Here is a 122387-nt window from a genome sequence, read left to right as displayed (position 1 = left end):
TTTGTCTATGCCCAGGCAGAAGGAGATGCCCAGAGGAACAGCACATATACCTCCAGATGTGCAAAGAATCAGAGAAGGTGCTGATGTAAAATAGGAGCCCTCCTCCCACTGGATCAAAGAAAGTTGTAGTTAAATTATGATTATTTGACAGTAGAATAACACTGGCTGCTGTAAGGAACATAGTCCAAGGTGGTCCGGCTGTCTTGCTCCTGGCTTGTATGTCCTCTACATTTACTGAGCACCTACTGCATACAAAGCACTCCTGGGAGACCCAGAGACAACTAAGATTCAGTCTCCACAGTAACGGGGCCACTGTGCTGGGGCTGCTCCTGAGCAAGTTGTCCTTCCTCCCAGCAGGAAACCCAGGAGGGTATTCTGGAGGAGGTGGCCTGGGCTCTGGCCTGACCATGTGGACAGAGTCCATCATCACTCCCCTGGCTCCCCCATTACCAGCCTGAATCAGAGCTGCACCCATTCGACGGGGTAAAGGACAGGTCAGAGGACAAGGAAGGAGCACAGCCACATCCTCCTGAGAACATTGTGTGCAGAGTACAGGGGGGAGTGACGCACTGGCCATTGAGCCCCAGGGCAGCAGCTGGGACAGCCCAGACCGCTCCTGGCCCTGCACTCAAAGACAAGAGCTGGTGCAAAATTGTCACAAGCCAAATGGGCAGCTGTTGCCCCTGGACTTTGGACAAGGGGTGGTGGCTGGAGGGCCAGGCCTGGCTATGGTCACCTAGGTCACCAATTGGGCCCTGCTCGCGTCTGGGAGAGGTGCTGGAGGGCATAGCTCAGGAGGTGGCCAGGTTCTAGCTAGGGAGGCCAGGTTCTAGCTAGGGAGGTCCTGCTATACCATCTTGGGCAGGTTCCCCTCACCAAGCCTGTTTCCCCACCTGGCAAGTAGGGACTAGAAGCTCTGCAGGGTCCACTCCAAGAAGCTTTATAAATTTACCTGTTTGTTATCACCTGTCCTTTTAGTGCACTTGGAAGAAAACCACGTGCAAATCATAGTTGCAATGTACGCTGGGCCAGAAATCCTCCCCCTTCCCCCCTCCCCACTGCAAATCCAGGAGGGAATGTGGTGGACTCGCCCCTGCCTGCATGGCCAGCCCTGAGACTCCCCCTTCCTGCCGGGGCTGGCCCAGTCTGCAGGCCCCAGCCAGCCCTCTGCCCCGCCTGCTGGCCAGGCTTCCAGGACAAAGGGAGGTGTCTGCAGGCCACACTCTGACTGGGCCGAAGTCCAGGGTGGAGCAGGGGGAGGGGCTGGGGGACAAATCTGCCCTCGGCCCTGAGAAAGAGGAACACTAACAATATAAGAGTTGCTGACATCTGACCCAGAGGAAGGTGGTGCCCAGCCACACCTGGTACCTGGCCCCTGTTGCCTCTGAGTGGTGCCACCTGGAGCACCTGCTGGGGGGCAGGCAGTGTGCCGAGCACCCTGAGCGAGAGTTACCCATTGTAGAGATGGGGAAAACTGAGCCAAGACACAGCCAAGGGCAGCAGCCCCGGGCAATTCATGGCCCAGGGAAGTTTCCAGAATTGTGGAGGGCTGGATTTACACCACCAGTTTAATTTCTCCAATTCAAACCTTTAAAAAAATAATGACATCAACTACCCCGACGACTCCATGAAGACAGAATGTTTTATCATCCAGGGTAAGTGGTGGATCTTCCGGAGAGGAAGGAGGGCATCCCATTCCCTGGCACCCACACACTGAGGGTCAGAGGAAATGGCTCAGGCTCTGCCACCTGGGCACAGGCATTCCCAGGAATAGGGGGGTACTCCTGGCATACACGGAGGGTGTGGGTGGCTTTGTGCCAGGGCTCCCGGTGCACCCCATGATATGTCTCGAGCATTATTTGTTAGTGAAACAAATGTGGAGGTGAAATTGGTCTCTTCCTGTGGCTGAGACTGAGGGGGCTGGGCTGGTGCCCAGTGCTTCGTATCACCTGGGGGGACCCGGACCACACTTTTGGCACCACCATTGTCAGAGGGGAGACAGAGCTTCGAGGATCTTCCTGCCATGGAGGGCGGCTTGGGGTGCGGGTCCCCTCTCACCCCATGGAGGGCATTGAAAGAGAGCAGTGGAGAAGCAGCGGCTAGGGACAAAAGACCCCACAATCACCACGCCGCCCCGGCTCGGCCAGCCAAACCCTCCAGGCCCCACGCTGGCTGCCCGGGCTGTTTACATGTTTGTAGGAGGTACGCTGGGGATTGCCTATAAAAATCCCGACTTCCAAGCTTCTCCTGCAAAGCTGGGATCCACGGGCCCTGGGCCCACACCCTTGCCAAACACGCTTAGAGGGCCCATTTTGTCCAGCTGGCCACAGTCCCCACCCTGCCACTTTGCCTCTGACCCCCGACCGGGACCCCCAGGCCCTGAGTGGTGGTGGTGGCAGAAACAACCTCCTCTCTCCGGCTCCAGGGGCCCACCCAATGACCGCATTCGTCTTAACTTGTCCACACATCTGCAGAGACCTGACTTCCAAATAAGGTCACGCTCACAGGTACTGGGGGTTGCAGGTCAACACATCTTTCTGGGAAGGGCACAATTTACCTCCTCACACATATTTGCAGGGCAGCTTTTGTTTTTCCTTTCACCCACTGCCAAGGTACGAAAAAGAATTTTCCTTGCCATCCTGAGGTGATTCTGGGAGCTGGGCAGGGAGCAGGGGAGGGCTGTTTCTACACATCCTGACCCTTAGGGTGAGGCCCACCGGGGACCCATCTTTGAAGGGGCTTTTCTATTAGACTTGGCACTTAGGGGGCCCTGGGATTTGCCCCCTCTCCCCAGACCCGGCCAGGCTGACGGGTACTCAAGCTCACCCAGCTGGGCAAATGCCCACAGGCACTTCCCAGATTGTCTGCAAGGGAGCAAAGTAATCATGAGCCCTTCAGAGCAGAGACCCCTTCCCAGCGGTGACCAGAGGGAGACAGAGGTGTGACTATGGAAGGGTCAGAGAGGCACCTTTGCTGGCTTTGAGGCTGGAGGAAGGGGGCCGTGATCCAAGGGTTGCAGGAAGCTTCTAGGGGCTGGCAAAGGCAAGGAAATGGCTTCTCCCCTGGAACCCCGGAAAGGAACACGGCTGTGCAGGCAACTGCGTGGGGCTTCCACGACAGGGACACACCGGACAACAGGTGCGTGCTGTTCTAGGCCACCGCGTTTGCGGTGATTTCTTACGGCGGCAACAGAAACCCGATTCACCCCCACACCGCCGGAGACAGAAGAGCAGCCCCTTCGTCTCACAGCAGCCATGAGCCGGGAGGAAATTCCGTGACCCCCTGCCCCACGCTTCCTCGCCCGTCTCCACGCCACTTCGGTTCCGTTGCCCTTCCCGGTGTTTGCATTTGTGCCACGAAGTGCACTGGCCCCTCTTACTCAGGGGACGCAAACGGTTCTTGACTTCCACCTGGAGAAGACGAAACAGCACCCCTCCACTCCCCCCCTTCCGTCTCCGCCCCTCCGGGCTCTTCCCTGAGGCCACCTTTACCTTTGTTCGCCTTAAGGCTTGCCCCACAGAGGCAGAGGTGCAATATTCACCCCGATCCTGAGCTGTGGTTCCCCCTCACGTGGCTGAACCAAGTTGCGCCCCCGGTGATTTCTTTAAATCATGGGCCCTGGGCTCCTCTCTCCACGAGGACTTTGTGGGCACAGTCGCACGGCCCCACACTGAGTGCCGGGTGACGGCTGAGGTACACCAAGCTGTCCTCTCAAAGGCACCTGCTCTCGGTACCTGACACCCAGTGGGTTATTTCCTTTATCTTTTTTTATTTTATTTTAGAGGGAGGGAGGGGAGAGAGGGCGAGCGAGAGAAACATCCATCTGCTGCTCCACTTGCTGGTGCATTCACTGGTTGATTCTTTTACGTGCCCTGAGGATCAAACAGGCAACCTGTTTCAGGATGAAGCTCTAACCAACCGAGCAAGCAGCCCGGCCAGGGCTCATTTCCTTTATCTTTGGAGTCCAGGACTAACCATTCCATGTAAGTGTGTCCTGGGGCACCAGGTGCTTTTCAGTCTTGCATTTCTGGAAAGATAAAAAAGCACATTAAAGCCCTGGCCCGTGTGGCTCAGTTGGTTGGAGCACTGTCCCCTGCACCGCAAAGTCTCAGGTTTGGTCGACGGTCGGGGCGCAAGCAGGAGGCAACCAACTCATGCATCTTTCTCACATCAATGTTCCTCTATCTCCCTTCCTCCCTCTCTAAAAATCAATAAAAATAAATAAATAAAAGCACATGGAAATATTCATCCTGTTCCGTCATTTTTGCTTTATCCACATTAGAATTTCCTTCTCATGGGGGGTTCTTTGAGATGCCAGCTCCATGCAGGGCCCCAGTCCCAGCTCGTGGTCTCTGAGGACCTGTGGCTGATGCCAGGAGTGTCAGAACCCAGGTCTCAACCCCAGGGGGCAGAGACCCCCCGGGCTCCCTGGCCTGGGCTCCCGGTATCTGCTCTGGCTTGTGCCCTCCTTTCCGGGATGGGCCCTCCTTTCCAGCCGAGCCGTGGGTTCTGCACGGTTGACATGCATTCCTGTTTCTAGCGGAGGCGTCGGGATGGACGGGAGGGCTGTCCACAGCACCTCAGAAGATGGTTGTGTCTGTCCTTCATCCGGGGGGTGCCTCTAAAGCTCCTGACACAGTGGCCTCCCGGCGGCCTTGCCCTAGGGGAATCTGTGGCCGTTGTGGAATTATGAGAGGGAGAGGCCCAAGAACAGGACCCCCATCCAGTCCTCAAGGGCACCTCTGTGTCACCTCAAACATTTGAACCTGGCTCCCTCCTTTGTAACAAAGTCTGACATTTGCTAAGTGCCGGCCATGCACCAGGTTCGGAGGCCCAACTGACCCTCACAACCCTGCGAGCTGGGTCATGTCGCTGGTGGCCCACCCCAACGGCCATGCTTCTGTCGCCTCAGTAACAGGGCCCAACGGTCTCCAGGGTGGCGTGCACCCAGCTCAGGTCGCACATGTCCAGCCTCCTCTGCAGCCAGCAGTCCCAGACTCTGGGGAAGGAGGGGGAGGGGACACACTGTGCAGACCTCCGCTCTGCCCATGGCCTCGATGGCAGGAGCTCCAGCAGCCACCTTGGGCCCAGACTGTGAGGAGGTAAGTACATGTTGAGAATGGGAGGAGTCGGTGGGGGGTGGGGAGGCTCCAAACCACCCGTAGATCACGGCCTCTGACTGCTTCCCATGGGGGAGAAAGAAATCTCTATCTTACTACCCTTCCTCCATCCTAGGCCACAGACCCAATCTCAGCAGAGAGCACAAATTTCATCTACAACACATAAAGCAGAGGGCTCGGGAGGTGAAGGGCCCGCACAAGGGCAGGGCGGGGTCTGAATCCCTCCGGACAGGAAGACAGTCCCCCTCTGAGGGCAGCCAAGGGATTCCGCAGGACGCTGCCTGGGAACCTGGGGTGCTGTGCCCGCCGGAGGAGGAGCCTGGTTGGTGGCCCTGGCATCATCTCCTCAGACCCACAGCCTCTGCCTGAGGCTGGGCCTCCCCCAAGGCCTGTGTCTGACCCAGCATGTCCCCTGAGCTGACAGTGTCTGGGTGGGGCAGACCCTGCCGACGACAGAGGAATCCAATAGGCCCTCCTCCCGGAAGGAAAAGTCAGCCACTCTCGGAGAAAACAACTTAGGTTTATTTGCAGTAAAAACCATGGTATGAAAAAACCTATTGGCAAATGTACAGTTTGTGTTCCATCTGGGGTCGCCTCCTGCTGCAGGACCCCAGACCCCTGACCCACATGCATTGGGCCCCCGTGTTCACAGCGAATTTCGGGCCCCGGGTCCACAGCCCCCTCCAGAGGGTGCCCCGTCTCCTGCCGGAGCCCCCAGATCCCTGCCTGCGCCTGGCCCTCCTGCCCTCCGGCCCTGAGCAGTGCAAAAACCAACCAAGCCGCGCAGTCCGTGTTTCCAAACAAGCAAACAAAACAGTCGCAAGAACCGGGGCTGTAAACGATGTCTCCTCAGTGTCCTTCCGTATCACGATGGCCTGTTTCGGGATGGCCTCAAATACACACCATTTCCTGGCTGTCACAAAACCCCTTCCTTACTAGTCAGACATATAACGGGAGCTTTGGACGAAACAATTACAACCTTCTTTTTCCCTTAAAAAGCAAACAAGCCAAACAAAAAACAAACCAACAAAAACGAAAAAACAAAACCTTTCCGACAGCAGTAAACAAAAAGGGGCTGGCTGGTTTCCTCCCCTCCCGTCCGGGGCTCGCGGCCTGGCCAGCCGAGCCGAGGGTCGCGCAAAGTGCTGGGTGCGCCCTGGTGACAGGGACCTGGGTCTGCTCCCTCCAGGGCCGATTCCCCCCCTTGCTCACTGCCCCCTAACGGCGGTCCTGTTCACCCTCACTTCTCAAGCCTCCTCAGGCTGTCGTCTCTCTTCTCCCTGCTGCTCACAGCCTCGGACCCCTCCCCGCCTCTTCCCCGTGCCAGTGTGCCAGTGTGGGAGCCCAGCCTGGAGGCTACAAGGCTGAACCCCAGGGGGCAGCGTGGCAAATGAGGCCCAGCCTGGCCCCTGCTCCCAGCACAGGGCTGTGCAGCTGACCAAAGGGAGGAGGGGACACACGAAGCCCAGGTCCCCCCAGTAGCATTGGCACGGAGCTCAGGGAGAGTGTCGCTAGGTCTCATGCAACATCCAGGCAGAGGAAACAGGGTCTAGCCAAGCCAGCCAGAGAGAGGTCAAGGCCAGGAGAGGTCAGGAGGGGGTGCTACAGAGAGAGAGCCACCCCCAAGAGCACTTATTTCAGGCTGGCCTAGTTCTTGAACTATAGGAGCTCTTGGAAGGAAGACCTGCCAAGGGTGAGAGCCAACATTCTGTGCAAAGGCTGGGGGACCCTCAGGGACCATCTTGCAGGACACAGGAGACCCAGAGAGGCCCCCTGCGCGGGAGTGGTGGGGCCCCCTCTGGACAGGAATGTGAGCAGCAGGGACAGAGGGGAAACCCGTGTTCTTCCCGCCCATATCAGGGTTTACAAAAGATGTCTCCTGGCAGCAGGCAGGACAGACGACCTTGGACTCAGGGAAAAGACAGTACCATTGAGCAGGGAATAGGATCAGCAACTTCCTCATTCCCAGGGCTCCCTCCCGGGAGGGACCTGCCTGGGGGTCTCCGCATGCCCCCGGTGCAGAGGGACATAAGAAGGTCAAGGGAGACGGCGCAGGCCCCTTGCAGTGCCCACGCTGCCCACGCTGGGGCTGCAGGCGCCCTACTGCCTCTCAAAGCCTGAGGTCACCCCTGGGAGCAGCAGGAAGCAGGAGGGCTGGGAGCCCAGGGGCTACGCAGCAAGGGCGGGGGGAAGGTCCCCTCTGCCATCCCCAGCCCTCCCTGGGACAGCATCTGCTATTCACACCTAGGCTTCTGATGCCATCTTGACAAGACAGGGGCAAGATGAGCTCTGGCTTCAGCTGTCACCCAGCACCTGGCTTGAATGGCACTGTCACGCCCTCTCCTCAGCACTCTGGTGGGACAGTCACAGCAGGGCTGGCCCAGATTTCCTCTATGTACAAGTGGCGAACCCAGGACAGGCCACCGAGGGCAGACTGGTGATGGGACGGTTTGCGTTTAGGACTCTGAACACCCTCCCCATCCCTACAGGCTACTGAAGACTGGAAGGTCGGCAGGCATTTCCCCCTCTGGGTCACGGAGCTGGAGACGGACTTCAGAGCTGGTACAACCCTTCCAAGAAAATCCTCGGGTCCTGTCTGCATTCTTCCCGTCACTGGATGCCCTCCTCTTCTACATATGTTGAAGGAAACCAGCCGATCTGAAAAAGAAAAAGATGACAGGATCAAGTAAGTGTGTGTGTGTGTGTGTGTTGGGGGAAAGGGTGAGTACAGGCTTGTAGGGATGGGGAATCTTTCAAAAGGCTAAGCCAGCCCTGGAAAAGAGGCTGAGGCTGAGGGCCCAGTGGAGCCGTGGCCCAGGGGTAGGTGTGACCCCAAAATGCACCAGCCCTGAGCAGTTTACAATGAATCTGCTAACTGCCAGCCAGAAAAAAAAAAAATCCCCTCTGGAGGAAAATAGCATTATCCAGAGCCTCTACAGTGTTTTATATACAAGCTCAGCACTCAATCAGGATCACGTGACAGAAACTAAGAGAAAAACGCAACAGCAGGAACCAATCTCCAGCTCATCCAGATATTGGACTTGATCATCAGGAATGTACATAACTCTAACTTGTACATTTCAGAAAACTGATGAAAAAGCAGAAAATTTTAGCAGAGAATTGAACTCAGGCATCAAATAGAACTCCCAAAACTGAAAACTACGACTGCAATTAAGAATCCAGTAGAAGGGTTTAACAGCAGATCAGACAAAGCAGAAGAGAAGATTAATAAATTGGAAGATGGACCAATGGAAAGTAACTGGATGGAAAACACATAAAAACAGGGCGAGGTTACACAGGCCACGGAGCAAAGACATAACAACCATGCGCATGGAGCCCTAGAAGGAGACGATGGGGCAGACATACCACTGGAAGAAATTTCCCACACTGATGAAGACCAAACTGATTCGGCCAGAGATGAAACAACCTCTACAAATCTCAGGCAGAGTGAACACAGAGGAAACCACACCTAGGCACTTTATTGTGACACTGACGAAAAACACAGACTTTTTAAAAACATGTAGCCCAATGGGGAGGCGTGTAGCCATTTCCCACAAGGAGTAACATTAAGATCTGACTAACTTTTCTACAGAAATGTTAGAAGCCAGGTGACAATGGAATCATCAAAGTGCTGAAACAAGACACCTCATGGCCGAGAATTCCATCTCCTGTGAAAATACCCTTCAAAAGTGAACTCAACACAGTTGCTCCCAAAAAGCAAGCAGGTCTCTTTGGAGAGATGGGTGATTCCTGGGGAAGTATGACCGAGGGTAGACAAGAAAGGTTTTCCTTACAGAATGCCCACTAAGAACTGCAGAAGCAATGACAGAAAGTCGGTATTGTTCAACCATGAGAGAAATAGTCGACCAGACAAAATTCATCAATGAATGGCACAACTAGAAGGTGAAAGCCTGATGCGGGACAGGATACTTACCTGATTGCTAAGTATTAGTCTGCAAAGTACTTATTAATTTCAGTAACTTCACGGTGGAGAAACCTGGCAGATACCACCCTAACCAAGTGATCGAAGTTCATGTCACAAGCATGGGACACACCTACCTCTGGAGAGGACATTCAAACACTGAAAAAGAGGCAGCACCCCGCTGTGGTGTCCCCCCCAAAATGGAGAACCTCCATCTCATCATGAAGAAAAAAAAACAGACAAACTTTACTGGGGGACAGTCTATAAAAATAACTGACCCATACTCTTCAAAAATGTCAAAGTCATGCGAGACAGAGAAGGGCTGAGGAACTGTCCCAGATGAAAGTGAGATGAAAGTCATGGCAAGCTAATGCAGTTCGTGGTCCTGGATTGAACCCAGGGCCAGGGCAAAATAGCTAGAAAAGACCGGATTGGGACAACTGGTGAAGTGTGACTATGGACTGTGGATTAGGTCATCATTTAGATCAAAGGGGAATGTCCTTGATCTTCCAAAATACATACTAGAGTGTTTAGAGATAAAGAGGTATTTCTGCAATACCCAGGTTCTCAAATGGTTTAGAAAAAAATAAGTGCGGGTGTGTACACGCATGCACACACACACACACACACTCACACTCACAGAGAGAGAGGGACAGAGGAGGCAAATGGTAAAGCAATGGACAAGTCGCTCCTGACTGGCAAAACTGGGCACATGGGAGTTCTCTGTACTATTTTTTTTTTTTTAATGCATCTTTATTGATTTCAGAGAGAGGAAGGGAGGGAGAGAGAAAAACATCAATGATGAGAGAGTCATTGATCGGCTGCCTCCCGCATGCCCCCGACTGAGGGTCGAGCCCGCAACCCTGCGCGTGCCCTGACCGGGAATCGAACCGCGATCTCCTGGATCCTAGGTCAATGCTCAACCGCTGAGCCACGTCGGCCGGGCTACTGCAACTCTTAAGTTCGACGTTGTATCAAAAGAAGTTATAAACATTTTACAGGGAGAACATTAAAAAAGAGAGGGAACTAAAGTCCTGTTCTGATGCAAGGAATACTGAGGATTTACGGGCAGCAGGCTCACCCTGAAGAGTGTAAGAGGAAGAAGTGCAGGCGGCGGGCATGCGGTCTTGGGCGGAAATAGGACGATGCGGGAAGGAACCGGGAGCCCCGGGGAAGTGCATCTAAATGAGCATTAACTACCTAACAGTCCCAGCTTACAAGGTTCAAGATGTGTAGAATTAAGATACATGACAACACCTTCCCAAAAGCTGGGGAAAAGCGGACAGAGACCAAGGCCCTTCGCCGTGTGGGAAGCCGTACAGCAGTTTCAGCTGGCCCCCCAGAAGCGGGGCGCGATCGGGGCGAGCCCACTCACCCGGCCATTCGTCTCGCCCCTCCACCAGCCCTGGTCCCCGCCAATGCGGCTGTAGATCTTCACCACGTCGCCTTCCCGCAGCGAGAGCTCCCGCATGTCCCGGGCAGCAAAGTTGTACCTGGCCACAGCCGTGCCGATGACGCGGGGCGTGAACACTGTCGGGGAGATGGGCGGCGTCACACAGCCGCAGGGTGGGGCCCCGCCGGGGCTGTGGGACCCTGGGGCCGAGCTGGGTCTCTCTCCCCAGGTGTCTGGCCCTGTGTCCAAGGGGAAGGGCCTGAGAGCATAAACGCTCCGGACGGACAGCCAGGCCCCAATCCCAGGGCCCCTGGCTCCTCTGTGGGAGCCTAAACTGTGGCACATGGGATGTGACCTCTGTGAAGGGAATCGGAGCGGGTCACCACCCACACTGAGGGCTGTCGCAGGCAATGACGGTGCTCATGGGGAAGAGAGCAGATGCCAGCGTTCTGACCATCACAGCCCCTGCAGGGCATCCCTGAATGCCCGGTGCCTGGGACAGGCCAGTGGACAGCTGAGTGACAGCTGCCCAGCTCCCATCCTTCACTCTGACCGAGCACCTGGATGGGACCCCAGGGCATGGTGCTCGTCTCCCTCATGTCCCCACTTCCAGATCCCCAAACCAAACTGGAAACCCAGCTGGATCAGCTCGGTAGGACCCAGGAGTCCTGATGGACAGGTGACAATGACCATGACAGAGGGGGAAGCACACACAGGGCCAGGGAGGGCTCTGACTCTGGCAGCAGAGGCCGTGTGGTTGGGGCCACCAAGACCCTGTCTTCCTGCCCCCAAGTCCCAGAACTCCTCTTACAGCTCTGAGGGGGGCCCACCAGGGTCTGCTCCCACCTCCCCCAAGGGTGGCCGCCTGGCTGTTTGCCGCTACCAGAGGCAAAGCGCTCAGTGAGCAACGAGGGACAATGGTTGAGAAGCTGGGTGGCTGGCATCAGGGTGAGCGTGTCAGGGGCGACAGCAGTGAGGAGGGCAGTGCCAAGCCTGTCTGGGTCCTCGGGTGCAGCAACAGCCCCAGCCTGCCCCAAGCCACCTCCTTCCCGGCCCTGCCCCCCGCCCCCAACCCCCCGCACCACTGTGGACACCTGCAGGCAGGGGCCGCGGGCCAGCAGGCAGCCCCAGGCCAGGCCCGCCAGGCCGCCGGCCCCCCACGCCCCAAGGCGGCGGTACCTGACCAGAAGGGAGCGGAGGAGCCCTGAGAAGCAAAGCTGAGGCCCTGAGGACTGAGAAAAGAAAAGTTGTAGGAGGCGCAGGAAGCTGCAAAGAGGCGAGAGAGAATGTGAAAGGGGGGCGGAGCAGCGTCCACACAACCCACAGCACACAGTTGCAGGCGGCAGGGATGGGGCCCCGGCCATGCCTCGGGGACAGAGGGACAGGGGGATGGCCTCGACGCCCACCGGGCACGGGCGCAGCTCGGCCACCTTGGGCTGCCCTCACTCCACTCTCCGCACCTCCTCCCAGGGGGCATGCGTGCACGGGGACTGACGTGCCAGGAGCCTAGCCCCTTGCCCAGCACACAGCAGGTGCTCACTAAAGACCCGTCATGACTCTCCTGGCTGCTCTGCCCAGGCGGGGCCTATGGTTCTGCAGGCTGGAGGAAGTGGGGTGAGTCCTGGGCTGGATGCCCAATGTTCTGGGCCCACCCTGCCCCTGACTCCAGGTGGCTCCTGGCCTGGGCTGCAGGGCCCTAGCTGCTCACAGAGGTGCTGGGTCTGGCTCCCTCACAGTGGGGCTCTGGGGGGACTAGGGCACAAGGAAGGATCTGAGGACAGGTGGAACCCGGCCTGTTCCCTCCCCATGCTGACCTCTGGGCAAAGGCACTAAGACTCAGAGCAGCAATTCAGAGCTGGCACAGTGCTTGTGATGGGCTGGAGAGTGCCAAGGTCAATGCTCCTAGGGGTGGGAATCAGGAAAGGCTCCTGGCCTAGGTCAGTGACCCAAATAAAGCCTTCCTCAAGGGCAGGTGGGCAGTGGGGGCCTGGGCTGTGGGAACTGGGACAGAACGGACACTTCCAGGTGAGCACTGGTGTGCCAGGTGGGCATGGGCATTACCTGGGGACCGGCTGGAGCTCCTGGAAGCTGCGCGTTCCCGAGACTTGTAGGGGTACTTGAGCGTGGTGTCCAGCTGCTTGAAGCTCTCCTTGAGAGAGTGGCATTGGTAGTACTCCACCAACTCCTGCAGGACACGCATGCTCACTGACTGTGGCCACCTCCAGGCAGGCCTCCTGGGTACCCTGGCCTCCCTCTCCCCCGCCTCAGGTTCACAAAGGGGACTCTTCTCCTCGACCTTCGAGAGCTCCCTTCCTCTTCCCCCAGCACTAGGCCCAGGACGGGTGGTCAGTCACCCAAAGACTTCTGACCCAGCAATTTCTCTCCCAAACGTTTCTGAAGAAGTCAGTGAAAAGCTGAGGCTGAGGGACAGGGACACTCCCTGCATACTCTTTATAACAGAGAAAAGCGGGAAACCCCACGTGGCCAATGCCAGGGAAGTGCTTCTAGAAATCACAGCTTATCCAGGGGACCGAATGCGAGGCGGGAACCAGGCACGAAAGAGGAAGGCTGGCCGAATGGCAAATTTCTCCACACTGAGGAGCAGGCCGAGCCCGACCCTGCCGGCTCGCAGTGTCGCCTGGGAATGTGCACACAAACCACAGCAAAGCTTTCCTCGGAGGGAGGACTCGCCTGTGACCGTAACGCTGGCCTTTTATGGGGAAGGGGGCAGCTGTGGGGACTTCCTGTTTTACTTTGTGCTTCTCTGTGGCCACTGTGGGTCTAAGAGCTCAGAGTCTCTGCTCGGTGGGTCTCAGTACATGGGCCGCTTGTAAGGAAAATTAATGGGTCTAATCTTAAAATCACCGTACGAAGGACTTTGCCGTGACCTGCATCCAGCCAGGCTGTGACTGGGGGGTGGGGAGGCAGGGAGGGGTGCTGTTGGGAGCAGCTTGGCTACACGCCAGGCCCTGGGCTGAGCCTCACTGGGCCACTGTTTCCGGCTCCGCTAGGAGGTTGGGCAGGAACCGGCTGCTGTGAGGCTGGGGGCCAGGGCGGGCTGGGCCCTCCCATCACTGTCCACCACGGTCAACCCACCTGGTCCTCTGGGGGGTTTGGGGGACAGTCCTGACTCGGGGGGCTGCAAGGAGGCCCTAACTGTGCCAAGGCGAGGGGCACAGGAGGCTGCTCCTCCTCGGTGCGGCCGAGGTGGGACCCCAGGGCCCTCCTCCCACCCTGGAGCCAGGCGGCAGGGCCACAGGACCACATACCAAGAGGCTTTCAAATTTCTTCGCTTCTGTGATGTGGATCCAGCTGTCTTTCTCTACCACCTTGATGTGCTTCACCTCGTCGTTGAACCTGGGCGAGGTACACAGGCTGCTGTGGTCACTGCACGGCCAACATACCCCCGGCCCCTGGGGGTCCAGGCTCAGGAGCTAAGACCCTGCCCCGGGCCCACGGCTCACACCTCCTGCTCCACGGCCGCTTCCTTTCGGGCCTCTCCCCACCCCACCGGGCTCTGGGCCCGTCTCCTACTGCTTGTCCGTCCGTATGTCCATCCCCCTTGCCTGTTTCAGCTCCAAACCCCCAGGTCAGCCGGCGAGGCCTCAGGCCCGGAAGCCCCACGCCTCCCTCCGGCCACGTCCTGCCTCGGGATTGGCTCGCTCTCCTCCGCACCGGGAGGGTCCTCCTCCTGCTCCCGGGCGCCCGTGAGGCCTTCACAGCCTGGCGTGTAGGTCGAAGGTCCGCCCCTGGCCCCGGAGGCCTGAGGGGAGCAGCCCTGCCCCAGCGTTGACACCATCTCCTAATATCCTCCTACTCCACACCCTCCCCTCCAGCCGGCCCGGCCTCCGGCTCTTCCACAGACACGCCAAGCCCACGCCCACCAGGCCCTGGCACTGCAGTCCCCTCTGTCCAGACGCTCACCCTCCCGCCATCCTCGAGATGCCCTCTGTGTCCCTGGACCCCAATGTATCCTTACAGGCGAGCTTCCTCTTACCTCCTCCCCAGGGACCACCCTCACCCCTTCCAGCTGACTCCAAATCCAGACAAGGACACCACAGGCAAGAAAATGTACACAGATATCTCTTACGACTGCAGATGCTAAAATCTCCAACAGACTGAATCTCTCTCCACACTTCCATCTACACAAACCAAACGCATACAGAGGACTTCACACCACAGCTAAGTGGGACATCCCAGGAACGCAAGGTTGGTGGGACTCAGGCAACCCTGCGTGGGGCTCTCGACCTCATGCAGGTGACAGCAGACCAGAACCCTCTATTCACTGGCCTGTGGCCCATCGGCCTGGCAAGGACTCCTATCCAGTGGGCAGCCTATGCCAATGGTGACCAACCACCAATCAGATTCTGCGTCTTGGAGAAATGACAGCAGGCCCACAAGGGACGGCTTCTGGGCAGGAGGGCACCCAGACTGAAGACCACTGGCTGAAGCTGCCAGATGGCAGCTGTGTGACCTTCCCATGCTCCCCGAGGCCCACCTGGGGGACCGCTGGGAAATCCTTGACCCCTCACAGTATCGCTGCCCTGCTCTGGTGACTGAGCTCGTTCCCGTAACCTGAAAACGTCCGACCAAGCTCACAGGGCAGTTGAGGACTGACAGGAGCCAGGCTGGTTCACGCAGGTCCTGGGCCAGCTGGGTGTGTAGACCCACGGACACCCTTTCATCTCAAAAGCGTCCAAGTTTGGACAATACATTCCATGGCCGCCCCAACCCAACAAGCTCCAGACCTGGAGGGGACATGGGCTCTGAGGTTCAGAAAGGCACCGGGGGACGAGTCCCCTTGGCCCCGGGGGGCCATCACGTACTTGATGCTTATGGCGAAGCGCTCGGCCTCGGCCGGCCGCTCCCTGATCAGGTAGGTCCCGCTGGCGTGGGATTTGAGCAGGTTGTCTGTCTGCTGCCTCTCCATGTTGCCTGCAAACCTAGAGACAGGGAGGAAGTGCGAGTTGTCACACTGACAGCCTATGACAGCATCCACCCCGGACAGCAACTCTATTCTGCACAATGAGCCCATTAGGAAGTGAGGCCATGCCCTGTGGGAGGGGCCGATGGTAGGAGACTGGAAGGGAATCTTCCTGCGAACACAGTGGGCACAGGAAAGACAGGGGGGTCATAAGGACCCCAGATCTCAGCCAGTCCACTGGAGGTTTCTGCTCTACAGAACCCGGGACCTGCAAGAAACGTTCAGCGTAACAGACATCAGGTTACGTTTTCATCGTTTAAACGGCAGTAACAATAAAAACGGCTCCCGTGTTGCGTTTTCGCTGAAACACACTGCGGGGACCACCACCGCCTCTGTGAGTTGCGGACAGGCCCTGACAGCTTCCCCCGCCATCCCTGCCGAAACTAAGCCCCGAGACAGCCAGGGGAGCCCCGGCCTGTTTCCTAAACACAACCTGCCACCCTTGCGCCTCCCAGTCGGGCTGAATCGGGACTTGTGTAAATAACGTACAAACAAGAGACCTGACGCTACGAATTTCAAGTCCTGTTTGCTGATCGGTCAGCGCAAATCACAGCGCCTTCCTTCCCGTGTACCTTAGGCCTCGGGGGTGAGGGACGTCGGCAAACAGACCAGGCCTCTCAGACACACCGGGGCCACTGAGCCCGGGTGCGGGGAACGCCGAGGTGCAGGCACGTGGCACCGCCAGGCACAGGGTTAGAGAGGAGCCCCAAACCCAAATCATGAGGGCAGGCACTCCGGGGTAGCGGGTCACCACACTTAAGCTGTCCGTTACTGTGGCCACTGCAGGGCGGTCATTCTTTGAGGCAGCCTGGTGACCCAACAGGCAAGCTGGACCCTGCGGCCAACCTGCTCCTGTGACGTCCACCTTCACGCTGTTATTAATTCAAACACCTTCACTGTTCTCACCCAGCCCCTGTGAGTAAAAGCATGATTGCAAATCTGACCTTAAATACCACTTTTACATATTTTACAGGATGAATCTCAATGCAGAGTGTGTAAAAAAGGACTTGATTCTCCCAAATGTTCGACCCTGATGATCTCCAGCAAAGGAAACCCACTGCCAAGAGATGTGGAGATCCCCCACACTCCAGGCCATTCAGGGTTGAGGAAGGAAAAGGGCTGGGACAGTTGGGCTCAGCCGACCTGGAGACGGCTGTGAACCCAGACTCGGCCTGCTCACAGGCTTGTGGGGTCGCCCCCATAGCCCAGGGGCCACACCACACAGCCCGGGGGCCCATGGCCAGGCTGGTCCACTCACCAGGGGTAAGCACCATAGTCGATCTCCCGGGATGGCAGCCGGCCAATGGGTGGCTGGCAAGAGAGAACATTTGGGTTAATGCCCCTGCAGGGGCTGTTCCCAGAGTAGGGGTCAGAGGGGGCTTGTCAGCAATAACCAGACCCTTGGGCCCCGGAGCCACTGGACTGCGAGGTCCCTGAGGGCAGCGACCAGGACTCGTCACCTGAGTGAATGAATGCTCAGTAGGTTTGTATGGATAGATGGATGGATGGATGGATGGATGGATGGATGGATGGATGGATGAATGAGTAGCAACCAACCAACAGTGCACCTAATACCCAGGAGGGGTGTGACCAAAGGCTGCAGAGCTGCTCAGCGGGGACTGGGGCACACCCCACAGCTCTCTGCCACAGATAGGCCATCGCCCCAGGGCAGGCATCTGGCCGGCAGCAGGTGGTCTCCAGGTGGCAGCTGCAGCAGGCAGGCATCTGCTCTCCAGGCCCCTGGCTGTGGCCTCCCCGGCCAGAGTCCCACCATGGCCCCCCTCTCTGGGCCACATGCTGGGCAAAGCCTCACAGGCAAACTATCCCCTCCCTACCACTTCTGAGGATGCAGATGGGGAAACTGAGGTCCAGAATGGGGACAAACCTGCCCCAGGCCACCCAGTGTAAGTGACACTTTTCCTCCTCTGCCGTCTGGCCCCCTTGACCTGTCAGCAAAGCCTGTCTCAAGCCTTGAGTGTTCTAACGCTTCCTCCGTTCCCTGGGCAATGAACCACACAGAAGCTGGGTTCTGGGGAGGTGGGGCCAGAGGCCAGGCGGGCTGCTGGGGCAGGGCTCGTGGTATTGGGCCTATGTCAGTGTTTTTAACACCACGATGGAAGGTGACCCCCCCAACCGGCCAAGTCCTTCAAACAGGAGAGCACCCCTGCCCCTTGGCCCCCACCCATCGTCTCTGGGTGCAGACTGTGCTCCGGGACCAGCTCACAACGTCCATCAGCCAGGATTTCCTGAGTGAGGACACAGCTCTGGGCAGCCCCGCACCCCAGCCACTATGCTCCAGAAACTTCTGTGGACATGCTCACCCTTCCATCCACGGGGCAGGGCTTCACAGACGTGCTGGGGAAGTAGCCCGACTTCCTGGTCTGCACCAGCCGCCCCTGGGGAAAGACGGAGACGGTCAAGGCCGGCGGGGCCTCGCCTGGCTGGGGGGGGGGGGGGGGCATTTTAGTGTTCACTGTTTCCTAAGGACAAAGACCAGATAAGGACAGTCCCTGAGACGTGTGTGACAGCATTACCTCCCTGCTGGTACCTCCGCTGACCTCATAACCACTTAGGGCAGGAAGGGGAGGAGCATCCCCACTTCACAGATGAGAACACTGAGGCCCACAGACGCTAAGCGCTTGCTCATAGCTGGGATTAGGGCGCCACCTCCCGGCTGCTGCTTCCTCTTATCTACGCAGCCTGTCTGGAGGGCCTGGGGCAGGGCAGGGCCTTGCTCTCCCAGTTCCTTCTGCCTGGAAGGGCCTCCCCAGGGCCTCCCCAGGGCCTCCAGGCAGTTGCTCCTTTCCCCTCCACTTTCACATCAGCAAAGTATCTGTGCGAGGCCGCCCAACACCTGATGACCCTGGTCGCGCTTGGGGAAGGTGTACAGGACGTCACTGAGGCAGGAACGGTGATGCCAGGAGGAGGGCCTCCTCTCAGGGGACCCTGCACTCCCTCCCAGGTAAAAGCAAACGCCCCGAGGAACCGAGGCCTTGCTCCCGGCCCTCTTCCCTCCACCCCCAGCCCTGCCTGGGGACGCAGCCTGTGTCTCGGCCTGGGGCAGGGTCGGGGAGCTGGGGCCTCCACCTTTCAGGCCCAGGACCCACCTCCCACCACTGAGACTCGGGGTCCCCTCTTAGCAGCTCAATCACATCGCCTGTCTGGAAGGTCAGCACTGGCTTCCCGGGGGGAGCAGGGTTGCCATGGTAATTCTGCACAGCCACCATCTTGGGACCTGTGGAGGACAGGACAGGACAGGAGGGTGTGGCTGACAGCCGGCCATGTGCAGCAGGAGATGAGCTACCTGTGTCAGTGATGGGTCGGGTCAGCTGGGCCCAGGGACTTGCCAAGGTCACAGCTGCTCTGGGGCAGCTCTGGGGCTGATATGGGGGTCCTGGCTGAGCCCCCAAGACTGTGCAGACCGCCCCTAGACCGGGTCCTGCTCTGGCCTGGCCGCCCCGCGTGGGCCAGTCTCCAGGTCCCAGTCCCGGTGCCGCTTCCCAGAAGCAGCAGCATGGCCTCTGGCTGTGTTTTTGTGTGACTAGGTTTGTCAGTGCATGTGATGCTCTCAACTCTCAACATTTAAAAGCCACACTCCTGTGACGCAATGCAGAGCATGTGCGTGCATGTGTGTGTGCATATGTATCTGTGTGTGTGTGTGTGTGTGTGTGTGTGTGTGTGTGTGTGGTGGGACCAGGAGACAGAAAATAGTAAAGCAGCAGCATTTCCCTGTCCGCTCAGCTCGGGGCCTCCAGGCTGCAGATCAGGGCTGTCCCTGGGCTGACAGGACACTGACCCCCTGCTGGCTGCACCCTGTCCCCAAGCCCAGCACTTCCTTAGCAGATACTAGGATGGCTCCCTGGAAGGTGGCCGTGAGGCGGGAGGGACATGGGGCCAGTAGACAGCACACAGGGGAAGAGACGAGCCCAGAGCGCTGGGGAGAGTTGAATAGTCACTGTGGCCAGGCCCAAGCTCAGAGCCCAGGGTAACCGCTGACAAGTACAACTGAGAGAGCCCAAGCCCACAGACTTACCTGGTCCCGCTCCAGAGGCATCCTGTGAGGGCAAGGACAAACGACAGTGCTGAAGGCAGGCCGCCCAGTATCTGACACTCCCCACCATGTCCCCAGACAGAAGGGTCAAGGCAGGAAGAGGGGATGGGAGCAGGGACCCATCCTAGACTCCTGTTTCCCTAGAGGACAACCCCCCACTATTCTTACTATATCTTCCACCTTTGTGCCCCTCTACAGCCCTGGGACAGCCTCCCCCTTCTTTCTCCCATGCCTTACCTTTAACACCCACCTCCTCCAGGAAGCCTGCCCTGACCACCCTAGCCCTGGAGCCTCCCTGCTCTATGCCTGGGGTTAGTCTGTCTGGGACATGTCCTGCTGCATATGACTGGATGCTGTGTGTCTCCCCTCCTCCATGAGGGCATATTTGCACCCCAAGCAAGGCCTAGTGAGCACCCCTAAGTGCTGGTTAACTTGACTGGACCCCGCAGCTGGGGCAGGTCACGATGTCTGCACCCCATAAGTGATTTCAGGGACTTCATCCTCAGGTCAGCTGAATAAGAGCCTCTAAGCCAAGTCGGGGGGGGGGGGCAGGTGGGCAGATGCACGTCACAAAGCTGGGCACCCACAGCCGAGAGCCAGCCACTGGGCAAGCGGAATGGGTGGCAGCCGGGCAGGGCAGCAGCCAGCGGGGCCGCTCACGATTGCAGTGGCTGTGCTCGCCGGTGTGGCCTGGCCCCGGGAGTGCCAGGAGCTGGAACCATGGGGCCTTTCTGGGAACACGGGGTGTGAGGGGTACAGGGCGGCAGGAAGAGAACAGCGTGGCGGACTCACCAGGTCAGCAGGCGAACCTGAAAGGGAAGCACGCCAGGCCTGAGAGGGCAAGCCGCCAGCACCAGGGACGGGCGGCTCTCGCCCACAGCGTAAAAAGGTGCCCTCAAGGCCCTTCACGTCAGACACGGGCTACAGACACACAGAGCTGGTCACCATGAAAGTCTCTCGGTTACTCCTGATGGCAAATTCTGCGCCCTGCTCTAAGGGCCCATGGGAGAGGGCAGGCTGGGTATCGGGCCCGAGGGCAGGCAGGATTTCCTGCTCAGCCAACTCTGCGCCGGAGGCAGCAGCTGCCTGGTCACGGGGGAAGCCTGGGCTCGAGGGGGAGATTCACAGCCAGTTAGTGGTGCCTGCCGTGGACAAGTGACAAGGAGGCATCGGTGCTCCTGCTCCCTACTTGACATCCCGTCGCAGACACACAGGCGCCAGGATGCTCAAGGGCGCGGGCGCCTCAGCTTGTCAGCTGGAAGGCAAATGTTCCGAAGATCCTCTCCACCTGCCCGGATGCCCTAAAGGGAGAACGCAGCGCCAGGCTGGGCCAGCACCTGCCAAGCTGGTGTGCCACCCCACGTGGGACAACGCAAGGGCCACAGTGGCTGCCGTGCATGGCTGCCGTGACCTCACCACCACCTACGCTGACAGGGCAGATGCTTTGGGCAGACCCTGCAGAACACAGGTGACAGGCTCGCTGGGCGTCGGGCAGGGAGTGCCAGACAGCGCAGCCAGTGCCCACAGGGAAGGCTCCCCATAGGAGAGGCTCTCGGGGACGTCTTGACTGACAAAGGCCAGAGGAGCCGCCTGGAGCCCAAGCCCAGAAGGAAGGACGATGCGCTGGCCAGAGGCAGCCTGGAACTCCCCAGAGGAAAACGCCAGGAGACTGGGGCAGGACAGCGTCCCCGGGAGAACGTCGAGAAAGGGAACCACGCACACGCCCTTGGGGGCACCACAGGCTCCTTCAAAGAAAACCGGGGCGCACCATGGGCCGTAATGCCACGGAGGATGCTCACAATAACTCTGGCTTTCAAAAGCCAGGAAATTGCCTATCTGGTAAGATCCCAATCACAGATGTAACGAAAAACACGAAACCAGGCAGAGCCAGGGGTGGGCGTGCGCGTACGACAGGAAAGGAGCTGCCTGGTGGCCGACGGCATGCTTTCATCTCCTTGTTCTTTATGCATTTTCCAACTTTTCTACAGGAAACGGTATTTAACAGTCAGAGGGGGAGACCCAGAAAGATCACGCCTCTGGAACGTCTTGGTTTGGGGGGGGGGGTGCCCAACCCGGAGCAGCTGGACGGGCAGCCGGAAAGCCTGAGGTGGTTCTGGAAGGTTTTAGAGGCTCCACGGGCAGTGGCCGGTGAGCACTGGGGTCCCTGGGGAGCAGGCACCGAGGCTTCATCCTGAAGCAGGAGCCACGGGGCAGGGACACCTGCTGAGGGCCAGCCTGCCCCACGTGCTGCATGCGGGCGGCCCAGGCCCCCTTGTCCCCGTGGGACAGCAACGTCCAACTTCAGTCCACGCTCAGGGAAGCGGCACTGGGGGGGGGGGCACTCAAAACACACCAGGCTGGCTTGTCACCTGAGACACCCCGCCAAGAACCGATTTTGTCCGTTGCCCATTTACTGCTGAGTGCTGGCCCAGTGCCCTGGGGGGAGAGGGTCCGACACGGCAGCCCAGGCCCCAGACCAAAATATCGCCTTTGCTTATTTCTTGATCAGTTCACAGGTGATACTTATTTTCTTTATTTCTTTTTCTTTTTTTTCTCCAACTTTTTGACAAATATGTTACTTTTAGGTTCGAAACAACAACAAAAATGCCAAAAAAAATTTTGTTAAATGCCCAAGTCACCCAGCATGAGGGACACGTGGCCACAAGAGGGCAGTATTGGCGGGCAAAACTGAAAAGCCGAGTTGTTCCAGCGGGAGGAGGCTGGAGGGGCTGCTGAACCCTGACTGGGCTGCCGTGGGCTGCAGGGGCCTGCGGCAAGGACGAGGGGTCTGGGTTGACCCGTCGGACACCCCTCCCCTATCAGGGCACTCGGCCTGTAAATGGGAAACTGATAAAATCTTCTCTTCTTGGTGTGTGCGTGCAGACATGAACCACCTGCAGCACGGCTATAGCTACAGGGGGCCAGGTGCTCCGGGTGCAGGAGAACCAGGGCGAGGGGTTTCTCTCTGATCAGAAGCCTCCACGCAACTGCTGAGAAGGTTCTGTGTCCATTTGGGGAGAGGACTCTAGAAGTTTCCAACTGGAATGGAGCAGGGGACACAGAAGAGGTAGAGAAAAGTCCCTCAACATCGCAGTTAGGAGAAAGGGTTTAGCATGGAATCCCCTGGCCCCTTGACACTGTGTGACGCTGGGCAGGTGTCCTCCCCTCTCTGAGCCTTGGTTTCCTCATCTCTGTCCTGGGGGGGTCACCACAGCCGGAAAGGAGAAGGTGCTCACTCGGCCTGGGCCAGGAGGGTGGCGGAGGGCGGCTGTGAGCAATGGGACCCTCGGCTGGGGATGCCACGTGTGACCCCGAGGACCAATGCCTAAGGCTCGCGTCCACGGACAGGGCGGGGCAGTACTCACTGATCTTGCAGGGAGGCGTCACTTCTAGACACTCCTTGTGCGCCCCCACGCCACACTTGGTGCACAGGTACCCCTGGTAGAAGGTGCCCCTGTGCCAGGAGGAGGGGCAGAGGTGAAGCAGGTGCTGCCCAGTCTCCACACCCCGTAGCTGCAGGGAAGGGCCCCAAAGACCACCAGGCCCGCCCTGCGGCCCCCGTCCCCACCGAGCGCCTGTCCTTCACCGCCCTGGGCCTCTAGGATCCCCTCCCCACATGCAGCCTGGTACCTCTCTCCTCAAGAGCAGCCCCACCTTGCTCTGCCATCCCACACAGCAGGCCCTGGGCACCCACAGGGGCAGTCACCTCCCCTCCCGGCTGGATCTGAGCTGACGGGGCCCAGCCAGGGCTGGTGAAGGAAGGTGGCCAGCGGGGATGGGGACACAGGGCACACGCAGCACTAGGCTCCCTCGGGGGCTGGGGCGTGGCAGGCGGCCCCTCACCTGAGGAACATCCTGCAGGCTTTGCAGTTGGTGGTCTTGTCGAACGTGTACATCTGGAAGCTGTGGTGATTGGCGTTGGCTTTGTCGGGCTTGATGTTGGACCTGACAGGAGGGAAAGGGGGCGCCAGATCCCCTAAGCCCCAAACCAGCCTGGCTGGGCCAAGACTCAGAGCCCGGGTCTACCCGACACCCCGGCTAGAACGGGGATCTGCTGCACAGGCAGGAGAGACCTGCGTGAAGGTCATGGCTACATCTTGACAGGGTTTGGGTGCAGGCAGGCCAGGGCACCTGGCACGACGAGCAGATGAGCGCTTAGGACCTCAGTGTACACAGTGAGGAATGAAGACCTGGGAACAAGCAGTGAACTCGAACGCACAACAGGCGCCCTGAGCATTTGGGCGACGTGCGCCGCGTCTGATCCACCTGGAGACACATCACTGTCAGGCGGCACGAAGCCAGGGGCGGCTGTGACAAAGCAACAGGCGGGATCCGAGGGTGGTCGCCACAACACTCCTGCCACCGGGATGAACACTCAAAAGTGTTCCCCGGAGAGCATTGGGGAGAAAACTACCACCTCTGCGAGCCGAGGGGCAGACATGGAGATGGCCCTGGCCTGATGGCCTGTTCTGGCGTGTCCTGGACGTGGTCCCATTCGATCCGTCCACTAACCCCACAACCTGGGCCCTCTGTTCATCTCCGTTTCACCAGGAGTAAAAGGCCGGGAGGGAGGCGCACCTGCCTGTCTGACTGCAGAGTCTGAGGACACAAGGTCCCTGCCACTCTGGCCTCAGGTCCCACGTGTCTGGGGACCCCAATGACCCACTGATCACCTTTCTCTAGTTGGATATATTGGGGTTCCTCCTAGATTTCATGGAAAAACGGCCCTGTGGCTTCCACAAAGAGGTGACAATCCACAGCCTGGAAGGCCGTGAGGATCTGGCCGCCATGGGTCTGGCATCACAACCATTCCCGGTCACTCAATGCCCAGCCAGACAGGCAGGCAAAGCTCAGCCTCGGGGCAGCGGTCACCGGAGCCCACCTGGGACAGGCGGGGACAGAGGGAGGGTGCTCCTGCCCGGGTAGATTGTAAAATAGCTAGGATGCCACCAAAGCGGGGCTAGGGGTGACAAAGCCCATCTCAGTCTATGGGATTTGCCTGAGCCCGAACCTGAGAGCGTCCGGACACAGTTCACCACCCCCCGGCCACCCTGACTCACATGGCCATCTCGAACTGCTCCATCCATTTCCTCTTGGTGTCCTCCGTCTTGCAGAAGAACTGAAAGCCCTGTTTCCCTTGCAGGTGGATCAGGTAGAAGCCGTAGGACCACTGCGGGAGGAGAGGGGCGCAGTTGCCAACAGCAGGGCTTTGGGCACACTGACACAAGGACACGTGTGCCTGCATGTGCACGGGAACAGTGCACTCACATGCATGCCTGTGCCTGTGCCTGTGTGCACATGTGTGTGCATGTGCATGGGTACAGTGCACTCATATGCATGCCTGTGCCTGTGTGTGCACATGTATGTGCGTGTGCATGGGTACAGTGCACTCATATGCATGCCTGTGCCTGTGTGTGCACATGTATGTGTGTGTGCATGGGTACAGTGCACTCATGTGCATGTATCTCTGCCTATGTGCACACGTGTGTGTGCATACGCATGGGTACAGTGCACTCATGTCTGTTTCTGCACACACGTGTACAAAGGTGCGTGTGCACACCCTTCTAACATGACTTCCTACGACCCCTCTTCCCACCCCCTCCAAGGTGTGCCCTCAACTGAACTCTGCTGGTGCAGCTGGGGTCGTCCCTCATGACTGAGCTGGGTCCCCAGGGAGCCCATGTTCAGGAACTGGCCCCGGGCCCTTCCACGACACCGGCCCACCCACTTTCACTTCCTAAATGTGATGCTAAAGAAACTTCTCTGAAGCAAAACAGAAAGAAAAAGGCAGGAAAAGGCCATGGGCCTGGGGAGCCCACGACAAAGCCCCACACAGCTGCCCCACCCCCTCGGCCACCCACCCACCAGGCCTGCCTATCTCTGGGGCCTTCAAAGGGGCCCAGGAAGGAGAGTTTGGAAAAACCTGAGCCCGTGTGTTAGAAACAATGAAGGGATGGAGGGAGAGAGGGAAGAGAGAAAAGACAGAGGATGACAGAGGGACACTAGACAAAACACCCTGACCAGCTTGGGCTTTGACCTCTGGGGAGCGGAGCTGTGAGGACCAGGCAGGGAGGTGGGACTTCACTTGACACCGTCTATAAGGGGCAAATCCTTTACCCTGCACACATCATAGTCATAATTAAGGAACCAGGGAAGGAAAAAGAAAGCCAAGGGCCTGCCCCTCCTCGGGTCCACCTGGGTCCCCCGGGACGCCACTCCTGGTTTAGGAAGGAAATGCCGGCATCGGGCCCTGAGGTGAGGAAGGCGACAAGGAGGGCTCCAGGTGCTTACCATTTTCCCATGAGACTAGGAAGCATGAGAGGAAAGGAAAACGGGAGACGAGGTCATTACAAGACTTGGCCTGGCCCCACGGTGGGCACCACAGCCCACAATACTGACCGATGCCAAGTGCCCTGGGATGGGACAGCCAGGTCAAGGGCCTTCCTTCCAGAGGGGAAGGTGCCAGAGGCTAGGACCTGGGGGGCTGCGTCTTCAGCCCAGAGTCTGGGGAGCGGCCTTAGGTCACCACCTCTGGGGCCCCAGTAGCTTGTTGTGGACATCAGGGTTAGGTGGGTCATCCCAACAGCTCTTCCAGGTAGGACCCTCATTCTACACTGTAAGTTCCAAAGTCCAGGGTCTGGGGGTTTTAGCACATGGGCTCCTGGCCCCCACATCCAGTTCAGGACTGCACATGGTAAGTGCTCAAGTCCTGGGTGCAGAAGCCTCTGCAGACACAGGGCTGAAGAAGAGGGCATGGCAGCCCCATCCCAGCGGCCATGGCTCCACCCTCAGCAGCCAAGGTCCCACCTCCAGAAGTCATGGCCCCACCCCCAGCAGTATGGCTCCACCCCTGTCAGTCATGGCCCCACCCCCAGAATCCTGATCCCACCCCTAGCAGCCTTAGCCCACTGCCGGGGCAGCCGTCTGACAGCCACGGCTAGGCCCACGCAGAGCCCTCCTCCACAGGGGGTGGGCAGGGCAGGAAGGCCTGCTTGCTGCAGGGGCCAGTGTGGGCTGGAGTCAGGCAGCCAAGGTCTAAGGCCCGGCTCTCCCCAGAGTACTTGGGCTGGGTCCCTCTGCCCAGTCTCCTCACTGGGAGCTGTGACTCGGGTGCTGCTCACTCCCAGGAAAGAGTCAAGGGTAAAGGCCAGGGAAGTGCTGGGCCGGCACAGGGGGGCCTGCCTTCAGCAGACGTCACAGTGACGAGAGAGTGACTGACAAGGCAAGGCTGTCTCACTGCAGCCCACCCCGTCAGGGTCAGCACTGACTTCCACTGTCACACCCTTTCCCCAGGGCCACCCCACGACTTCCCCTCAGCGGGGGCATCACCGCCTGCCCCTTGCCTGTGAGGCCCAGATGCCCCGCCGTCACCACCAGGAGCCCAGGACCCACCTTCTTGACATCCTTGTTGTTCATGGGGTCATCGGTCACCTTGTGGAAGAGCAGCTCGATGATCTCCTTCAGCTCGTAGCTGTAGCCCCTCCTTTTGCAGACGATGACCACCTTGTCAAACAGGAACAGGTACCTGGCCCGACGGCACAGCCAGGGGGCCATCAGCATGGCCCCGCGCACCGTGCTCCCAGGCCACGGGATGGAGCCCGAGCCCTGCCCTCCGCCTGGCTCACTTACTAATGCTGATCCTCAGCTAGGTCTCGGCTGCTCAGATACAATTCCTCCAGGAAGCCCTCCTTGACCTTCCCCCATGACCCAAGGCATACATAGGCTCCTCCATCCCCAAGCTCCACCTCCCACTAACTAGACTAGGAGCCCCATGGGAGCCAACCCTGTATGTGCTGTGACCCCAGCCATGACCCCAGGCCTCCCACACAGTAGGAGTACATGGCCAGCTCAGCCAGAGCCGTCCCTGTCGCCCACCTGGGCACTCCCTTGGTCATTTGGCAAAGAGCTCATGTGGCCACTCTGTCTGTCTAGCGCCCAGGAGCCTGTGAGCTCGTCAGCCATGGCCGCTAGCTGCCCCCCAGCCCAGCCCAGTGTCAGCCATGGCAGGGCAGCCCCACTGGCGTGGTGGCGACTGGCAGGCGTGGCTCACCAACACTCTCGCCAGGAGGAAGGAAGCAATTAAAACGGAGCAACACAAAGCCCAGTGGGCAGGAATCTCTTTCCACCGGAAAAGCCGTTTCCAGGCCTGTGGGGAGCAGGCGCCTGGCTGTGCTGGGTGCCACCCGCCTGGGGCCATAGCTCCACTCACCTGTCTTGCTTGGTGTGGTTGACTATGGACCGGACCTTCAGCTCCCCGTCGATCTTTGGCCTCCCAAATTCCTCCAGCTTCACTTGCTGGGAAAGACAAGGGAAGGCCATGAGCCCAGTGCCAGGGCAGGCCCCTCCTGTCCCAGCACCTACTCGGAGGAAGGGCAGGTGGGCACAAGCCCAAGGGGGACGTTTCCCACGGAAAGCAGAGGTGGAAACCCAGTGAAATGAACCCGGTGCGTCCTGGCTGGTGCTCAGAACAAGGGAACAGCGGATGACGGGAGGAGCTGTCCACTGCCCCCCCCTCAAGCCCGTCGAGGGCTGCCTTCAGCTCGGCGGGAACAGGGTGGTTCACGGTGGGCGACTTCCACAGGCCGCTGTGGTGTGGTGCCCAGAGCAGGGACCTGGTAGGAAAAGCCAGACACCCAGTTAAAGGGAACAAGGAGCTCTTATCAGGGGAGGGCGGCGGGCAGGGCGGGGTCCTGCCAGCGGTCCTGTCCATGGCGCATCTTCCACGGGAAGAGGCCCCCGTGAAACCGCCCTCTGAGACTTGATATCTATTTCCCGTTCGGTTCACATCTCGGCCACTCTGCTTCGATTCGGAGACGGTTTCCTGAGCACTACTGCGTGTCTACGCGGACAGGAAGGCGGGAGGCACACTCCGGGATCCTGAGGCTGTGTCCACAAGGCGCTGTGATGGGCGGTTCTCAGCATCTTCTTCCGAGTTCTCAGAATCTTCCAGAAGCTTCTGGGGCAAGACTCGGAGCACAGCAGCTTTGGTGCCTCACAGGGAGGGATGAGCACCCTGCGCAACTCCCTCGGGCCTCCATGTCTCACCTCTAACGTGCAGGAAACAAAAGGGCCACCCCCACCAGGGTGACGGGGTTCGGGAGAAGGCGTGGGCCGAGCGGGCGCCAGGCCCAAGGGAACAGGCCACACCTGCTCACCACCGCAGTTGCTTAAGGAACAAGTATTACTCATATGTTAAAAAAAATTTTAAATAAACCAAAATTGTTTTTCTTCATGTTACAAAAGTGATGCCCATCCATCATACAGCATCGAGAAAACATGGCCTATGGGCAAGGGGAACCCTGACAGCCTCGGCACCGCCAGAGCCCTGGGCACGTCTGTCCCTAACCCATCCTGAGCCGGGGCGTCCCGATTTTGTTGTAAAAAGGAGAAATGGAGCTGCATCTTAATGCTGCTTGGGAACTTCTTTCCTTCACCCGACAACACATTCTGAGCACTCTCCAGGACCTGGATGCAGAGGCGGTCCTCTGGGCTCTCACCCTGGCCGGTGCAGGTGAGCAAACGGGCACCAGGAGCCGGCCTGGGCACCAGGAGCTTCCTTTTCAAAACAGCTTCTGTGTTGACGTGAGTTTGACAGACTCACCAGGACCCTGCCAAGTTCAGGGACCAGAGTGCAAATGCCTGGTGTAAGCCATCAGTTCCCAGCCAGGGGCAGTTCTGTGCCCAGGGGACCTCTGGAGATGTATTTGGTGGTCATCACTGGGCCCCCAAAGGGTGGGGGTGCTACAGGCATCCAGTGGGCATCCCACAATGCACAGGACAGACCCCGAAACAAAGAACAATCCAGAAGTGATCAACGGAGCAGAAGTGGAGAAACTCTGGGGCAAGTACTGGCAGGTCTGCAAGACGTCAGTTGGCACAAGCGGGGAAGTGTCTGCTTCCTGGGCGGCCCAGCTCCTCTCCCACCAGGACACAGTGGCTCACCCAACACCCAGGGATGAGCCTCTGAGAGGGTCCCATGAGGTGGCAACCTTGCCTGACTGACACCGAGGGGGAGGGAGAACCTGAGGGCAGCTCCCCGACAGCGTGGACACACCTGCTCCGTTGTCCCTCCGGGGACAGTGGAGATGATGTTGGGCCAGGGGTACACAGACCAGAAGGAGCCTCAGGCTTCCTGGGAGCCACGGCCTCTTGGACCAAGAGAGTCCTCAGTCCAGACCAGAGAGGGAGGCTGTGGTGGTCAGTACCGTCCTCCCCAGGCCTGCCCCTTGGCAGCAGGACACCTCTGAGCGCTGGGCACTGGGCTGGCTGGTGTGTGAAGGTCGGGGCTACACTAGCTCCCAAGATCCAGCCAGACAAGTGTGTGTTCACACTTCCGCTTATTCAATATGACGATCGTGAAAGTCATTTTAAAAATACACATGGTAAATGGACATAATTAACCTTCAATCTTTGGAGAGTCGGCCACACTTACCAAGTTTTCTATAGAACTCTGAAACTCGCTGATTTTCTTTAGGGTCTCTTTGTCCCGTTTAACTTCATTTATGTACATTGCCAAGTCCTTGAAAACAACAGGGCGGGGGTGGGGTTAGCTGGCCTGTGCTGGGCAGGGCAAGAGGGGCTCAGCCCCCACCCCCACCCCGTGTCCACCCGGGGCTGGGAATTTTCAAAGCACCTTCGACCATCCACCAGAGGTGGCTGGCTCTCCACACGGCAAGGTAGAGAGATGGGTCACCCCCATTTGACAAATGAAAGAACTAAGGCAGAAAAGGTAAAGCCAACCCAAAACCACACTCCAATTGGTAGACCAAGAACCCCAAACCCCTAGCTCCTGATCCCCTTCTACATTAGAGTAGATAAAAAGCAGCCAGAACTGGATCAGCCCAATTCTTAGCTCTGGGAAGTGGACACCCCGCAGGCCACCGCCTCCAGAGTCTCCACTGCTCGTGAGCGAAGCCCACCGGCCAGCCCGGGTGACCATGCAATGCAGCCTCCTGCTGGCCACCAGGGGGCAGTGCCCACTGCAATCCAGAGGACATGGTGACTGGGCTGGGGCACCCAGCGCTGGAGAGAGCCAGGGGACCCAGCCCCACCCCGGAGAACCAATGCAGGTGGCAATGACCCTGCCCAGCAGGAGGGCAGGCTGCCTTGGATGGAACCCTCGAGCCAGGCCCAGGTGGGGGCAGGTTCCAGCCTCCCCTCCAGAGCTCCTGAATGTTCATTCCTACAAGGAGCCCAGCGGCAGGGCAGAATGTGAGGTCCTGAGGCAGAAACATTACAAGATGGCCTGGAGAGCTGTCCGACCACTCGGCCTCGGGGACACAGGCTACGGGTCCACACATGACGGAGTGAGGTTCTCCACGAGCACGAGGCTGCTCAGAGGAGCTCTCAGCGGGGACCACGGAGCATCAGGGAACAGAACCCAGAGGGGGCAATCCTCCTGGGAAACGTCACCTTGCAAAGGCTGGGGATACGTAGGACGCAGCTTGGTGACAAAAAGGCCTAGCTTGAGCCACACAGAGGCGGGCAAGGATGGAGTGTGTTCAGGGGCCTGGACGTGGCCAAGCCTGCCTGGAACTTAGGGCACAGTAGCAAACACAGCTGCAGGGCCACCCAAGTACCTGAGGAGGCCTGCATGCCAGGTGAGAAGCTCGTGCCTGGCTCGGGGGACAGTGGGGAGCCACAGGAGGTGTCTGAGCAGGGAAGTGACTTGAGCTGAGCTCTCCTTTGGGAGGCGTACCTGCGCAGTGGGCTTCCAGGGACAGAGGAGGGTGGGGACTCGGTGTGGCTGGGTGGGGCAGGCATTTTAGCAGCAGGAGTCACAGGGCTGGGCAGTGGGCAGCATAGGGCCAGATGCCCAGAACTGAGCCCAGCGCGTGGGAACCAGTAACAGCCCCAGCAGACAGGTGGGAAAGCCTGCAGCCCCTTCTACCTGCCCCTCTGCCCTTGGGTGGGTCTCACCCACCACCCTGTCCCCTGCTCCTGCTGTTGTACAAAAATCTACATCCACTGTGACAGAGCAGGCTTGTTAGTGAGCCCGATTCCAATCCAAGAATGCAGGCTTGATACTCTAAGCCCCAGGCTGGCCCGGCCTCTCCCTGCCTCAGTTTACCCACCCACCTGCATGGCTTCCAGTGCTTCTTTCAGCTGCTGCCTCTCAGGCCGGTCGGTGGAATGGCTCAGAAGTTCCTGGCGGGGTGAGAGGAGAGCCATGGGTCACCACTCGGGGGCCCTGGCCTCTGTCTTCGCCCCCACCCAGCACAGGGTGTGTGCACAGAGTGAGGCCTTCTGGGGCAAAGATCCGCCCGCCAGCCCAGGCTCTGGTTCTGCTGCCCCTCCAGCAGACAGACAGTGGGCCCTCAGCGGGCGACACACTGCTTCATGGGAGGGATGTTGTCCCCAAATCTTGTGGATAACAGAAGAGATGTTAAGTAGCACAAAGCAAGGGGATGAGCTAACAGGTAACCGGTTGATTCACTAAAGAGCCTCACTTGGCACCTTGCAGAAGAAACCACTGTCTCTCCCCAGGTCTATACGTCCGAAAGGACTTCTTATTTCCATTTCTACCATGGCGACCAGGGAGCTCAGAGACAGCTAAGGAGAGAGCCACAGGAACGCTCTGATTCCTGGCCAGACAATGCTTTTCTGTCTCTTCCACTTTCTCTGCTCTCTTACCAATTTTAATCAACTTTCCTTTGTATACTCACTGTGATAAACGTTCCACATACACACTGAGCAGTTCCTAACACATTGCACAGTTTTTATGCGCTAAGCAGAAACTGTCTTAATTTGTCTGCTCGCTTATATCTCGCCCTGGACCTAGCCAGTTTGGTTCAGTGGTTAGAGCATCGGACTTCGGACTGAAGGGTCCCGGGTTCAGTTCTGTACTGGGTTGCAGCCTCCATTGGGGCTCGTGCGGAAGGAAACCAATCAATGTGTCTCTCTCACATCTCTCTCTCTCTCTCCCCCCTTTCTACTCTCTCTGAAAAGCAATGGAAAAAGTATCCTCAAGTGAGAATTAAAAGAATAAAAATTTTAAATTATATATCTATCTCGCTCTGGCCTGTCTGTGGGCTCTGTCCTAGTCTGGCCCCAACAGAGGCAGCGGACGGGAGGGGGTCTCACCTTCAGGAGGAGGTGATACTTGAGCACCCTCTGCATGGGCACCACCAGCAGGTCCTGCAGCTTGAACTTCCCGTCCTGGACCTTCAGCGTGCATTCCTGGGTGTCGGGAGCGGCATGTCGATGAGGCGCGTCCTCGCCTGGGGACGCTGGACCCCGATGTTCCCACACCCCGGCCGGGGGCGCTGACCTGAGGCCAGGACTGGGGCCAGGTGTCCAGTCCTTCTCTGGCCTGGCTCCCAGAACCCTCCAAACAGGTGTGGGGCCCGCTGCCTCTCACAGCCTCGGGTCCCCATGGCCACACGAGGACTCTGGGATTCTGGGGCTGGTGCCCACTGGGCTGCCTCAATAGCCTCGGGAAGCCAGCTCACCCTAAGGGGACCACCTGCAGAGCCAGGGGCTCCCCCTAGTTGCCTGGACACACTGCTAGAGCAAAGGGACCCTGCATCAGGCCGCACTCTGCAAACAGGATGCGACATGGGAACCCAGCCTCAGTAGGAGCCTAACTAACCCCAGAGAGGGGGAAGAGAACAGGGTCCTGGGGAGGGATTCACATGGGAAACCCGACAGGAGACTGGCCCTGAGCCCAGGGAGAGGATGGGAGAGCAGTGGGAGGCTCCACAGCTCCCAGCAAACACCCGTCACCTGGGGACCCCTGGGGTCCGCACAGGCCTGGGTCAGGGGTCATAGGCCCTCACTGAGCCAGATCTGGTCCTTGGGGCCTATCTCAGCTGCACCCAAGGGACTCAGACTGTGTTCTGGCCTGAGACAGTGACCTCCACCTGCCCACTCCCCACCCCAAAAAGGAGAAAAAAAAATCACCTGCTAAAATCACCTACAAAAAAGTCTTATCACTACCCCCGTCCCCACCTTCCCACAGAATGGGCGAGCAAGAGGCCATCAAGCTGCAGCTGCAAAGGGCTGAGCCAGGGACAGGCCAGGGGACGGGCTGGGGACGGGCTGGGGACAGGCTGGGAAGCCACCCTTACCTCGACTTTTACTCTGAAGTCCTCCCGGCTGGCGAGGAGCTGGTTCAGCGTGTTCTGGGCGTGTTCCATGTGGCTGCAGTACTCCCCGTAGATCAGGAGCCTGGATGGTGCACGTGCAGACATGCAGGCACACGCACACGCACGCACACACACGCACACGCACGCGCACACGCGCACACACGCGCACACACACGCATGAAGGCTCAGGAAGCCGCTGCGGCTGCCGCGAGCCACTCTAGCTTCACAGCGGCTGTCAGCGCACAGCGACTGGGTCTCCCCGTGACAACTCCTCGCGTGCCAACGCGGTTAGCGGCTCTATCCTTTCCGCACGGCTGCTTTCGCCCCACGCGTGAAATACCGCTAGGCTCGGAGGAGGGCCGCCGCAGTGCTGGGAAGGAGGGGCACCCCGCTCTCCCCGAACCTAAGGAGGCCCCCCTTCTGTGGTTCTAGTCCAGGGCAGGGTTAGTTTGGGGGTGCAGTACCCCCATCCTGCCCCTGAAAAGGTCCAAAGCCAGAAGAGAGAAGCCCTTTGCCTCCCAGGGTGAGGGGACCCCAGGAAGGCTGGGGCTGGTTTATGCCAGGACAGCTGAGCGCCCATGACTGTGGCTACTGCCCAGGGGGCCAGGCCCCTGCACCCACCAGGCCACAGCAGTCCGTTGCTGGGCGTGGACCAGCCATGTCAGAGGCATAGGCCTGGCCTCAGTTTACCCTAACAGCAGGGAAGTGGTCTCAGCTGTGGGGACTCTGGAGCCTGGGCTCTCAGTTATGTCCATGAGTCCCCAAAGCCCTTCACTCAGACCAGCCCAGGGTGGCCTCTCTTTCACCAGCAGCAGCTTCCACATGCCACCTGGGTGGGGACCCAGGCACAGTGGGCACACTCACCCAGGTGCCTGGGCACAGGGGACAGAATCTCCCAGGTGCCCAATTCCCTAGGGCATGGCGCCAGGTGTGCCGTCATGGCTGGAATGTCTTTCAGCCAGTAAGACCCCCAGCGACAGAGGCAGAGGGAGCTGCTGGAGCCCCTGGGAGGCCTCCTCCCATCCAGGAGGAGGGGCCCTCTAGGCTGTGATGGGGGAGGGTGGGCAGCTTTCTCAGTTTACGAGTGAGGACAGGTCCAGAGGGGCACGGCCTCCTGCCTCGGGCAACACACAGCCAGGGACTCCCACCTGGGTGAAGTCACCCCACCAGCTCTATACTGTCCAGGGCGGAACCAGAGAGGCGCCTGGACCCTTCTGAGATCCCACAGATGGGGAGGAGCCTGCCACTCACCTCTCCTTGAACTCGAGGAAGACCTTGGCCAGGCTGCTGCCCCCACCCATCATGGACACGTCGATGGCTCTCAGGAAGCTGTGATGCACCTTGATTAGGTCCTGGGAGGAAAAAGCGGTCAGTGTGTGAACAGGACACCAGGCTAGAAGGGCCCACAGGTCCTGAGTCACTCTCGAATGTGAGAAGCCAGGCGCTGGGCATGCATCCCAGGTAAGTGTGGGCGTGACCCAGCTAGGAGCTGCCACAGGGATGGGCGCACGAGGAGGCCTGGGCACTCTGACGTCCCCTACGCCGTCCGCGGCCACGGCCATACCCGCCTGTCCAGGCACATGTAGCCGACCCAGGGCCTGGGCTCTGAAGGATGAAGTTTCACCATTGTGGACTTGGGACCACTGGCCAGGGGAGGGGTGTTCCCCACATTTCAGGGCAAGCTGTCTTCCCCTCATCTGTCAGCCATAAAACACCCCTTAGCCAGGACCAACCGTGCCCCTCGCAGGGAGGCAGCGCTTCAGGACCTGGGGACAGAGTCTGCACGCAGGGCACAGCCCGTGACCTTACCTCCAGGTTGATGAAGACAGCTGCCATGTCCGCCGGGCTCAGCACCAGCCTCAGGGGGGCCATGTAGTTCTGGAAGAGAGAACCCAATGCCGCCATCTCAGCCTGGGAGGGGGGGGCAGCCACCTTTCAGGCCACAGCTGCCTGACAACCCTGAGGGGCTCTGACAACCCTGCCAAGGTCAGCGGCTCCCTGCAGGGTGGCACCTGGCCAATGCTCAGTGCTCACTGGAGCGCGTTCTGGGAGATCTGGGCTCCACTCTGTGCAGAACTGGGCAGGATTGGGCCTGAGCACCAACCAAGCACCCACACCTGCCACCTGGGCAGAGCCCCAAGGGGCCCACTCAGCGTGGCGCTGGAATTAAACCCCACAGCAACTGAGGTGAGCATAGCTATCGTTATTTGAGACATCTGAGAAAACTGAGGCCCAGGAAGTGAGGGGCATCACCCTGTAAACACCTTTGGATTGTGACAGGGCCACGGTTCCCACCCAACACTCAAATTCCTGAGCCTGTTCTCCTGGGTGCATCCCTAAACTGCCGCCAAGAGATGCTCTCTAACCCCAGAAGCACCGTGTGGCAGGCAGTGGTCTGTCCCGAGTCCTCGAGGCCCTGCCTTCAACAAGATCCTCACATATTCAACCTCCTGCCTGGAGGTCCCTACGGAGGACTTGCCGTCTCTCCTCTCCCTCCCCTCCTCCCCCGAGGGGCCCTGCGTGGAACAGGAGAGAAGTGTCCAAATGAGCAAGCCTGTGCCGAGGACAGGCTGGCCCTGGCCTGTTTGTGACTCGGTTTCCTCACCTGTGACACGGGGACAGCAACACCTACTTCGAATGGTTAGGGGAGGACCATAAGCACGCTGCTTGCCCTGGCTGAGACCCCCAACGTACGCAGCCCTCAACGCCACCTGGCCCACCGTGGACAGGAAGCGCCCGCCCTGGAAGGCGAGTTCTAGGGGAGGAGCTGACCTGGGGCTGGGACTCACGGAAGGGGGGTACTGTGGGCGACAGGGAGGTGGCACTCAAAGACCAGGGTGGGCAGCTGGGACAGTGCCCGGTGTATTTGCAGAAAGGCCGGCGGTCAGTGGGGCTGGAGGACAGCACACAAGGGGCAGGTGGGCCCGGAGGAGGGGAGCATTAGTTAGAGGCCTGAGCCAGACATGGGGCCAAGGGGCATCACAGGAGGCCACACAGTGCCCTATACAGTGGGGGACTCACGTGTCCCCCTCATGGCCACACTGGGCCCTACACTGCAACCAAAGAATAGCCATGAAGGTTCCCTCTGATAAACAATGTTGGTTTGTCACCCCACTCAGCACTGGCGGTTGGCAGGGGCTCCTGATGGCAAAACCGATGACCGCTGAGCTCCTCCATCTGTCACCGCTGCCCTGACGCCCCTCCTGGTAACGGCACTCCCCGCAGACCAGGGCCCTGCGGTGGACCTGGTGGCCACCAGGAACGGGCCGGCGCCCCGCCCACCTTCTCAATGTCCTCCAGCGTCCGGTAGTACTTGGCCTCGGTCTCCTGGATCTCCAGCAAGCAGCAGTTCCTCTTGTCGTCCTCGGTCATGCCCATTTTCTGGAAGATGGACACGCAGCGTGAGCCAGGACGCCTGCCAGGCCTGCCGCCTGCTCACCGCTGGGCTTGGTCATGGTGGGGCCACACGGGAGACCGAGGGGCCCAAGGCCTTCCCCTCCCTTTTGCAAATGAGGAAACTGAGGCACGAGGAGGGGATGTGTGAACCTGAGAACTGGTGACAGTGCCGAGGGAGGCTTCCAGGCCAGGGTGAGGCCCTTGCAAGCCACCCCCTCCAGCACATACAGCAGGTGTGACATGCTTAAAGCACCTACTGTGTGCATAGGGAGAGGGTCTGACCAGCTCCCTGAGGACCCATGTCCGCCAACGAAGAGACCATCCCAACATCAGCCAGCTAGTGCCTCAGAGAAAGACACCAATTCCTCAGAGAAAGACACCAATTCCGAGTGTCCACTAGCCTCCAACCAGGGTCCTGTGACGTAGCCACTGGCAGGGGTCACCGGGGGATACGCCTCTGTGGCAGGGCCTGCCCCCACCTCTGAGAGGAACATGGTTTGGGGTGGGACTGACCAAAGACTATGGCCATAGAGGCCAGGAAAGAGGCTGGGGGGGGGCGGGGGCAGGGACAGGGCTGTGACTATTCAGAGGCAGCCACGCTCCTCGGGTCCTTTCAGGCTGAGCAGTATCCGCCCGTAAGCAAGGCTCTGGGGAAATGCAGCTGGGACACACGACAAGACATGTGGACCCGCACACGCCCTAACACCATCCTCCCCCTCCAGGAATGCCCAGGGCTGCTGGAGTCTGCGGGCCCGCAGCTCCACAGGGCAGCACCGGGCACACGCCCCAGGGGCCAGGGTCAGCAGGAGCCCCCGGCTCCGTCCCAGGCGACAGACCCGCTCGGCCTGGAAGCTGCACTGTTCCTCTCAGAGCTTCATGGGGATGCTTCATGATGCCCCTAAAACTGTGTGGAAAAATGGTGCCCGACAGTGTCTCCCGGGGTAGGGGCCCGAGGCCTCGCAGAAGTAGACAAAGAGGACACAGGCAGTGCTTACCTGCATGTACCTAATCTGAGAGCATGGAAAACAAATGACAGGAAAACCCGATTAGCAGCGTCAGCTTGTTATCCAGGCTGCGCGTGGGGAGGTCAGGGAGGGTCGGTGCACTTAGCCGACAGCCTGGGGGATGCCCGCGCCGCCTGGCTGGGCGGGAGGCAGCACTGGGACTGGGCGCATCGCAGTTCTTCCCACGTCTGGACTCTGAGAGCGACACCTGCCATCCCCTGGTTTATCTTCCTTTGTAAAGTCACCATCCCCGTTACCTCCCACTCAGGCTGCTGAGAGAGCTCCAGACGTGACAGGTGATGAAATGAAACCAGCTGTTGTATGTCGAGGGCGTGGCAGGAGGCCCACCTGCCTGGATGGACGCGGCGGCTGGCGGGCACCAGTGCCGAGTGTTAGGACACTGAGCGGAGCAGGGCGTGGGGGAGGGGGGGCAGCTTGTCCCCAGGATACAGGTGGGCATCGCCTCCAGCCCCACAGGCCCCGCCAACAGCCTCAGGTCCACTGTGTGGGCTTCAGGACCAGGGACAGCAGAGCTCTGGGGAATGCCCACCCCAGGGTCTCTGCAGGCCGGGCCCTATGGGGGTCTCGGGAGCTTGTATGAGCTGGGGTCAAGGGACCGTCCAGATAACCACAGGCCACTGCGCACACACACTTACAGGAGGGCCAGGGCTTGGCCTTCCAGCCCCTAACAGACCTCCCAGAGCTGCCCCGCGGCACGGCTGCCCGGGGAGGACAGCATCACCCGAAGCAGACCTGGGGTCACAGCCCCACAGCCCACTCTACAGACTGGGACCCCTCGTTTCAGTGGGGAAGGAAGCCCACCCTCACACCCTTCAGGGCTCAACGAGAAACCCGTTCTTAGGAGCAGGGTTTGGGGGCTGCAAGCTCCACTGTCCAGCGTCTCCCCCGCGCGAGGCCGTTGGGGGCAGCGGGCACCACCCGGGTGGGAAAAGCCTCTTTGAAAGGCCTCACGGGGAGCTGCTCTGGGCTTCTTTGTTTTTCCACCACTAGCTGGTTGCTCCCATGTGAAGGACAACACTGAGATTCCCTTTTTGAGAAATTCCCCCATTTCTTCAGTGAAAGTAAATGGCATCAAAAGCCTCCGGAGTTGGCAAGTGGCACCTCGACTACCTCCTGGAGTTTGGAGGCCCAAGGGGGCTATGGCCCACCCCACCAGGTCCCCATCTTCCTGGCCGGGCCGGCAGGACCCCCACCTTCGGCACAGCAGCTGTGGGCAACACACCCGCACCGAAACCAAGTGGCGTCCGAGAAACTATTAGCCGGTGCCTGCTGGGAAATGAGTACCCTCCCCGCACAAAAGACGCACAGCTGGCGAAGTGCGACAATAGCGGGTCCTCGGTGCCGCACAGAGGGGAGGCCGCTGCGTGCGGTGTGAGACTGAGCTCCAGCCGCAGGCTGACAGCTCCCGGGCGGGAAGGACTCGGAGCCCTGCAGCCTCCGAGGAGAATTCCACGGCAATGCATCAAAGACGGTTGCAATGACAAGTGTCATTCCCGCTCTCCTTAGGAGACTTCGAAGGGCCGAAGGGCCCACAGCAGGCTGGGCCCGGGAAGGGGAGGAACCGGGAAGGGCGGGTGCAGCCTCTGGAGCTCCCTCCGTTCGGGACCAGCTCCCCCTGTGGCCCTGGAGCTGAGGGATCAGAGAGGGCGAGGGCGTGGTGGGGCTTACCATGGGCTGCTGCACCTCCACCTTGATGATGTCCTCGTAGATGTCGTCCCCTTCATCTTCACACGGGACGCAGTCATAGATGTCCTCCCCCAGGTCGTGCTCACTGCAAGGAGGGAAGCGGTCAGAGGGACGGAAAGCGCCAGCAGGAGAGGAGAGGTGTCGGGCCACCTGCCTCCCAGGTGCCTGTGAGTTTAAATCACGCAGCATGCACAGCGTCACCTCGGCCTTTACCTGCCACACTTCAGAAGGACCTACAGTAACCGAGCCCCAACTCCGGCCCTTCAGTAAATGCTGGGCACACACAGCGGAGGCCCAGAGGTGGGACCCTCAGGGGAATCTTCCTACGGTGAGTCATTGGAGCGCCCAGCTCTGGGGCCTGGGCTCCTGCCTCCAGGCCAAGTGTCCTCACCCCAGCCCACAGCTGCAGGGACTCCCCAGTGTGCAGGTCCAGGTGCAGAGCTCACACGGGAAAGCGGCAGAGCCGAGAGGGACCCGCGGCTGCGACGAGCCTCCCCAAACGAGCACCAAGGAAATCACCGCCTAACTTATAATTCAGCGGACCTCTGTTTCAGCTCATGGTCACGCTCTGACTACTCCAGGCTACCACCTCTGCCCTGTAAGACTCAAGTCGTGGGGCACCTCCTCCAAGAGGCTTTCTGGTCACCATGCTTTCACTTGCTGAGTACTTGCAGGCAGGGCTGAGCTCTGAAGCCAGCACTGGGGGGTTCAGAGGAACCCAAGAAGCTATCTACTGACTGTGGGGTGAGGCAGGCACCAGTCCTGCCAGAAGCCCGAAGAGGAGCTGCGGCATCTGAAGGCTGAGGGGTCGAGGAGCTTCCTGGACAGGTGGGACTTGAAGATACTTGGAGGCCCCCCAGTGGGCCACTGGGTCCTGGACAAGGTGTCCGAGGGGTCGAGTCCCTTCTCCACCACCCTCCCCTCTTCCTGGCGCCATTTGTAACTCAGAACCCTCCCTGTGCCCTGGGCAAATAGCATCTACAGGGCACCTGCTGCATTTTAAGTGTGAGCAGAACACCTGACAGTTTTTCACCATTTTTTATTTTTTGCTAAAGTTTCTATAGATTGACATGCAGCCTTAGCTGCACCATGACCAACGGACACCCCGGCATAACAACCATCGCATACAGAGCACTCGCATCTCCCCGCACGTCCCTCTCCTCCCTCAACGGTCCCCTTCCCTCTCCCCAGGAACCGCCCTCCTGGCTGCTCTTCGCCAAAGTTTAGTTCTGTCCATTCCAGAATATTCTATGGCCGGCATCGTGGGTCACTTTGTGCCCGGCTTCCTTCCCCCAGCATCCTGTCTCTGAGATCCATCCAAGCCGCCTGTGTTATCGCCCGGGGCTGATCTATCGCACGAACGCGCCACGACGCGTCACCAGTCTCCTCTCGGTGAACGTCGGGTTGCTTCCATGTTTGGGTTATTGGGAATAAAAGCTGCTACGAGCACCTGTCTGTGCACACGCGTGTGTGTATACGCGTATACTCTCACCGCCTTCGGAAATGAAATGCCCCGAGGAGCGGAGTTGCTGGGCCAAAGGGGGGGCGCGTTTAACTTCGGTAGCCGCCCGGCGTTTTTCCAACGTGGATGCAGGTTGGCGTCCCCAGCAGCCGCTGTCCCTGGTTCTCCCTCGCTCTGGCGAGTGCTGATCTTTTCGATTTTAGCCGCTGGACTGGCTGTCACTGTGGTCTCCCCGACGGCTGACAGTGCTGAGGGCTCTTCCGCGCACTCGTGGTCCTTTGTGTCTCTTCCTTTGCGAACGGCCTGCTCTGAGGCTTTTGCCCATTTCTAAAAATCCGTCGCCCATCTTACGTATTGAATTCTAGGAGCTCTTTACATATTTTGGAGGAAAAAGATCTTTGTCAAATACATTGTATGAACTTTTCTCCAACCTCTGGCGTTGGCTACTTATTCTCTTAATGGTATCTTGTGGTAAGAATCCATTTCTAATTTTAATGAAGCCCTGACTTCTCCAATGTTTCTCTGTGGTGCCCGGACTGTCCTGTGGCCTAAGAAATCCCGTGTCTTGGGTAAGAAATCTTCGCTTTCTTCCATTTTCCAAGGAATTTTCTCCTGTGTTTTCTTCTATGAAACTATATAGTTTCTGCGTCTGTGTTGGTCTCTGATCCATCTAAGATTAACTTTTGTGTGTGGTGTGAGCTGAACACCATGAGATTCACTTTTTCCCCACAGGGATATCCAGGTGCTTCAGAATAATTGGTTGAAAATTTCCTTCTTCCCGCCGGACTGCTCAGACCCCTTCAAATTCTCTCATCTATTCCACCAACCTATTCGTCTATCCTTATGCCGATACCATTCTGTCTTGACTGGCTTCATAGAAAGTCTGGAAACCCGGTAGCTTAAACCCTCTGGCTTTGTTCTGTATGGGGTTGTGTAGGCCATTCTAGGGCCCTTTTGTTTCCACGTCACCTTCACAGTCTTGTCAGCTGGGACCCTAACAGCAACTGTATTAAATCTGCAGTTTAACCTAGGGAAGGCTAACGCCTTAACAATATCTTCCAGTTCATGAGCACACTATATCCTTTCATTTATTCGGGTCTTCTTTAATTTCCCTCAGCAACAACTTGTAGTTTTATGATAGCGGTTTTGGAATTTAGCAAGTCAGGGGCCACTGTGTTTTCAATTTTTTTCTGTCTCTTTCTTCTCCTTCTGGGATGCCAATCGCAGCTGCGGCATTGCCCCCCACGTCTGGGGCTCTGTTCCTATTCTCCATCTTCTTTTCTGTCTGTGACTCAGTGTATAACTTCATGTGACGCCCCCCAAGCTCAACAGCTCCCCCGCCATCTGCAGCCTCCTCCCAGGCTGACCCGGGATTGCTTCAGCTCCGGCGCCCCTCACTTCTAGAAGCTCCACATGGCCCTTTTCTGAGTTTCTATTTCTCTGCCGAGCTCCCCATCTGTTCATTCGTTCGGCGCATTTTTCCCCTCTAAGTTCCTGACCGTATCTATAAAAGCTGCTCACATACCATCTGAGTCAGCAAGGTGGGCGCCCACTGGCTCGTTTTTATTCTATGACTCGCTTTTTCCCGTTTCTCTGCAAGTCTGATGATTTTTATTGGACACTGAACACAATGAAGTGTAGACTGGAGGCTGTGAGTTCTTCTGGAGAGTTACGCTTGCTCTAAGGGACAAGTTCACTTCGTTGGACTCACACAGTGGGCAGCAGCGGAAGTGGCTGCTGAGCTCCGTCTCCAGCTGCTGAATTTTGGGGGGCAAACCTGAGGCTCCTTCCCTGTGTACGAGGTTCAACGGTCAGCCAAAGGTTGAGGTGGATTAGAAGATGCGGAGGTTCAGGCTCTCTGCGGGTCCCCCCCTTCCAGCATTTCCCTAACTTGCTGGCTGCCCCACCGGCATCTGTTTCCTTCCTGCTGCCTCAAGCCAGGGCGCGTGCGGCTGTCCGCGTGGACTGGGGGCGCCCCACGGGAAGGCTGCAGACTCTCCGTCCCAGCCGCAGCGAGCACCTCGCGAGGGAACTGAGGGCTCCTCCAGGCAAGAGTGAGACGACAGTCCCTTCCGCTCTGTGTACTCGGAGAAGAGGCCAGACTGACACCCGGGAGTACCTTCAGGGGGGTCGCCCCACCCGTGTCCACTGCCAAGTTCTCAGCTTGTTTTCGTTCTCAAAAGAAGGACAAGGAACGTGCGTGCGCTCGGCTCCCCTTTTACCCGCCGCTCCACCCGCCGCTTCTAGCTCCCCAGGGCCCCAAGACACGCTGGCCAGGGAGCCGCATCCTGGCATCTTAACTTGGGACAGAACCGTCTCAAAAATGCAGGCACCACCCCCTTCTTCTCTCTCTTCTGCAGAAGGCCTCGTGTCCACGCCTGTTCCAGGCTCTGGGGAGGCAAACTGCCGGCCTCCCGCCGTGGTGGCCGAGCCGCTCCTCTCTGGGCCTCCACAAGGCACAGAGCCCGGGAGCCCCGCTTCCGACACGAAGAACCGTAGGTTCGCGCATATTACTCGAAGTCACAAAACAGGAGCCCAAACATTTCACTTTGCGTATGTTCCACGTTATGGGAGAAGGGGAAATAAAAGAATCGGCAAAGAAGTGATTATTTTAAGTTAAAAGTATGAAAGTAATTAGACTTTTGTGAAACTCAGCAATGAAGACGAAAACACTATCACATTTGATTGGTTAAATCAATACCTATCCCTAAGACCAATTCTGTGCCGGTAACTTATCGGGTCCGGGGACACAGAGATGGCGCAGGCCTGCCAGCTCTGAGCCCAGAACCTCACAGGGCAGGCGGGAGACTTGACGGGGCCGAGTCACGTCTGAGATGCAGGTGCTTCTAGAACGTAGCAGTGTCGTTCTTGGGGTGGTGACAAGCTCTGGTTCCCAAAAGTTCTGCTTCTTCGGCCCACATGACAATCCACGGCAACCTTGATTTTCTCCGAACGTGAGTGTCCTGGGTGGGGCAGGGGACAGATTACAAGCCCCGGGCATCTGTTAAAGCAGATTATTCATGTCACGGCCATCTGGGCCCAGTGCATCCGACAGCCGTGGCCGCTGGAGGGAGGAAGAGGAAATGGCAGGTGTGGGGTTGGGGGAGGGGTGCATAACAAGGTCCCCGGTATCTGAAGGGTCCTGGAGTGCAGCGCTGAGACCGGGAGGGAGGCGGACTCGATCGTGCAAGGCTCCGGCATGATGTGTCCAGCTGAGACTGGCATCCAGAACCGGGCATCCAGAACTGTAGCCAGGCCCACGTGCTCCCTGCACACACTCCCACGGGGGGGCAAGGCTGCTGTGCAGGTCCATCCGCGCCCAGTACACTTGACCCAATGCCCAGCCCAACCTCCCACGGCCCTTGCACAGGACCCCAAGGCCCTGCAAAATTCAAAGGTGCTTCTGTGACACCACAGCGCGGCCTGGTCTGACTGCACTGACTCCTCCTAACTGGCCTCTGGTGACCGCACAGATGGCTTTGGGAGGCTCCAAGTCATCGGAGACCATATTTCATGGAAAAAGTCAGCGTCCCTGTTGTCCTGGACGGGGCACATACAGGGGTGGGTCAGCGCTGCACCAGAGATGGTCCTGATCGCTCTCCAGGCCAGGCCCGGGCAAGGGGGTCTCTTGTCTGTAGGAACTGGAATCTCCCGCTAGTGACCCCTAAGGGTAAGCTAAGGAGTCAGGTGGGTCCAGGGTGGATCCCAGGTGAAGGTAGAGACGTGGCCGCCCAGAGCAGACGCGCCTCTTAGGCCAGACCCACACCACGCAAGGCCTCGGGCCAGCCCCTGCTCCGGAAGCCGAGTGGACGCCCGCTCAGCAGCCCCGTCAGCGACCCTGCCCTCCGCCTTCTCTCTGTCCCATCCTTTCTCTCCTGCTGTTTCCCCGCAGGCAGCTGCGCCGACAGATGCTAAATCCCGACAATTATTTTAGTCTTCACAACAGCCTGAGAGCCTCCAGGAGGGGCCTGAGCACAGCCTGCTGCCCTCCAGACACGGCAGAAACCCACCCCTCACCTCCCGCCCGGACCCCGAGGCCTTGGGCCCCACAGCCTCGCCTGGCGTCCTGATCTTGTTACAGAAAGTCAGCTGCTCACAGAGGACCACCACCCCCCCCACCGCCACCTACAGAAAATCAAAGAAAAGCGAGCCAGCTCTCAGCTTTCTGCCTCTGGCGCGCCTGTGCTCAGGGTGAGACGAAACCTCACTGTGACAGGCACGCTGTGAGTTCTGGTCCCGGGCCGTCAGGGGCTGCCGGATGGCTGGGAAACAGGACACCAAACCACCATTAACTTGTTACTAGGAAACCCATTTGGACATTTCCTGACCCCAGTCGACACCATTCGGTGGGGGCAGCAGAGAGGGGGCTCCTGAGGACCCGAAAAGACAGGCTGTGGGCCGGATGGTCTGCAAACAAGGAACCGCTTACATATTAGGGAGCCTGGCCTCACACGACCTCGGCACACCCTCTGAGGGTGGGGTCACTCTCCCCACAGGTAGGAAGCCAGGGCCCAGGGAGGACAAAGCCATTTAGGAGCACACCTAGGCAATACCACACCACCAGATTCCCAGAGGGATTCTCCCTCAGCCACAGAAGGGCCTCTCCAGCATCAGGCTGGGTCACAAGGCGAGGCCCAGGGGAACGTCCAGGGCCAGAGCTGCAGACGGTTCAGGGTTCCCACCCTCTTCTGTTGTGGAAAGCATGCTGTGTGATCTCACCAAGTCACTGACCCTGTCTGAGCTTTCATTTCCTCTACTGCAAAATGGGGGCAGGACCACCCACTCTGCGGTATTGTTGTGAAGACTGAGATGATAGGGAAAAACCCAGGCACAGGGCCGGGCACCCAAGGGGACCCACTGAGCTGCCCCTGAGACCGCTGCTCGGGTCCCTCCATAGAGGAATAGCAAATGACTCAGGACCTCACCCCATGGGCACTTCCTCTGCCACAGCTGGCAGGGCCCAGGCAAGTTCTCTGCCCTTTCTATGCTCTGTTCCCTCAAGGACAACCCTTATGGGAGCTTACCTGGGTGTGGGGGGGCACAAATACAGGAAGACAATAACACAGTGACAGAGATAGTCCTGGTGTACCTTTTAATCCTCTGGAGAAGGGGCACTTCATTCAGCCTGGTTAGGGCTGGGGATGACTTCTTAGAGGAGATAACTCTGGGCTAGGTTGTGTAGGATGAATAGGAGTTTGGCAATCAGTACAGCAGATATATAAAGACAGGATTTTTACAATGAAACCTAGTATCTTATGCTTATTCATTTTTAAGCAATACATCTTAAGTGCCAATGTATGTCAGGTCTATGCTGAACACCGGGAAACGACGTAACAAAAAGGCCTGGTGTTGCCCTGGTCAGAGTGCTCCGTGGTTAGTGTCGGCCCTCGGACTGAAGGGTCCCGTTTCAATTCCAGCCAAGGGCATGTACCTTGGTTGCAGGTTCGATCCCAGTCCCGGTCAGGGCTCATTCGGGAAGCAGCCAATCAACATGTCTCTCTCACATCGATATTTCTCTCTCTCTCTCTCTCCCCCACCACCCGGGCCACCCTCCCCTTCACTCTCTCTAAAAACCAATGAGGGAAAAATATCCTTGGGCAAGGGTTAACAACAACAAAAAAGGCCTGGTCTTTATCCTCATGGGCTCCCAGGGGACAGTATGGGGAGAGGGATTCGGAGAGCCCCGTAGAAGACAGAACGCGAACCTCTCCCTCTGGCCACAGCCCAGCTGGGTCCTGTTCCATCTGGAGAACCGCAAGATGCCTGCCTTTAGAATTCCCCTCCACTGGCCTCCCCACCGTCCCCACCTGCAGAGACTTTGTGAAACGGGACCACAGAACCACTGTGACCACCTTGGTCGGGAAAGGCCCGGGTTTAGCGACGTGGTAAAGATGAGAATTCATAGAAGTCCACGCAGCTCTGCTGGCCCGCATGCATCTGAGCTCCGCCAGGACGGAGTGGCAATGGGGCGTCTGCCCGCATTCATTCAGGGAGACAGCCCAGCCGACCGCAAACAAGGTGGCCCTGTCGGGGACGGACCGACCGTGGGAGAGCAGAGGCCTTTCTGTGTCTAGCTGTCACCTCCTTACCAGCCCAGGGCCAGGGCGCCCGGCTCAGGAAGGTGCCCGTGAGCAGCCAGGTGGCCGAGCAGGGGAGGGCGACCGCCAACACCTCCGCTCCGGGGAGGGGCAGCCTCACAGGGCTGGGGCTCGTTTGTTTTAAAGACTTTCTGTACCGTCTGTTTTCAAATGTGTGTCCTTTGGAAAAGCAATCCTCTGGGGAGAACATGAGACGTCCCCAAACCCTGCCCCGCCCCCGGCCTAATCCAGGCCTCACCGGTGGGCATCCTCCACCCGCCAGGGTCTCCTTGCGACACTGAACTTTCATGCCAGGTGGACCGAACATACCTGGACTGGAGGTAGTTTTTTAAACAAACCTTGTGGCCAGGAGAGGCGGGCAGGGGAGGACACCGGGGTGGAGATAAGCTGCCACTCGGGAGAGGGTCACAAGGCAGAGCGACTGCTCCTCGTGCCCCGCGGGGAAGGGGCCTGCACAACGGCCTCGGCCTCCAGGCCAGGCAGAGAAGGGTGGCCTGCAGCCCCCACCATCACCTGTGCCCCCTCCTCACTCCCCAGGGACAAGGGAATTGTCCAGCGCCCCACCAAAGGCAGCATCCACTCAGAAACTCCTACATTTTATGCACCTTAAAAAATTACCCCAACGATGCCAACGGGGCACGTTTCAAGCTGAGGTCGTTTCACGGCGCAGTAAAGCACGAGCTACCCATCCACGGAGAATCCTGCCCCGGCCATTTCATGTCACACTTGTTTAAGCCTGGAAACCACTCCAACTCCCAGGAAAGCAGAACTGGCATCTCAAAACCATGAATCCTTCTGCCTGGAAGGGACCCCCGTACCACCCAGCTGGAGCTTTCACTCCAGCGATGGGGAAACTGAGGCTCTGAGGATTTAATGCGCCCAGAGGAAGACAGAACACCGTGAAAGCCACGTGTGGCGGCCAAAGCTGAGGGGGACACAGCTTTGTCATCAAAGGCCTGCATGACAGTTCCCTCTCCAGCCAGCAAGACTGATGTCATAGCAGCCTCGGCACACCCAGGTGCTCTCCGCCACTGAAGACACCCCAGTTGGGAGGCGGCAGGGGTTCCCGCGTGGACCGTGCCTTTTTGGGGTGGAGGGAAGTCCTCCCGTGAGTCCCAGGGAGCTTCGATAATTCTGATTTCTTGCAAACCCCATGAGGTGTTGCAAACCATGCTGTACTTCCACAGGGTGATGCTGAGCCACACCTCTGAGATGGGAGCTCCAGGTCCTGGGCAGGTGGTCCCGCCTCACTCTCCTGCCTCACCCTACTCCCTACACCTCCTGCTCTCTGGAGCACTGGGCCCTGCCAGGCCTCTGCAAGACTGCTCCTTCTGCTGGGGTGCCAGCCCTGCTCTTCAGCAGTTCCTACTTGGGCTCCAAGGTCTAGTTGTCACCTCTTCTGAGAAGCCTTCCCTGATTGCTGAGCTGGCATTTACCCAGCCCCACTCTGGGCTCCCACTGTGTCATGTTTCTGTGTGCAAACTCCCTCCCAGCCCTGGGCAAGGAGCTGCCCCAGTTCAGGCACCTAACCCCAGGCCGGCCCAGGGCTAGGGCAGGTATGAGACAGGAGGAACAGCACCCCCAGGCTCCCAGGAGCACCTCAGAATGAAAAGAGGTTCTCAGGGAGGGATAAAACATATGCAAATGCAAGGCATTAATCACGAGAGCAATTTAGAAATAGGCCTCCCAGTTTGCTTGATAAAGCGTTTTTAAGTGGCATTATTTTGTGTTAATTTTTTCAACCAGCTGCTGTCTTACTCAATTATACATTATTCAGTGGCATCAAACGTGAGCTTAGAGCCCTTGAGAACATCATCTTAGCCCAGTGTCATCAGTTCAAACACTGGGACTTCTCCAGCCCCTGGAGTCACATTCTACATCCAAGACCCACGCTGCCCAGATGGGCCACTACCCCTCCCGCGGCTGTGAGCTCCCAAAGTGGCAAGTCCGACTGAGCTGCGCTTACAGTTATAGAGCATGTCGGCTACTCCCTAACGGTCCGTGTAGTGATTATGTGTCGAGCTAGATAACAGTCTGGATATATTGGGTTAAATAAAAATATATTCTTAACATTAACTTCACCTGCTTCTTTCGTGTGTGATTCTCTAGATGACACAACCACAGCCACAGTCATGGTAAACCGGGGCCAGGCCACTGTCCCTGCATGAGCACTCGTGGTGTGTTCTCTGGGGCTGTGCTACCGGCAATGTCCCTGGCGATCTTCCCAACTGTTCCCCAAAAAAGATACAGAACAGGGAAACCGAGGCACAGAAAGGTGGGAAACTTGCCAGAGGCCACACATATAGGACATGACAGAGCCAGGGCTCCTGGATTTGTCCAACAAGAGTCTTGGTGGCTTGGGAACAAGGTGTGGTGGGAGCAGGACAGACAGACTCCTGCTTTGGGTGGGTGGGAGGCGGCTTTCACTGAGGAGCTGTGTCTGGTGGGCGTCTCTCCTCTAGCACTCGCCCCTCTTACAGCCCCCACTCCCACCGCCCGGAGCTCAGGGTCCTGGCAGGCAGGGGGGTATCTCACTCCCCTTTATATTTCCAGCTCCTGGAAACACAGAAAGTGCTTAGCAACCAGCTGGCAACTGAAGAAATACACGACTGATTTAATGAATGAACGAATGGAAGCCGACATCAGGGCACTCGCCATGGCAGTCCCTCACCGGTGCCCCAGGAGCCACACAGGTACCCTGCGTGGCAGAGAGACCTGCATGTGGCTCCCGTGTCTGATGGTCCCCAAACAGCTGTGGAGCATCAGGTCTGGGTGACTTCTGACACCTGGCCAAGAGCCCAAAGGAAAGAACAAGCAGGTTCTGTTCAAAATGTCACTCTCTGGCTCCTGGCCGCTGGGATGAGATCGGGGCCACTGCCCCAGCCCCAGTCTCAATGGACACAGCCACATTCTCTCCCCAGCCACCACCAGGTGAGAAATAGCATTTCTGTTTGCCTTGTAAACTGCCGTAATGGATAATATCAACCCCAGGTCCACGGGGACAGGCTGCTAGGGAATCTTGCTACTCAGTGAAAAGAGAAGGGGGAGAAAAGCATGAAAAATTTATTAAACTGGAGCCGCTGGGACCAAATCGCAAGTTAAAGACTCAGATTCATCCCATCCCTACAATTCATGATTTATGTTTGCAATAACGGCAGCCGTAAGGAACTCATTGGATTAAACGGCCCGCTCTTAATGTCAGGGAATGATGTTCCCGAACTGTGCGAAGCCACGCATCCCCCAGCCTGGCTTTTCCGTCCAAGAGGACTTATATCCATTTTGGTTCGAGAGCTCAGTCACTCGGGAAGGGGCAGAGAAAGGGGACATGGGCGCCCGGCTTGCTGCTGCCTGACTCACCGCGTAGGGACCCCCAAAACTGACCGTGCACCACAAGCCAGCGGGGACAAGTACACAGGGTGGCAGCTGAGAGGAGGGTTCCTGGCTGGTTCTAAGGAGGTTATTTCCTGCCATGTCTCAGCTGCACGAGGTGCCCTCGGTCTACTGACCACCAAGGAAAGTTTCCGGAGAGCATCGACCCCCAACCTCAGGTTGGTGACTTGGAGAAATGGCAAATCATGATGGACCGCACCCTTAGCGCTGGACAGGGAGCTTGCCAGGCTCTGGGGGGGTTCCAACTTTGCATGGCAGAGAGGTTAGGGCACAAACTTGGGGTCAAATTGCCAGCTGAGTGACATGAACCAGGGCTTCCCCTCTCTAGGCCTCCATTTCTTTATCTGTACAATTGGGGCACTGCAGAACAGACTCACAAAGCACTGGGGCAAAGGGATACACAGGGATAAGGTCCCAGCGGTGCCCAGCCCTGTAAAGGCTCTGTCACTACCACCTGGGGCTTGCCGCTGCCACGTGCACACGCCCACACTGCTAGACCTGAATGGGGTGCTCATGATAAAGACGCAGGCCTGACCTCAGGCACCGCCAGTCTATGGGAGACAGGCATTTAACCACCTAATCACAGTGCACCCATGGAAGCCAAACAGGGGTGTGGATGCTCTGCAGGGTGGGGGTGCAGTAGGAGGGGTTTCCCAGGGGGGAGACACTGAGACCCAGATTTGGCAGATGAGAAGGGACTCCAAGGCGGAAAGCACCGGGAAGGGGGGGAGGGGGCTGCGGGTTCTCATCCTTGGGGGACCTCCTTCCAGCAGAGCCTCTCTGAGCCTCGGTTTCCTCCTCCTACAGGTGGGTGAGCTGCTCCTCATTCAGCCCCACCCTCAAAGGCCCTGCGTGTTGGCGTGAACCTGAGTCATTTTCTAAGTCCCCCTCTGATTCTCGGGACTGGTCAGGGAGGGCAGTGACATCCAGGCAGGCTGCTCCAGGCCCTAGCTGCACCCAGGCCCCATTTCCCCCCTCCAGGTTGCTCTCCAGCCCTCTAATCCACATGGGGTCGACCAGACGCCCCAAAGAGCTCCATGATTCCCAGTGGGGTCACTGCAGGGCCCTTGCCTGCCCAGGCTCAGGAACATGGGCTGGTAAGCAGCTATTCCCACCGGTATTTCATTCACATAATCACAGGAGATCAGGCTGCCAGAACAATGCTGATGTCTGATTTTTGAATGACTCTAATTGTTTTAAGTAGACAGCATCCTGCAAAAGATATCTGCCTGACTCCACACCCCAGAGGCAGCGGGCATGTGAGGGTGGGCATGACCATAGTAAACACTGGCTCTCTCCCCAGCCTGCACTATAGAGTGAAGAGAGAGATGTTAAGAATCTTAACAGAAGAAATAGCCATTTATCTGGGACCCAAAAAAATCTGCTGTCAAATAGGAACGAGGCTCCCCGTCAGCAGGAAGCCAGTGTAGGGTTCTCCGCCTGGCCTAAGGGCAAAAGCTAGCCAGGTCTGGAGCCACCAGGGGCCATCCCAGGGCTGAGCAAACCTATCACTTCTGCGGCTCAGGCTCCCCTGCTGTAGGACGGGGCACCCCGGCCTCCTCCATCCACTGCCCCTTCAGGGAAGCTGCCTGGCCCAGCCCTGAGCAGGAGGTCACACAATCCCACCCCTGGCCACAGATGATCCCACAGAGCCAGGCAACCTCTTCAGGGTTCTTGTCGGTCTCTGGGGCAGAGAGGGGCTCCAGGCCTGTAAGGTGAACTAGCCCAGGATGGATGGCCAGCCTGGGCTGTGTGTGGCTGCACAAGGACATTCTCAGAGAGAGGAAGCAGACACAGAGCACCTCAAAGACAGGGCCTCCCAGAGAAGGGACACACCCCTGTAGCTTCAGGTGACCTGGTCTCAGCCCCACGCCTGCCCTGTCAGGCCACGAGGCAACCCTGAGCCCACACACTGCCGCTGCTGTGGCCCGTGGTCCAAGGGCCCCAGTTCTGGAAACGCCCACATCCCCCAACACAGCACCCAGGGGCCCAGCCCGGCCCGGCCCAGCCAGCTCTCTCTGCAGCTCTGCAGGAAAGGGCCTCCCTCCCTCCGTCCGTCCGTCCAGTCCGCCTCCCCCGGTTCCTTACTCAGCCAGCTCCTCCAGGCTGCGGTAGACGTCATCATCGTTTTCTGCCGTCTCCTCGGAGGGAAAAGGCCTGTGGGAGGAGAGACAGGAGTGAGGTGAGCAGGTCTCCGTCAGCCATCGCGGGCCCCTGGAGTGAGAGCCCTGCTTGGCTCTGCCGTCATGAGACTCTCTAGGAGACAGAGAGTGGGCTGTGCATCCACACTTATCTGGGTTTGAAACTATTCCCATGAAAATCTTTTCCCATGAAAATCTCACAATTCTGTATCTGGGGGATGCCCAGGGTCCCTGTCCACTCTGTCATCCCAGGATGCATCTGGGAGGAGAGAAAGGGTCGGGGTCAGAAAGCTTTCCTGCTGTGAAGAGGGGGCTCACAGGCTGTGGTCTTCAGGAGACAGGTGTCCATCCACCTGGGTGGCTCAGAACCCGGAGGGATAACTCACAGGGAGGGTGGGAGGAAAGGGGGTTCATTGGCAGAATGTGAGGGGCTCAGCAAAATGAAACTGGGCCTGACTCCTGAACACAGGGGTGGGCCCAGCCCCCACTGCCCAGCTGTTGGGGGCCAGCAGGTGCAGGTGATGATTAGAGGCTCACCAGGTTCAAGGGCCAGGTTCAAATCCCAGCCCTGCCCTTCCTGAGTCTGCGCGTGCACGTCTGTGAGGTGGAGGGAATACAGAGCCCTGGGCATGGCCAGGGTCAAAGGAGAGCACTCGGGCACGGAACCCCCACTGCCTGCACCCAGCACATGCTCGCTGGGAGGGGGTGAGCCCCTCAGTCTGTCACCCCTCAGTGTCATTTGGGGACTGAAAAAAGGAGATCCCTGTTCCCAGGCTGGAGGAAGGGGGCAGGTCTGCAAAGGAAACAGCACATTCCAGGTAAAAAGGTGATGGGATGGAATTGGGGGGCAGCACGTGGTTTGCACCACGCCCACACCTGACTCTCCCTGCCCACCACCAGCACCCCTCCATGCCCACGCAGCAACCTCTCTATGAAACCCACACCTGACGCCCTCTCCAAGGCTCCCCAGGAGTCCCTTGTATGCCCGCCACTCCCGCAGGGACCTGCAGACAGGTGCAGAGCCCAGTTCAGGTTGAACCGCTTGGTGCGCACCAAGGCCAGCCTCCAGGACCGAGGGCTTTGGGAGAGCAGATGAAATGCGAGGGGGAGGGGGCTCCTTCAAATCAACCCACCTCTGGAGGGAGACAAAAATGCCCTTTAATTAAACCAAGCGCCTCTATGCAGCCCAGGGACACGTGTTCTGGTAGGAGGCCTGTTACTAAGGATCTCCAGGGGAAACCCCAGCTGCGGCTTCCTCGCCCCAGTCGGCTGATATTTGCTCAGCAGGGCGAATGGGGGAAGGGGAGCTAGAGGCGAGCTCCCAACACCAAAGCTCAGGGCCGGCTTTCCGTGGGGTAGGGACCTGGGGGCCTGGGGAGGGGCTCCACTGACCCAGGAGCTGGAGGCCTGGATCCTGCCCGGCTGTCACAGACCTGCTGTGACCCTGGGTCTGACCTGTCAGAACAATGGTGCCCACCTCCCCAAGGCTTGGGAGTGAGGCACACGAGGCCTGAACCCTACAACCACCTCTTCTCTGTGTGACCTGCACGTGCTGCTTCTCTGCAGTTCAGTTCTCTCCCCAGGAACATGGGGTAACAGGGCCCTTGTGAGGCTCAGATGGGAGAGCACCAGGCCTGAGACGCCTCCTAACTTCTGCACCCTTCGCTTGGCACATGCAGAGGAGCACGTGGGGACTCCGGCTCCCAGAGACGAGGTCCCAGCCAAGGAAGCATGTTTAAGGAAAGCATCACGGATACCTTGGTCTTCCCTGGCCCGCCTGGTACATCCGAGAGAAGGGGCAGAGGCAGACTCACCTCAGAGGCCACCCAGCACCTGTCCTGCAGGGGGTGACCACCCATCCTGTTTGCCTGGGACTAGGGAATCCCAGCCCAAAAGGCAGACGAGCTGGTCTCCCTCCTGCACATTGCAGACAACAGTGGTTCAATTTGCGCCACTGACATGACCTGAGGGGCCCTCAGCAGGTCATCTCCCCTGGAGGGGCCTCGGTTTCCCATTCTGAAACTGGCCTCAGAATTATAGGTGGTGGGGCTGTGGCAGGTCCTGGCACCAGGATGCAATCAGGTTCCGCTGCATCTCACGAGGTGTGACCGAGGCCAAGGGGAGGGAGCTAAGTGGAAGGAAGAGGCCAGCGTGGTGGGAGGGGCCCTGGAAGCCCAGCCAGCACCCCCTCTGGCACCAGCTTGCCAGGGAAACGGCAGCCAGGCAAACTTTAAAGGCACATCCAGAGCAAGCCTGGAGGACCCGACAGGCCCGTTTAATTATTGAGAGAGTCACCTGGGTGCCGCCTGCTAATTGGCGGGGAGGCCTTGGAGCGCCAGGGTTTCGCTGATTAAAAACGGCTCTCCTGCTACACAGCCCGGACTGTCAAAACAGGCCAACGGATCGCGTTTCTTTTCTCAGCCCGCCACCCCACCCGGGGCAGAAAGGCCATCACGTCAGGGGGCAGCGCCAGGCCAGACCACTCAGCCCATGCCCACACCCAGCTCAGGCTCTGCCCTGTGTTGGAGAGGAGGGGGACCCACACCCACCCTGAATGCCACCCAGGGCTGGGGGACAGGGCCACTACCACCAGGATCTTAAACCACAGTCAGCACAGAGGAGGAGGGTCTCTCTGCCTCGTGAGGCGGGGGTTTGGGAGGTGGGGACACTGAGGTAAAGCCACTGCCACAGCTCTGGCAGGGACCCTGATGTCTGCAGAGGCAGATGCAGCAGAGATGGGGGCAGGGTGGCAAGGCGTGGTCTCCTAAGCAAGAAATGCTAAGTGTCCCCCCCCAGAGGAGAAACCCAAGTGTCCCCCAAATCCCAGCCAGGCTATTTCTTTCCTCACTTTGGGGCCCTAGCAAGGTGGAGGAAGACACTCTGACCTCAGAGTCAGGAAAGAATGGTTTGTCCCTGCCATCCCCATGTGCCAGGGAGGGCGGGCCTGGCACGGCTGCCGAGGACAGAGAAAGGCACTTCCCAACTGGGAAGTTAATATATTTGTGATTTTCTGCACACTTCTCGGAACAGCAGCAGTTTGGAGAGGAAAAGCCAGTGTAGCCACCTGAGCGGGTCCCAGGCCCCGAAGTCACTCTGCAGCTTCCTTCCATGCCATCTCGGCCTCCTCCCAGGGGACACGTGCCCGGGCTAGGCAGGAAATCCCCTTGGCCTGCCAGGGCTCTGCCGGGACAGAGCTCGGAATACGAAATGACCCTCCAGAGCCCGGAGTAATGGCAGAGCAGAGTCCCAGCTGCTCCCTGACAACCGCCCTCCCTAATCACATGGCAACGGGGCTTGTATTTGTGTACATCTGGGCACGGGAGTAAGTCAGAAAGAAACCAAAACGTGAATCTGCTGTGCGAGTGTCAAATTCTCACAGCACACAGTACGGCACATGACTAGTAACAGTCCAGGACAAGGGGAGACGCTGCATTCTGAGTGCTCCCTGAGCCTGCGTGAGGGCGGGGACAGGTCTGCAGCCCTCCCACCATGCACCAGGGGAGGCCGGCTTGGCCACCTGGAAGCAGAGACCTGGACCCTAGCCCTCTGGGTGGCGCCAGCCCTGCATCTGAGGCAGCCCTGGGCAGGGTGGGCTGGGCACAAGCCAGCTGTCCAGGCCTGCGATTCCTCACCTTGGAGTCCAGGCCCAAGGGCCCAGCCAAGTACCTCTGGGCTGGGCTCCAGGCCTCAGCTTTAACCAGAACCACTGGTGCCTCGCTGCTGCCCTCCTGGGAGGAGCCATGGCTGGACACCGTTCCATCCAAACCTGGGCCCGGACTACCAGCCACATCCCCCCACTGGGGCAGCGTGTGGGGCCCGTGAGCACACAGGAATTCACCAAGTGGCAGAAAACTCGGCCACCAACCCCACCAGGGACCAAGCAGCTCTGCATCATGTTGGCTCAGCACCTCTAGTGCTGGAGGGAGGGGGGGAATATAAAGGCCTGCCTCAGTTTCCCTTCCAGCAACACCAAAGGAGAAGTGGACCTCAACTGCCTCCAAGGTCAGCAGGCAAAGCCTGGGCTGGTTTCCCCAGCCCCCAGAGGCCAGCCCCGCCAGGAGCTAAGGCTGGGAGGGCCGGGAGACACTCTGAGCAGTGGATACATGCCAGGGTCACTGTTGGGCCCAGCCCAGGGCCCCGACTCCCCGCTGTTCCAGAGGCTTTTTTTTTAATATATTTTTTATTGATTTCAGAGAGAGGAAGGGAGAGGGAGCAAAAGATAGAAACATCAATGAAAGAAAGTCATTGATCAGCTGCCTCCTGCACACCCCCTGCCAGGGATGGAGCCTGAACAGGGGCATGTGCCCCGACCGGGAATCAAACCTGGATCACCTGGATCAAAGGTTGATGCTCAACCGCTGAGCCATGCCGGCCAGGCCCAGAGGCATTTTTAATGACCTCACATCCCTTATGCATATGCATAAGTCCCATCGCAAACATGACGAGACTTTCTTTTCCATCTCCGAAAACGAGTCGATGTTTCACGGCCACCCCGATGGATGTTTAACGGTGGTATCAGCTGGAGAGGAAGTCTCGCATTGTTTTATTTTACCAAGTGAAGCCAGCTCACTCCCCAGAAGGAAGGACAGGGGCTGAGCGGGGTCCTGGACAGTCTTACTGCTCTCAGCACTGAATGCTACTGGGGACAGGGCACCACAAATGAGGAGGCCACTGTCCTTGGAGGCCCACTCTCCCATCCCTGCTAACTGGAGGGGGCCTCTGAACCCCAAAGCTCCCTGCCAGCTGCAGATCTCCTCCTCAGCATCCAGGTCTCGGGTGGCAGGGGCTGTGTGAGCACTGGGTGAGGGTCAGGAAGAGCAGCCTCGCACGCCACACACCAGGCATGCTAGAGGCTCAGGGACCCAGCCTGGTCCCCCGCTGTGTCTGTGTCCCGGGGCTGTCAGTAACCAAGTACCACAAACTGGGCGGCTTAGAACGACAGAAATTCATTCTCTCAGTGCTGGAAGCCGGGCACCGGGTCAGACTCAGATTAAGGCTCCCATTCAGCAGCCTCTGAGAAATATGATTGGGTTCTTATGGAAAACCAGCTCATTACGAAAAGTACGAGTGTTATGAAATGATCGTTTTTTAAAAGGGCACGTTGGGCTCCCATCCAGCGGTGAAAGAAACGAGGAAGATTCTTCCAGGCTGCGGGCTTGGGTTGTGGGTTTGGCTGAACGAAAGCCTTTTGCTTATTAGTAACACCGTGAAAAGCTCTTAATGGAAGAGCCCCGTTAGGGCTCCACAAAGTGCTGATGGCCCCAGGGTGTTCAATGGCCTGTGGAAACCTCGCAGCCAGCGTGGACAATGATCTGACCCCTCGAGCTGCACGAGGCAGCCTCAGAACAGCGCTGCCAGCTCCTGGCTCGCAGAGGTGAGCTGTGTGAGGTGACAGAGGTCCCGCCCCCAGAGGCTGCAGGCAGGAAGGACCCCAGAAAAGTTGCAAGTTGTCACAGATCATTCTGGAGAACTGTCACCCACACGACTCCACTGAGACCAGAGAACCGGAAGCTCGGGCCTGGCCTCTCCTGGACCCTGCCCCATGCCTGTGCCCTGTGCCATTTCACCCCTGCCCTCTCACTGAGATAAACCATGACCGGAGGATGACGGCCTCCCAAGCTCTGAGAGTCCCTCCAGCCAGTCACTGAACCCGAGGGTGGTCTTGGGGCCCCCAACACACTCTGTTACTGGTATGTTATTAAAACAAATGATAATATTTACTGAGCCCTTCTCTGGGCCAACACAGAAGATCCTGCTAAGCCCCCGTGCTATCCCACATCTCGAGGGCAACGCAGAGAGAAGCCTCCTGCTGCACGAGGCCCACAGGAAGCTGGACACCGGGTATGGACCCGGTCGCACCAATTCCACAGCCAGATCTCAATCCTCTCTGCTCGCCATCTCTTTACTGGGCGCATCCTTCAGGGCTGGGATCTTCATTCTCCTGCCTGGGGGCCCACGTGCTACCTGGTGGTTCCCAGAATAGAGAGGGAGGCGGGTGGGTTTCCAATCACATCTGCTGGCCCAGGGCCCAGGGGGCAGGGCTGACTCCTTCTGCCCACAGTTTGTGAAGCACCTGCTCCGGCTGGGAGCTCGGGGGCCAACAGGATGCCAGGGCCACAGGAGACAGGGAACAGGGGCAAGAAGACCAGGAGTGTGGGCACCACCCAATCCAAGGGGGCCTTTATACTAATTAGAAAGCAGGACACACACTGGGGCAGACACAGATCTGTTCTCAAATTCTTCACCACACTCTAAGCCACTACCAGGGTCTCATCACCAGCTGTAAACCCCCAGGAAAACTGAGGCCTTCAGAGCCTGCAGATGGGGCGGGAACAGCCTGGGCCTCGGGAGGGAAGAGCCTGGAACACCACCAAGGAAGCGCAGAGGCCACAGCAGGACCACATCCGTGCAAAGCCAGGCCGCTCGTCCGCCCCCAGGGACGTAACGTAACGGGGCCCCCCGGCCCCAGGGCCCCCGGTGCGGGGAGAATATGGAAAGAATTGAGAAGAGATCACATTCTAGCATCACGTGAAAGAGCAAGTAAAATGACTAACTGTTGCACAAACTTCATTCCTGCCTACGTATGTATGTGGATGTGCATTAGATAAGGAATTTGCTGGAAACAGGCTGGGCCATAAAACCACAACACAACCCTCGTCATGGGCCAGCGGGAAAAGGAACAGACGATCGTTTCTGGGAAAAACAAAACATAAAAACCGCGTGCTGTCTTTGTATCTAGGACTGACACTCTCTTTCTAACTAAACATTTTAAACTGCCCCGATCACAGGCCTCAGAACAATGAAAAACAGCCCATTTCAACCAGGGCCTCAAAGGTACCGGCGACGCTCTAGAACATGAGCTGGTGCCCTAAGACCTAAATGTTCTTTTGTATGTGTTTAACACGTCGTGTAGGAACATTTTTACACAGCCCATCCTACGTGTGACATTAAAAACAAAAGCCCTAGCCGGTTTGGCTCAGTGGTTGGAGCGTCAGCCCACGGACCGAAGGGTGTCGGGTTCGATTCTGGTCAAGGGAACGTGTCTCCATTTTAGGCTTGATCCCCGGGGTGAGTGGGAGGCAACCAATCAATGTGTCTCTCTCACATCGATGTTTCTCTCCCAGTCTCTCTCTCCCTCCCTCCCATTGTGGAGGGGGGGGGTCCCTAACATTTGCATGTCCCTGTGACTCTGAACCTGAACAAACAGCCCCATCAAGGGGCAGCTGTGCCGGCCCCAGGTCCACCCAGAACCATGGTCCTGGGACTCCCAGCCTACGGGTGGGCGCCACCCCACAGACAATACCAGGATGAAGCCCCTTTCCCCGAGTTCAACCACCCTCCCAAGACTCTCGTTCCCCCTGCTGGCCCATGTCCTCCTGGGATATTCAGAAAGGGCAGCTCCTGTGCCCGTCCCTACCTGATCTGGAATCTGGTCCCCATTCAGACGTTTCTCTGACCCTGATCTGTGGACCAGAATCTGCAATGACCAGTTGTCCTGTGGGGCTGCCCTTCCCCCTCTCCCCTGTGGGACGTGGGCCCCATCCATGTGTCAAGAGGTGAGAGGCCAGACCGCAGGGCCACAGTATTCTGAGCAGAACAGAAACCAAGTAGAGGTATTCCTGCCGAAAGACCTGAGGCCTCCAAGTGGGCAGGTCCCCTTGCTCTGCCCATCATTACAAACAAGCCCCAGCTACTCCATCCACATGAGGCATCCTGGTTCTGACTTGTGGAGAGAGCATTTACCTAGGCAACGATCTGTGAAAGGATTAATTTGCTGATCTTATTACCTAAATCGAAACAGATTTTGCAGCCATCAGTAACATGCCTGCAAGATTTTCCTGGTGTGAGCTGAAGCCTCTCCCCTCCTCCCCACCCTGCCACCGCCAACAGCAATTCCAAAACATGTTGAAAATTCACAATAAAGACACAGGCAGAGGATGACTGCTGAAAACTCCAATGTCTGGGACCAGGCCCGAGGGGGCAGGTGGAGATGGGAGGGCGTGGGCTCCGCGGGCTTACCTGATCCCTTTGTTCTGGGCCACATTGTGCAGGGACAGTCTGGACACCGCAGAGATGACCTGGGGGAAGAAGGAAAGGACGCTTCTGTGATTCACAAAAAAACAGAAAGTCATTATAAAACTGCAATGAAGGGTCTTGTAAAAGTAGAGAACTGTTCACTGAGCACATTTCCTTGGGAAAAAAAAACAAAACGGCAAAGCATTTTGGGGGCTAGATGCCTATTTTGTATTTATTGTACAGAATTTGTCATTTTGGTGCACCGATATCTGAGGGCTGCCGGGCTGCCGGAGCAGGTTCAGAGTGCGGGAGGGGGTCCTGGCAGTATGTCCCCGGACAGGCAGACGTGTCAACAAGGAAGGGAAATGCTCAGCGAGGAGCAATGGCCACTCCTCCCCCAGCAGAGGCCCCCACCCCACGGCCTCCTCCAGACACACAGCGCCCACCCCACCCCGGCTCCAAGGGCCCCAGCGCGGTTATTCCACAGATCTTCAAATGACGGGCAGCAAGCAGCCACCGGGCTCTGCAGATGATCATGAGGAAAGAGAGGCTGGGAGAGGGAGGTGGCCGACCCTGGGGCACAAAGTATAACACACACCAACCAGCACAGGAAGAAGCTGCTCACAATCTGTTACAGGAATTACGGGGCACCAGGGAGGTGGTTGCCGGCCTCAACGTGGAGACCTCATTGTGTGTGTGGGCATGAGTTTCACCTGTGTGATCACGTGTGTGCGCTTCTGTGAGCATGTGAGTTTGTATGTGCGTGCATGTGCTTAAGAGCTGAAGTGTGTGCACTGCATGCGTGCATGTATGTGAGTGTGCACGCTTGCATCCGGGGAAAGGGAATCCAAACATGACCCATGCTGGTCACTTGCTAAATTCACAGACACCCCCTACTGGGTGATGGCTGTCCCAGGAACTGTGCCCAATGGGCCTTCTAGGTCTAGCCTCACCCTGGGGAACCCTCACACCCCTCCAAAGCCTGTCCAGCCGTGCACATTTGGGAAACAGGTCATTTGCCCAAGGACCCGCAGCTGGGACACATTCCTCAGACTTCCTTTTAGGCTGGTCTCCTTCTAGCAGCAATTTTTTAAAGGCACAGGGAAGAAACCCAAACCGTAGAGAAGGGCCCTTTCTCAGCCTGGTCAGACGGCAGATTCGGCCAAAGGCCACGCGCTGTGTGCCGTCCTCTGGTAGGTGGTTATGCTGCAGGGACTGGGACTCGCGGAGGCTGTGAACCTGAGGGATGACAGAGCTCGTCTGTGCTTCTCAGACAAGACTCAATCGCCTTACCCTGCAGCTGGCCCAGCCGGGCTCTCTGGTCTGTGAGCTCTAAGGGGTCTTTCACAAGCAACATGGCTTGGCTGTTACTCTTGGCTTTTAAGGCCTCTAAATATTTACAGAGAAAAAACATCCAAGCAATATTGCTGTATGCTCTTCTAGTTATCGGATAGAAGCTAGAAATGTTAGAACTGCGAGAGCCTGGCCACTATCGGGTGTACAAGCCACCCCTCTCCTACGCCTGCCGTGGCAGACATCACTAATCAACTGCCACACTCCTCCCCAGCCAGCCAGACCCAGGCTGGAAGCCCTTCTGCAGAGTCAGCCCGAGGCACCAGCCATCGGTCAGCATCGACACAGGAGACAAAGCCCATTTGCGGACCTGGGGTTAGTGCAAAGGCGGAGCTTCATACAGGGAGGAGCTGTCACAGCGAGTGAACCACCAGGGGTCTGCACTGTGTCCATGTGGCCTCTCCAGCTGCTGTAACCACAGCAGCCTCAGCCCTGATCTCACAGTCAAAGTGCTCCAGGCTGGAGTCTGTCACTGGTGGTTTGTAAAGGGCTCGGCTCTGGATTCCCGTCCAGATAGGACAGCTCCTTAAACAGGATTAAATGCGCCCAGCTCTGCCAGAGGCGCCTGTCCCTCACTCCGCCTGAATTGTGTGCTTCCCGGAACCACGGGAAACCCCGCTCCAGGGGCCTGAGGACCAGAGCTGCTGGGGGCAGACATGGGACCCGATACAGCCATCGGGTGAGTTGAAGGGCGGCAGTGGCTCCTCCTGAAAGGACACAGAGCAGGGAACACCTCCCTGCATGGGGCTGGACTTCCCTGGAGGCATGGCTCGGGGGAGACGATCTAAAACAACCCCCCACGGCGCTGCCAACTCTTCTGAAAAGGTAAATGTCAAAGGATGACATTTTCCCACTTTTATCTCTCAGCTTCATCCCAGTTAATAAATAAAATGAAGACACACAAACACCTGCCCTCCATTCCTGTCCCCACCCACCACCCACCCCACATACAACCAGCTCTGCCTGGGCCCACGGAGCTTCATTCCCAGGCCAGCAAAAGGAACGCGCAGGGGTGGGGGACTTGACCAGGATGACCCTGTGTGGCCACTAGCAAATCCTTCTGAACAGGGCACAGGGAACCACGCGATTCTACCAGGCGGCCGGCCCTTACTGCCCTGGTGCGCCCGCCCACCGCCAGGCGCCCCTTCTCACGCCTCTCAGGAGCCCTCGCAGCTCACAAACTCTGGTGGGAGGTTCTGCTGCTTGGGCTCCGCCCAACGTGATGGCAGGGCCTGTGACCACAGGGGTATAGCATCCCTGCTGGAGCTTCCCCACCACAGGCAAGCGGTGCAGGCTGCCTGGAGCTCCGGGGTCCAGCCTTAAAGCCACAGCCGTAAGGTCCCCACTTGTCTGCTGTGTCAGGGCTCAGGACCAGACTCCAGGGGACCCCGGGGCTGTACGGGCCTGAACACTGGCTGCCAACTTATGTGGAGGTAACCGTGAGAATATTCTGGAGGCCTCATCACCCAGCACCCTCTCAAAGGGTCCCGTACCAAGAAAGGTTAAGAAGCCGTCCGTGGGCGTTCTCCGCTGGAAGGAGCTCCACAAGGCGGTTCCCAACCACGTGGGACCCAGACCTGGATCCGGATCTGGGTCTGGGTGCCGGGGGCACTCTGCAGCGCGTAGCCTTAGGGAGGTGTCATTAAAAATGATGCTGAGTTTCCACTCTGGGTGTGCCGAACAATTTCGTTCCAGACGTATTTGCTGCAGTGATTTACAAACACTCGAAAATTTGGCCGCAGCCTGACTGAGAAATACAGAGAAATAAAATAAAGGAAGGCACGCCCACACAGTGGAATTCCGCCGCCATGTGAGCTGATGCGGTAGGAGGGAATTTATTGCCACAACATATTCATAAACACAGTAAAGAAAAAAACAGGTTGTAAAACACGTATGATAGGGTCTAATTTTTACAAACATAAGCTCCTTAAAAGGGACTGACAGACAACACATGAAATGTTAGCCGGCGCTAGTATGGCTCCTTTTTCATCCCACATTTTTCTATAGTGAATATACTCATATAGTAGGAGAATGTTCTATAAAAAGAAATGTCTGCTAGTATCCACCCTACCCCCCACCCAAGGTGCAGCCTCTACCCGAATTCTGTCATTAACACATGTTCCTCAAATCAAAGGGACCTGACTCTGGACCTCAAGGTGGAAATGCAGGGTGGGTCTCTCCCACCATGCCATGGGTATCAGACTCATCACAAGACACTGCTCGCCCAGCCCCAGCTTGGAATGCACAGCAGCAGACCCCCTATTCAAGCTGCAGCCAACAGGACACTAAAGGGGGACCCTCACTCTCAGGAAACTGAGGAGGGCTCAATGGGTTACGGCAAATACATCAGCATGGGAAGCTATGCCTTGGAACCTCCGGAGCTGTCACTTGGCAAATGCTGATGAGGGTGGATGGATAAATGAATGAATGGGTAGATGGGCAGGTGGGTGGGTGGATGGATGGATGGATGGATGGATGGGTGGGTGGGTGGGTGGGTGGGTGGATGGGTGGATGGATGGATGGATGGATGGGTGGGTGGGTGGGTGGGTGGGTGGGTGGGTGGATGGGTGGATGGATGGATGGGTGGATGGATGGGTGGATGGATAGATGAGTAGATGGGTAGATGTACAAATAGGATCAGCAGCAAAGTTTCCAATGAGACCCTGCCTACCAACTCCCACTTCTTAATTATCAGAACATGAGCAGCCATTTATTGAGCACCTACTACATGCCATGCACTGGGATACACACAATACAGACACTACTCCAGTATGTACTATTCCCTCCCCCAGCTCTCCATTTCTCAGATGCAGACACTGGGGACTAGAAAGAATAAGGGCCTTGCCCCAGGTCACCCAGCAATAAGTGGCCGAGTTAGGAGGCAACAGAACTCCCCGCTCCCCTTTTTCCAGGCCCGGCTGGGCCACATTTTTCAGCTTCTCATGCAGTTACTGACATCCACCAAGTTCATGGGAGCAAACATCAGGTGGGCCACTTGCAGGCCTGGCTCAAGAGGCCTTGCAGCCTCTGGGAAAACTTCAAAAAGCCTCATGTTAAAGAGGGAAAAGCAGTCATCAGCCTTCATCCTTGAAGGGCTGCGTAGGGCAGAGGATACACACACACACATGCTCCCGCCTCCGTGTAAGCCACCACAGCTGAGACTACCTGTCGCAGCGGCTCCACCGCGAGCACACAGCACCTCACTGCCCCATGGAGCTCGGAAGGAACGTGAACCTGAACATCCCCACAAATGATCCAGAAGAACAAAGATAGATATAAGTTGGCCTGTGAAAGGGGCCCGGGGCTCCTGCGTGCTGGTGGCAAGGCCAGCAACAGCAGGTATATATCCTGTCAACCCCACTCGCTGGCGAAGGGCAGGAGAGCTTTTTGGCCCCACTCCCCTGCTGTCACCGGGAATCAGTAAGCAGGAACCGCACGGAGGGGCCCAGGCTGCAGACCTTCCTTATCAGCCATCACCAGGCATCTGAGACACACACGCAGCCCTGCGGAGCCAAACGGCAAGATTACCAACCTCATTTAAACAGGTTGCCCCGGAAACTCATATATCTGGCCGGTAAATCTACAGCCAACACCGCTGCAGCTTTAGAAGCAAATCATTACAAATTGCTTCCTCCAGCTCCAACTGCACTGCCCCTCTGTTTTCCTCTATTCGCACTGAGAGCAAGGTCAGAGAGAACGCTGGGCTGCTGCCGTCGGGATGCCAAGCGGCCAGCAAGGAGTGATTGATTATGGACCATGTGCAGTCACTGCTTCGCGTCCAGGCCCTGCCACAGGGGGAGGCAGGACAAACCCAAGCCAGAGGGAAACCATGGCCACTCCTCAGACCCTGCACGCTGCTCGGAGGGACACGAGGAGACAGGTGTGAGCTGGACCCAGGCCCCAAGCTGGCTAAGCAGCTAACTGAAAAATGCCCCTGGCTGAAGACAGCGACAGGCACCAACTTTGGAACAAGGTGCATGGAAGGAGGACCTGGCCATCCTTAGAGGATCAGAGTTCAAAAGCCATTTAGGAGGAAAGGAAATGGATAGAAAGGCCTGTGGCTATCTCAGCCTCAGCCCACTCCTCTTTCCTGCACCTGGACTGAGCTTTCTGTGCAATCTGAACCGAACCCCCAAATCTAGCCGTGCGGGTCCACATCAAGACCCTCAAACCCAAGTGGGGGAGACCACCCTAAGCCTCAAGACCAGCAGCCCGAATCTCCCTGCCTTACAGTGTCAGTAACTTGACCGATCAGTCAGTGGATGGATGCCCATGCAAAGGGATTCCTGGGTCCCAGGCCCTCCTACTAAAGATGGGGGGAAAGATGGAACCCTCAGGGAAACCTCACATCCCTGCCCGCAGTGCACCTCCTCGAGCGGAGCCCGGAACCCAACACGCCTTCAACTCCCTCTGCAAGTGGGTCCGTCTGTCTGTCTGCATGGACACCCACCTCGGGGCAGCGCTGGCCTGTTTTGCAGTTAAGAAAACAGAAGCTCAGACAGGTAACCTGATGCAACGAAGGGCTCACAGCTCGGGGAGGGGACCATGCTTGAGTCGCTCCTAACCACACAGGAGGCCACACAAAAACAAGGACCCTGAGCGTCTGTCCCAGCCACCTCCCAGGCCAGGAGACAGCCCTGGCCTCCTCCCCACCCAAAGTGGAGTGGCCAAGGGACAGATGCTGCTGCGCCCTGTCTCTGCTCCCTCTGAGTGCCTGCCCTTCCCCTTGGGCCTCACTTTCCCACAGGGAACAAAAGGCTAGGACACCTCCAAAGCTGATTATGTCTGGGAGTCCTGGGCCTCTATGCAAGGGACAGACTCAAAGGGCCTGGTGAGCCCCTCAAGGAGAGGGCTGAGCAGAAGCCCTCAGAGATGTCACAGCTGTGAACTGGACAGTGACCAGGGTCAGGGGCATGGGGAGACAGACTGTAGATGGCCCAGGGCCTCTGAGACCCAGCTGACTGCTACACTCAGGCCAAGATGGGAGACAGGAAGGAGGCAGGGGCTCAGGTCTGTTCCTCCCCATGTTCTCCATGTCTCCGTGTTGGGTGGGGGGCTGAGATTTCATTACCCTCCTCCCGGACATGGCGTGGGCAGGCTGGGAGAGGAGGGCTGAGCTGCTACCCTCACTCCTGGGCACCATCCCCTCTCCTCTGCAAATGGCTACAGTGGCCGGCTGCCCCAGCCAGTGTCAGCCCAGCCCTTGACACCTCCAGAGGGGAAGGAAGCCAAGAAACGTGGGGTCACATCACTTGGGAGCCAGAGAGAAGAGGCTAGAAGGGTTCCCGAGGCCTCTTCAATAGACAGTCTGTGGCTCATGGAGGGAGGCAGATGGAGTGGGGTGGATAGAAGAATGAATGACCCTAACTGGACTCGTTATTAGGTGCCTACTCTGTGCCAGGCATGTTACAGAAGCTATTTTAATTAACTTGCAACCACAAGAAAACAGCAGAGAGGCACAAACCAGGACGTGATGCCAGAGACCCGGGTTCAAGTCCTAAACTTGCCACTGAACACCTAAACTACTCCTCCTCTCTGAGCCTCAGTTTCCCCACCTGTGGAGTGAAAGAACAACACTACATCAGAGAAGACAAATGCACGGCACACATAAATCTCCTCCCACCCCTGTGCTCCTGGCAGGCATCACTAATCGATCACAGTGCTCTTTCCTGCTAAAGTCAGAGGCAGCCGCTGAAGCTTTCCACACCCAATGCTCAGAGCAGCCGCTTCTATCAGAAAGATCTGGCATGAAACAAGAAACCTGTGTCTGCCCTGGGAAATGCCCAAACTGGATGGTCTCAGAGTCCCTCTGAGCACTGACTGTCTACTGTCCCTGGTCTTGTAACATCAGGACAAATGCTCTGTGGTCACAGGACCAGGGAAGACCAGACCAGAACCTGAATGTTAGCTGATCCTGACCGGGAAGGTTTGCAGGAATCAGTTAGGAAGACAAAGTCCTTGATGGAAGGAGCTTAGTGACCATCTGGCCCAAATTCTTCAGTGTGCAGATGAGAAACCGAAAAGCCAGCTGGGAAGACATAAGAGACTTGCAAAGGCCACCCAGTGACTTCTAGGCAGAGCCCAGTGTGGAGGCGGGGATGTCACTGGCACCCAAGGCTCTGTCTCTCTGACACAGCTCCATCAACGCCTACAGCTAACCTTTGTCTAGGCCTCCCGCCTGCCCCACTTTCCCAGCCTCATTGCATTTTATTCCCTCAAACCCCCCCACGAAACACTTCCGCTGCCCCTCCCATTTTATGGAGGAGTAACTGAGGCCTGGAGCTTCGGATGGCAAGTGACAAGCCCAGGCGAACCCAGCTCACCGCCCGTCTGGCTGCGGGCCCAGCTCTTCACCCTGGCACTGCCCAGCAAAGCCAGCTCGCCCACTCTGGATCCGAGGCTGATGGTGGCCGGACAGGACCACAAACCTCACCCTCAGGCATCAAGAGCAGGGCTGCTAAGTGGGGCCCTGCAGAGGCCAGGAAGCCCATCCAAAACGTGGTGGCTTTGGGGAGCTGGCTGGGTGGGCGGCCCTGGGCCACTCACCGTCTGTGAATGCGCTCACTCCTCCCGACACTCCCGCCTCCTCCCTGGTAGTTACCACCAGCAGCTGCCACAGGCTGCACTGCCTGCTGAGGCCTCCCCTCCCCCATGGCAGGTAAAAAACGGGGAATAAAGGTGTGTTAAATACAGGAGGCATCTCAACCCCGGGTTGCAAACAAGTAGCAGCTCGTCTCCCCTTTGATCGAAGCCTCTAACACCAGACACAGGTATGCCGCCCAAGGGCGTGAGTCATGGCCCCAGAAGGTACAAGAATCCCAAAAGCAGCCCCATGCCCAGGCCTGGGATGCCAACTCCGCATTACAGACAGCACTGGGGGGTGGAGCCCCGGTCTCACCTGGAAATCTCACCCTCTCCGAGAGGTCCCTCCCCTCTCCCTCATAGTGGACACCTGAACCAAGGGGCCACAAAGCAGGCATCTGTCTACACAGCTGGCTCCTGGAGTGGGCCCATGCCCCACCCAACCAACCCATGCCTGCCTCTGCCTGGCACACTGATTCCTGACTCAGCATGTCCTATGGGGTTGGGACCATCATCTCCACTTTCCAGGTGAGGAAACTGAGCTCGGACAGGTGACCTCACTTGCCAGGGACACAAGTCAAAGAGGTAGGACCCAGCTGAACCAGATCGTCTGGCACCATCTAAGGCATCTTCTGCGTTTTCACTGAGGAGTAAACTGCCTCCCACCTAAGACTTGAAAAAGTTGCCAGAAACAGGGAATGAATTCTGTTTTGCCCCTCCCGTCAGGATGCCTAGAATCAGTGCTGGGATGGCAGCAGTCCACCAGAGAACAGCCAAGAAGCCACAGTCCCCAGATGCTGATGACCCACAGCCCTGGGCACTCACACCATTCACGGCAATCCCGCTGAGTCAGAGCCTGGAGCAGCTCAGAGCACCAGGCCCGCCAGGAACCTCCTGCAGTGAACTGACGCTGAAGTGGGCCTGAGCCCTGACCATGAGCCTGAACTCTGACCACGAGCCTGAACCCTGACCGTGAGCCTGGCACTGGGTTCGGAAGTTACATCCCTGTCTCACTGAATCATCAACCACCCAAGATAGTCAGCGTCACTTGTCAGACAAAGCAACTGAGGGTCAGAGTGGTGACCTGCACACGATAGCAGAGAGGGTTGAGAACCTGGATGGTCTGATTACTGCCAAGTGCCCTTAAAGGGAAAGCACCCAGAACAGCCTCAGCCTCCTGTCCAAGCCTCTCCCCAGAACCCCCTCCTACAGCACTTCTGGCTCCAGGCTCCAGGCCTTCACTATCAGTCAAACCCCCGCTTGCTAATAGGGGAGAGGTGACAATAGCCATTACCTGTGGCGGATGGGTTTCGGAGCTGCTTCATCGCCCTCCCCGACTTAATGGCCATTTTAACGGGAAGGGGAACAAAAATTGTATTTCTTAGCTCACGGCAATCATTTTTCAATCTACACGCGCATCTCTGAACAACGGCTTAGGAACTCGGTTATTAAGTGCGAGCACAATCCCGGCGCGGGAGGGCGTCACCCTCTCCCTGCTGGATCAGCTCGGTCGCTCCTGGCCCCAGCGAGCCAGGCCGAGGCTGGAGCGCCCAGGAGAAACTCGGAGGCACCTGGCACCCGGTGCCCCCATGTGGTATTTTCCCCCCAGGCTGCCTCATGGCACAGGAGAATGTGGGCCCTGTGGCAGCGCAGGTCCGACAGGTGAGGGCTGAGCTCCGCGCCATGTGCGGTCCTATGTCAGTATGCTCCCGGCAGCTCCCAGGCTGGGCACCTCTGCTGACATCCCGCAGGCGGGAAACAGACTCAGGCAGGATCAGGGGAGGGCCCCCTGGAGGAGGTGCCGTTCGACCAGAGACCTGGGGGATGAACAGGAGTTAGCTGGGTGTGCAGCATGCACGCAGCAGCTCACATAAATGAGAGCAACCTTTTGAGGGACTGGGAGGTGGGGTGCGGGGTGGATTCTGCCTCAATCTCAGCACCAGACTGCACGGCCGCTCACCCCAACCGCCACAGGGAACCAGCCGCCCTTCCTAAGCAGCCTCAGCCGGGGACCCCTGCACCCACACCCAGTGTGCGCGGTGCTAGCCCTCGGGGGAGGTCAAAGGGATGTTCCTCCCTGTGCAGTGTTTATGGAAACAAGTGGGAAACAGCCACAAAGCTGCAGACTGCTTCCGAAAAAAGTCCATCTCGATTCCTGCTGAATCCTGGCCCACCTCAGAGGTCCTGGGAAGCCAAGAAAGATCGTGAGGGAGGAACGGAGCGCTGGGTGGAAGGGGAATGCAGGACGAGGCCCACCTTGGGCACCCTGCCACGAGGACGGCCAGTCCATCCTGCACCCCCCTCGCTCAGCCCAAGAGTGCAAGCTTCCCGAGGGCTAAGAGCCTGTCTTCACAGTCCCCAAAGGGGGCCCTGCCAGTGCCTGGCACAAAGGACAGGTCCCCTGAATATGCTGCTGTCACAGCTGAGGTCTGTATTGGGTTCGAGAGTCTCCTCAAATTCATGCCCTTCCCAAAACCTCACAAAGTGATATTTGGGAAAAGGGCCAATGCAGATGCAATTAGTTAAGATGAGGTCATTCTGGAGCAGGGTGTGACCTTAATCCAATGTGCCTGGTGTCCTTATAAGAGAAAAGACACAGAGACACAGGGAGAGGAGAAAGGTATGTGATGATGGAGACAGAGATGAGAGTGATGCAGCCACAAGCCAGGAATGCCTGGAGCCCCCAGGAGCTGGAAGAGGGAGGAAGGATCCTCCCCTGGGGCCTCTGGAGGGAGCACAGCCCTGTGACACATGGATTTTGAACTTCTGGCCTCCAGAACCAGGAGGGAATGAACTTTATGTTGTTGTGGTTTGTGGTCCTTTGTGTGGCAGCCACGGGATACTGAAAGTCACCAACACTGGTCCAGGGTTGAGGATGCCCAGTCCTTCAGAGCAGATGGGCCCCTAAATGCTCAGGGATTAGAATGGCACAAGGTGACACTCAGAAGCCCTGGGACCCCCTACAGCAGAGAGCAGCCAGCCACGGAGGCGGGGGCTGAGTCAGATTCAGAGAGGCTAAGGAACTGGCCCATGGTCACCCAGCGGGAAAGCAGCCAATCCAGGACTCATGCCCAGCACAGGCCCGGGCCCAGACAGGGCATCCTCTCTTCCCTGGGCCCCCGGGCCCCGCGTCAGGGTCTAGTGGGTGCAAACCCCTCCTCCTACTGGGGACAAGGAATCTAGACAGGCCCATGAATTGGGGGCAATTACTGACCCTGCCAAGAATTTAGTTCTCTGCTGGGACACGAGTCTCTAGAACAACCAACCCGGTAGTTCCCCCAACAGGGGCCAGGCTTCTAGTTAAGGAGAGCAGCTGGTCGCCCAGCGCAAAAGCCCGCTTGCATACAAACACTCCGGGGAAAGCTCCTGGGACCACCTGGCTTTGGGGCAGGGCTACTCGGTGTGGTCACGTTTTCCAAACTGCAGCGGCTGGTTCAGGGGCTGACTCTGCCCTTCAGACCCAGGGGACAGGGCTTCCCTTCCCACATCACCCGGTAAGTCAGCTCCAGCTCTGGAGACTCCCAGTGAGACCAAGGCAGGCCCCAAGGACCCCAGGCCAGTCTTTCTCTTCTGTAGCAGTGGGGGTTCTTCCTGGTGGGGGGTGCTAACCTTAGAGGGGTTTCCTGGGGCTAAGAGGACAGAGCCACCCACCTGCATGGCCCCAGGACAGCAAGGTCCCCCCCTCTGGGGGAGGGGCAGGGTGGGGCCATCTGCCAGCCCTATTCTGTGGGAAGCGACCCTTCACCCCACGGAGCCCTCAGGGACTCCCTGCAGGAACTAATTGGCTGGAAGCATAAATAACACGCCCCAGGGATGTGGTAGGGCGGGGACAGCGAGGCCCCCACAGGCCCCTCTGAATGGGGGGAACAAAGCAGGCCTCAGCTGCTAGGAGTCCACCCACCCACCATTCCCAGGGAGAGGGTGCCAGGGAGAAGCCAGGTTTTCAGACATGTGGGCAGCTGGGCTGAGGTCCCGGCTGCACCACCCACAGGCTGCTCACCCTCTGCGAGTCAGCACGAGCGTATTGTGGGGCCCCATTGTGGGGTTCTGGGGAGACAGCCTGAGTATCTGATCGGATTCATCTCCCACCACCCCCAGGTGATGTGTGACACCCCCATACCAGGCCCGGCTTCTGCAAGAATCCTGTTCCGTCAGTTTAACCAGAACCACCCCCTCCCCCACCCCCACCCGCTGTCCCCACTCAGTCACTTCCCACCCGGATCCCTGCCGGCTTCTGCACTACAAACCCCACCTGCCGGAGATGTATTCCAATGAGGTCTCCCCCCCCTGCTTCCAGAGCCCTGTGTAAATCTGTTTCTACCGCTGCGACTCCCGCCCAGCTCTGGTTTTCCCTTGACGGACAGACAGTGGTGGCCGCGCAGTAAGGTGAACAGGTTTAATGCCACAGAGCCGAGCACCCAAACGGTTAGGAGGTGAGTTTATGTTGTGTATTTTACCAAAATAAAAACCAGCCACTCTGAGTGAACACACGCAAGGGCACCTGTCACCCATTGGCTCTATGAACAAAGGCTGGGACACACTCTCTCCCTCCTCCTGACAGGCGCAGATAGGCCTGGACACCCACCTGTCAGGCAGGTGGGCTGAGGCACCCAGAGCCGTTCCCATAGGAACCACTGCATCCGCCTGTCCTTCCATCAGGGAGACCAAGGCAGGCTTCTCCGGCACTCACATCTCAAGTCCCAGCCCCGCTGCAGCAAAATGAGACCCACGACGTCCCTCCAAGTGTCCAAGCTGACAAACCGGGAATTTATCCCAATTAGCATCACGAGCCTGAGCTAATTGATTTGTTCCAAAGGGCATCATCCCATCAGCTGGCTTCAGGTACTTAACATCTAATTTCCAGACCCAGAGAGGTTGCTATTAACAAGATTAATTGTATGCACACACAATTTAATATTTCCCTTCTGCACAAACAAAAGTGGCACTTCTCCCAATTAAAGGATGCCGGGCCCTGGTGAGATGGTTAGTCATTCAGGAGACACACCTCGAGCATTTAAATGAAGGACCATTGGAGTGTGTCCCAGCTGGACACCACGCAGGAGTCAGGCCTGAGAGCTCCTCCAGCAGGCAAGGGCATCCGGGGGAGGTGCCAGCCTGGCACGCCTCAGGTACACCAGGCCCTGAGCATGGGCTGAGCTCAGGAGGTGACATCAGTGTGTGACCCAAGGCTGGGAGCCTGGGTGACAGTTCCCTCCATGGAGTCAGGAGGACCTGGCCTTGAACCCAGCCCTGTGCAACCACATGGAGCAATTTCTGCCTCAGTTTCCTCATCTGTTATAAAGACAGCACCCAACTCACACTGGCTATTGGGACTCAGGGGTAATATTTGCAGCAAGCCGAGCAGTGTGAACACACCATGATTTCCCAGCTCCTGACCAGATTTCTTCTGTTCAAAAAAAGCAGACCCAAAAAAACCCAAGAGGGCCCTGGCTGGTTTGCTCAGTGGTTAGTGTCGGCCCACAAAGTGAAGGGTCCCAGGTTCAATTCCGGCCAAGGGCACATACCTCAGTTGCAGGCTTTATCTCCAACCCTGGTCGGTGCCTGAGCAGGAGGCAACCAATTGATGTGTCTTTCCAAAATCGATGTTTTTCTCTCTCTCTCCCTTCCACTCTCTCTGAAAAGCAAGGACTGGGCATCTTTAATACCCAACATACAAAAATACTCAGATATCTTAATAGCCATGTGGGAATTTTCTGAAGAGGGGAGGGAGCTCAACAGAGAGATGAAGGGGCCCTGGCAGAACAGGAGGTACTTCTTCCAAGGGGGCAACCTGAGCCCGCCAGCCACCCTCCTAGAGACTAGAGCCCAGGCTTGCCTGACCCGCTCCCCCAGGCTTCCCCAGCGGTCAGCGTGCCCAGGTGGCCCAGAGGCCAAAGGAAGGCTGCTGTCCTCCCACCCGTGGAAAACATTCTGGACACAGTGTAGACACCTCACGCCAGGACGGGTGCTCTCTGACCAGGAGCCACAGCAGAAGCAGAAGCAAAGGTGGAGGAGGAGACACGTGTGGCCTTAAGAACAGGAGCTGTGGTGGGAGGCAGCCCATCACCCTGTGCCCCGGAGACGTGACTCCTGCTGTCCAAACCTCAGTATCCTCACCCACGATGGGGGTCCAGCTGGGTAACAGAGGGAGGCTGACCGTGAAAGCAGGCGGGACAGGGGCGCAGAGGATGGCTGGGGGAAGCAGGAGAGGAAGGCATATAGGGGAGGGGGAGGCGGAGGAGGGAGGGAAGGAGGGAGGGAGGAGGGAGGGAGGGAGGGAGGAGGGAGGGAGGGAGGGAGGGAGGGGTCAGACCCCATGTGAGGTCCTGGCTGGGGGTCTGCTCAGGTACCTGCTGGGAGAGGCCACATCTCGGGTGAGTCTATGGGGCTGTGCCGTTTGGGTTCAAGGCCACCCTGGCTCATGAGCAGAGAGGCAAGAGTGTGCGAGCTGGGAAGTGTCCTCGGAACACAAACAGGCCTCTGTTTATTTTGGAAACCTGGGCAGAAGGCGGAGCAGGAGGGAAAGCAAACACCCTTTTGAGAAGGCTCACACGGCAGTCTCTAAACACACACTCAGGGATGGACTTAAGTCACTTGCTCAAGGTCACACATCGAGTGGGCCCCGGGGGTCACAAAAGCCAGATTTAGAGGGTTCCCGCTGGCTGATGCCGGGCCAGCCACAGGGCAGCTGAGGGTCCTGCCGAGTGGACACCATCCTGGGTCCCCATGCCCGAGGGAGACGTCAGCACGTAATGGAGACTCTCGGAGGCTGCCTCAGGGACAGAGGAGGACAGGCACCCAGGAGGCAGGCTGGGCCCAGAGGAAGCAGGGGATGGGCCAGGGCCACACAGGAAGCAGATCCCAGGCTGGTGCTCTGAGGCCACCAGGACGCAAACCCCAGGGCCCCGCTCAGCTTAGTCACTGAAGACACTTCTCAATTCCTTCAAGGAGAGGGGGAGGAAACAAACCTGGTTCATGGCCTAGGTGGTGTGGCTGTGGGTTCTACCCCCCGGTTACAGTCTGGGCTGCATCGGACAGAGACTGCGGAGTAACCACAGGGACATCACACAGAGGGAAGATGTGGGGACACAGAGAGAAGATGGCCGTCCCCAAACCAGGAAAGAGGCCTCCAAGGAAGCAACCTGCGGACACCTTGACCTTCGCCTCCTGGCCCCAGGACTGGGCGCGCATTTCTGTGTTTCAGCCCGGTCTGGGGTGCTCTGTTACGACAGCCCCGGGAAACACTTATAGGGGCCCCGAGCCCGCTCAGAGTCTGCGAGGATGGGTGGCCAGAATCCTCACTTCCACAAAACCACCTCACATGTGCCTACCAACCAAACTGAGGCCCAGAGAGGGGAGACGATGGAGGACTAGTTCCTGTTCCCTCCGCTCCGTGTCCCGTGGCCACCTCTGAAGCCTGGTTGTGGTCGCGGGAGAGCAAAGGTTTGGGAAATGGTTCCCACTGTACAGGACCCCCGGAAGAGGGGGTGGCAGAGCACAGGGGCCGCACTGAGCATTCTACACAAAGAGCACCAACAGACCCCAGGAGGGAACAGCCTCCCCGGAGCTGTGCAACAACAGTGCCCGGAGGACCCTCAACAGAGCCCCAGGGTGTGGGAAAGCTCTGCTCCCAGGGCCCTGGCCCCTCGGGAAAAACTGAGATGAAACGCGTGGTCTTTGTCTTTTCACATCAGTGTCCAGAAGCACAGAACCCGAGTTTGGACAATACGGGCCTCTGGGCCACGATCCTGTCATCTTCACTGTCCCTCCCACTTTATCGGTGTCTTGGTCATAGGTTTTCATTTTATAATATATAATCTCTTGACAGCTGCCCCAAATACTTTGTGCAATAGGGGGGGCTAATTAGTGCATTTCTGAGCCCCACTTTCTCCCAAAAGTCACATCTAATCTGGTCCATCGGCTGGTTTACTGGGTGTCAAAAAGAAGCATTTGCTAGCTGTCCCCAAAGGCCGCGGTGGGCAGAGCAGGAATTATGGGCAAGGGGCTTCCACCCCTAAGCACAGCGCCAGAGGCTATGGGGAACCTCAGAGCGTCACCTCCCCCAGAGGGAACACTGGCTCCCAGCTAGGTCTCCGCATAGGAAACCACAGAAATGGCAGATCCTGGAGTCGGTGAGAGCTGTGCACCAAGACAACTTGGCCTCTGCGGGAAAGTCTGGAACCTCTGAACGTAATGGCCCAGGGAGATTTGAGCTGCAAGTCAGTTCGGAAGCCCTGACGAGGACGGGGGAGGAGCACGTGGCCGCCTTTCCCAGTCCCGCTTCCTCTGAGGCGCACGCACACACACCCGTGTGGCGGGAGCCCGTGTCCCGCAGCAGGAGCACGTCACTCGCCTGCGTTGATTTTGCAGCTTCTACAGCTCCGAGGACACCATGTGTGCGGGCCCAGTACCCAGTAAGGTGACAGAGGGGAGGTCACCGTGGCCCAGACAAGCACTCATACACCTTCTACTAAGGGGGAGGGGGCACGAGGAATAAAGGAGCCTGCGGAGATCTGGTAGGAACATCAAGCTCACAAAAATGAACTCAGAGTCACAAAACGGCAACGTATGGCCCAGATCCAGGCGTCTGCAGCAACCCATGCTGAACGACAAACCTGCCGGCTTCATCCTGGCAGAGAAAGCGTTTTATGAAAACGGTTACTGAATCATTCCGACAAACTGTGTCCCGGGGGAGACAGTCGGCACCGGGAAGCTGGGCTGGGCCTCCGCGTCTGTCCTCCTCGGGGTGGGGTGGAGGCACGGCTGCCTCTTCAAAGTTCCCCGCCTCAGGCACAGTTTGCAGGGACCTATCTTCTCCCCAAAAGATAACTGTAACTGATAGATCCTCTCATTGAAGTAACAGTGTATACACCTGTGGGGACAACTGTGCGCCCTGCGGGGTGCGCTGCTCCCTGTGGGACCTTCCCTCCCTATCACGCCTTTCTGCTGAAAAATGCCACCTGAGCCTGTAACGGCCACCAAGTGCTGCCACATCCTGATGAGCTTTGGTCCCCACAACAAGGCCTCAAGGTGAGACATCGGCTGACACCGGAGCCTGCTCAGCTGGGTTGGGTCAACGTTCTGGATGCTATGCAGACAGCCATGGTCATGGGGAGGGCCTGCTCAGTGGTGCAGCCCCCACTAATTCAAACAGTCGCTGCTGCAGGGATGCAGTCCAGGCAGGGGTCCTCTGAGAACCTCAGGCTCTGAATGCTCTGCTTCAGGGACGCCGGAACAACCCGACCAGGTCCTGCCCTTGCTGAGCTGCTTTAGGGCCTTTAGCAAATGGAGAGCAAGACCCGGGGGACGCTGAGGGGACCCAGATGGCTCCCCAGTAACGCACTCACACAGTGTTAGAACCAGGCCCCCAGGATGCCCGCTGCCCTTGGGGAGAAAGGGTGCCTGAGGCAATCTCCAGAACAGACGTCCTCTTGCCCTGGCTCGCTCGCTCGTTCTACAGCGTTCACAGGGGTGCGCAGGCACAGCTCGCTCCCGGAATCTGTAGATGACCCCGAGACGGGCCCCTGCTCTCACGGGGCAGCACTCTCCTGGGAGAGTGACACAGCAAGTTAATAAGGTGGTTCCCACCATCCTGAAGGAAATGACAGGGGATGGAGAGGGAGTGGTCAAAGCCGGGCAGGCAGGGCAGGGGGACCTGACGGAGGTGGCACCGTGCAGCTGGGAAAGTGCCGAGGCCCTGGGGTGAGAGCAGCCGCCTGCGGGAGGAGCCGTGAAGAGCCCGTGTCCCTCACCGGAGGAACTGCGGGTGCCGTTAGGGATGCAGTTCTGACCCTGGGCACAGCGTGGACACACCTTGGAAACAAGATGCTGAGGAGAAGAGGCCAGACAGAAAAACCACATACTGTGTGATTCCACGTCCACGGAACGCCCAGGAGAGGCAAATCCGGAGGCTAAGAGCAGGCTGGTGGCCGCCAGGGGCTGGGGGAGGGGTAATGGGGATGGGCTTCCTTCAAGGGGGACAGAAATGTTCTGGAACTAGACGGCAGTCACGGTGGTACAACACTGAATTTACTGAATGCCACAGAATTCATGCTTTAAAGTGGTTAAAATGGTCAATTTTATGCCATGTGTATTCTGCTACCAAAAAGAGATGGAGAGAGAGAGGCCGGCGCTCAGCTCTCGATCTCTGTCGCCGGAGCCCAGTTCCCAACAAAAGAGGAAGCAGAGAAATAGGCCCGGAGCTTTGGAACAGCTGAACACGACGCGGTCACTGGTCCCCACGTCTGCCCTCGGCCCTGTGGCATCAACGTCCTTCAAGGTCCCTTGAGGTCCTTCGAGGTCAAGGGCAGCTCACAGCTGAGGAGCCAAGGAGAGGCACACAGGTGTTGGTTGTGAATCTTAAAAACACGAGTGTACCGAGGAGAGAGGCACGGGGAGGATCCCACACCGTTGACTCTCGGTCTCTGTTCCCTCCCGCCTGGGGGGGGGCGCGGGTAGTGGTGCTTACACATCTTGGAAAGGGCCCCCAGCTCTAGTGCCCATGGGCCCCGGTGCCATCAGGAGTGTCTCCACGGTGGGCACAGTGGGAGCTCTGGGCACCCAAGTCTTCCCTTCCCAAAGCCTGGCAGGAGACGGGCACAGGCCACAGCCAGCCCATGGGGGGGGGGGGGGTCTTTTCCCAGGCGCCTCTCGGCTCCTAACTGGGTTGTCACCTCCTCCGTGGAGGCGGAGGCTGAGAGGCAGCTCGGAGCTGGGCTTGGTCGGCTCAGATAAGGCGGAATAAAGGAACAAGATGAATTGCCGGCCGAGCCCATTACGCGTGCTGAACGCTAACTGACAGTGATTCATTTGGGAAGTTTCTCTCCCGGGGAGAGGCCCGTTCATAGAAGGCAGGGCGGTGGGCGCCGCCAAAAAAGGCCGGGGTGGCAGCGCGCGCCCAGGAGCAGCAGGGCACGTGCCCACTCACCGCTCAGGGCTGTCATCTGAGCCGCCCGAGGAGCCGAGCTGGAGGTGGGGCGGCTTTGCACAGGGAGTGTGGCACTTTGAGAGGGCGCAGTGGTTGAGGGGAACCTCGGTGGCCCGATGGGGGGGGTCGGAGCAGGGCAGGCAGCGCGAGCCCCATCTCCGACCACGGCGAGCGTCCCAGACGGGCCACAGCTTTGTCCACTGCCCACAGAGCGTACCAGTCATGCTGCAGGCATTCAGTGCGTGCCTCCTGCTGGCAGACGCGGGGCAGGTGGGGTAAGGGGTGGATGCGGGGGGACTGGCTGTGCGACTGGAGCCAGTCACTCCACCCCGGAACCTGGGCGTCCCAGTCCATCTCGTGCGAGGATAACCTGAGGCCCTCACACAAGCAGCCGGAGCTTCGGGGCTGGTGCAAAGTCGGTGCTCATAAAGAATTAATGGGGAGCAGGAAGCTGCTACTCTCACGGGGCCTGTGCCCGCAGCCCACACCCTGGCTCCCCTCCCTGCCTACCCAGAAAGTCTCTCCTCACCAAAGTCAAGCAGGGACAGGCCGTCCCTCCCCCGCCGGGGGCCAGTGATGGGCCACCCTGAAGCGCTCCTTTGGTTATCTGGACTCAGCACCTCTCTTCCCTCAGGGGCTCCCCACCCCTGTCCTCCCCTTCAAGGGGCCCAAGTTCTTGCTCAGTTCCTGATCAGGACCCACTCTCAAGAGAGAATCGGATAAATGCTTTGGCACCAAGAAGTGAATGATAAAGCCTAATGGGTTGCCTACATCAATAGGAAAACGCTTAAGTCAAAGGAATGATTCTCTAACGGTGGAATGTCAAGTTGAATATTTTTTATGACCTATCAGAGAACAGGGAACCTACCATGAGAGAAACGAAAAACTCATTTATTTTGCTAGCAGGGCTTTTTTATGTTCACAAAAGATGGAGCTATCCTTTTCAGTAAGGTGAACACATATAATCTCCAAAGTGCCACTAGCAGCTCAAAAACAATAGAACTCAAAAGACCCCAGATGCCCGGCCGGGCGTGGCTTAAAGGTTGAGCGTCGACCTAGGATCCAGGAGATCGGGGTTCGATTCCCGGTCAGGGCACATGCCCGGGTTGCGGGCTCGATCCCCAGTCAGAGGAGTGCAGGAGGCAGCTGATCAATGACTCCCATCATTGATGTTTCTCTCTCTCTCTCCCTCTCCCTTCCTCTTTCTGAGATCAATAAAGATATATTAATAAAAATTAAAAAAAAAGAGACCCCAGAGAGAGAACCCTAGAGACAGGAAAGGCTGGGTGGACCCTGTCTTGGTCCATTTGAGTTGCAGTAACAACATTCCATAGACAGACATGTATCCCTCACCTTCTGGAGGATGGACGTCCAAGACCAAGGCACTGGCAAACTCGTCCAGCGAGAGCACCCTGGTTTGTGGACGCTGTCTTCTCACTGTGTCCTCAATTGTTGCTGGGGGTGAGGGGGTTCTCTGGGGTCTCTTTTATAAAATCACTGATCCCCCTCATGAAGCTCCAGCTTCATGACCTAATCATACCCCAAAGGCCTCACCCAGAAGACCATCACACTGGAGATTAGGTTTCAGCATATGAATTTGGGAGGGGACACAAACATTCAGTCTACAGCAGCCCCACAGCCTTTGGGCAGAGGCTGGGACTGTGAGAGAGAATTGACATAATGCTGGGAGCACCCTAGATCCCACCCAGCTGCCAGCTCTCACCCGCCCTCGGCCGCTGAGAGCCCCACAAGTGCTCCCCAACTCCCCTTCCCTGACCTCCTGCTGAAGGGCGTCAGCAATTTCTCATTTCCCTGCTTCACCGACTCCATTTTCCGGAGCGATTGAGATTCTAACACCATTAAAGATGATTTAATTTGCTTTTCCTAATGATATGCCCACCGTATTAGGGCATCTCTCCTTTTCCACTTGAAAGACTTCGCGGGTGATTTTCTCCAGTTAAATTAATAGGGGAACCATCAGAAACGTTACAGAGGCATTGGTACCTCTAGCTCAGCTAGAAGCTATTTTTAAACAGAGGGGGAGCATGGTCTTAGCGCGGACTCTCATTCAAGTGTCTTATTTCTGTGCTTTCAAGTGCCTCTACATGGAAATCTAACCCATGCCTGGTGGCCACCCCGAACCACCATTACTGGGAAGCATCCAGGAATCCAGGCCAGAGACCCAGCCCCGACAGGGCACCCTTTTCCAGGCACCTGTTGTCAGAGTCGGGAACAAAGCCACGTCCTTCAAAACTCCACGAGGCTGATGTAATCTGGCATAAATTTGATGCCCATTTTGCAGATGAGATGACTGAGGTCAACAAGGGTATGGAGCATGACCAAGGTCATGCATTTAATAAACACAGAGCAGAACCAAACCTGGCCTTCCTGACTCCATCCCATCCTCAGCGCCTGGGATCCACAGCTTCTAAGGCAACACTCATCGCCAGCACCTCGTCTTCTCACCCTTCTCGTTGTGACCCGGCCGCGCCCTCCTGGTGTCCAGCTGGACTGTCCATCACCCCCGCAGACCTCCCCCGCTGCCACGCTCCTGCATTTCTGACACATGCCCGATGAAGGGCAAAACCACCCCTGTGCACGTGGCCACCCTTCCCCCAGGTTCCCAGAGCCCACCTGGGAAGCTGGTACTAAGGGGAAATGGGGCTCCTGGCAGCTAAGGGGGGGACCCAGCAGGGCTTTGAGATCAGAGCCTAAGGCTCCAGGCCTCCGCGTTCCGTGCTGCACCCACAGACCTGCCTCCTGGGACCTGCCCTGAAGCCGCACAGACCTGCTAGGGGGTCCCTGGAACCCAGTGCCCAGACTCTCGGCCAGGGCCCCGCTGTCCCAGTGGCCAGCACAGCCAGCCAACTTCCTGGGTCAAAGGCTGCCCTCAGCAAAGGAAGGCACCAAGACACGGGATTTTTCCTGAACATTCTCCCACTTTGGGAGGGAGAAAGGGCACTTAGCCAGTTTTGCCACCAGCTAAAATATTTCAGCCTCAGATCAAAAAGGAACACGAGCCGGAAACGACGCAAACGCCAGAGCCAGATGGATGCGGTCTGTCCCAGGGAAGCAAAACGAACAGTAGGCTCTTGGCGTCCCCGGGCGGAGCACAGAAAGGCCTGTTCGCCCTCCACCCTCTGTCCTCTGTCCTTCTGCTGGCCCCAGACCCGGGGGACGGCATTCAGCTGTGCTCGGCCCTGCTCTGCCAGGCACTGCGGGCACTTCAGCGCTCCGTCTGTGCCTGGTGCTGTGCCAGGCCCTGAAGAGAAGCCAGAGTGCTCGGCAAAGGTGCTACTGTGTATCAACCCTACTACCTGCCAGGAGCCAGGCCTCACTAACACCAAGCTAGTGACCTCCAGATGTGTCAGCAGCAGTCAGGCAGGTAAAGGGACCTGCTGTCAGAGGCTGAGCCCAGAGCCTCATCTTAGTCAGCCCCAAGGCATCTCAGTCCTCCCATCACATGGGTGTAGGCTTCAGTGTACCCCCGATACACCCCCGACACCATAAGGGTTCTAGCTGGAAGGCTTGCTAAAGCCAGCTGCTTCAGAGCCTGTAGACTAGAGCAACCCAGAGTGGCTTCACAGAGGAGGAGGCATTGGGCTGGCCCAAACCATGCCACTGGCTCAGTCAGTGACAGGACAGCCCGAATAGTTGGGCAAAAATGCCCAGTGTCCCCACTGCCTGCTCACCCAGCTGGGGAGGCCTCGGCACCAAGTTCTGCAGCTTCGTAAAGACCACACTGACACCAGTGAATGGGGGGAGTCATTCTTCCCCAGGTGCCCACCCTCTGAGTGCCCCAGCTGATGGCCAACCCTCCCAGGGCCCCACGGCACAGAGAAGCCTAGGGTTGGATCGAGATTGGAGTGCTGCCTGTCACCCTCCAAGCTGCCTCCCCACAGCGGGCAGACACCACCAAACCCAACACACTGCCTATTGATGACCACAATGAAAGGTACCCAAATTGAGGTCCTTGAAGGTCATTGACCCTGGGTGAAGGTCATCATCCCAGAGGTCTCCAAGCACCCTGAACACACCCAAACTGAACCTACCCAACTCATAGCTTCCTGCCAGCCCCTTTCTTGGTGGGTGTGCCCTCTGTGTGGGAAAATCATTATCAGATGTGGATCAGAAATGCTAACTGGAGATGTAATTCATAATTAATCTTTGATTAATTAAAAATGGGAAAACTAATTACCTAATAAATGTCGTTGGTTTCATATGCATAATCTTTGAAAACGGGCAATCCTAAGAGGAGAGGGGAGTAAGATAGTCAAGAGGGTCTGTGGAGGGCCACAGCCAGGGTGCAGATTTGGCGGTTCCCGAAGACCTCAGCCCTCAGCCCTCAGCCCTCAGCCCCCAGGCTCAGACACGTGGGAGAGATCTCCCCACCTCCTCTCACCCACTTGAGAGCAGAGGCCGGGGCGTCTGTCTGCTCACCACTCTGTCCCCTGCACCTGGCCCACAGCGGGCACTCCAAAGAGAAAAACGCAGAAAATGGCAGGTCAGGGTTCGACGGGCTTATCTGACTGTGTGTGCGCGCACACGTGTGTATGTGTGTGCAGGCAGGTATGAGTGCAGGTGTATGTGTGCAAACTGTACATGTGTGTGCATGTGTGTGTTGGTTGTACATGTATGCGCAGGTGTGGGGGGGACTGTATACATGTGTGTGCATGAGCACGTGTGCATGTGTGTGCTGGGCTGTCAAATTCTTCTGAAAGCAGGTGGTCTGACATCGTCCTAAAATGACAACAAGCAGATAAAAGGAGGAAATGTTGTCAAGCAGAAACTCAGGCGGCCTCAGCCAGGCACCCGCACGGACCCAGCCAGAGCCTGCAGGCTGCTCCGCTCCGCGGCAACTGTGTTTTAATAAGTCATTAGCGGAGTGGCTGCTGTGAGAGGAGCAGAGTGTCTCTCCGACGACATTAAGACGGTGAGAGCAAATGAACTCACCGCAGCAGCCGCCTCTGAGAGCCATCAAACAAGAGCAGAAAGACCGCCCGTGAGCCAGGGCCGTCTGCACTCGCCACACGATGAGCTAACATTAAGGGGAGATGGGCAAACACATGGCGGCGCGGGGCCCGGGGACGGAGACAAGGGGTGTCGGATCAATACCCCAAAGCTGCCTGCTCCCTTCCTCCCTGACCAGACCAAGCCCGGGGGGACCCGTCCATCGATGCAGGTGCTCGGGGAAATCAATGGTGTGGCTGGATGACAGCTCCACACAGGTGAGGTAGGACCAGAGTGGCTGGGTGAGGCAAACGCTCCAGGCTGCACCCTGCCCACTCTCATCTGGCGTCCGGGCACCACCCGAAGGCGGCACACAGTGAGTGCATCATCTCAGACCCTCCAGTCCTCAGAGACCCTTTACAGCTGGGGAAACCAGAGCCCGAGAGGGAGGTGACCGTGGGTGAAGCCCAGCGGTGTCTGGTACTGATTCTGGCCTGTTCCTCAGCATCACGTTCGGTCCTGAGCCCCTAAAGGTGTCTCAACTGGCCCACTTTCATTTCTAGAAGCACCAGCATCCTCGAGAAGTCAGGGGACAGTGATGGGTGGGTGTCTGTAGGAGGGCTGGCCTCCTGCTTAGCTTCCCAACCCCTGCCAATGGCAGAACCACACAATGACCACACCTTGTCCCTGACTATAGCTGCCTCACTTGGCAGAGGGCAGGGACACAGCAGAACACATGAGACTGACCTCTGCTGTCAGTATGACCTGGCTAGACACACCCCCCCCAGTTCCACCGTCACTGTGGGACACGAGCCAGACATGCCTTCTCTGGGCCTCGGTTTCCTTCCTTCCTTAAGTCCCTGAAAGATGGCTGGGACTCATGGATGTAAAGAGCCTGGCACACAGCGCATGGAGTCCACACATGTGAGCGCTCACTGCCAGTGGGAGGGAAGGGCAGAGGCAGGTGGACAGACAGTCACACTTGGGTGAACTGGCTGTACAGCTCACTTCGCACTAAATTAATACGCGGCCTGTCGGTCGCCCCCAGCCTTGCTGACAGCCAGGTTTAACCGCTTCAGAAGTTCTGAGCCTGGCAAAATGTTTTAATGAATAATAAATAGGAGAGTTAAACCCATCTATTAGAGGGTGTGCTCTGCTCTTTAACTCAAACAGCAGATACAGCCATGCAGACCTTCCTCTTGGGTTGTTAATTCTGCCTAAAATGGAGGCAAATGTGGGCCAAGTGGACCAGGCAGGTCCCTGGATGCAGGGCAGCCTGGCTGGGGGCAAGCAGAGGACAAGCATGAGACCTCATTGGAAACGGGTCCCTGACATGACAAGGGGATACCTCCAGGGAGAAATCTTGGGGGGCCACCAGGATGTCCAGCCTCCCCAGGCCCAGCAAGGTGGCTGGACCAACTTGAGCTTCTTGACTCAACAAGGGTGCCGGGCCTCCTGCACAGTCCCCCGCAAGATGTCCCGCATACACAGACTGGCACAGGCTGCTCCCAGGCAGACCAGAGGAGGCCACAGGACCAAGGAGAAGGCAGCTAGGAACCAGGATGTGCCTCCCGGGACACACACCAGGTGCTGAGAACTCCACTAACCTGTTTGACTTTCCACTCCACAGACTTTGGAGGGTAGTTTTCTTATCACCACTTTACAAGCTGCCCACTGTGAGAGCAGAGCTGGGACTCAAACACGGCCTGAGTGTGCGTGTGGCTGTGTGTGTGTGCACGTCCTATGTTCCCAAGGCCCTTCTCCAGAGCCCAGAGCCATCAGCTGCTCCCCTGCCCAGGGCCCCGCTGTTCGAAGGAGAAAGAGCAAAAGAACTTTTCCGATCCATCTGAAAGCAGGTCTGTGGGACCTGAGAGCCACTTCTGGGCAAGGAAGCCACGTGCTCCACGCAAGCTTCGGCGGCTGTGCCAGCAAATGCACCCCGGGCAGAGGGCAGCACAGGGGCCTTCGAGTCCCAGACAGAGCCATCAGAGGGGACTGGAACCTAAGAACTGGGTGACTACACAAAGTAACGGGCTCTTGAACAGGTGCCGGAATCAGCGTCAGACCCAGGTGGCTTATGGGAAAGTCCCAGCTATTGATGCTAATCGGACACCTTGCAGCCCTTCAAATACTGACCTCTCAGCATCTGCAACTGCAGACACAAAGTTCCCTGTACACTTCATAAATCATGTATCCATGGAACACTTCCCTAAACACCAAGTCCCTGATACTGGTCCTCAGATAAATTAGGCAATAAATATCTCCCGAGAGTTCCCGTCAGCAGGTGGAGACTGGCCCCTCGGGTCTTCTGGGAAGTGGCCGTACTGCTGAGTCCATGCCAGGAGCAGAGGGAAGGGCGGCCTTGAGATTTTGCAGGAGCTCGAAGGGACTTGGGACACCTGGGCTACGGGCAGATCCGAACCCGGTCTGCACTCAACCCCGCAGCCCCCAAACCCTCAAGAAGTGGTCATGGTCCTGATCCCAGCAATTTAAAAGGAGTGACCTTGGACCTGCTGTGCTATCTGATGGCACATGGCACCCTGAACCCAGGCTTACCGGGAAGCCAAATAGTCTTTGTACCTGCCCAGCCTCAGGTCCCCTCCCCTGTGCCAGCAGGATTCTCAGGACAGCTGCCAAGTGACACTTTCTGACAACATGGGGAGACTTCTGAGCTGTTTGTTGTGGACCTAGGAGATCATCTCCAGGTCCTTGGGCTTCAGGCGACCCCCCCCGCTTGCCTCACACCTGTCAGAGCCTGTTTCAGGTGTAACCACGACGGCCCCTCTCGCAGAGCGCTACAATAAACCTGCAGCACCCCAGCCGGCCCCTCAGGAGCTGGTCCAAACAGCAGCCCATTCTCCCATGAAGAGTCGAGGATTCCGAGCAGGAAGTAAACACTCCGGGTCCCCCAGGGCTCCATCCCCTGTTCTGTCACTGTCCACGCCCTGCTGTGCCTCCACCCTCCTGGCCTCGACACCTGGCCTCACCCTGAATGGTCTGAGGAGGAAGGCACTTGGTGCCCCCAGCCCCCGACTCGGCCCCTCTTGTTCGCCACAGGCTCCCGCCTGCACCTGCGGGGCAGGGGCTGGAAGCACCCACTCCGCTCTGTGTTGCAGGGCCAGGCCCTGTCTGTTTATCTGGCCCACCGGCCACTGAGCCGGCCCTCGGCCACCTCGGGCACCATGCCTCGGGGACTGAGACTGGAGGAAGAGGTCACTTACCTTCCCAAAGTCTCGGACATCAAAGAGGTCGAAGGGGTCGAACAGCTCACTGTTTCTTAATCCAAATTTATCATGGCAGACTTTAAGGAAAGTGCGTATGTTCTTCAAACAGAGGAACTAGGGAAGAGAAGAGAAAAGCCATTAAACCGTGGAACTGAACAACAGTAACAGCAACGGCAAACATTTGCTTCCCTGCGCCCTCAGGACCAACACTTTCCAGCGAGAGACCCGCCGGTCTCTGTCCCAGTGGCCCAGACGTCGCAGACAGCTCAGGCTCACCTCGGTCATTCATGACCATGTGCCCCACCCCCACCCTGTTCAAGGGGACCCAGCACATTTCAACTTGATGATCTTAACTAGAAAAAAAGATGCTGACCTTGACTGAGCAAGGACGGAGCACGTGCACACACACACGCACACACACTCACATGCTCACAGGCACACACGCACCTCCTTCCTGGCACAGACTGACCGGTTACTTGACAATTGACACAGCCAACAGCCAGGAACCACCCCATGAAAGTCGTGGGGGGCTGGGAGCAGCACAAAGGCCAAAATTCCCAGATCAACATCCTGGCGGCTCCTCCACCCAGTACCCCAATACCTGGGCTCCCAGTCTGAATTGGGCTTGGCAACGCAATGGGGTAGGAGGCACGGGGGGGTACCGGATCGCCAGCTTGCAGCCCCGTGAGAAGGAGCTGGTAAGGAACTTATGGGGACAGCAGGCGAGGTGGCCTGGAGCGCAGATTTTGGAGTCACTCCGCCCTGGGTGGAAACCTGTCCGCTGATTCTAACTTGTAGACCAGGGAGAGCGGCTCGGCTCCTGAGGCCTGAGTTCCTAACACAAAGCGCCTACTGGGTTAAGTTCATACCCTAAGGGCACAGAATGGCATTTGGTATGTGGGAGCCAGCAGTCCACCCAGTCCAGCTCCGAATGGGTGTCCAGCTAGGCAAAGACGGTGGCCCACAAAGCAGAAGAGCAACCTGGGCTTCGGACATCCCCATCAATACCCATTTACTAGGTGCTCAACGGCTCGATTTCTAGAGCCGCAGAGGGCCTGGGCCACCGGGAATTCCCTGCTCACAGGGGAATTCAGACAAATGGGCAGATTCAGGGAAAGGATGGGCCCCGCATAAACCAAGCTGCACTGAGAGCTCCCTTGGGCGTGCCCCCGCCTAGCCAGAATCTCTGCCCACCCGCCCCCGGCAGGCGGTGCCCTGCCCCGGAGCACCCTCTGCCTCGGCCCAGTCCTCTGGTCCTGCCTGGGGCTGGTCCCTGGTCACCGAGGATACTGACTCACTTGCTTTGTCATATAGTATTCTCTGTGTGTGTGTGTCTCTGGGGGCGAGGGGGGACTGTGTGTGTCATTTATCTGAATGTGTAAGAGAAAACTGCAGACACGACCCCCTCTCCCCCAAACATCTAAATCTGGGTGTGTATTTCCTAAGGACAAAGACACCCCCTTCCACAATCACAGCACCAATGTCAAAGTCAGGAAATTAACATGGATCCCACATGTTGCCTCACCTTCACAGTGCACTTACTTTCATTTCCTCAATCTAAAAAGGACAACCAAAATATCATTAGAGCACAGGAAAAAAAAAATACACACGACTTTCGTTGCCACGTCTCTTCTGTCTCGGGAACCTAGAACAGCAGTTGCCAAGGGAACCTTCCGAACGATGGACACGCTCTCTCTATGCCCACTGGGCACGTGAACTGTGGCTGCTCCAACTGGAAAAGTGCATCTTTACCTTAATTTTATTCCACTTAATTTAAACTGAATATCCACCCACATGTGGATCTAACAACCCTCTGTGGTCCGAGATGTGACATTTTTGAAGAATGCAGACACAGAAGGACAAACACTGTAGCTTCCACGTTTAAGAGGCACCTGGGGTAGGTAAGTTCACGGAGAAAGGTGGGTGTCAGGGCTGGGGAAGGGGTGGGGGCTAGTATTTAATGGGCGCAGGTTTTCCATTTGGGAAGATGAAATTCTGGAGATGATAGTGTGATCGTTACATAGCACTGCGAATGTACCTAATCCCTCTAGTGTACGCTTACCATGGTTAAGACGGTAATAGTTATATTGTATATATTTTACCATGATAAAAAAATAATTAAAGAAATAAGGGACAGGGAACACAAGACCCCAGGGCAGAGGCACTGTGACGATGGGGGCAGAGGCCCAGGTGCTGCTCCCAGGAGCCTAGAAAGGCAGGGGTGGCCAGGGAGCCACCAGAAGCTGGGAGAGGCCTGGGGCACACTCAAGTCCCCAAGAAAGAGCCAGTCCTGCTGACACCTTGACGTTGGACTTAACAGCCTCCGGAGCAAGACAGAATATGTTTCTACTGCCGTATGTGCCGGGCTGCACACCGAGGAGGTGGGGTGTGAACCCGGCCGAGCCCTCATTCCTGCCTGTTTCCGCCCCTTGTCCCCCCGCCCGCCCCACAGGACGCTGCAGCTGCCAGCCGGGCTCCCCTATTTTTTGCACGTCACTCATCTCTAATTTCCACTAAGCATTTATTTTAATTCTTCCTCAGCCTCCCATTTTTAGAGTTAATTACACAGTTCCTAACCATAATCGCAGCTGGCAAAGCCAGGCTTCCTTTCCGGGCGCAGAGCAGGACACGGCGTCAGCCTGGCCTGGCCTGGCCCCACCCCCTCCATGGCCACTCCGGGCCCTAACCTTCCAGAACAGCCGCCGCCGGCCAGCTCCAGGCCGCCCCAGGAAGAGGTGCACAGATACCGTCAGCGCTCAGGGAAAGCAGCACAGCGGGCCCGGGGCAAAGAACCTGGACGCAGGAGGCTCCAGCGCCCATGAGGCATCCACGCACGGAGTTTCCACTTGATGCCTTCATGCTCCACCCCCCAAGAGTTCCCGCACTTCACACATCAGGACACCCAGGCTCAGAGAGTTAAGAATCTGGCTCGCCCCCGGCCAGGCGTGGCTCAGCGGTTGAGCACAGACCTAGGATCCAGGAGATCGAGGTTCGATTCCCAGTCAGGGCACATGCCCGGGTTGCGGGCTCCATCCCCAATGGCTCTCTCATCATTGATGTTTCTGTCTCTCTTTCTCTCCCTTCCTCTCTCTGGGATCAATAAAGATATATTTTAAATATATATATATATTTTTTAATTAAAAAATAAAAAGAACTCTGGCTCCCAAACAGAAGATGGCAGAACTGAGATTTGAACCCACGCACTTCAGAGCAGTGAATGGTCTCCAGGGTGCCCATGAGCCCCAGGTCCCCATCCTATGTACTTGTCAACAGCATCCCTTTCACTCTCCTGAGACCCAGAGGTGGAAGGGAGCAGGGTAAGGAAGGGCTGGGCCCGTGTCCAGCCTCCTGGGTTCCTCTTTCCACTAAGCCAGCTGCTGTTTCTGCTGCTCATGTCCACTCACCTGTCTTCCAGTCCCCTCCTTCCCCAGCACCCCTGGGCCCAGGAGGACCTGTGGCTGGAGCCTGGCAATTCAAAGCCTCACGATCCCTCTATCACAGCAGGGATGGGTGCAGATTCTGGGAGAGACTCCTGCAGGTGAGAGTGAGAGGACGCAGGTCCAAAGCAGCTGCGGGCACGTCTCAGCCACAGGCTGAGTGACAGGGGGCCCAGACACTGGCCAGAAGCTGCCCATCCTGTGGCCAGAGGCATTCTCCTCTTTTCTCAGCCTGCGCGGCTCCCTACAAAGGACGGTCATGGCTTCCCCGGCATCCTGAAACCAAAGCTCAGCCTCAGAAGTCAGGCTCAGAGGCCACAATAAGCGTCTGTCCCCAGAAAACTGGCACCCTGCCAAGCGGCCCACAAGTGAATCAGCCCCCGATGTATTTGTTTAGGGCACTCCATGGGGCATGGGCACCCCACCTCCTGCCCCTCAGCCCCAGTCCACGAGGAGGCCTCTAGCCCCTGGCACCAAACAATGCCCTGTTCAGGCCTGGCTGGGGGCGCCTCCAGGCAGGGCGGCTGTGCTGGACATGTCAGCCAGCTCTCAGCCCTAATCAGCCTAAAATCAGATTAATGTGAGGACCCAGGCTCTGTGCCCAGCCGCCCCCTCCCCAGGCCAGTACAACCAGGCCTGCTGCTCACTGTCTTCTGTCATTTAGCTCTCAGGAGGCCCCAGTGCAGGGCCCCGAGTCTGAGCCATGAGGCCCCAGGTGTACCCCAGGCTCGGGGGGGGGGGGTCCCTGGCCCAGCTCAAGGGTCCACTGTGGCCACTCAGTGGCCCACCTACTGACTGGGGAGACACTGCCAGGCACAGCTCCACTCATCGAAGTGACATGGAGGCCCTGCCCCACCGAACGGGAGCCTTAGGGCCCCCCTAGCGCCTCTGTTACCCCTCACTTGGCTCCCTCCCCAGGCAGCGCTGGAAAGGGAAACAGGATGGCTGCCCTGCCATGGAGCTCGCATCTCCCCAGCATCTAATACACACAGGATACCAGGGGCCACGCTTCGTCCCCACACTACCTCATGAGTACCCCAGCACTGAGAGACAGGAGCAAAACGGGAAACCTCTGCATCGTTCTGAGAGAGGTGGGGTCTCCATATCCAAAATTAGTGTCATACAACAGAGGCCCCCCCAAATGCCCATTGATACACTGAATTTTCTTGAACTATTTCAACAAGTGGCACTAAAACTGCTTCACTGTGACAAGTCACATGCCGCCGCGGTGATATGAAACCCCGGGGGCCGCACTGCTGAGCCTGCCAATCACCGACTCTGACTGGCAGCTGACCATGTCTTTGATCAATAATAAAATGAAAAAATGAATTCATTTCTTGTTTTATTTATGCCATGCTGATTCCAAACAACATTTAAAACATCTTCATTATTATTTAATAGATGCAGCTTGCTGGAATAAATCTTTCAAATTTGGGGCCCTTGGGGTAAACAGGTGGCCATGAGGTGATGAGCTGGTCCATAGGGACAGCAGATGAGACCATCTTCTCCCCCTGCGTCCCAAATGCCCTGGACAATGACCCATCCTAGGGGCTCAATATCTAGTGAATGAATGGACAAGTGAAGGAAGGAAGAAAGGACTGTCTAGGAAGCACCCTCAGCCCACATCTCTGAAGGGGCCCTGTTCCCCGCCATGCAGTGGTGACCACGATGGCTTTGGAGGCGCCGGGGTCCCCATGAACAGCTGCTGTGGCCTAAGTGGCGAGCCTCACTTCCAGAAGCATCCCCTCCACAAACAAGCAGGCAGGTGGAACTTGGTGTTTGGCCACGAACGCTGCTCCTGTCCTCGGGCCTCTGCACCAGCCAGCTGGGGCGGCCCGCTCAGCACACCCAGCAGCGCCGGCAGGCTGGGTCACTGGTCACCCATTCCACACAGGGGAAAACGGAGGCTCGGGAGGCGGGGCTGGGATCTCTGGGATCGGAACTCCAGGCTGGCGCCAGAGCCACCAAAGCCACCACGACCGCCCTCGGCCCTGAGCGCCGGGAGGCTCCAGCTCATCTGCCGCTGCAGGCGGGGAGAGCACAGCCAGCGGGGATTTACGTGAGGAGTGTGGGGCTTCGATGACGTCTGGACAACTGAACACGAACATTTCCTCCCCCGGCCATTGCCCCGGCTGCACGCCGCACTCGCCCTGGGAGAAGGCGCGGTCGGGCGCCAGCCGCTGACGCATGAGCCAAGCGGCGCTCGCAGGGCCCTCGGGTCTGTCTCCGTGCAGGCTGTGGGGAGGGGGGGGACTTCTTCAAGCAGCCAGGTTTTCTGTGCCCAGAGAAAGAGGCCAGTCGGGCATGGCAGCACAGTGCCCACCGCTCCCCATCGGACAGCTTAACACAAGGCTGCTAGATTTTGTCACCCAGGAAGAACCACGTCAGCAATGTGTTTTATTTCACCATTGGTGAAGTTTCTAACACTCAGATGGGCTGAAACAGATGATATTCTCACTTTCTCAATAACAAACAGCACCAGGCACTACACTAAACCCCTCATGGTCATCGTCTGGTTCATTCCTCTAACACAATCACATACCCCGTTTCACAGGTGGAAAAAGGGCTTGGGAAATGCCACTTGGACGGGAGGGAGGGAAGGACCCAGCTCTAACCCAGGTGGTCTGGTCCAGTCTTCATGGTCTTGGCCACTAAGCAAGGCACCACCCATGAGAGGCCCCCAAAGCCAGGAACAGGGGAAGCCTCCTCTGGGGCTAACATCCGAGGAGGTCGGACCAAGCCATAGGGTGAAGGCAGAGCTGCATGGGGTCGCCTAGGGCTGGAGGCTCTCTGTCCCTCTGATCTCAGCTCTCCTGCGAGGCAAGCATTTCCCAGTGAGGCTGGTGCCTCCTCCATCCCCACGGCACAGTCCTCCAGCCATAACTACCAGCTATGACTACCACAGTCTACTCAAAAGGCTTTCAGCCTCCTACGTGCTCACCAAGTCCAGCCTTAGCAAGCTTCTTGACCTCTGACCCCTGACCCTTGCCCTGCACTTCCTCCCACAAGGATGCTCTGACTGGTTTCTAGTGCACTCTGGCCAATTCCCGGAAAACTCCGCATGAGCCTCCGCCTTCTGCCCGGCCACTGCCCTCTCCCCCTTTGGTTCATGAGAAAGAATCCAGGCTGTCTGGATGCTGCAGACACAGGGCTGACACCTGGCACCCTCTGGGCTCCGGGCCTCTGACCATGTGTTCCTGTGGCTCCTCGGCACCCTGTGCTCACCCAGCAGGCTCTCCCCTTCCTCTACCATGGCCTTCCACAGTGGTCACAGCTTCATGGGACCACCTACTCGCACACTCCAGACAGTTGCCATCGTGAAATGGGGACAGGGCTCAGCAGAGCTGTGGAAGCCGGTTCTGAAAGGTTAGGAGGTTGAGCTCTCGGGCCAAAGGGAGGCAACGCGGGCAGCCAAGCAGAGCCAGGCTGTGCCAAGCTGGTGACAGCTGCAAAATGATGACCCCTGTCCCGATCTTAAAGGACTTCCTCATCTACACTTGAGGGAAATGCACCAAGAAAAACAAATCTGGAAAAGTACAGTTTGGAAGTCTGTGGGGGGAGAGGGAGGGGGGGGAGCAGCTGGGGAGCTTCATTCTCAGCTCTGCGTTCAGTTCAATCCACAGTCAGCAGACACTTAATAGGTGCCTACGGTGCTCCAGGCCCTGCCCGGCACGGCTGTCCGAGGAATGAACCTGTGATTTCCTCCTTTACCTGGATGGAAACTGTTCCCAGCACCTCTCAAAAGATCTGCTGCTCCAGGCTAATGGCCTGTCTGAGCCATAGGGATATAGAGTGACTCGTGTTATCAAGGCTTCAAGGTCAGGGTCAAACCAAAGGTTTTCTACAAATCCAGCAGGAAATTGCTCTTCTAGAGTTTCTCTGCGCAGTCATCTTCCCTAAGCCCACTTATGGACGCCGGAGGGTTCAAATCCCACTCGCCTGCTGTGTGACTCCTCCAGGCAGGCTCGGCTCAGAGAGATCAGCTCCGCCCTGCCTGGCGTGCCCCCCCCCCCAAATCCCGCAAATCCAACACCCCTCTTCTCTCTTCTGCAGCCCGGAGTCATATCATTCGCCCTGGCCACAAGCCGTTTGTGAAACCACCCCTTGCCTCCACCACTTCATTTCTCCATCCCTTCCTTCTGGAAGGTAGCCTCAAGGTCAACCTCCGAGCATCCCCACATCCTCCAAGCTCCTCTTCTCCAAGGCAGTTTGGACAAGACAACTCCAAGAGACCCGAGCAGAACACATTCCTCTATCTTAGTTTCCCTCTCGCCCACTGAAACTAAAGCCAAGTGCATCCCTAACAGCCAGCACCGACCAGACCACCGCTCTTTGGTCCCAATGAGTGACTCCCCTTATTGTCCGTTCCTCATCCTGCTATTATTGCAGCCCTTACGCCCTGAAACACATGCCAGGACTTCAGCTCCCACAGGCCCTCAAGCAAAAGTTTGTGGAATGAAAAGATGAGTGAATAAAGTGGATTTTCATGAGAAACTGAGGCAAGAGTCCTAGTTTCTTCCACCTGCCACTCCAGCTCTTCACCACTCAGGCTGGGAGTCCCTGGACCCTGGACCTGGCACACGGGGGCCCTCAGCAAATGTGGTTTTGACCCCAAGGTCTGACCCAGAACTCTTTGGGTGACAAGGGCCCCAAAGAGACCCCCAGCTTCTGGAAAGTCAGGGAGCAGCTGTGCTAGGCCCCAGACCTACCACCTCGCCTCCTCCCTCTGAACGTCACAGCACCCAGCTTCAGCTTCACACACCCCTGAACTGGGATGGGAGGCTCAGGGAGACCCACCTGACTTTCAAACACATACATGGGTTCAAATCCTGACCCTCCTGCCACACCCTCCATGGGAGCCCTGCCCCTCATGACTCCAGCTTCAGGTTGACCACGGGTCTCAGGCCCCCAGCTCTGCCTGTCCAGTGGCTGCCTCCATGTCTGTATGGAAAGGTGTCCAACTTGAGCACTCCAAAATCAGGACACCAAAACAGGCCTGTGGTTCTTCACCCCCATGTGCCCCCCCCCATGAAGGCCACTCCCAACTCACCTGCAGGCTGGAGCCAGCACCTGCAGGCAGCTGAGACGCCCTCGCCCCTTGCAGCTCGATCATGCAATTGGCCTCCATGTGTGCGGCAACCCAACGAATTAAATATGACAATTTTAAGATCTCATCACCACCCGGCCGGGCGTGGCTCAGCGGTTGAGCATCGACCTAGGATCCAGGTGATCGGGGTTCGATTCCCAGTCAGGGCACATGCCCTGGTTGCAGGCTCGATCCCCAGTTGGAGATGTGCAGGAGGCAGCCGATCAACGACTTTCTCATCATTGATGTTTCTCTCCCTCTCTCCCTCTCCTTTCCTCTCTCTGAAATCAATAAAGATATATTTTTTAAATAAATTTAAAAAATCTCATCAACAAGAACATCAAGGGACAGAAAAAAGCCTTCTCCACAGTGCGGAAAATGCTGCAGAAACTCACTCAAAGCTGTGCGGATCCCCCCTCAGGTCCAGGCATTTCAAGAAGAAAGAATAAAGTGTCATGTTCAGTTATTCCCCTGGCTCACAGTGGCTTCTGAGAAGGGGCGTGGGCCCCAGCAACTGCCAGGTTCCCCCCAAGAGACACACCTCAGCCAATGCCTGCCCGTCTGTCAGTCTGTCTGCAGGCCACCCGCTGAATCACCATGTGGGGACCGGAGGCTGCTGCAGGGCCAGCTGGCAAGGCTCAAGGAGAAGCAGCGTCCATGCACCACCCATCCACACTGGGAGAGGCCCTCCGGCTGCCTGGCTCTGCAGGCACCACAAGGCGTTTCGAGAAGCATCTCTCCTCAGGTGCTGGAAAGGACCCAAAGTGCCCAGGGCAAGAGCAGCACATAGTAGGTGCTCAGTGAAAACTGAGCGACTAAATGTGGGCGTCCCAGGAAGGCTGGGGGGGGCAAGTGTGCATGTACATGTGTGTGTGCGTGTGTTAGGATGAATAAAGTGAAAAGCGAAGCACAAATACATCTGCAGGTAGACAAGGACCGAGAGAAGGGTTTTAAAGTCCAAGCAGGTGGCGGGTCAGACGCAAACACACTTTCCTGTTTTTAACTGCACCTCACTTTCATTACATTGTTTGTGCGTCATAAATCAAGTTTAACACCATGAGGAAAGAGGAAGGTACTTCCTCCTGCCACTGCCCCAATGCCACCCGCACAAGGAGCCACCAGGATGCTCCGCCAAGCTGGGTGCAGAGGCCAGGCCGCCGCTCCGCCCCGTCTGCAGGGAGGACACAAGCTCCAGGGCCCTTCTCTAAAAACCTGTCCTCGGGTGCTGCAACCCATCAGGAGCTCCCGCACTTTCGGGGTCCCTATCCCTCATTCAGTCAAATATCCACTCATTCGTGCCTCAAATATCCAGGCGTCATTTCCATCGCAGGTTGCAGGGGCCCACGTGGGGAGCCACACCCTCCATGAGGCAGGTGAGGGTCCTGGTCCTGATGCGGACACCAGGTGCCCCCACCTTTCTCTCTACTCCTTGGGCCTCCCCTGTGCAAGGGATGCCCTTTAAATATTAAATCTTAGCCTTGGCCTCTGAAGTCACTACCTTTCCACTCACGTGGGGACAAAACTTGTTCCCAAGTCAATCGCTGCCTGTCCACAGGCTTGGAGAGGCCAGCGTGGCCTCCGGAGCCATAGCGGCCTCTGCTTCCCGTCTGGATAAAATGCACCACAGGAACTCCCCGGAATCAGGGCCCCGTCTTACTCATCACTGCTGGCCACCGAGGACAGAGGGACACCGGAAACACACCTCGGTCACCCTGGACAGGTCTCTGCCCCTCTCAGCGCCTCAGTTTCCCCAAGTCACTGAACCTGAACTCAGTCTTTGGAGTTCCAACGAGGCAGACCCCTCCCCAGTTCCTGGAGGACAGTGGGGAGGGAGAGCATGGTGAGAGACCACATCACACCCGTAAGAACAGCCACTACCGAAAAGACAGAGCGACTGGTGCCGTCGAGGACTGGTGACGCGGACTGCTGGTGGGAATGGACAACGGTGCCACCACTGTGGAAAGCAGTGTGGAGGTTCCTCAGAAAATTAGAAATAGAACTACCTTGTGAACCAGCAATTCCACTTCTGAGTACTGTCAACAAAAGGTCACTGCCACCCACCCAATGACAACAGGAGTCCCCAATCTGGGGGGTGGTAAAAGGAGAAACTTTAATCAGGTGAACAGCATGCAAACCAGGAAAACACATCCTCCTGAAGAAACAGAAAGTTCACCCCCTCAAGACAAAGGGGTGCCCACCCTAGCCCCCGATGGGTCCGTTTTTATGCAAATGAGGGATCCAAATCTGCAGTTTGATTGGTCCAAATAGCACTGTCCTGATTGGTCAGAACCCCTTACCCTGACCAGACAATATGAAGCTGCTCCGATTGATCAGTAAATATGCAAATGAGAATATAGCTGCAGAGCTCCTATCGGACAGGGCAGGTCTCGGGCCACTGGTGGAAATGTGATACTAAGAATTTCATTATAAGGGTTTATTCAGAGGCTGGAAGCCCCGTCCAGGAGGCTGGAGGTTCAGTCTGTAGCTTTCCCCTGAAATGCAGGGTGCATGAGAGGCCTCTGCAAACGACTGCTAGACTCTGATATGAATTTGGTCGCACAAGAGTCCTTACTGACAGATGTACTCCTTCTCAGGGGTCAGCAGTATGTATCTGGGGGATTGAAAGCACAGTTTCAAAGAGAAAGCTGTACACCCACGTTCACAGCAGCATTATGCACAACAGTCAAAACGCAGAAGCAACCCATCCATCCATGGGCGATGGAAAAACAAAACGTGGTATCTCCACACCGTGGAATATTACTCAGCCTGAAAAAGGAAGGAAATCTGGACAACTGCTACACCACAGATGAACCTTGAGGATACGGTGCTAACTAAAATAAGCCAGTCACAGGAGGGCAAATTCTGTATAATTTCGCTCATATGAGGTACTTTGGTCAAATTCAGAGACAGGAAGTAGAGTGGTGGTTGCCAGGGGCTGGAGGAGGGGGGGGGGTGTTTAATGGGTGCAGAGTTTCAGTCTGGAGAGATGAGAAAGTTCTGCAGATGATGGTGGTGAAGATTGCACGACACTGTGAATGTATTTAATAGCACTGACCTGTGCACTTAAAAATGGTCAACATGATAAACTTTGCCATGTGAATCATCTTGGACCTCCCCCTCCTCCATTCACACCACGCCCCAGCAGTCGGGCTCCTGGAAGGGTCTCTGGCTCTCTCAGGAGGAGCAAATATGACCTTGGTGATGGACACAATGGGTAAGGAGGCCCCAAAACACGGATGACACCTGCCTTCAGGGTGCGGGGTCCAGGGACCGTTGCCTTTCCTGAGCTGTTTCATGTTTTTACTTTTTCCAATGAGTCAGAAAAGTGAAGATCAACTGGAGAAGCTGCACTTTCTGGAAATTCCAGCAGAACCAGCGCCAGGCCCCAGGGCAGAACAGGAGGGGGGTGGGGAGTGGGGAGCGGGGCTCCATTGTTTGCCCCGGCCAGCAGCTGGGTTCTCTCCCCTGAACTAGGGTCAGGAATGTTCACAGCTGCAGACTCACCCTCCGCCCCCACCCACCCAGGGGGGAGCCAAGCGGGGGAGGGAGGCTGGGCTGGGCCTAGGGACAGAGCCTGTCCAGGGGAGGAGGGGGCAGGAAACACCCCCGGTTGTTTTTACACAGGAAAGCTGAGCCAGAGCTGGTATTTCAGCTCAGGGAGCCAAGCTCCAGCCCGGCCCCACCTGCTCAGAGTGCATGGAGAGGGCAGTCCTCACCGGGGAACAAGGGGCACCCAGGGGCCTGCAGTCGGCCAGGGCTCCCACTGCAGTGGTCTTTCTGGTCTTTCCCTTTCCAGAAGGCCTTGCTCTCTGGTGTTCCCTGGGCTGGAATAACCATCACCACTTTACTAGATGGGGAAACTGAGGCTCAGACTGGAACTGAGGGGCCTCCCCCTGCACCAGCTGCCAACGGGGTTCAGTCTGATTTTAACAGCAGGCGTGCCCAGGACATCACTCCAGAGAATAAAACTTTTCTTTGTCTTTTCTCCCAATGTAGAAACAGCCTCTCTTAGAGGGAAGGTGGAATAAAATAAAAACCTACGTGATCTCCCACCTAAAAGCACCACTTATCACTTTCTTAACTGCTTTTTCTACAAAACTGACTGCTGGGACTAATACACAACCCTGAGTCCTGGCATTTCATCACTGGAAGCAGAACCTTTCCCCATTTCCCTCACTGCCAGCAGGCCATGCAGGGCTGGGTATTTGGGAGTCCTCCCCCACCCCGCCCTGGCCTGGGCCACACATTCCTCATCCAATCCCCTCCCGATGGGCATTCCGGTTGTTTCCAGTTTCACTATTACATCTGTATGACAGTGAACAGCTTTGTTCTGCCAGAGGCCTGTGGTGGTAGTGGTGGTAAGGACGCCACTGTCACAGTCCAAGAGCCTTCAGCCCAGACAGGCTCCACCAAGTAGAAATCGTTGAGCCACAAGAACCTCAGAAAACCCCAGGCACCCATCACCCACCTTCATTCATTCATTCATTCATTCATTCATTCATTCATTCATTCCCCATTCATTCATTCATTCATTCATCCCTCATTCAAACAGCTGTCACAGCCTACTTTGTGCCAGGCAACCGGACACCAAGAAGGAAGACCATGCCCTTGCCCACCCCCCACAGAAGAAGCAGTTACACGGGGCTCCCCGACTAAACATGCAAGGTGCCTGCCCGCCCAGAGTTATTTTCGGGAGGAGGGACGGGGCTGGTCAAGGGAAGTGAGAGGGCAGCAGAGCGGCTCGGGGGGAGGGGGAAGGGCACGGACACAGGACCTGAAAGAGGCTCAGCAGCTGCAGACCAAGGGGCGGCCCAGGTGGGCCCAGTAGAGACTGAAAGGAGAGCCCAGAGGGCAGAAACTCCTAGTGGAGCCTCCTCAGTGGGGACGGGAGATGGAAGTAGCAAACCCAAAGGGACCAGGGAGCCCCTGCTGCCGGTGGACCCTCGCTATCCAGGCCGACCGCCCAGGCCTCAGGGCCTGTAATCTCGGGCAGCTGCAATGCGCAAGGCCTGGCCAGAGGTGCAGCTGGAAACCACTGCTCTAGACCCAGCAGCCTCACCAGCCCCTTTCCTCCACGCTTTCCTCACATCCCCCTTCTCTACCTCCTGCCCACAGTGACATGCAACCTACTCCCTGAGACCTCTCCACTCCTGGGGGCACCCACCACTCAATCCCCACCTCACCACACCCCTGTCACGTTCATCCTCTAGCTCAGCCACCCAGCGGGGCCTGAACTGCCACACCCCCTCCTCACCAGAAACCCAAGGCCAGCTAGTAGGCACCAAGTACCCAAGAATGTCAGGACAGAAGAGAAAGCAGGATGCACTGGGTTAAATTGTGCACACACCCCTCCGCCCCCACCTCAGGAAAACCCAAAGATATGTCCACATCATCATTCCTGGAACTTCAGAATCTGATCTTAACGGAGTAAAAGTCTTTGCAGATGTAATTAAGATAAAGACCTCACGATGGAATCATCCTGGGTTAGGATGGGCCCGACATCCAATGAGCAGTGTCTTTTTAAAAGACAAAAGAGGAGAGAGACGCTGTGGAAGAGGCCACTCGAAGACAGAGCAGAAATGGAGTGATGTGGCCACAAGCCAAGGAACGCAAGAGGGTCCCTCCAATAGAGCCTCTGGAGGAAGTGAGGTCTGGATTTCAGACCTCCGGCCTCCAGAACTGCAAGAGAATAAATTTCTGTTGTAGCACTTTGTTAGGGCCACTCCAGGGTATTGGGGGGGGGGGGCGGCATAGTGCCCCAACCTCTGGGCCATCACTTGTAGACACTCCTCTGCAGGGTTATTGCTCACTGCTCCATTATCACAGGGAAGAATCCCAGGAATGGGGTGGGGGCCCACGTATTCTGAGGTCTCTAGGGTAGATCCTGTCTGCTCAAGGCCAACACCACTGGTGGGGAGCTCAGAGCTGAGAATGTTCTGGTCTGTGGGGAATTTCATCATCGCAGTTTAGATTCTAAATCACAAGGGACTGAGGACTTACTTCCCTGCCTCCCCCTGGTCCCTGGAGAGGCCTCCACCACTGGACAAAGCCCAAGGCAGCCCTGGGGTGTGTGGGAGGCGCCCCCCGAGCGCGGGAGAATGGCTCCACGAAGCTTCACCCCACATCCTGCCCCCACTTCAGAGCAATGCCAATTACTTCCTCAAGCCAGGGAACCAAGCACCAATCTGACAAAGGAAAGGGGAAGTTCGGGCACTAGTTTCCTCTTCAGAGGAGAGGGCTACAGCCCACGGGCAGAGAAGGGGGGGCCAGGTGAGGGCGGGGCTTCCTCTCTGGTTTGCAGGAAGATCCACAGCCAGGTGTGCAGCACTGTCCACCTGACACTACAGCACCTTCTGTTCAGCAAAGGCATCCCGGACCCAGGGAGAGGGGGTCCTGGACCCTAAAAACAGGGGGTGCCAGATCCACAGAGAGGGGGTCCCAGACCCAGGGAGATAGGAGGGTAGCTAGCCACTGCTCCTTGGGGAAGACGGGCTTCTCATTGGTGGCACTGAGCGGAGCCCCCACTGCCAGTCCAGGGAATGAAACCCCAGAGCCAGCACCAAGGGGATGGGAGCAGAGCTGGGGCACAGAGCAGGGGAGGTCCACTGAGAGACTGCTGCAGCTGGCCTTGGGGGAGCAGAGGAGGGGAAACAGGAGGCAGGTGTTCAGAGGAGGGGTTCAGTCCCACGGGGTAGCCCAGCAGGCTCCAAGGCTGACCACAGATGCCCACCAAGAAGGGCAGAAAAGCAGAATATCTCCTGCCATCACCCACATTTGACAGACATCACTAATCCATCTGGCCACCCCAGCAGCCACATCCACATGCCCCTCCCAATCCTTCTCGAAGGTGCTTTCCAGACAGGCGGGGCCCAGGACTGAGTCTGGTACAGTGAGGGCTGAGGGTCTCCGTGGCCGAGGAGCCCAGGGCAGCAAAGGGCAGTACAGTGCTTTAACAGAGAAAATGGCCCTCCACTACATGGCTTTGCGTCCAGAGGTGGCCTGGGGTTCCTCTGTTGGAACCAGGGTCCGGGAATGCTGGTGTCCGGGGCCACAGACCCCATGAAAGACCTGGAATCCCCTGTCTACTCTGGCCAGGCCTTAGGGGACCTGGGACGGGGGCCACTGAGGAACTGCACCAGCCCCTTCCCCAGGACCCACACTCCAGCAGGGGCCACGAGGCTCTTCTGCTCAAGGGTCTGCACCAGCCGCCCTCCCCCTTCCGACATGGAGCCAGAGGGCCGGCTGGGAGGGAAGTGGCCAGAGGGCATGGCAGGCCCAGCAGCCGACTGCTGGTTCCCACAGACCACAGGACCGGCGACGGGTTTCATTTCCTGTTTCCAATCCCCACGCCGGAGAGTTTGGGAAACTTCTCCGCCAGCAGCACCTCGCTCTTTAAGAAACACGGACAGATCACATCCAAGCTGCTCAGGGAACAGGCCATTCAGGGATCGACACACATATCAATGAGTGTGAAGCAGCGTGGAAGGGCAGCGTGGAAGGGCAGCCTCTGATGCTCAGAGGTCGCGGGAGCTGAGCCACCCCAGCTCTGCACCCATCCCTAGGCCCAGAGTGGGAAAGGGGAGCCCCCAGCAGACCCCACCTGAGTCTTCATCCCTCAGGGGTCCATGCAGGGCCCCAGCATCGTCCCCATCTCCTGACAGCTCGGTCCCGGAACATCCCCTTCTGAATGGCCCTTCACTCACCATCCCCTGGGCACCTGGGCCGCCAGGTGGGTCCACAGGTCAGGGTGTCCTGGGACACCTGCCCTGGCCCTCCCTCCAGCTCCACCTCTCCACCCACAGACAGGAGAGCCCCCTACCCCACCCCCACCCGCCTACAAGGCCCCCGGGCCTGGGCTTCTGCACACCCACAGTTCGGCAGTGGCCTCATCAGCTGCAAACACCATTTGGGATGAGCCCTGCTAGGCCGGGGCTGCCTGGAACAGTTCTGCAGAGATCGTTGTCTGACGCTGACTTTTCTGTTCTAACATCCAGCTTTCTTTTAGTTAAGTTATCTCCGCTTCGATATTACACAGTGCGGGTCTGACTCTGCGGGCCAGGGCCCCTTCCTGTCCTCCCGAGGTTCCTTTGTGGCCGTTCATTCTATCAGGTCTACTCCTCCAGAGCACAGTTTACGGCTCCGTGTCACCCGGAGAGTGGCTGTTTCATCCACTGCAGTCACTGAGGAATGTTACTGGGTTCAGCTTACCGACCATCACTTTCATTTTCGTATTGATCATTCCCACCGACAAGAACCCTGTGAATTATTTAAAGGCGAGACTATTTATTTTTTGGAGCAAAGGCCCTTCCAGTGGTGATGGAAACGGTGCGGGACTGGACTGTCTACAGAAGACTGGCCCTTCCCTGAGTCCATGGCAGACCCACCCTGCAGACCCAGGGTACGTGGGAAGGGGGTCCCTTCCCTTGAGACGAGCTACATCAGGACCCAGCACCAGGAGCTGGGGGAAGAGAGCATCACTGCGTATTCGTTAACCACTGACCCATCAGGGTCCCCAGCCCGCGGCAGAGCCAGTGGCCAGAACTAACCAGCATGGCCAGGGTGACCTACAAGGTGCCAAGAGTCAGAGGGCAGGCGTGAGGACCAGTAAGCAGTAAGGGTCAAGGGGCACCCAGGCTCACCAAGGGAGGGGCCCTGGCCTCAGATTGGCCTTGGAAACTCCCCCCACCCCACTCAAAGTCAGTCAGCTGGGCCAGGCCTTTCCGAAGGGAGCATTGAGTGGCCATCCCTATGGCGGGGCAAGTAAACAGGGCAGGCTTTGTTAAAACGCGAGCTGTGGGTGTCCAATCACAGAGGGGTGGTGATGTCCCCTCTGGACCACCCAGACTGCAGGCAGCTGTCAAAAACAAGAGTGTAAAATGCTACATTTCATGACACTGATGGCACAGTCAGGTGTAAGGCACCACCTAATTAGTCTTACGTGTCACCAGGAAAAACACTTGCCCGAGAAACTCCGACACACCCAGATTTTACGGCTCCGAGACCCACCTGACGTCAGAGATTAGGACAGGAAAACTGATCCATTCTGGAACAGGTGGAAGAAGGGGCAGAACCTGGTGACCTTCTGAACTGGGGGGGGGGGGTGGCCAGGAGAGGCTCGTGTGCGGCCACCCAGAGTCACAGCAATGCGCCTCGCTGAGCAATCGCTGAGAAATCGAGGAGGTGCCAGTTACCCCCCACAGCGCCCGTCACCGCTGTTTCTGATTAAAGCTTTACTGGATCAATAGCAATAACGTAGCCCCCAAGAAATCAATCGAAGGCAAGGCCCTTTTTAAGAAAAACCACTCTTTCCACAAGCAAGAACCACTTTAAAATAACACACAAGTATGTGGGTTTTTAGGCAGTTTGCTGGGTCTCCACGGAGACTGTCATGTCACGAGAGGTGAATCACACGCACTGGGGCCTGACCTCCCCCGAGAGCTGGGTCCCGAGGCCGGATCCCGACGCCGGCCCCGAGCGTCCGAGGAAGGTTCACACTGTTCGCTGCCATTCAATAAAGTGTGAGCTTCTGCAGGTAAACCTGTCGGCTCGGGAGGGAACACACTCGCCCGGGGAAGAGAAAGCCTGGACGAGGTCCCGCACCAATTTGTCTCGGGGACCGGCCCTGCCCGAGGCCTCACGTCCAGCCTGGACACTGGCGGGGTCAGCCGCAGGGGCCGGAAAAGCAGCAGGAAGCCCGAGCCAGGAGGAGAACGGCGGGTGGGGGAGCGACCCGGGCCTGTCGGGGCAGATTCCGCGGGACTGCTGGAGAGCAGGGCTGCCCTGGGTGGCCACCCCATCCACCCCACTGCCCAGCCGACATTGGGGCACCCTCTTCATCACCCGGCCTCCTGTGAGCCCCTGGAGCAGGCGGTCGTCGAGCCCCCCCCACTCCACCCCCAGTGCAGGCCTGATGAGCTTTCCTGTCGGGCCTCCGGACTCGGGACTCCCGGGCTGCAGGCCTGCCCTCAATCCACTCCCAGTACTGGGGCCGCACTGGAACTTCCCGAAGCCACATCCAGGCACATCGCGTTCTCTCCACCCACTTCCCGGGCTCCTTGGCACCCCAGGAGGAAGCGCCCCCATCACCCTGGTTCCCTACAGCCTTGAAAAATGGTGATTCTGAGTTCCTGTCACCTCCCCTAGAAGTGACAGCTGCTCCAGAGGTCCTGGGCACCCTCTGCTCCCCACCCTAGGCTCTGGATCCCTCGAAGGAGTTGCCAGGCCTCACCCATCTTTCCCTGGCCCGAGCAGTTGTTCAATAAATGTTCCCAGATGACCTGTGGAAGTTGCAGGAAGAGCTGGTGAAATCCTGGAAGGCTCACTGGGGGAGATGAGAGGCCTGGCCAACCTTAAAAGCAGCAGCTCCAAAAGGCAGCAGGGAAGGAAGGCCCTTGAAGAAAGGGGTGACTCCCCCACACCAGAATCCGACCACAACTGAAGTGACCCTGGGGTCGGGTGTCCTCCACAGGAGCCACCTGTGTCCCAGCATGGTCCCCTTACACCACACAGTGACTCAGAAACCAGTGCCTACCAGGTCCCGAGAATGCACATAAAGCAGTTTCCGAAGTGAAGGATGGGAAACCAGCTAACACACTCCAGCGCCTGTAGCAGCCAAGGACTGCAGCCCACACCGACCACACGCAGCCCACTGCACAGGGCAGCCAATGAGATCTGGGCAGTGCAGGGGTGGAAAGAGGGTGATTAGGAAGCTCGTCCAGCCCGGCCTGCATGGCTCAGTGGTTGAACGTCAGCCTATGATCCAGGAGATCGAGGTTTGATTCCCGGTCGGAGCACATGCCCAATTGCGGGCTTGATCTCCAGTAGGGGGTGTGCAGAAGGTGACCAATCAATGACTGTCTCATCATTGATGTTTCTCTCTCTCTCTCCCCCTCTCCCTTCCTCTCTCTGAAATCAATAAAATATATTTAAAAATAAAAAAAGAAGCAGCTTGTCCAGATACACACACAGCCACGCCCACAGTGCAGCTCCAGCCCCACCTGGCTCCTGACCACCATGGCAGGGCAGATTGGGTTTTGGGGTCCCTTGGACATGTGTAGGCTGTAAAGACATAATCAGCTTCTCCCCTAAGCCCTGGCCATGGCGGAGCCCAAACAGTGGCAGTGAAAGGCGGAGTGCCTCCCATTCTGGGGCGCCCACCACTGGCCCAGCCTCGACCAAGGAAGTTCTTGCTGTCCTCAGGGGCCTGAGGGGGGCAGGTACAAACACTCCAGTGCTCCCACAGCCCAGGTGGCAGCATGGCCTCTTGGTGCCCAGTGATCCCCCCATAGGGGTGGGTCTGCCTGGCAAGTCTGTGCTCCAGGAACAGACACCCGCCCAGGCCCGGGCACTCTTGTTCCACCTGCCGCTCTGCTCTCCCTGGGCCTGGCTGGCTAACAGATGTTTCATTTAAGCAGCTAAATTACCACAAAATACACCCAAAGAGATGACAGGCCAGTTTCTCCCAGGGCTTATTTGCATGAGAAGGGAGTGGTGTGCAAAAATTCTATCTTCCCTTTTTTGAGAAAAAAAATTTATATTACACATGAGTTAAGAAAAAAGAGTGGCTGCCAGCACAGAAATTACCGACGGGAGTGTTCACATGGATATAAACCCTGCATCCTAGGAGCCCACTGGCGCCCGCCCTGTCGCAGAGAATGCTGCCTCCGTCTCCCGCCGGTAACTCAGGCAAATCCCTGTGCTCTCTGAGCCTCAGTTTCCGAAGCTGTCAAGTGGGCGACAGTGGTGCCTACCCCCAGGATTCCCTGTGCTGGGACCGGACCCACGGCCACGAGCCTCCAGCACTGTGACTAATTCTGACCATCTCAGCATCGCCAGGCAGTCCGGGGGCAGCCCAGAGCAGGCACAGTGCACACACAGGTGACTCCCAAGGACCGTCAGAGGGGGCTGAGTGCCCTCGAACGAGAAACTGTCCTGGCCAGATCCAATGTCCGCTGCCACTGACAGGCAGCCCCGGTGCCGGCCTGCAGTTCCCCAGGGCCGCCAGATGGCAAAGCAAAAGAAAGGTTGAGGGCCGGAGCAAGGGGAGACGGGGCCATGGCACTCTGGCCTCCTGCCTGGGCTGCCCATTTCCCACCTGGAAGGAGACAACCACCACCAGCCAGAGGCCCAGGCAGGAGGGAGGGGGCAGGACAGAGGCCGAAGAGCTGTCTAGGGTGTGGCTGAGCCATGGCCATGGGTCCCCGGCATCAACAAAGCCTGCAGTTCAGCAGACACCTGAGTCCTGACCCATGGCCGGGAGGCGGCCAGGGCTCCCCAAGCAGACAGACGGACAGAGCTCTGTGGGCAACGCCACCAAGCCCTCAGCTGCTTCAGGAGAGTGGACACAGCCCCAAAACTACCCAGAGGAGGTGGATGGCATCACCTTATCAGAGATGCAGACAGGCACAGAGAGGGCAGTCTCTGTGTGGGGCACAGCAGACCAAACACTGAACCTGGTCTCCTGACCCCGGAGTCCACTTGGACTTGTCACACACACACAGCCCTAGTCCCAGAAGTGAGATGCCATCCTGCAGCTGAGAAGCAGGCCACACAGCACACTGCAGAGGTAAGCCAGACCGTGAAAACACACACACACACACACACACACACACACAGCGGTGGGTGGTGAGGGCTGCGGCCTGAATATACTGACTCCGAGACAAGGCGCCTACCCTCCATGGCCCAGCCCTCAGCTCCTGCTAATGACGCCATCGGGAAACGCCTGCCCCCCACCCATGGCCCTGCAGTGGGACATCTGCAGGGCTCCCTCGGAGTGCGGTCGGCGTGGGAGCAGCAGGGTGGGGAAGGTGTCAGCAGCAACACGTCATTAGCTCATGTTGGGAAACTGAGATTCTCCCAAAGACACAGCAGAAAACCCACATTTCACTGAACGCAGATGCTGCCTCTGCGTGCTGGTCCCCGGGGACAATGGCACTCCCCGGCGGCGTGGGAAAACACCCCTCCTTAAGAAGCACCAGGAGACGGGGCCTTGTCACCCAGAGCACAGAGACCCCCAGAGTCAGAGCCCAGGCTGCTTCCCACAAGAGCAGTTACACCCAAATTCCACGCTCTCCCTGCTGACGCCCTGATGGCACAAGGCTTTGTCATTCACTCCTGCAAGGGGGATCCAGACACCCCAAGAGCCTTCCTCCCATCCACCCTTGGAGGCACCACAAGCAGAAATGATGTCCCCATTTTGCAGATGGGGCACTGAGACACAGGCAGGAGGCAAACGGCCCCAGATCTCACGTTCCTTCGTCACTGACCCAGAATCAGGCGCCGGCTCTGCACAGCAGGGAGCAGAGGGGCCTTTCTCCTGACCCCTCAGCTGAGACCCTCTCCTGGGCCCCTGGTTAAGGTGCTGAGTGTCGAGCCTGGAGCGGAGGAGTCCACATCCTGGCTCATCACTGCTCAAGCCTCCCTCTTGGAGAGAGAGGGAAGTCGGAAGGTATCCCGGTGGCCCTGCCACACGACTATGCACAGGCAGGGCTCCAGGTGAAACAAGCAAGGCCCACAGGCGCTTTAGGCACAGAGAGATCAGTGGCATCGGGACAGTTGCCCAGTGTCCGTGCCAGGCCTGTGGATGAAACAGCTCAGACCTGAAAGGGGTCCTGTCTCTCACCCACATGACTGTTGGATGGTTTCTCTCCTGTCCCAGCAGCAGGTAAGCTGGGGGAGGGGAGCACAGGTGCCCCAGACTTTGGAGCAGGGGGCAAATCAAGAGTCAAAGAAGTTTAGGGGCAAGGAGGAGGGTCTCAGGATGTAGTTGTCCTGAATGTGAGGGACCAGAACCATCTGCCAGCCTCCAAGGGGAGGACATGGGACTTGGAACTCTGGTGTGAGGAAAGCAGGGCAAGTGCAGGCTCAGCCTCTCAGGAGCTGTGTGGCCCTGCAGGTGGCTCAGCGGGGCTGTGGCATCCCCTCACCCAGGGGTCGTGGTGGACCCTGCACTCAGCAGGGTGCCTGCACCACCTCCCCTGACGGCATCCTCTAATTAGGAGACAAATATGACGATCATGCGAATAACAAAAACTGGAAACGTGGCAACAGGGAAACCAACCTGTGTTTTTGGGGGGCACAGGCAGAGGCAGGGCTGGGTGGGCCGGGGAGGCGCGTGGAGCAGAGAAACATCCGGAAACCAAACCTGCCCACTGCAGAACAAGTCCATGCCCGTACCATCCTCCTGACACCCACCCTGCCACCCTCCACAACTCGGGGAGACACCTCCTACCATGGATGCCGAAGCCCCGAGGAAAGAGGTGAACTTGTCAGGTGACTGGGGAGGCAGTGATGGCGGCATTTTACAAAGTCCTCAGCCCTGGAAAGGTTGAGAGATGAAGGAGCCCCAAGGAGGGAACAGAGGTCAGGGGGCAGCTGTGCCCCCGGCCTGCCTGGCCACTCTCACCAGACACCCCGTGTGCATGCTGCCTCTGAAACCAGACATACAACGAAATAAACCAGCAGAAGCATTTGTGGCCCAAAGTTTACGTTGGCTCAGGGGTGGGTAGGTGTGTTAAAAATAATTATAGTAATCCTTAGATAAACTACAAAGACCAACAAACGAAGCCCACAGAACAGAAATACTGTGTTTTTAGCAGCATGGAAACTTGCAAGACCTGTGGAAACCCGTGGCCAGCGGAGGGAGCCTCACCTGGGGGCTGCCTACCCCGTCCCGGCTGCCGGGCCCGCCTCCCGCTGCGCCTCGAGTTTGTTGTCCTTTCTCTTTCGGATTCAGAAAACAGAACAGTTGTAGCAGCTACAGGATGCCCACCAGAGAGGCCCTGAGAGCAGGAGTTTCAGAGGACCCTGAGCGGGCTCGCCCTGGCTGGGCATAAAGCTTCTCTGGCCTTGGGGCTCATCACACCCACGTGTGGAGTGCCAGCTCCTGAGCCCAGGTTGACTGCAGTGTTGTGACCTCAGACTGGCCCAGTCACCTCTCCACTAACCAGGGCACAGCCCGACTTGATGCCTCACATGGCCTGAGGGCCAGGGAGGTGCCCGTGCCAGGCAGTCAGGGAACTACCCTCCCAGGACAGGGTGTGCCCAGGCAGCAGTGATCTAGGATACCAGGGGGGCAGAGTAGGAGCCTCCCCAGAGCCCTGTCCCTGCAGCAGCTACAGGCACCCAGTTTCAAGGCTAGCTCAAGCATCACCTCCACCTTGAAGCCCTCTACAGTCACCCTGCCCCCAGGGATCCAAACGACGGCACCTCCTGAGAACTAGCACAGCCCCAAATGCCGGGACAGCAAACCCTGCATCTGCTCCCATCTCCTGCCTGGCCAGCCCAGGAGCTCCTGGAGAGGAAGCAGCAGGGAGAGTGTGACCCCTTCCAGCTGGTGTCACGGGTCACCCTGAGAGAAAGAGGCGGGGCTGCCATCTGCCAACCCTGGGCCCTCCACTCCCTGGCCCAGGGTCCTCCATTCTCCACACCACTGCCTCTGGGGCAGACTGGCAAATTCCCAGCGGGAGGGGCTAGGGAAGGAGGGAAGGGTAGCCCCGGGGTCCTGGCAGCCCACCCTCTCTTTCCCACTGCACCACTGAGCTGCAGCTGGGCACCCAGGTGGACAGGGAGGCAGCTGCCTTAGGATGCAGGTGGCACATTTTCTGGCACCAGGTAAGCAGAGGAGAAAGCTTTGCTCTTGTACATTTCCGGGCGCTGGATACAAATGGGGACAGAACTGCAGACTGAGATGGGACCCGGGAGGGGAGCCCAGGGACCAGCACACCTTCACAGACCAGTAGCTGCGAGCCCGCCCACTGCTGGCTGTGAGGCCAGTCCCCTGGCTTTGTATAGTTTATAGGCTAAGACAGGTTTTTACCTTTTTAAACAATTGGGGGGGGGGGTAAAAAGAACAGTATTTCATGACATAAAAGTTACATAAAATTCAAGTTTCATTCTCCGTATTGTACCGGGGCACAGCCATGCTCATTCACTCAAGGGCGTCCACGGCTGCTTTCTCACTATGAGGCCAGAGTTGAGTCGTTGCGACACAGACCGTCTGGGATGCGGGGAGAAGGAGCTGGGTTCAAGGGGCAGGCAGAGGGAGGCCCACCCTGGCGCCTCAGCCACAGGGCTGCAGGTCTGGAGTCTGGGCAGCTGCCTAACCCAGGACCCCTGCACCAGCCCCACCAGCACTGCCTTGTCCCAGGCGTCCCACCCCTCAAAATCGAGCAGCCATGGCCACAGCTGCAGCCTGAACACAGGAGGAAGGACCCAGTGCAGGACCCAGCGCCTCTTTGGAAGGAAAGAGTTTCCTCCAGGGAGGGGACATCCTCGGTCACCTGGGCCTCATGGCAAGAAAGAGCTCAAAGGAGGCCCTGGGGTAGGCTCCCAACAAGGCTCAGCCCCCACCCCAGGCCCAGGCCCAGCTGAACCCCTAGTGCCGGCACTGAGATGGCCCATTTCCGGGCCCAGACTATCACCCTTCACAATGGCTTTCCACCAAGAACACAGCATCATCCTCTATTCCACCCGAGGCCCAGGCTAAAGCCAGACTTTGCAATCAGTGAGCACACACCACGCAACCAATTCACTCCACGCCAGCGCCAGGGGCCGCCCTCCTGTGACCTGGAAAGTGAATCCAGACCCACAAGCCTTGGGACCCTGTTCCACACAGCTCTGCAAGTGCCCCTCCAGCCAGTCAAGTCGATGCCGAAGCCAAGCCGAGGCCCCTGGACCACCAGCCTCTGCTCTCCCACCCCCACCGCAGCCTGGCTCCCCAGGACTCCTCAGCTGCCTCCGCACACTCTGTGCCAGGTAGAAATGCTAATGTCCGAGAAATCGGTGTGGTTTTTTTCTTATCACCCCCGCAAGGAGCTTTTCCAGGTATTCTCCCTAAGCATCCTCCCCACATGAAATTTTAATATCGTAGATGTACTGTCTGTTCTGTACTGTGTACATCTGTGCTTTATGCATAAAAAGAATAAACTTCTTCACCCCCAGAGATCTGATTTCCACCCCTCTGTTGAGAGCACATGGGTAAAATAAAATGTATTATTAAAATTAATGTTGCATACTTATTTTTACTTTTGTAATACGACCACCAGAAGTTTTAAAATACAGATGTGGCTCACATATTTCCATTGGAAGCACCAATATAGGTAGAAACTGATACAAATATAACTGTATGTGGGCATATATGTGTCTGCAGTCACATACACAGATACCTGTGTGTACTCACAGACACACAGACACAAACCAGGTCTGACCACGGACACACCTAGAAGCGGGGACACCCAGCAGCAGTGTGCACACCAGCACCCAGATCTTGGCTTCTAAGTACTCCTGTCACTTTGGAAGCAGAGCTCCTTGGACAAACGGCTGATTCCTGGCCTGGGGCAAAGACAAATACAAGGGGAGCCTAGAGCACTTTGTGCCAGAAAGGAAGGCAGGGCTCAAAAAATGATGGGAACACATCAAAGACACACAGAAGCCGCTTGAAGCAGTTGCCACCGGTCAAACCTAAGACAACTTGAGCAGCCCAATGAGTGATGAGTCATAGACACTAATCCACGGAATAAAATAGGCAACCAAAATCCAAACTGGGGGAGAGGGAGGGAGGGTTAGATATTTATATTGTCTCAAAGAACTTTCTCAACAACATCTGTGACCTACAGGGGGATCAGAGTAACTTCACAGTAGAGACTTCCAGCAAACTCCACCTTAACCAAGTGCGCAAAGTCAGCATCCCCAGAGATGGGACAAATCTAAACCACGTCACCTGCAAGACAGGATGCCAGCAGCAGAGCATCACAGTTGCTCCAATACTACAGGCGCAAAACCCCAAATGGAGGGACACTCTGCCACCTTCAAAGTGTCAAGGTCATGAACATCCAGGAAAGGCTGAGGAACTGTCCCAGACTGAAGGGCTGAAGAGAGCGCAAGGCCCTTGGGTGAACCTTTGCTGCAAAGGGCTGTACTGAGAGCCCAGAGGCTTCTGCGGGGCGGGACTACGGCTGCTGGGTCGGGGTTCAGCTGTGTTGGGGTTTGGATGTGTGGAGACATCGCCCTTGTCATAGGAAACACACGGGGTATAGGGCACCAAGTCCCCAACTTACTATCACATGGGTCACATGGGTCAAGAAAAAGTCCTGTGCACTGCACTTACAGCTTTGCCATAAGTCTGAGACATTTTCAAAATTAAAAAGTATATATCTGCCAAAAAGAAAGAAAAGAAAAAAGAAAAGAAAGAGGAGAAGAGAAGAGAAGAGAAGAGAAGAGAAGAGAAGAGAAGAGAAGAGAAGAGAAGAGAAGAGAAGAGAAGAGAAGAGAAGAGAAGAAAGGAGAAGGGGAGGGAAGGGGAGGGGAGGGGAGGGGAGGGGAGGGGAGGGGAGGGGAGGGGAGGGGAGGGGAGGGGAGGGGAGGGGAGGGGAGGGGAGGGGAGGGGAGGGGAAGGGAAGGGAAGGGAAGGGAAGGGAAGGGAAGGGAAGGGAAGGGAAGGGAAGGGAAGGGAAGGGAAGGGAAGGGAAGGGAAGGGAAGGGAAGGGAAGGGAAGGGAAGGGAGAGAAGGAAAAGAACAGAACAGAAAAGAGAACGAAAAAAGAAGAAAAGAAAAGAGAAGAGAAGAGAAAAGAAAAGAAAAGAAAAGAAAAGAAAAGAAAAGAAAAGAAAAGAAAAGAAAAGAAAAGAAAAGAAAAGAAAAGAAAAGAAAAGAAAAGAAAAGGCTTCCTTATTCCCACTGGAATCAGCCCTCCTGTCACTGCTCCCAGCTGCCGCGGTGTCACAAACCTTGGCCTCGGAACCAAGGAGCCTCCTGCTCGCACTCGGGAATTGTCTGGACACATGAAGGCCGCTTTTTCAGCCAACAGGCAACTCATCTCATCAACATCCACTGTGGGTCCCTGCTCACCTGGAAGCTTCTGTGCGCGGCCTGCCCCAGGCCCCTCGCCAAGCAGCACAGGGCTCAGCAGAGAGAAGGCACGAAGCCATCAAGGAGCAAAGGGACCAAGGGATGCCGGGCCCTGAGGGACCCAGAGATGAAGACTCAGTCTGAAGGAAACAGATGACCACCCACGGTGCTGGCATCCATCACTCGAAACCTATCCAGCAAGAGTATGGCTCCCAAGTGGCAAGGACATTGAACCAAAGAGGGAGAAGTTCAGGGTTAGGGATACATAGCATGTACACCAGAGGCCAAGGCTAGGCTCGCCACCCCGGAAGAATCAAAGAGAGTGAAATCAGAGGAGGCTTCCCAGAGGAGGGGGCCTCTAGACTAGCTCCTACAAGAACAGGCTCAGAGGAGGGGAGGTCCTCCAGCAAGGGCACAGCACATAATGGACACTGACACAAAAAGCATGGGGAAGGGGAGCAGGCTGGAGCATCCAGCACCAGAAGGCGTGCTGGAGGTGTGGGCGGAGAGAGAAAAACCCTGGTGAGCCCTGTCTGTGCAGCGTCCCTACAGCCCGCTGCCCAATCTGTACCTCGGGAGGACACCTGCCAGGGTGGTGTGGGCACGAGGCAGGGTGGGTGGTGTCCTAAAGGTTCAGACTGCAGACCAAACGAGAGGGCTGTCTGCTGGCATCAGCAACCACAGAACCACACAACCGAAGCTGCTCCAGCCACATGCAAGCTCTTCCTAGGATCAGCAGATTGTGGCCATACCTAATTAGTTTAATTACACCCAAGGTGGCTTCCAGGCATTTTGAATAAAAAAATAAAGCATACTCTGCCAGCTCCAGGAGGGCAGGACAAACAGGCAACTTGGACCTCTCTGTGAATACCTCCTAGTACCTGGTTCTGTACACAGTAGATGCTCAATAAGTGCACATTGCTATTAAGCTCCTTTAGGGCCAATAATCCAGCTGAGATCAACTCAAAGAGGAGGGACACTCCAAATATTACCTTCTGAAAAATGATGTTACCATGAGAAGCCAGAGTGGCATTCTGAAAAGAAGGGACATCACAGAGGCCTTTGAGCAGGACTGGAGACTGACGTGCCCACACCACCAGCATCCAGGAAACAGGCGCGCACTCCCCGCCCACCCACCCAGGGAAACAGGCACACGCCATGAACCACCTGAGAAACAGGCCAGGAATATCCATCAGAAAGTCAGCAAGATAGCCGAGGGAGGTCTTGAAACCATAATTTGTTTAAACAGTCCTGGACAGAAGACCTAAGCTCGAGTTTGCTTTGCCACACATCTGTGCGGCCTGGGGCAAGTCATTCAACCTCTCTGAGCTTTCGCTGCCTCGGTTGTGAAACAGGGATGGCACATCCCTCCAGGATCCTGCCTAGCCCAGGGCAGGACCAGACAGGAGGGGCAGGTAAGATTTTTCTAGTGATCCAACCACCGTGGACCAAAAGGACACCTTCTCTCCCCCCAGGGTTGTATGTATCCTGGATGACAAAGAGCAACCGCACAGAGAGGCTATCAAGTTCCTCTCCCAGACCTTGCACAGCCATTCGTGGTAAAGACAATGGTTTCTTTAACTGTGAATGTACAGATGGAGTCACGTCTAGCTCCCGACCCAGTGACCCAGGTTCACAGAGCAGCTGCAGCCATCCCTGCGCCTGCAACAGCCACACAAAGACCAGTGCGACCAGCCCCACCCTCCATGAGATGGCAGGTCTGGGAGACCGGCCCACATCTTCCTACAAGGACGGGTATTCCCAGTGTCCAGATGACTGTCCTGAAATTGCTACGGCTGATTCAGCACCGCGCCACGGACATTCTCTTTGAATCCTCACAATGTGCCTATGAGGTGGCTACCATTACTTCCCCATTACACAGATGGGGAAACTGAAGTCCCAAAGGTGGTCACCTACCTGGGAGGTGACAGTGCCCTGTTTCACTGAGAGCATGTGGCCATGAAGACACACAGACACTCACCCACCCGGTTCTCCTACCACTAAGCCCCCTTAACACCCCTTCATCACCCAGACTGGGGCAGGGGAGCTCAAAAGGGCTGCGCTGGCGTCAGTGCTGCTGCCCATCAACGGCTCCAAGACCCCAGGAAGTCTCTGCACTTCCAGCACAGGGCCTGAGCCAAGCCACCTGCCACAGCCAACACCCCCTCCTCCCCCATCCTGCCAGAACCACAGCTGGGGAGGAGCAGCTCCAGGACCCAGTGGCCCACCAGACCCAGCCTCTGCTATGTAGACCCACCCACCCCAGGCTGTGCCCTGTGCCCTGGTCACCCTGCCAATTAGGTGGAAATCTGCCAGGAGCCAGCAAGCCTGGGCAGCCCCTGCAGTTAGTCTAAGGGAGGCACTCCCACTCAGCTCTACCCTCAGCAACCCTTCTTCTCCTGTTGGGGGGGCTGAGGACAGAGGGTGGGACTGGATCTGGGACAGCACTCTGCAGCAGGGCCCGGGCCCCCAGGACCTTGGGCTGCTTAGCACTGAGAGAGCCTAAGGATGGTGCTGGCTTCAGGGGAGCCCTGAGGATGGATGAGACTGCAGGCAGGGCACCACCAGGGCTCCCTCCCTGGGCTGTCCACCTCCTCGGTGCTGGGCTACTATTACTGAGTGAAAGGGCGGCCCCCTGCCCCCTCAGGGCTCTTCTTTGTCAGAGGCCACACTCCCCCTCCTCCTTGGAGGGAAGGGGGTACTCCAGCCTCCTTGGAAAGGCGGTGACAGCCAAAGGGCAGAGGCCATGAAGCCCAGCCTGGAAAAGCTGTGACTCACCCCAGCCCCTTTTCCAATGTCACACTTGTGAATGGCCCTTGTCCACTTGGATTTGCCCTGGGCCATGGAGGAACCGGCTACATACAGGGCCAGCGGGAAGGTAGCTCCTGGGCAGTACTGGCCAGACCCAGGCTGGCACTCCGGTCCCCTGGAGACCCCTCAAAGCATGCTGGGGGGGGGGTCCTACCACCCCAGGAAAGGCAGAAAGAAAGCCCACGATTCTGCTTAAGTCTCAGCCAAGTTCCCTTTAAAGGGCCAAGAAAGGCAGCTCCTGCTGGCAGAGCAGACATTTTCCTGCCAGCCAGCGGCCACACGGGCCTTGGCCACGACAAAGGCCACCCTTGAGGGTGCCCACCGATGGCTCCAACCGGGGAAGTGATGGGGGACTCCTTTCACACCAAGTTGCGCGGGGACCCCGTGGGGGCCCGATGCCCTCCCAGCCGGCGGTGGTGCAGGAGGAGGCAGAGGCCGGCGAGGGGGCGGCGCCCTGGGCCCACCCGCTCCCCGCGCCCCGCGGGCTGGGGTCCCCGCCCCGCCCCCCGCGCGGGGCCCGGCCACGCCTGCTCGTCCTCCCGGGTGTCCAGCACCCCTGCGGAGCCCAACCACGAGACGCCGGACGAGGCCCGGGCGCGGCGGGCTCCCCGGGGTGGGGGGGACACTCGCAGGACCCCGTGGCCCGGGAGCGCGGGCGGCGGTGGCGGGCGCCCCACCGGGTTGCAGTGCCCGCGGGCGACGGAGGCGCGCCCTCAGCTTCGGAGACTTCGGTCAACTTCGCGCCTCCCGGGGTCGCCCTTGGGAGGAGCGGGCTCCGAAGCCCGGGGCGTGCCCCTCGCTCCGCTCCCCGTCCCGACGCCCCCCGAGCCCCGCCGCTGGAGCCACTGCCCAGGAACCGCCCGCGGCTGCGACCTCCGGGTGCGCGTCCCCGCGCCCGGGACCGGGACCCCTCCCGGCGCGCCCCGAGCCTCACCTGGGACATCTGCGGCCGAAAGTTGATGTCCTTCAGGTCGATGGAGCCGGGGGAGAGGTTGTGCAGCAGCTGGCACAGGAGCACCCCGTCCCGCAGCGCCTGCGCCAGGTCGAAGACCACGGCCGAGGGCCACACGACCCGGTGGTTGGGCGGCAGGACCTTGCAGTCGATGAGCCAGCGGCCGCACTGCCGCCACTGCTCCATGGCGCCCGCTGGGCCGGCCGCTCAGCGCAGCGCTCGGGCCAAAGTGCGGCGGCCGCGGGGCATCCCGCCCGGCCGCGCCGGGCTCGGCGGCCGGGGCGGGGCTTCTCTCGGGCTGCCCGGGTCTCCCCGTCCCCTCCTCCTCTTCCTCCTCGGGCTCCTCGCGGGCCGCCGCTCCCGCCCACGTGCGGCCGCGGGGTAGAGGCCGGGCGGCGCGCGGGTCCTCGGTTCACACGCGCAAGTCCCCCCGGGCCCCGGGCCGGGCTCCGCGCCGTCCGCCGCCGCTGCGCTCCGCAGTCAGCCCCGCCGCGCGCCGCATTCTGCGCTCGGGGCGCCCCGCGGCCGCCGCCGTTCCTGCCCCGCCCGAGACAAAGGCCCGGCGGGTCGCTCGCTCCGCGCGTCCCGGGCCTGGGCCGCCCTCGCCGCCGTCGCTTTGTTCGCCCCGCCCGCGGGCTCCGCGCTCTGCAACCCGCGCTCCAACTCAGCGGCTCAGCGGCTCGCGGGCGCGGGGGGCGCGGGGGCGCGGGGGCGCGGGGGGCGCGGCCACGGGCCGGGCGGGGCGGGGGCGGGGCCCTTGCCTAGCGCCTCCCCGCGACCTAAGCACCGCCCCCACCCCCACTCCACTTCCTGCCCCGGGGCCGCCCCCCAAAAGTTGTGGAGGGCGGGAGCCCAGGGCCCGCCGGATAACTGCAGGCGGCACCCGGACTTTGGGGAGCTCTGCGCACGAGGCGAGCGACCCCGCCTGTGGACCGATGGCCGGTCGCTGTCCCTTCTTTCTCCTGCTTTCCGCGCCTGAAAGTCAGGAGGTGGCCCCTGTCTTGCTGGGCCCCCCCGCCTGGCCGGGAAGGACAGACCCAGAAGGCCTCCTGCGCCCCGTCGGCCCGTGAAGCGGCCCCCGCGGAATAGCTCGAGGCTGGCGGTGCAAGGACCGGGGACGCACCCAGAGCTCCTTTCCCATCCTCCGCCCCGGCCCGGGGACGGGCAGGAAGCCCCCCCTTCTGACCCCGCACAAAGGCTGGGATTCCCCTGCTTTATGACCCAGAGGCCACCCTGGCCACTCACAGCTGCCCACAAGGCAAAGCCTGGCGTCCGAGCTGGAATATGTGAGATAAGTAATTGGGGGAGAGGGCCGGAGCTGAGGCCAGACCGGCCCTGGGCCGCGCCAGGGGCTCCTCTGACCCTGCCCTGAACTCTTTCCTGGGCCGCGCCCCCGGGGGCGGGCAGTGTTCTCCGCAGCTGGCCGTCAGTGACAGAGGGAGGGCTTCGGGGACATAAAGAGCCCATCTGGCAATGAAATGATGTGGATTCTGGCTCAGCTGTCAGGAGCCCCGGGCTCTCACCACTGATGGACTAGGCCACCTCGGAGAAGTCTGAGCCCCTCTCTGAGAGGGCTCAGTCGTGGGGTGCAGGTGTGGGGTAACCAATCCCAGGGGTCACCCACCCTGGACACGTGTGGTTGAACCCCTACCTGTGTTAGCTGGGCAGTGCTGGGCAGTGGCCCACATAACCCAGCCCCCCTCCTCCTTTGGGGCTCCTGGTGCAGGAGCCAGAGCAGGGCGACACCCCCACCTCATTTCAAACCCAAAGAGGGTCCCCTGGACCCTCTGTTCTGAGAACTGGCTGCTGCAGAGTCAGACTTGCAACCCTTCCCAAACTGAAGAGGAAGCATGGGGCTGTGGAGAGAGGGGGTCAGGAAAAGCTGGCCTCTGAGGGCACACAGGGCCCATGCAGGAGTAGAGTAGTCAGGCCAAGTGACCACTGAGCTCCACGCTCCTGTCCTGCATCCTTCCTCGGAGGAAACGGGTGTGGCACCTTGGTGAACGTGCTCAGGAAGGAACCTGCCTCAGGGGGTGGGAGTCTGCCAGCCTCGACTGAGACAAAAGCAGACAATCTCACGGCAGCTCTGTGAAATCGCAAAGTGGGGGACAGAGCCTGAACCCCAGCCCATCCAGCCTCCACTCCGAGAGCCAGCACAGGCACCTTCCCTGGCAATGCACCCTCCTCCCCTGTAGCACCCACCCAGTGAGAATCCCTTGTGAAGAATGAATAGGACTGATTATCCAAAGGCTTGGCACGGTGCTTGGGGCAGAACGTGGCTCCCCCAAACCCCCCTCACTTGGGGTGCCCTATTCACAGTGCTCCATAAATGCCTGTGTCTCTCTCCCACAGGTAGCTCCCTCAACAAGAAAGGGGCCTCTGTCCTCACTGCCCTTGTCATTCCTGCTTGGGCAGAGAACCAACCAAGATGATGATCCCCGGGCTGGAACACAGTCCTGGGCGGCCAACAATGCAGACGGTCGTCTGATGCCCCCTGGTGGGTGTGGAGGGCACTGTTGCCACCTGGATGCCCGCTATGAGCGTCACTGTCCAGCTGCACCGGGAATAGTCTAGTCAGGAGACTCAGGCCTGGTCACTGTGTTGTCCTGAGCCAATCACAACACTTCCCTGAGTCCCAGTTTTTTAATGGGTACAGTCAGGGCCCTTGGGATGCTCTGCAGGCAGGCTGGATGCAAGTGAATTAATGAATGAAAACTTGACGGAAACTCTTCTGAACACTTGGAATGGGTTTAATGAGCAGGTTTAGACTGTGTCAACTCAGAGCATATATCAGGACGAGGGGAGCCATTCCAGAAAGTTTTACAGCTGTCCACATGCTCTCAGACTCAGAGCTGTTTGCCACGGCTGCCTGTGGCACTCCTCTGGGGGCGCAAGTCCCATCGCATTCTACGGAGATGGCTCCCTGGAGCTGAGCTCACAGACTACAAGTGAGGGGTACCCTTGAGGCCCACCTTTAGCACAAGTAATTTAGACACTGTTTTCTTTAGTGAGGGAGTCCCTGTGCTAAGCGCCTGGACAGTCCACAGGAGAAGCAGGAACAGGTGAAACCCAGGGGGCAGGAAGTGCCAATACTAGCCACATATCCCAAGTATGGGAGGAGGGTCGCAGGCCCCCTCTCCCCGAGCCCCTCAACAGCCTCCACCTGCACCACCCTCACCACGGGTCTGTCCTCAGCAGCCAGCCAGGATCCATTCAAACCTTGGTGAGGCCCTGTCTCTCCGCCCACGGGGGAGCCCTCACCAGAGGTAAAATCGAAGTCCTTCCCTGCAAGTCCTCCCTGGATGATCTCATTTCCTGCAGTGCTCCAGCCATGTCCAGCATGCCCTCACCCCAGAGCCTTTGCACTTGCCGTCCCAGCAGAGGGCACATGTGGCTCACCCCTCACTTCCTCTGCTGACCCCCACACCCTCCTTACTTCCCCCAACC

General features: G+C 57.9%; 1 protein-coding gene across 2 annotated transcripts; it reads right to left on the bottom strand.

Annotated features, from left to right (window-relative positions):
- Positions 1-5626: 5626 nt before the first annotated feature.
- Positions 5627-119189, bottom strand: VAV2 (vav guanine nucleotide exchange factor 2). Of its 2 annotated transcripts, XM_087822970.1 has the most exons (28): positions 118923-119189; positions 87805-87921; positions 60775-60833; positions 52703-52771; positions 39647-39749; positions 36840-36938; positions 35367-35435; positions 34809-34909; positions 33540-33639; positions 32554-32649; positions 31549-31617; positions 29903-29989; positions 27680-27765; positions 26863-26995; positions 24531-24640; positions 23314-23415; positions 22836-22924; positions 20263-20279; positions 19453-19474; positions 18527-18654; positions 17741-17815; positions 16678-16730; positions 15262-15378; positions 13705-13792; positions 12497-12620; positions 11615-11701; positions 10418-10572; positions 5627-7778 (listed from the first exon to the last, which is right to left on the bottom strand). In XM_087822970.1, exons 1-28 carry the CDS (start codon positions 119124-119126, stop codon positions 7731-7733), a joined length of 2607 nt encoding a protein of 868 aa, XP_087679096.1. In that variant the 5' UTR covers positions 119127-119189; the 3' UTR covers positions 5627-7730. The 2 variants fall into 2 exon arrangements, with proteins under 2 accessions (XP_087679096.1, XP_087679098.1); XM_087822972.1 differs by lacking the exon at positions 11615-11701.
- Between the last annotated feature and the right edge of the window lie 3198 nt (positions 119190-122387).

Source organism: Miniopterus natalensis, chromosome 12, assembly GCF_054644295.1.
Source record: "Miniopterus natalensis isolate mMinNat1 chromosome 12, mMinNat1.hap1, whole genome shotgun sequence".
Lineage (NCBI taxonomy): Eukaryota > Metazoa > Chordata > Mammalia > Chiroptera > Miniopteridae > Miniopterus > Miniopterus natalensis.
The sequence above is the reverse complement of the archived record's forward strand: the minus strand, read 5'-3'. Positions and strand labels throughout refer to the sequence as shown.

Bases quoted from the DNA above. Each gene is read 5' to 3' on its own strand.
- VAV2 (XM_087822970.1), bottom strand. From the start codon at position 119,126: ATGGAGCAGTGGCGGCAGTGCGGCCGCTGGCTCATCGACTGCAAGGTC. The intron at 60,834-87,804 runs GTAAGTGACCTC...TTCTTCCCCCAG, and splicing joins ATGTCCGAGACTTTGGGAAG to GTCATCTCTGCGGTGTCCAG. The intron at 23,416-24,530 runs GTGAGTCAGGGT...CCCTCCTGTCAG, and splicing joins GAGCAGTTCGAGATGGCCAT to GTCCAACATCAAGCCCGACA.